Source organism: Candoia aspera, chromosome 2 (genome assembly GCF_035149785.1).
Source record: "Candoia aspera isolate rCanAsp1 chromosome 2, rCanAsp1.hap2, whole genome shotgun sequence".
Classification (NCBI taxonomy): domain Eukaryota; kingdom Metazoa; phylum Chordata; class Lepidosauria; order Squamata; family Boidae; genus Candoia; species Candoia aspera.
The window spans coordinates 110,643,951-110,762,701 of NC_086154.1; the positions used below are offsets into that span (position 1 = coordinate 110,643,951).

General features: G+C 41.1%; 1 protein-coding gene across 1 annotated transcript; it reads left to right on the forward strand.

Annotated features, from left to right (window-relative positions):
- Positions 1 to 40,485: 40,485 nt before the first annotated feature.
- GRIN2C (glutamate ionotropic receptor NMDA type subunit 2C) lies at positions 40,486 to 105,484 on the forward strand. Its single transcript, XM_063292926.1, has 13 exons — positions 40,486 to 40,544; positions 50,228 to 50,651; positions 58,945 to 59,540; positions 61,467 to 61,581; positions 66,141 to 66,352; positions 71,279 to 71,447; positions 73,199 to 73,352; positions 87,935 to 88,060; positions 92,156 to 92,385; positions 93,755 to 93,915; positions 96,356 to 96,543; positions 99,357 to 99,589; positions 103,240 to 105,484. Exons 1-13 carry the CDS (start codon positions 40,486 to 40,488, stop codon positions 104,788 to 104,790), a joined length of 4,218 nt encoding a protein of 1,405 aa, XP_063148996.1. The 3' UTR covers positions 104,791 to 105,484.
- The last annotated feature ends 13,267 nt before the right edge of the window (positions 105,485 to 118,751 follow it).

Sequence of the window (118,751 nt, forward strand, 5' to 3'; positions counted from 1 at the left end):
CAACATCCTTCCGTGGTCCTTAGCCAGCCATTTTCTTTATAGGGGCATCAGCTAAGCTGAAGAACCTGTATTTTGGGTGGAGAAAGCTTTCAGGGTCTATCTTTGTTATCACCAGTTAGAAGAAGAGAAAAGAGAGATGATAAAGACCCCAAAGGGCATTTGACATTCTGGTTCAACAATATTTGGTCTAGCTAGCCCAGGAGTCAAATATAATACATGCTAAAGTCAGTTAATAACACCCAGTTAACTGAAATTGATTAAACAACAACTATATAGTAGCCATTTCTTGTAGTACACTATACAGCTTAAAAATGGAAGGGAGAGAATAAAACTACACTAGATCCTGCAGCATCCTTGAAGCTGACAGTGCCCAAAGTGGCCCGTTCTCCAAAGCAGATCCCCATTTTATTAGCTGATGACACAGTCTGCCATTTTCTTCCCACTGTGTTTGAAAACATGTTGCTTTGTGTGGGAGCCGCAAATGGTTGCTGCTCCCTGCCCGCTTAACTCCTAACCTCTTTGCTGCCTGCATTCTTCATCAGCACATGCCTGGTGCTACCCCAGGAGTCAGGCTGCCTGGTTTCTTGGCTATTTAATGCTCATGAGGGATGGAGGAGAGGAGGAGGATTTTGGACCAGGTTGTGCATCAGGGTTATTTAGTTGTAAGTGGAAAGGGGGAGCAGCAAACCCTTGTTTCAAAAGTGATCTGTTTAATTAAATCATAGAAACGAGTTTCCTAAATTACCCCCATCTGCTGGGGTGACATCCCACTTTCAAAAGTTCCCTGACATTAACTTCCATGAATCATCAAGCCAGCAGCCGGTTGGTGCATGGCTTCATGGTCCTTTGTTTAATGGCCCTTCATCCGACGAACAGATGGCACTGAAGGCTGCTGGCTCCAGAGGCTCCATTCCATTGCCAAGTTGGCCTGTGTGCAAGACCTGCTGAGGCTCTTGGAAAAGTAAGTAGGGTTGGGAAAAAAAAGCATTGTTTAGACCTTGTTTCTGCTACTTAACAACTAAATGAATGCATGGGTTGGTTCATATTTGAGACTAAGCCTAAATGTGGTTTGTTTGGTTTGGGTTTAGCAGATTGTGGCAGCATAGCTATTTGGTTTGTCAGATTTATGGCCTGACATATTGCCTAACCAACCAACTGTAGCTTCATCAATAATCCATGGGAAAACTAACAATAGTTTAAAGTGAAGTGTGGAACTCTGCAGAGAGAAAAACTGAAGACACACACATTATTTGAATCTATTGCATCCTGGAGAGATCTAGGTAATTAATAAGTTGCAAAATATGGTATCTCTTCTTGGTATTAAAAATTCATTTCTTTATCTTGGCAGAAATATCCAAAACAGAGCAACAAGTTTCTAGTCCTGGTATCACTTTTAAAGTGCCAGAGAGCAGCAAAATGAGCTTCCATTAATAAGTAGGACAATGGATCTCAACAAGTGGTCCATGTATCAGAGGTGGTACTCAATGGTTTGGATGAGAGGTTGGGTAATCATTGAAGCCTCAAGTCTTTAGAACTTATCATAGATATAATAACAAAATGACTGAAAACCTGTAAATGCTCTTTTTTAAAAAGTAGACTTTTTTGTTTGTATCATGATGGAACCCAGATTCTTTGACAGAGTGATGATGGGGCTTAAGATACAAAAGGTAGCTGCATGGCCCCTTGAACTTTCTTCCAACCCCAATTCATTCTTATATGCAACACAAATACAGGTTGATCTCTCAATCTGTCACCCACGACAAACAGCATGGTAGTTGATGAGATCGTTTTGGAGCATCACCATTTGCAACCACTGATGATAGCAGGTACTGTATCTGTACATGAAATACTTTTATCTCTCTCTTTGCTGTTAATTGCTGCTATCTTTTTCTGGTCCATGGATTTAAGCAAATAGCACTAAGCCCATCCCTGTTGATCCCTGTGTGTCATCCTTTCGTCTCTCTTTCTCCCTCTCTTTTATGTTTTCTGGGACCAGAATCCACCTACCACTTGTGGCATGCTGTAGTCATACCCTTTAGACTTTAAGATGTTCTTCTCCTTCAGGATTGTTTGCTGCAACAATCTTTTTTCTCTTCTGTTTTCTGTTTGCCTGTTTCTTATCTTACCCACATTCTCTGAATTCAAATTGTGTGTGTAGAATGGGGATCTTTCCCTCTCTTTGAGTGTACATTGCTTTGGCATGGCACTACCAGAGCGTATCAACAGGTTCTTAAGATGCTAGAAAGGGACTAGAACAACCAGAACTGCACATCTGCAACAGCTGTTTGGTAAATTTGTTGGAAAATCTGTGTGGAACTCAGTTCACATGAGGCTGCTTATTTTTCATAATTAAGCAGCCTCTCTCTCAATTATGGGTTATTTCCCATTCTAATAACAGGATTTGAGCTTCATAAGATATACCTTGGGAGAGTACTTCTCAGTCTGAAAGTGTGCCCATTCAAAAGCTTGTCAAAACTCATGCCTGCAGTTGGTGTCTAAAGCAATCTGCTCAGAGACCGGCTGAGCAGCAGATGGGCTCGGTTCTGAAAATGATTTTACAATGGCTTCAGACTGTTTCAAGACACATTCCCCGGCATGCCCTGCTTTCTTAGATCATCCTGTGATCCTATGAGCTGTTCATGTCATTACTAGCCCTATTATGGCCAGTTTAGGATTCAGACAGTAACACAGGAGTCTATATATGTGAGAAAGATTGAGTGGAAGACCTCAAAGTCTCTTCAATTTTGGTGTGGTTTTATGGTTGTGAGGTCTCAGTAATGGAAGTATTGCTTTAATTAATAAAAGGAAACTTTGTGTCCTCTAGGTGTTTTGGACTTTAATTCCCATCAGCTCCCATCAAGCATTACTAATGGCAAGAGACTGTGAGGTCTGTAGTCCAAAACATTTACAGGGCACCATGTTGCCTGTTCCTGACATAAGAGGTCAAATCTGCCAAAGGGACTTTGCTTCCCCAAGTAAAATAGTGGTCAAATATTCTTTTGTTCATAAGATGCTCTAGATAGCTGGAAGGACCTTACTGGAAGAAGAGATGGAGTTTAATTTCCCTCTTTCCTGTGAGAGATATTTTTGCAGAAGCTGGAAGATTTAAGACCAGGCTAGAGATGAGAGAACTAGGTGCAACTCCTGAAGATCCTCCAAGCTGCAATGCATCAGCAGTGGAGTATTAATATGATGCTCAACCTGCATGTGTACCTGTATAAATAAACATTGTATTACAAGCATGCCCTCCACTGTCTCTCATTCTGAGAAAACCAGCACCTGAAAAAGCGTTTGCACCCTTTTTACCACTTCAGGAACGGTGTTGTCAACCTGACCACCTCCTCCTCGTCACACTCGGGTTGCTACCTTTATTGGTGCTTTTGCTCCTGCGCTTTTAACAACAGCCTGATCCACAAACCTCATGGTGGTGGAACTGAATGTATCCTTCGATCTCTCCAGAAGGGCAGTAAGGCGTGTTTGACTTCACAGTCAGGGTGGCCAAGTTAAGGTGGAGAAGGATGGTGTACAAAATATTTGTTTAAAATAATGAGAAAATGTATTCTACGTCTGGTTTTATTCCATTCACCTTTTTAACAAAACTGAACGAAGGGTTTCCTATTCTATAATACGAATTATGTTCTGTGTGCATGTTTTCTTCTCCATTTCATTCCTTTTAAATAGCTGCTAAAGTATAACATTGAAACAGCTTCCCACTGTGTTTCTAATAGCTTTCTAATTAGGAAGTATTTCTTTTTTCCTTATTTGAACATATCAATACTTTGGGCTATCCCAAAACTATGAAAGATCAATTCCTCATTTTTTTTTCAAAAAGTGCTTTGTCTTCAAAATAGATATAAATATTGGAAAGATAATGTATGTGTATGAGCAGTCAAATAACAAGCAAAGAGGCCAACATTCTGGCAGTAATAACACCAAAATAGCACCACCACCTGAAATTCACCAAAACCAAAGAAGTGTTTCTTATGGTCCCTTAACCTGCTACAAGAACCAACCTTCCTTCCCTCCTTCCCTCCTTCCTGATGGCTACCCAAAATAGTGTTTTCAGTTTCTGATTTGCTTGTTCTCAAGATTGTCTGAGCAATGACTGAAAACCTTGTTTAGGAAACTGATATGGCTTTTAGGATAATCAGATACAAGACAGTACAATCCCAAATATGTTTACCATGAATTAATCACCACTGAGTTCAATAGAATTATTCCTGATGGATATGTTTAGGAGTGTAGTCTGAGACACAGTGGTTAACCCTTGGGGGCAAGTACTTTTACTTTATACAGAATTCAGCAGCAACTCCTCTAAACTTTAGAAACTGGGCATTTCTGCTTTCTAAACAGCAAGGTGGATTACAAATTGAGTAAATTAAAAATAATATAAATAACAACTACAGGCTTTTGTGATATGACTGCTCTACTGCTTTCGGCGATAATTTAACAGCACTTCCTCTCTGGAAAGTGACTTTAGAGGTCAATTATACCCATTATCATTTGTTATTTCATTGTAAATGGTATGAAATATGCTAAAAAATTGGTCTTTTAGTCTGTGACAGTATGATCTGTCTTATGTCTCAGACAAACAACTGGAGGTCATCTCTGCTAAGCACATTCATTTAATTTGTTCCCTCCTCCTAGATAGATAGATAAATGATAAATAGATAGTCTTTCAGTTCTGCTTATAATGAAGCAAGAAAAGAATTATTTTTGTGCAAGCTTCAGTTCTCCTTGGCTGTTTTCAGCTTTGCTTAAATCTCCATCTGCAACATAGAGATAATTGCACAGTGAGAGCCCTTCCTCTCAGAAGTGTTTCGATGGTACACAGGATGGTGAGATGCAATTTTTTAATGAAAGTCAATCAGATAATAAACATCTCTGACAGGGACTTTTATAGTGAGCCACTCTTGCCCTGAATCTCTGCTGAATTTTCTTGCATGCAATGAGACACTGCGAATGCTTTCATTCCTTTACATGGATCCTTCTCTCTGGGATGACACTTGTGCTGATTGTTGGACGGTAAATTTTGTGGGGCTGAATTTTATAATCTGAATGTTATTACCTTACACTTTCTTTTCATTTCTTTTCTTTTCATTGCCATTTGTCTGGCTTTTTTTTTTCTTTTATGAAATTATGTAAAAAAAAAAGAGTAGGAAAAGTGACATCAGCAGCACAGTATGAAAACAGAAAAAAATCACAAGGATTGCAAACAAGGATGCTAGATGGGTTATGTTCTTGGTTGAAGGGATACTATCTTCACGTTGGTCCCCCACATCAGTGAGATTAGTCCCCACTGCATATAGTACCTGCTGCTGAAAATCCCAGACCTTTTAATTACCCATAATCCCGTAGTATAGCCTTGTGCCAGGCATCGAGGGAAATTAAAACAATTATCTGGAGCAAAGCCCAGGCACCATTGGAGGAGCATCATGGCTACCGTAGTGCCAGTGTCCTGGTGCCTTAGCAGAACTTCAAGAATGTTTGTTGCCAGCACTGTACTAAAACCAGGTTTGGGGTTGGTTGCTTCCTGGATGGGAAACCCCCAGGGTATAATAAGACTGTTGCCTGGACAGGGATGTTTAAAAAAACCCCAACACCTTCATGGAAGAAAGCAAGGGGTATCTACATCCATCCTGCTGCCAAAAAAGCTACCTAAACATATCCATGAACTCCTGAGGAATTGAGCTGACTTGGAGAAGACTTTAGGTAGCTTGTCAGAAACGGCCAATTCCAGTGCCATCAGCTTCTAATGGTCACTGTGTTTTATTTATACCTGTTAAATTCAGATAAGCATTTTTGCCCCATTGTTTATTCAGTCATTTCCAGTGACATCTATAGGTGATTTGCACCCCCCACCCCCGATGCCACTGGCCATCTGCAGTTGTTCACCTACAGTACATGAATTAAGAGGAGCAGCTATTTTATTTTTGTAGGACACATCATCCCTGCCCACCAAATTGTTCCCTTTAAGGTGCAGAACAGAGGAGGGGGTCACTTGGTGTCCTACTTTCCATCTCTATTCTGCTGCTGCTAGGTGCACAAAAAGATTAAAGCTGGAATAGCCAAGGGCCCCTCCCTTTGGGACCATCTATACTAATTAACCTCCGCATTGTTTCCAGTGGCTCTGGAAAATTCTGTGGCTTTTGATAAATATAGATAATGTTGTTTGTTGTTATTAAGCTTTCTGCCCTTTTATCTGTTGCTTGTTCATGTCTCTTTCCCTCTCCCTGCTTTTGCCTGCGTTTTGTCCCATTTTTGCCAGTTAATGTTTTGATGTTTTGCTGATGTTTAATAAACCTAGTTTTTTTTTTTCTGGCTAACTGAACTGAGTGGTGTGTGTGCATACTCTGATCTGGATACAGTGATTGACTGGGGGTGTGCTGGATGCAAACTAAACTATACATTTCCCAGCCACCCTACGATTGTCATAGCTACAAGCCAAAAGGAAAGTCTGCATAAGAAGAATGACGGGAGGGGCTGCTGCCTTTCCCATTTCAAGGTCCCCTGTCTCAGATTGTTTTGAGAGAAGGTAGCATAAGCTCACGCAAAAGCCCCTTTCAGCTCCTTTGTGCAGTTATGTCTTGCATGCCAGCCTTACTCGTTATTTTTATCGGTAGCAGTGTGCCTGGCACTTTATGAGCTCTCATGAAACCTGCTCCCTCCTAAAAGTTTACAAGGCCATTCTAGACTAAAATAAAATGACTGCTGCTGAGAGAAAAAAAGGAAGCAGATCAGCAGCAACTGCAAACTTGATTTGCATTGCAATTTTGAGCAGGAAGAACAAGGGCAGATCAATGTGGAAGCGTCAGAAAAAGGCTGCTTGTACATCCAAGTGGAGTGCAGTGACTGGACTTTCCTTAGAAGCCCTTTGGGCTGCAAAGAGGGCAGCTGGGCAGCTTCAAGATGGGCTGCTCCTGCGTCACAGCAATTGTCCTCCTGCATATAGAAGCTGGCATGTTTGGAAATGGAAAACACCTAGTGCTTTTATAGTTCTGGTCTCAGGTTCAGTCTGACTTTCCTTTTATCTTTGTGTTGTGATGGTAAAAGGTAACATACACACACCTCCCACCGTACATGTCAGCTGCATTCACTACCAAACCTCTGAGATGCCCCCCATATGTCTGAACTGCTGAAAGTGCTCCTGTAAGAAAACTTTCACAGCTAGCTGCTCTGACCCTGAGTGGTGACAGGGAGAAGACTCCGTCAAGAACTGGTGGCCCACTAAACCAGATTGTTTGTATACCCTCACCATATCATAGTTTTTTGTTTTTTTGACTCTTTGTAACTTCATGGATCAGCCCACACCAGAGCTTCCTGTTGGTCATCACCACCCCCAGCTACCCCAAGGAGGAGTCCGTAACCTCTAGAATATCATCTATCCATCTAAAAATACAACCCCAGACCAGATTAGGCTTTAGTGGGATTATAGCCAATATGACAGATTTGTAGGTTTAGGGCAGTGTTCCTGAACCTCGGCAACTTTAAGGTGTGTGGACTTCAACTCCCAGAATTCCCAAGCCAGCCATGTTGCCAAGGTTGAGAAACACTGGTCTGGGGTGTGAAGGCTTGGGAAGTGTCTACTCTCTTGGGAATGTGATTCGGGAGACCTGCCACTTCCTCAAATCTAGAACCAAAATGATTTCCATGCCTGCCTGCTGCTAAAGAATTCAGCCATACCGTCCATTGGAAGCAATGAGACAAGTCATTGTAAAGCAAAGTCCATCTGAAAGAAAATGAAAAAGAATACTCCTAAAACTTATAGTTAAAAAGAGAACTTACATTAGGAGTATCTGTATTTTATAAGCAATAGGGAAATATAACAAGCAATTCACAGAAGTGGAAGAAGACAATAGAATAGGAAGGACAAGAGACTTCTTCCAGAAAATTAGAAACATCGGAGGTAAATTCCAGGCAAAAATGGGTATGATCAAAAACAAAGATGGCAAGGACCTAACAGAAGAAGAAGATATCAAGAAAAGGTGGCAAGAATATACAGAAGACCTGTACAGGAAGGATAACAATATCGGGGATAGCTTTGACGGTGTGGTCAGTGAGCTAGAGCCAGACATCCTGAAGAGTGAGGTTGAATGGGCCTTAAGAAGCATTGTTAATAACAAGGCAGCAGGAGACGACGGCATCCCAGCTGAACTGTTCAAAATCTTGCAAGATGATGCTCTCAAGGTAATACATGCTATATGCCAGCAAATTTGGAAAACACAAGAATGGCCATCAGATTGGAAAAAATCAACTTATATCCCCATACCAAAAAACACTAAAGAATGTTCAAACTATTGAACAGTGGCACTCATTTCACATGCCAGTAAGGTAATGCTCAAGATCCCGCAAGGTAGACTCCAACAATTCATGGAGCGAGAATTGCCAGATGTACAAGCTGGGTTTAGAAAAGGCAGAGGAACTAGGGACCAAATTGCCAATATCTGCTGGAAAATGGGAAAAGCCAGGGAGTTTCAGAAAAACATCTATTTCTGTTTTCTTGACTATTCTAAAGCCTTTGACTGTGTGGACTATAACAAATTGTGGCAAGTTCTTAGTGGTATGGGGATACCAAGTCATCTTGTCTGCCTCCTGAAGAATCTGTATAACGACCAAGTAGCAACAGTAAGAACAGACCACGGAACAATGGACTGGTTTAAGATTGGGAAAGGAGTACGGCAGGGCTGTATACTCTCACCTTACCTATTCAACTTGTATGCAGAACACATCATGCGACATGCTGGGCTTGAGGAATCCAAGGCTGGAGTTAAAATTGCTGGAAGAAACATTAACAATCTCAGATATGCAGATGATACCACTTTGATGGCTGAAAGCGAAGAGGAACTGAGGAGCCTTATGATGAAGGTGAAAGAAGAAAGTGCAAAAGCTGGCTTGCAGCTAAACCTCAAAAAAACCAAGATTATGGCAACCAGCTTGATTGATAACTGGCAAATAGAGGGAGAAAATGTAGAAGCAGTGAAAGACTTTGTATTTCTAGGTGTGAAGATTACTGCAGATGCTGACTGCAGTCAGGAAATCAGAAGATGCTTAATCCTTGGGAGAAGAGCAATGACAAATCTCGATAAAATAGTTAAGAGCAGAGACATCACACTGACAACAAAGGTCCGCATAGTTAAAGCAATGGTGTTCCCCGTAGTAACATATGGCTGCGAGAGCTGGACCATAAGGAAGGCTGAGAGAAGGAAGATCGATGCTTTGGAACTGTGGTGTTGGAGGAAAATTCTGAGAGTGCCTTGGACTGCAAGAAGATCAAACCAGTCCATCCTCCAGGAAATCAAGCCAGACTGCTCACTTGAGGGAAAGATATTAAAGGCAAAACTGAAATATTTTGGTCACATAATGAGAAGACAGGACACCCTGGAGAAGATGCTGATGCTAGGGAGAGTGGAGGGCAAAAGGAAGAGGGGCCGACCAAGGGCAAGATGGATGGATGATATTCTAGAGGTGACGGACCCGTCCCTGGGGGAGCTGGGGGTGTTGACGACCGACAGGAAGCTCTGGCGTGGGCTGGTCCATGAAGTCACGGAGAGTCGGAAGTGACTAAACGAATAAACAACAACAGGGAAATATAAGCTCAAAGAATTAAAGCAGGATGATTCACATTAAAAAAGAGGTTGTGTTTAAAGTTACATAAATTGAGGGGTAACATCTTGTTATAAGGAGTCAAAAATGGAAGCAGTTACAGTCTCTCTTTCTTTCTTTTTTTTTAAACAAGAGAAAATAATACCATACTGGCATTTGCCTTGGAAATCCTGGGAATAAAATGGAGAGGATATTAAGCAGTTTGGATATTTCTTCTGGATGTACCCTATCAATAATGTCTGTATTGCCTGTAGATACATTATTTCTCTATGCATTAGCTATAAAACATTGCCAGAATGAAGGCTTATGTGGCAAAACTCAACAGTTAGTTGATTTAATGGAGAACACGTAAAGAACAGTTTTGCAAAATGAAGGAGAGAGCATGCAGTGGTCAGAGAATAAGGCTGGGGGGGTGTGTTTTAGTTCATTGCAAAAAATAGAGATACAATTCTTCTCTATGTTGGTGGCAGTCGTGGGAAAAGCAACAGTCCATGAGAGACACCACTCCTTTCTTTTCAATCTATATGTTGCGTTTTTGGCATATCTGTGCCAGGAGGCAAATAGGGTGAATTGTGATGGATTGCACAAAGCTGAATCTGTGGTAATTTCCCCAGTTTTAGAGTCTTCCACTCATTGTTGTGCCAAAATATTTGTAATGAAGACCGGCTTCAAAGGATGGCATGACATCATAAAGATTCTGCAAGTCTAATAGCCCGTGTGCTTGAGCTAGTATCTTTGCTTTGGCTGACCTCTTCCTGCCAAGAGCTACCAGAGGCAAGTAACTCTGGGAACTGGCTTTTAAATGAATCCCTATTCTAGTCTTCCTCAACAAGATGGCCTCCTGATACACTGGGCGTCAACTCCTTTGATCCCCATGAGCTATCAACATGCCAACTAGGAATTAGGAAAGTTGAAGTTTGTGGCCCTCTGCTATCATCCGTAGCTCCTTAGCATCTTGCCGGGTAGCTACCCAGAAAACCAAATGGACACTGTTCTGGTTAGCTGATAAGTAGACTAGGAGAGAGGAAGGTAGCTTAGCTTCCCGCTGGATGATTTTTCCCAGAGGTTAAGGGGGAGGCAGCTGCTAAGCTGGCAGAAGTAGAATCTTTAAAAAGGGAATTGTGGGAAGAAGAAGGAACTTTTGGAAAGAGAGAGGGAAATGGAAGGGTAGAAAACAGGGTGGATTCTAGACAGCTTTGGTGGTTGAAGCTTGTTGATGTTAAGGAAAAGTAAGGGTGGCTAGAGATCCAGGGGTAGATGCTTGTTGTTTGTGGGATGAGCTGAGCAAGACATCTGAAGTAGAGGAGGGTACAATCTACAGAAAAGCACTGAATCAAAGAAAAAGCTGCTGAGAGGGACAAAGCTGCCCAGCACAGGTGGTATCTGTGGGGGAGAATAAGAACTGAGACAGGAGAGACCAACATCTCCAAGTCAGAGACTCAGGCAATGCCAGCCAGCCAGAGAAAGAGAATGACAGCCAGTATAATTAGTCCCTTTCTTATCTTTAAGTCGAAAGTTGGAATAAAACATAGGAACAGACTATTTAGATTTAGCTGACATGCTAGGCTAAACACATAACAAGATAGACATGGCCTGAAGCAGGAAGCTTCACATATTTAGTAAAGAATGCTTTGATTTAGAATGCTTTACCTCAAGCCTCTGATTTATTATTATTACTTTTTCTCTCCTGCTTATCAATAATGCAGCTGAAGAGAGAAGAAAGAAGACTTTGGGCTTATCTAGTTATAAATAACTCTTGCAAAGAAACACTAGCTAAAAATGAAAGTGGAAACCTATTTTTGGTTTACATGGATTGCTGAGGTAATAAATAAGAAAAAAAAACCCCAAATGATGTCTGATCTGCTGTATCCCGTATCATATCCTGTGAACCTGCAAAGGCCTGTGACAAGTCTGAAGATCAACAGATTGAGACAGAAATTGATTCCCCATTTCTCCTTTTTATTGGCCCAGTAAACTTTCCCTCTATTACTCTTGGCTGCTGGGAATTCCTTTGCTAAATTGGTGGTTAGTGAAAATTAATTTCTTCTCAACAGCAGCCTGCTTCTGTAACCTGTGCAGCTGCAGACTGCTGATTTACACCACCAAAAGGTGGTCGTATGGATATGTAGCTCCATCAGTCTCTCTGGGAAAAGGGAGGAAATTACCCATCAAATTTAATAAAACCACGGTTCAAATGACAAAGTCAAAGTAATCTGTGTCTGAGTCTAGGGCTAGAAAGGTCCTGGAAGAAATGGATGCAGGCAGCCTCTGTCTCCTGAGAAAAGGACAGACATGGTTGGGGGCTGATGTTGAGGGATTTGTGGAAATCTCAGGGTCAAGGGACATCCTTGGCTTTGTTCTGTAATCTAGCACTAGCATGCATGTTGCCTCTTGCCTATTCCTTTTTGGTAAAACCAAGACCATCCGTTCTGTGTTGAGCTTTGAACTACTGCAGAGCAAATATAGGAAGCTGAGTAAAAGATACTGTATGATATCTCATAACACCAGCTGACTTATTCCCATCATAGTAGTCTTTGGAAAGAAAAATCTGGCTTGATCATATGTTTTGGCTGTAAAATCCTTGCTTTTAGGCATAAATATGCTTTTAGGCAAAAAATAAATATTGCCGATTAACAATTTTTAGTTTTCCCAGATATCGTTTTAGCTTAAAGATTTTAAATTTCATCATCTTTGGTTTCTGGTTTATTTATTTATTTATTAGGATAAAATGATTTTAAATTGTATGCTACTCTGCGAACTGGTTCCCTGAATAGGGCAAAGGGGGCATATACATATTTTAAAGAAATGGTGTAAAAATAAATTTGAAAGGCGAAAGAGTAAGGCCCTCTTAAGCATCCCTGATTCCAGCAGATGTTCCAAAACTGCATCACCCACCCAGCAACGTAATGGATCTTTGAAAGAAGGTAGTGGGGATATTATGATCAACATACAAGTTCCAGGTAGGATTGTTGCAACCTACAAAGGATTGTACATTTTATTTTGATCTATTTCCACTAACCTATGCCAACAAACCTGATGGTCCTTAAAGATGGCCTGAACTCTCTTCTACCCAGGCTCCTAAAAGAGTGTATCAGAATCTGCATTTTCAGCACATGAAAAAATGGGCATAAGCAACCGGACCTCAAGCTCTTTTTTTCTGCCTACCACAATAACTGCATAAGCTGCGGGAGCGCTTTTTCAGCATCGCATGTATCATCCTGGTCCTTCCTCCCTCTTCCCTCCCTCTAGTCTTTCCTATCATCCCTCTAAATTTGCACTGAAAGCTCCATTGGGCAGAATCTTGCCTTTTGTTTATTTCAATGTGTATATTTCTGTATGCACTGCTGGTCATCAGCACCGACACCACCATTAACAAGCTGGACTCCTCTTGACTGTATCTACGCAGTTTTCTCAGGAATATTATTCTCCATTGCTTTCCTATAATGTGTTTTTCAATGTCCCACTCTGTTACACTCTAAACTTACACAAAGCTAATGCCTGAATTACATTTCCCCAAATATCAAAATAACCATTAGAATGATTGACTTTCCTCAGAACACAGGATGCATTGTCAAAATATGCTCACAAGGTAAAGTGGCTGTGCTACCCATAGATCTCTACCTATCACATTTCTCATGGGTTTTCTTGAAGTTTACTCAGCTGTGCAAGCAACCCTATCCACATGACATGCCATTATTTACCATGTCAATTGAATTTGTTTCTAGAACATATTTCTATGAAACAAGTCCTAATGTTTTTACCAGCTTTCATGATAACATGCCTGTGAAATAAATTAGATATGGAAAGGGTAGTCTAAAGACCTCTCCCTGGTCCATTGTATGGTTAAAAAAAAAAACCACAGTTGACACATTAGTTAGAACACTGGAATGGGATTAGGCAAGGGGCTGAAGGAATAGGCATGCAGCAGATTTAGCCAGGAGTTTCTCTCTGGAATCTTCTACAGCTTTCAGGGATTCATTCTTTAACTCAGTGGACTTGCTTCTAGGCTGACCTGTAGTAGTCAATATACAGCAACTTGCCCTCTCTCCTGAAATCCATCAGACTGTCTCTGACCATCTGAAGCTGAAGTCATCAGCAGAACAACTGATGGGAATGTCCAGCGGTTGACTGTTCATCACTACTTGTGTTGTGTGGCTGGCAGTGGCAGCTAGAAGAGCCAGTTGTGGATCATGCATCTTTTGTGGGTGTGTATATGTGAGTGCCTTTATGTGAGTGCCCTTGAGTAAGTGTTGACTCCTGGTAACCACATGGACAAGTCCCTGCAGTTCTCTTGGCAACATTTTCAGAATTGGTTTGCCCTTGCCCCCTTCCTAGGGCTGAGAGAAAATGACTGGCCCAAGGTCACCCAGCTGGCTTCATACCTAAGTCACAACTAGAACTTGTAGTCTCCCAGTTTCTAGCCCAGTGCCTTTAACTACTACATCAATCTGGTCTCAGATCAGGAATTACCCAATCTGAATTTACCCTCTACCATGAACTAATCTAATGGATTCAAAAAACCCAACCTTTTGCAGCCTCAGGTTTCTCCTACCGCTACCTGGAATATGGGGACAGTTACGTTGATTCTGTCTTTCTATCATGGACAGCTTGCTGAATTAGTCTAAAAGCTGGAGGACAAATGCCACAAATCAACACTTCCAATATAATTGGCCTCATCTGCAAAAACTAAATAAGTGATAAAGTCAGAGTCCTTGTCTTATATTTACAAAACAGAAACATTTGATTAGCAGCTTTATCTAACAATTGGTTGTAAATGCTAGATAAAAAAATCAGGGGTAGACAACATGAATATAAATGATAGGACTGTGTAGCACTGTCTGCAGTTCCTTAATGCAGCCCTGCTTTTCCTGGGATTGTGCAGCTGTCCTTTGCAGCTGCCCCGTGATCCAGGAAAAAATACATTGGATTTAAGAAATCGCAGACAGGGGCTATATTCATGCCCTACGTGTTCCAGAGGATCTTTTTTTGCATTTGAATCCAAAGTACTGCACAGTCCTAATAAGTAACTGACCTATCTTTTCATATTCTGCATGATTTTATGGGGGGAGAAAGTTGAGTAAAAGGTAGAAGATTTTTCCAGAGAAAAATAAACCAGCCTCCTCCAATCTAGTGCTCTATAGATGGGTTGAGACTATAACAGAATTCTCAGCCTGAATTCCCATTTCCCATGCTGGAAATCCTGGATGCTACAGCATTAGTGCATAGGAAGGTCTGCAGGTTGCGGGAGGCAGATGTCCATACTCACATGCTAGGTAGCATAAAGACTTCAGGAATAATAATGAGAGATGGGATGAGGTTCATAAGACTTGCCTAGTATGATAAGTTTGGCTTAAAGTGCTTCAGAAGTATTAGGAATCATGATCCCAGAGCACTAGATATGGATTGCTGTGGAGGGCGGCAGCAAATTTTAATAGATTCATAGAGCTAAAAAAGCTTCTTAGGTCCAAGTCCTTAATTTGTGCAGGCATTCAAAATAAAGTATCTAGGAAGGATGACCATCCAAACACTCCTTGAATGCTTCAATGAAAGGGAGCTTACCACTTCAGAAATTAATTCCACTTTTAAAGTGTGGTTTATAATTAGGACATTCTTTCTGATGGAATCTGCCTTTCTGTAACCTCAGTCCATTATTCCATGTTTCACACTCTTGGGCAATAAAGAAGAGGTTCTGGCTTTCTTCTGTGTGCAACCTCAAGTACTTGAAGATGCTCCCATATATCTCAATTGTCTTTTCTCCTTGCTAAATTTACCAGACTTCCTCAGTAGCTTCTATTAGAATAGAAATGTTTCCCAGGCATTGCCTTTGTCTGCCAATGGAGAAAGCTTTCCACTGGCCAATTTAACGAACACAAAATCAAAAGGAGCTACTTCTGCAGCCCATAAAGGAGTCTGTTTTCCATGGAAACAAGAGAGCTGCAATAAATTTTGATTCCCTCCCTGCCCCTTAGAATTTTCCAGCATCTGATATTTGTGTATGCACTTTTACACCAGATCTTCTTCTACTCCTCCCTATTGCACTTCTGAAAACAAATTTGTTATCTTGCTAGTACTCTATGGTCTCAGACACTTGAAAGGACTTTTGAATGCACGTTTACTGTTATATCACTGTGGATCTGCTTTAATTTACTTTTACTGGATCTGCTTTAATTTACTTTATTTTACTTTTTATTACATTATAATTTTATTCTTTTTATATTATAAAAAACATACAATTGCTCTTCCCTTGTCTGAAAAAACTGAAAGAATTTGGAGGTATTTCAAGCTTGTAATGATTTGGAAAGGGGTTGGTAATTGGCAACACTTCAGAGTTTTTAATCCCTAATCATACATGTTGCCCCTCTCTGAATTCATCCTGTTTGAATATTTCTTAAAGTGTGATGCCCTGAGCAGAACATAGAGCTGAAGGTGGACTCTGACCAATAGAATTGAGTGGAACTTTCCTTTCTTGTGATTTGGCAATTAGATTTCTACGCTGCAGTCTACAATTATGCTTAGCTTTTGTGCAGTCATGTCACGCTGCTGACTCATAGTCAGCTTGTAATCAGCTGTACTTCCAAAGTCCTTTTCATAACTACAATTACCAGGCCTGATATATCCCATTCTATGCTCATGAATTTGCTTTCTTTTTTTCAAAGTGAAAATCTTTTCATTGAACTCTGTTAAACTTCTGTTCTGTTATTTGCAATCAATTTCTTGAACCCAACCAGGTAGATTTAAATGTTACTCCTGTTAAGGTATTAACTTATTTATCCTGTTTTGTGTTGCCTATAAATCAGATAAACATTCCCTCCATCCTTGAATTTAAAATTTGAAACTCAGGACTGAATCTTGCAGTGCCACATTCAGTATCTCCTGTAGCTTGATGAGAAGCACTTCATGAGCACTCTTTAAGTATGATTTTCCACCTAATTGTCATAGCACCCATTCCATATTTATCTAGCTTGCTAATCAGGATGTCAGATGCTTTGCTGAAATCAAAATATACTACATCGCCAGCCTTCAACAATCTAAGGCCACACTGACATCTTCTGGGATTTAATGGGATTTGTAGTTCCACAAGTCTGAAGAAAATGATGGGAGGTGTAGTCTAATATTTGTGGAAGAAACCAGTTGGGGAACACTGGCCTAAATCTACTTCACAAGAGTATACTGGAAAGATTTTAAGGAAATACTATGGACTGAAGTCTTGGACTCTAAAGAAGCCCCCAGATGCCAAAGTTTGCTGGACAACAAAAGTTGGCACTTGGGCAATAGTATATTGGGTGAAAAACTAGGCAGTATAACTCAGTTATATCATGACGACTGGGGAAGGCAATGGCAAACTACCCCGCTCTATATTCTGCCAAGAAAACGTTGCAAAAGCGGCGTCCCCCCAAAGGGTCAGACATGTCTTGGTACTTGCACAGGGGGCCTTTCACCTTTCACCATTACTCAGGCACAGTTCCCAGTAGGTGACTACTAGGTTTGCAACATGGCATTTCAATTTCAGTATGACTGTTTTAGCAGGAAATGTTGGTGAACAAGCAGCAACTTTGTCTGCCACATGATAATAAAAACTGGTCATAACTCGATTACTTCCTTGGCATTTCTCTACTGCAGGAATACCACATGGGAGAGAAGTCAGTGCTCCTGTTTACTTTGTTATAGACTGGTTTTGTTGCAAGCATTTCATATGCACAGTTCCTGCTAAGATTTCTATTTCTTGTATACTCACCGGCCCATCTTTTTTTCTTACTGAAATAAAATCCATTATGGAGGAAATGATGAAATAAGTTTCAGAATTGTCTTTTAATTAGCAGCACTGGCACTGGTCTGTTTGGAAGTACCTTTGTTATTATTTACCTTCTTGTCCTGGATTATGGGTTTTTTTTTCCATGCTCAGAAGTTTAACTGGGGAACTTTCAAATCTGGTGAAGCTGGTTCAGCAGCAATTTTCTCCAAGTGGATTTTCTGTAATAATTTGGAGCCAATTGTTTGGATCAGAAAAAGTTTGGCAGAGTCAGAACTATTACATAAATGACTAATTTTCCAGTGCTTTGAAATGTAACACTAGCTATCATTATTAGGATCTGATGATCTCCTTTTTTGGAAGTTACTAGAAAAAAATACAGTTCCAGTTTGGTATGAGATAAAGACCTTTGCAATCAAATGATATTATGATCAGGAGCCTGCAGTTTAACTAAAATCTAAATGTGTTCCCATTGTTTCTGTGGATATGAAACTTCCATTTCAGAGCCCTTCAGAAGGCTAGCCTCTCTGTCTCTCAATCCTTTTGAATCGACTTTAAATTCACTAGGACTGAACCAGATTATTTCCCAGTCTTTGTGAGTACCAAGTCACAATGAGAATGTGTGTATTTATATATTTGCAAATATTCAGACATGCCAATCCATCACTGTTTGCTCTTTCTAAGAATATAGAGCAGCTATCAGTGAGTACTCAGCAGCTGGCCAGGAACTAATTGCCAGGCTCATACCTAACATACATTTTCCTTTTTCCTAAAGAAGGGGAAAAGAGGGGGCAGGGGATTTCTATGCTGGCATGATGGCAAACCATGTTCCCTTCAAAATGTTAGCAAGCAAAAATCCCTACATCTAGGCCCCTTTTTAGATCAAGACAGCTCTGGCTGGACAATAGGTGGGAGGCAGTGGATGGCTATAGAGACTGGCTCTTGAAAGCAATGCAGCTCCACCTTCCCTGTTTAGGAGTAGCAATCAGAAGGGAGACAGAAAACTGGGTCGTATGGAAGTTCCCTCTGTGAGTCTTCTCGATATCTCATCTCAGTTTTAGCCAGAGCAGAAATTTCTATTCTCAAGTGTATGTGATTGTGAGTGATAACATTTTGGGATCTGATGAAGCGTGAGAGACAATGTTACTTGGTATTTCTAACCCTGTTCCCATTGCCCATTTAAACTGCATTTCTGTCTGTCTACATTCATTACTGTTCAAGATGTATGTAGATTAGAACTATGGAGATTCCAGAGCTCAGGAATGTTAGTCAATGAGGTAGATGGCTGATCTTGGAAAAGATGTGAAATGGTAAACTGATCTTAACCAGACATCTTGGGAGGGGGCCTTGATACCAACTCTCACACCCAAAAAGTCTGGACCTTTGAGAGTCTGGGCCTTTTAGACTGGTCAGTCTTTCTCCTCTGTCCTGCCCAGAGTCATTTGAGTGCTGGCTACAAGGAACAACAAACACGTGTAACTGCTTACCTGCTCTGCAATAGGAAAGCAGGATGGGTGTTGCCTCCCCATCAATGTTAGGGCTATGTATCTGGGCTGCAAACTCCAGAAAACCACTATATGGCAGCAACAAGATACAGAAAACTCTATTTGCTACCATCTAGTGGTCATCTAGAGCCTCGTGTGGCACAGAGTGGTAGGTGGCAGTATTGCAACTGAAACTCTCCCCACAACCCGAATTCATTCCCAGTGGAAGCAACCGTGATAGGAGGAAATATGCCCAATTAAATGCAAAATTCCAGAGGTTAGCCAGCAGAGATGAGGAATTATTTTTAAACAAGCAATGCACGGAAGTGGAAGAAGACAATAGAATAGGAAGGACAAGAGACCCAGAAAATTAGAAACATCGGAGGTAAATTCTGGGCAAAAATGGGTATAACCAAAAACAAAGATGGCAAGGACCTAACAGAAGAAAAAGAGATCAAGAAAAGGTGGCAAGAATATACAGAAGACCTGTATAGGAAGGATAACAATATCAGGGATAGCTTTGACGGTGTGGTCAGTGAGCTAGAGCCAGACATCCTGAAGAGTGAGGTTGAATGGGCCTTAAGAAGCATTGCTAATAACAAGGCAGCAGGAGACGACGGCATCCCAGCTGAACTGTTCAAAATCTTGCAAGATGATGCTGTCAAGGTAATGCATGCTATATGCCAGCAAATTTGGAAAACACAAGAATGGCCATCAGACTGGAAAAAATCAACTTATATCCCCATACCAAAAAACACTAAAGAATGCTCAAACTATTGAACAGTGGCACTTAATTCACATGCCAGTAAGGTAATGCTCAAGATCTTGCAAGGTAGACTTCAGTAATTCATGGAGCGAGAATTGCCAGAAGTACAAGCTGGGTTTAGAAAAGGCAGAGAAACTAGGGACCAAACTGCCAATATCCGCTGGATAATGGAAAAAGCCAGGGAGTTTCAGAAAAACATCTATTTGTTTTATTGACTATTCTAAAACCTTTGACTGTGTGGACCATAACAAATTGTGGCAAGTTCTTAGCAGTATGGGGATACCAAGTCATCTTGTCTGCCTCCTGAAGAATCTGTATAACGACCAAGTAGCAACAGTGAGAACAGACCACGGAACAACGGACTGGTTTAAGATTGGGAAAGGAGTATGGCAGGGCTGTATACTCTCACCCTACCTATTCAACTTGTACGCAGAACACATCATGTGACATGCTGGGCTTGAGGAATCCAAGGCTGGGGTTAAGATCACTGGAAGAAACATTAACAATCTCAGATATGCAGATGACACCACTTTGATGGCTGAAAGCAAGGAGGAACTGAGGAGCCTCATGATGAAGGTGAAAGAAGAAAGTGCAAAAGCTGGCTTGCAGCTAAACCTCAAAAAAAAACCCCACCAAGATTATGGCAACCAGCTTGATTGATAACTGGCAAATAGAGGGAGAAAATGTAGAGGCAGTGAAAGACTTTGTATTTCTAGGTGCAAAGATTACTGCAGATTCTGACTGCAGTCAGGAAATCAGAAGACGCTTAATCCTTGGGAGAAGAGCAATGACAAATCTTGCTAAAACAGTTAAGAGCAGAGACATCACACTGACAACAAAGGTCCACATAGTTAAAGCAATAGTGTTCCCCATAGTAACATATGGCTGTGAGAGCTGGACCATAAGGAAGGATGTGCGAAGGAAGATCGATGCTTTGGAACTGTGGTGTTGGAGGAAAATTCTGAGAGTGCCTTGGACTGCAAGAAGATCAAACCAGTCCATAATCCAGGAAATAAAGCCAGACTGCTCACTTGAGGGAATGATATTAAAGGCAAAACTAAAATACTCTGGCCACATAATGAGAAGACAGGACACCCTGGAGAAGATGCTGATGCTAGGGAGAGTGGAGGGCAAAAGGAAGAGGGGCTGACCAAGGACAAGATGGATGCATGATATTCTAGAGGTGACAGACTCGTCCCTGGGGGAGCTGGGGGTGGTGACAACCGACAGGAAGCTCTGGTGTGGGCTGGTCCATGAAGTCACAAAAAGTCGGAAGTGACTGAACAAATAAACAACGTGGTCATCTAGAGTTTGCAGTCCATATAGAGTAGCCCTTAATATTTAACCAAGTGACCTTCAACATCTGGAACCAGTTCTGATGTAAGCATATGTAAGGGGTTGTACTTTGCATTGTACATAGAACCTTTCCCAACCTGGCACACGCCAGATGTTTTGGCATCATAATTCATTGGCTTATTTAGAGTGTGACTTTCTGGCACTGTGTAGATGGATCAAGTATCAGCCATTATGATTCATTTTCTATTTTGGAATTATTTTTTTCTTAAGAGAGATGTGGAGGTGGCTCCCCCTGGCACAGTTCTCTTGATTTAATCTCAGTGTCATCAAGTTTATAGTTAGGTAACTGAGTATTGCATAAAAGATGTTTATATTTTATAATAAAGAAACTGAACAACTACAAACTGAAATGTCAGCTTCTGCATTTCAAAAGAGAATATCCAGGTAGAAGAGGTTTGGTTGCAGAACTTGCCTGAGGATTTTCTTATTATCTACCAAAATGTTTATCCCTAACAAATTCTTCTCTTATCTAGGAAGCATAAAATGGTACCTCTTTGTTCCTAAGAAACCTAATCTTGAAATTTCCTGGCTCCAAGAGAATTCAGTGAATCTAGATTCAGAGTTCCTGGAGCTAGGTCTTGGGCATTCCCCTGAAGTCTGAACACTAAAAAAATCCCTATACTGTGATCTGCTATTGCTTTGCTGCCGACCCAGACTAGTGCTCACCAATCCTATTTTTGTTGATGCATATCACCATTGCCAGAGTTCGAAGCTGTGCTAGACGTCCTTACCAGTTTGAGTTATACTACTGTAACGAACTCTCCTTGGGGTTGCCCTTAAAAATTACTTGGAAACTACAATTGGTTCCAAATTCTGTAGCCTGCATACATTCTGGCTCCCTTTATTGAGAGCATATTATACCAGTTTTGTGGACCTTACATTGGTTGCCAACTGTTTTCCAGGTACAATTTAAGGTGCTGGTTTTAAGCTATAAAGCCTGAATGGCTTGGCATCCAGATATCTGCAGGACTGTACCGTGATGTGATCCCACATTTTGAGGAAGTTCAGGGACTTAAAGCAAGAAGGTGTTGCTTTTTGTGGTGCCACCGATGCTGCAGAACAGCCTCCCGACAGAGAACAGGCAAGTCCCTTCTTTTTGGATGTTCCAGAAGTTATTAAAAATAGAGTGGTTTCCAAGGGCCTTCCTCTGATTTTATCATGCCACTTTTAACTACTTTTGTAATTGTATTCTTCTCTTTGGTTGGTGCTGTTTTTATTATTTTTATGGAAGTCTGTACTACGGGTATTTTAATTGGTTTTTATATTCTGTGTAAATTATCAAGGGTCTTTCAACTGCAGTCAGATAGAAATGTGAAAAATACATTAATAAAGCAAGCAAGCAAGCAAGCAAGCTGGTTACTTATGCTAAAATACCATTTTAGTTTAAGCTCAGAGGGCAAATCATGATAACCATTCCTTCCTACTCTAACTTACTGGATCTCCCTATCCCACACATATACACAGGTCTTCTCTTTAATGTCAGAAATCATACAGGGACTGTACACTACCTTAGAAATTGAAATTTGCTAGGAGGTTCATGCCCTGGGTGCCCACATTAGCTACAGGGATTGTATTTGTCCTGGCATAAACCCAGGCCTATATTTATAATGATCATGTGCCGACGTGCAGCGGGACAACTTGCAGCCAGCAATACAACTCCCAGTTATACAGAGTGACGCTACCAGTGGAATACCCGGCCTGTCACGTCTATGACTAGATAGTATTCTTGATGAGAAATGTACAGATTGTATCTTCAGCAATCTTCTCATTCCAGCTGCAGCAAGTGCAGTCTTAATCAAGACAGGTTAGCCTTAGGGCTTGGGTGGGCAATCTGTAGTTCTCAAGCCTGTCTTTTTTTTTTGTTTTCTTGCTTTTACAGTCCTTGGAGCCCCTTCTAGCCAAAATGGCTGAAACCTAACCTGTGCCCTTCATTCTAAGCTGAGGAACAAACTAAGTTGTTCCAATAGAAAAGAATATATGTAGCTCGGGGTTGAACTGTGGAGTCCTTGGTGCTCTCTGAGCTTGGTGCACTGATGATGTTACCTAGTCTGGTAATGAAACATCTACAAGCAAATAACCAAGCTCAGAGAGCACCAAGGCCTCCATAAACCCCCCTTGCCAGCTCCATCACCCAGGCAGATCTCAGTCAGCAGATGTTATGCTGGCAAACCTTTCTGCCAACTCAAGGATTGGAGGAAAGGGCTTGAATGTGACCGTCTCATTGTACCCAACAGTTAAAAGAACAAAGACCTCACAAACTCCCCCACCCACACTTGCTCTTGTGTTGGATATTTATCAATCTACTGATATTCTGCCCAATCAAACTGATTTAAGACAATTTATAAAAACATAATTATCTTAAAAACTCATCATCTGAAATGCCCAAACCACTACGATTCAGATATAAAATGTAATCCCCACATAAAGCAGTAACAATTGTAGAGTTATCTTTAAAGAGTAAAGCAAGTGGCTCTTAATTTCCATTGGGTTGTAAAGCATCTGGTATGAGTTAATGTAGTGTTTTAGTTTCTAGTCACTCCAAGAACATTTCAGAATTGTGACATTTATTGGCACTTGCAAGTGATCAGTTCACAGAATTGTAGAGTTGGAAGGGGCCTAACAGGTCATCAAGTCCAACTCCCTGCGTACTGTAGAATTCATTACACCATCCCCAAAAGATGGCTTTTCTGTCTGAAAACCTTCAGTGAGGAGGAAGAAGCCACTCCTTGCAGTTGCTTCCATCCTTCACCCATTCATCATCATCTTTGATCTGAAAGAACATTTACTGTGCTTTTTAAAAAGCTGCATAAGAAAAGCACCTGGTGTTAGAACTTTACCTTGTTATCACACCAACCTCTTCTTTAGCTTTGAACTCTGATCTGTGGCATTCGCAATGAGCTTCATGTGTGATTCACGGTACTTTTAAAATGTGTGTCCTTATTAAGCATCTTTTGTAAGTAAAGTAATGGATAGATTTCATACTATCAATGTAATGGGGAAGTTCACTTGGTTGCTTAACATTTAAGTCTGGGAGAAATGGGAAGCCTGAGAGTTTTTTGTTTTTTTAATAAGCCACTGATTCTACCAGTATTTCTGAAGCCGTGGCTAAAAATAACATTTCTGGTGGCCAAAACAGTTAATTGGGTTTTACTGAAGAATCTGTGATGGCCTCTTTGATGAAGATCCTGAGGATTTTCATTCTCAGCTGTACCAGTGCTAGATAAAATGTCCAGTTTATGAGCTTCTGGGATCAAATTTTCCCCTGCAAAGCTAAAAGTCAATACTTGTAGAGCCTATCTTCTGCCTTTGTTACGAAGCAAAAGAACTCTGGATTCTTTTTATGTATAATGAGTCACATATGTAAAGGACTTAGGCATAGCATTGGGAAAGAGCACCATAAGTACAAAAATATGGGGGGGTTGTTGGAATATGAAAATCAAGAGAAACTTTTGCACTTGCTCATCAGCTTTAGACATTTAAACGACTGCCCTGGAGAATCTTCACATTAAGACCATCTCCTGTGGTCTCTCAACACATTGAATTAAACAGCACAGGAACAATTTAACCCTTTCAATCAATATCTCACAATATTTCTTTTCTGAAAATCCTTAAGGTCTAGGAACACATTTAATCCCTAAAACATTCATTCGTGTGCGTTTCTGTGTTGAAAGAGGTGAGGACATTACATTTTAACAGACGTTCTTGCTGAATCCATCCTTATGGGAATTTTTTCTTTGCCAGAGTAAAGGTAAAGACTCCAAGTCTGGCTCAGTGCCTCGTGATTTGAAAGACACATCCATGGTTTTCTTGGCATCAATATGGAAATGTTTCTGGGATTTATCTATTTATTTAAACTTCCCAATCTACCCTACATCCCTGGTATTACCTAGAGGTCTTCCATCCAAATATTAACTGGTGCCAGCCCTGCTTAGCTTGGATCCAGAAGCTGCATCAAAATTCAGGGATGAGCAAGAAAGCAGAAGAAGTCAGGGATGCAAGAGGATGGGCAGGTTGTTTAATAGCAATTTGCTAAATAGAGTTGTGGCATCAGCTAAGTTTCCCTAATCAGACCCTAATTTTCTGTCCTTAAATTTAGGAAGGGTGATGATAAAACCAAGGAGCACTTGGTTTCTGAGTATTCATTTTTAAAGTTCCTTGTAAAAACCCAGGCACTAGTTCTGAGCACCTGGATTCTGAAAAGAAGGTTTTAGTTGGGAAAGGATAAAATATTCTTACTTTCCTCTTGTCTCTAAGACTTCCTAATCTTCTCCATCATCAAAGATACACTTCACTGTAAATTCTTCCAGGAACATTCGTTTCACTTCTTCCTCCCTGTCGTCCCCCAAACCACCCCGCAAAATCCTCCTCCTCCTCTGCAAATTGAAGGCCTCATTAGTTCCCGGGTCCCGCTGACTGCTGGAGGATTTGGAATCCGCGGGTTTTGCCTCTCTCTGCTCCTCTCTTCCCTCTCCTTCCTCCTGCGTAGCAGGGGAGGGGGCAATCCCTTCTCCTCAAACCCCTCCCACACCTTACTTCTTAAGGACCAGGGTCCGAGTGGTCGGTCTTAAAGCGGCAGGCTGCGGAGTAGGAACACACTGGGACGCCAAGCCCTTGATGTGGACAGAGGCGCAGGGGGCGCAGGATGGCCGCGGGAAGAAGGATGGGAAACGGGCAGCCCAAGGGCACATTAGTGCTCCTGAAGACTAGAGCTAGAGAAAAGAGATACAGGCGGCTGAGTGGCTGGATCCCAGCCCAGGGCGCCTGCAGATCTCCGGTGGGATACCAAAGCCATTCCGCTGACTAGCAATTCTTACTGAGAGATCCGTCCCCGTTCCAGGTAAGGGATACTCGTAGCCTTTGGAGTAGCCGGGGCCGACGACCGCAGCTCCGGCGTAATTTCAGGGTGCGTATCCGGACAGCTCGGCCTTTTCTGACATGGGATATTCTGCCGGTCCTTCCCGGCCCATGTGATTCTGGAGAAGGGGGAGCGCGGAAAGATCCGCGGCGGACAGAGAATTCTCCCGCCGACAATTGGCAGTAAACGCCACCAGGCGCTCCTTCCACCCCTCTCCTCCTCCAAACTGGGAGTGTTGCCCGGGCAGAAATGGCAAGGTGGCTTTAATCGGAGCCACCTGTCCCTCCCGGGGACTGGCCGAGAGCCTAGGCGCCAAGTTGCTGAAGGGTTCAGGCAGGGTCAGAAGGAAGGGGGGACATCTGCCTGCTCGTTCTGCCAGCCTCCCGAGCAGCTTTACTGCCGAAGTTTACTGTTATTTTCTCTTCCTGCTGTCCCGCCTGCCTCCTCCACCTCGGCCGCCGAGATGGATGGCTGGGAGGGCAATGAAGGGTGAGGGAAGGGGACACTTGCTGGAATCCAGAGCACGCCGCCCGCTGGCTGCCTCCCGGGGCTACCCTCGAGCGTGCCTCTCTCCCCTTCCTCTTCCCCACCCGCCTCAGGAGGTTGCCCAGGTTGGCTCGCCTTCCCTCCTCTCCCCTCCGGTAATTGGGAGCCGTCCGCTAAGACACCCCCCTCGCCCCAGGATGCGCCGCTGACAACAGCCAAGCAGCCGCGACGAGCCCTGAGCGCCGCTCGTCCGCCTCCGTGGTGTCAGGGGAAGGAAGAGGACGAGTTGAAGGAGTTTGGGGTCGCGCCAGCCCGGGAAGGTGCTGCAAAACGTGCAAGGCCGGGGTGCCCACCCCCCGCCCTCCGGATCACCTTCCCTCGGAACTCCGGAGAAGCCGAGCCCTGCCTTGGAGCGCAGGGGATGCAGCCCGCCGCGCCAGTTACCCTCTAGTAAGTAGCCCCGCTTTGTTTACTTCTTCCGCCGCCGCGGGCTCGCCGCTGTCTCTGCCTGGAACCCGAAAGGAGCGAATTCGACCACCTCGCCAATGTCACGGCTTGGCGCTCTCGGTCGCCCTCGAGGCGCCGGGGCTGTGGCGCTTAGCGCTTCCCTAAGTCCTGCCCCCCGAAGGAAGAACTTTTGCTTTTATTTTTCCTCAAAACGTCCCACTGCCGAGGCTTCGTTTTTTCACAGTATCCTTCCACCCTCTCCTCTCCCTCGTGCCAGCTCCTGGGGATTCACCCCTTGGATCGCTCTGAGGACACTGCGCTGAAACCCGGCCTTGGAGAAGGGACCGGGGCCTTAAATAAAATAAAACAGAACCAAAAACGAAAAAACCCTTCCGCGCCCGGTTTTCTTCCCCGTCTAATCGCTGATTGTTTGTATTTACAATCCCATCTCTCACCTTTAGTAACATCGCAGGAGGCACAAGGCTTCCCAATTTGCCTTTATTTTTGGTTAATCCCATCGCGACCATTTTAAGCTTCTCTTTTTTCCTTCTCCTTTTTGCGAGCCTGACTTTGTACTCCAAAGGGGGGGAAGCCGCGTCCCGGAGACCACTGTTTCTCCTTCCCTCTATCCCTTCCTTCCTTTCCCACTTCCAGTTACTTCTCGGCTGCCGGCCGCGGTCTCCAAACGCTTAAGTATCGAGTGATTGGGATCGGTGTCACCCCCTCCCTTTCACACATCCCGACCTCAACAGTTGCTGCGGGAAGAAGGGAAAGTTGTAAAATAATAACACCATGACTAATACTACCATAACTAGTGATGCGGAGGTACATTGTAGTATCAGTGCTGAAAAGAAAACGCGGAGGGCGGGAAAGGAGTTTCGGAAGCTGGAGTCCACCAGACGGGCGGAGAGAGAGCTGGACAAAACCCAGAAGACAAGGAGCGGTAGGGCAAACGGGATGGGGGCGTGAAAAAGAGGCGGGGAGGGAGATGAAAAGCGGGGTTCCTTCCTCCAGGTGTGCGCGGGCATGGAAATTGTACCGGCACCCTAACTTTGGCTCTAGTGGGGCCAAAGTCTGTGTGGGGGTTCACGTGAAGGTGTGCACTGCAAGATTCCTTCCTTCACTCTTAAATATCAAAGGTTGAAGAAGTGTGGACACCTCGTTCTCTGACGGTGCACTGGGGAAGGAGAGGGTGAAGGAAGCAAGGAAGGAGAGGCGGACACGTCCCTAAGTTGCCAAGGGCTGAAGTGAGAACAGAGAGAGCCCGAGCTCAACATAACTGGATCTAGGGATTGGTTAAATAAATGACAGATAAACATCAGAAAGGATGCTCTAAAACACGGGCAGTACCCTGAAGCGACAATGTTCTCCTGCACTGTTCATTGAGACAAACGTTGAACCTGGGTTTATGCCTGAGAGCTCCCTGAAGGATTAGCCCCAAGAGTCTTGATTCTCCCCCCACAACTTTACTTCACCCTTCTTGGGGTTCTCCCCTTCACATCCATCTTTTCCCATGCATTCCCTGACAAGAACAATTTGTATTGCCTGATTTGATTTATATGATGGCAAAGGTGGGTTTACAGCAGCAACAAAACAATTAAGGGGGCTGGCTAATGGAGTACTCTTTTTGTCACAGCTGCAAAAATTATCTTCTCCAAAGCAAACAAACAAACAACCTTTGCATGTGTGAAACACTGAGATTGTGACACGGTAGATGTTGTGACACTTCCAATGCAGAAAATAACTACTCCACAAAATATAATGGGATGAATTCTGAAGACGTCAGAACTCTATTTTGACACTGTGAAAGGAGCCAGATTCTGGGACTGCTTCTCTTCATCTCTCTCTCTTCACACCCTCTTCTGAAGGACCTCATAGCCAATTTCTCTTTAGTGCTTTGCCTTTCTTTGAGGGGGTGACAGATTTATGTTTGCTCTACAAAAGTCCCTGGAATTTCTTCCTGCATCCCCAATTTTTGCTTTGTATAAGACAAATTGAAGTACTTCAGACTGACTACTTTTAGCACAGTAGCAGGGACTGTTCCATCCCCCAAACCTCTCTTTTAAACATTTTTCCACCAAAGTGATGTGATGCTTTAGGAACTATGGATTAAAGAGGCTGTATTTCTTCCCTATTGTTCATAGAGTTTTAAAAAGTACCCTCAGAAAAATAGATGTGCAGCCCAAACCTATTAGTCAGAGAAACAAAAGCAACCCTTTCCTTCCCTCCCAAATCTTACTCTGTATTTCCAGGAAAAAAGAAGACCTGGCAGAAGTAATGAAGTGCTGTCTAGCTGCCTGCCACAGCTTGAAATGGATGGATGGATAGCAAAATACATACATACATACATACATACATACATACAATTGAAGGGTCCTAATGAATTAAGGTTATGATTCTGCCATGCATCTGCCTATACCTCTCTATATTTCTAGATCTGTCTCATTCCCTTTGATTTTAAGAAGGCTTTTATCACATGGTTTATCACTGATACATATGATGTTTGAAATACAAATATAGATGATTTACATTTGGAGCCATTTGTCACTCTCCAATGATCTGGTGTGTCATCACATCCAGTCCCATCTATTTGGAAGCTAAGAGAACTGGCATGTTTGAGGTTAAGCTTAGCCTTAACCTCCTGTTGGCCCTAGATAATTGACTGAAGCTATATCTTTTGACATTCTTCTTCTGGTTTTGCCTACTGAGGGGAATCAAATCCTTCCTCATCACCTTGTTCAGTGAGTTAAGATGAAACAGTTCTATTTACACTCACTGAATATTGTATTTCTAGTTATGAAAGACCTTTAGCCCCAGGCAATAGTAACTTCTTTACTCTTTTACTGCTTCTTGACTGCTTCTTGACTAATGTCTTTGCAAAGGGACCTTAATCCCCTGGGCTGAGTGCTTAAGAACAGCCCTTGCTCATCTTGGAGCTCCTCTTCCGAAGGACCTGTGCCACACATGCAGCTTGTGTTGGAGGATGGATGACAGATATACCTGCCTCCAGACAAGTGGATGGAAGGTAGCAGGCTGGGGAAGTTAGACTCTGAAAGGCAAACTAGTGGAATCCGAAATAGATCAGGGCATGTAGAACTTTGAAAGGGTGCATTGATTACAACAAAAGGACTCCATCAAGGCAGGTTTGTAAATTGAAGAAGAGATCTTCTGTGATGCCATAACCTGCAAAAACAGCTCAACTCTGCAAAGCATTCTGAAGACCAAACGGCTTTATGTGCTGCTTCTGGAGTTCTTGCAAACCATATGCAAACATTTACTGCTTTTAAGAATAAGGAGATGGTGGGGCAGTGAATGCCATTTTCCTTGTGGCTTATCTCTCTCTGTGGTGTAGGTATTGTATGCTTTTACTGCTTTTGCTACGTAATGTAGAATACTGCCCACACACTGCAACCTGGACAGAACTGAGTCCTGCCTCCGTAAGGTTGTCCATATGGTGTTAGAAAGATCAATGTGGTTTGAAGATGTGAATCCACTTTTGAATTATATACCAACATTCTGGAATGCCTCATTCTATCAAGAATGATGGGTATGCAGGGCACGAGGGACATCAAGAAAGATCTTGAAAAGACAGTGCAACCCAAGGGGTGTAATCTTGGATCGATGATATGAATTCACGCTCCATCTTTGAACTGATCTCTATCGATGTAGTGGAAAGACTGATCAATATTATTTGTACGGCCAAGCTTTAACTGCCTGTTTAAAAATTGGGCTGAATTATTTTTTCCTGTGTAATTTAATCTGATTTTGTGATTTCCTTTCTCTCTCTCCCCCTGCATCCTTTTTGCATTTTTACTATTGTGGCTAGTCTTTTGTTCTTTCACTCAACATTAAAGCATAAAACACCAACAACAGTCCTGCCGGGGAGAAGTCAAGCTTTGCCAGTGTGCCCAAAGCAGAGGTAGTGCTCCACCAAAGCTGCTGCTGAGTTCTTTCCAGAAGGGGCCAAGCTTATCATACCTTCTGGCACCCAACAAAATCTAGTGCTCAGCAGCAGCACAGCCCGTGGGCATTCTTCCAGGACATGCCCAGCCTGGCATCCGAGAAAAGCAAGTGGAAAAGTAAGGCCTTGATTTTTAAACAGTTTTTCAAGTTTTCATTTCTAAGTGGAAACAGAATACTTTCTGCAGCAGTTTAGCCCAGTTTAGCAGTTTGTCTATAGGCTCTTTGCAGGATAAACTGCTGTGCTGTCCTTTTCACATACCTACCACCTTTGTTTTAAGAGATGTGCAGAGTGAATATTAAAAAAAAAATACATTGCAGCCGTGAAACCCTTGAAGGTATATCCATCTAATCATGGCAGACCGAATGTCCTCTAAAGAGGCTACAATTCTTGTGATTTCATTTTATTCTCTCAAAAAAGAAGCAGCTGCAAGTGTTTCAGTGCTTCCCCAACATTGCCCATGGAGGATTTTTTTAAATTGAGTCTTGAAATTTGCCTTTGCCTCTTGAATCACAAACTTGGATTCAGTCACACCCCCTTCAATCCCCCAGGCAAATAATCTCAGTGCTGATTTGCACAGCTCTAGAACGAACATCATCATCCACTGCCTTGAGGTGGTTGTCTTGCTCCTTTCTCTTTCCTGTTTGAATGTAGCCCAATTCATATGTGCCAGTTCAGAACAGACTGGTGTCTGGGTAGACCTTTGTATGTCTGTGAGCTGGGAAGTACCTTCATTGTCTCTGGCATTCAGGCGATTAGTTTTGACATTTCTTATGGCTGCTGCATTCAGAGTGTATAACAACAGCTTATCCATTGTAACCCCCCAAATATACAGTACATTGACAAAGATAGATTTTTCTTTCTACATGCATTTGTTTAAAGATGTAATTTGGAGTGGTGACTGCTCTGTTTCCCTCTTGCAGCCCCCAGTGGGATATTTTCAGCTAGAAGCCTTGGTTAGTAGTATCAGGCCAGAATTCTGCATATTAACACTGCAAAGATCTCAGAAGAAGTTGTTGTTCAGTCGTTAAGTTGTGTCTGACTCTTCGTGACCCATGAACCATAGCACTCCAGGCCTTCCTGTCCTCCACTGTCTGCCGGAGTTTACTCAAATTCATGTTCATTGCATCGGTGATGCTATCTAGCCATCTCATCCTCTGCCGTCCCCTTCTCCTTTTGCCTTCAGTCTTTCCCAGTATCAGGGTCTTTTCCAGTGCGTCCTCTCTTCGCATTAGGTGGCTGAAGAAGTGCTTTGCTTCAAAGGTTTGGCCGTACACCTCTTCAAAGCTGCTTCATGAAGCAACATGATCCCTTCATTTCTAAGGGGGAAGCAAAATGACCATGTTGCTTCATTCTGCTCTGCTTTGCAATCTCCTCAATCTTCTTTTGCAGAACTTGGAGAACTGTCTGAGAGGAGCCTGGCCTGGGTTCCCACGCTAGGCAACGTTGGCGATGCTGCAGGAGAAAGGAACAGTCATTAGGCTAGAGTATATTTCTTTTCTTTCTTTGTTATTTATGTAGTTTACTTTCAGCTTTTTAAAAAAAAAATCACAAATGCAAGCTGAGATGCATTTGTCAATTTTATCACTTGCTTACATTATTCACACAGACTGGTCTTGTCCTCACCATAGCCTTATCTGCCTGCTTAGTATTTCTTCTGTCTATTTTCAAAGAAAGGAGGAAATCAGATTGATTGATGATCTGAATGGATTCACTGGGAGACAGATCCTGGTTATGCTAAATAGGATGAATGCCCCCTGAAGCTGGGTATCGGTATATAGTTTGGCTCTGATCTATGAACACTATACTGTCAATGGCTGCTTCTCTGTGTGAAGAGCATCAATTAGCTTCCATTTGTGCTTCACAGAAACTAATCTCCATATTGTTCAAGAATCTGTTTCTGAAATTTGCATGGAGGTTCCAGTCCCAGATGACCTGCCTGCAATTTCCATTGCCCTCACCTGGAGGACTTCAGCTGCAGCAGCCTGTATTAAGGGGTGAGGAGGTCTGGGGCAAGTCCATCCCTGAGAACATCACACCCTTATTTTACTTTAGTTTGGTGTGGTGATACCTTGGTGCTCTGCATGGGTAGTGACATGCCCTGTCAGAAGGCAGAACTCTTTAGAAAGTGGAAAGAGGAAATCAGTTCAGCAGTGGGTACTGCAGTGAAAGTATGGCTTGGTTCTACTTTGTCCAAAGGACTGCAAAATGAGATTTCCTTGTTTTTTTCTGCTATAAGGACTGATCTGGTCTTAAAGCTCAGAAGTTTAAATTTTAAAAATGGTTTTCTGCCCAGAGACTGGAAATTGCATTGTTCCTCAATTACAGCCAGTGCAAAAGGGGCAACCTTCAGCAGGCTTGAAGGATTTTCTCAAAGCAAAGCCATTGAATAAATATGCACCACATCCTGCTGGGTCTAGTGCATTAAATCAACCAATTATTTTTTACATTTTAGTTTGGTACTTCTTCTGACTGACCAAAAAACAAATGCCAACAGCTACTTAATAATAATAATAATAATAATAATAATAATAATAATAATAATAATACAGCAGAATAGAAGGGAAAGAACTGGAGAAAATCACAAAATACAAAGACCTGCAAATAGAAGTAGGATGACTGTGGCAAAAGAGAACAAAGGTAGTACCCATAGTAATAGGCACCTTGGGTGCAATTCCAAACATCTGGAGCACAACTTGAATGCCATCGGCATTGACAAAATCATCAGTCAATTGCAAAAGGCAGCTTTACTTGGAACAGCTTACACTCTGCAATGATACCTTTAATATTATTAAACAACAACATCTGCCTATCCCAGGTCCTTGGGAAGGACCCGATAGGTGGACAAAAATGCCAAATCCAGTCTAAACATCTGGCTGACTGTGCGACCAACCATAATATATCATCCAGTTGATGTCAATTATTAGCAACCACTTAGACAGATATTCTCTAAAATGATCTGTCCCCAACCCCAGTCCTTCAGGACTTCCAATGGTGCACCCATTGCAGCCCTCCAAGGTGCTATATTTTTACTGTTACTACTACTACTACTAATGATAACATAGCAGTTTGGAGGGCTGCAGGGGTATGGAAGTGGTGCAGGATTTGGCTTTTCCTTTTTTGTTATTTGTTTTAAATAACAGTTGGTAATGAATTTAGACTCTACCCTGTGGTTCTTGCCTTCAGCCTCAAAGGTTAGGATAGAGATGTACAGTATTTTCCTATTTTGAGTATTCCTGATCAACCTAGCAACTCTTGAATTCTGCCATCTCATGGCCTTTTTGGTTAGCTTAGTACCTGGCTCTGTGCCAAGCAGAGGGAAAAAAAACTCCTGGATCCTTTGGATTCCAAGCAAAACAGGGCATTGAAAAGAAAACAAGGGAGACTGGTGCCTTCTTTAGGTACGTGCTTTGGAATCCCCCTGCCCCCACCAACATTTTCATGAAACTATAGTTAATTCCCCAGAACTATTGAACTGGCAAGGCTTGTTGCACCCAGGGACTGGGGGGGGAGGGGGAATGGGTCACTGTAGACCAGACTGCCATAAATGGCTCCTTCCATATAGCAGAGCTAACCTGGCGTTGAGCTAGTTGTGGTGCCACACTGTGGCTGAAGCATGAGGCAGGAATTCTAGTATCAACTCTGATGCATGAGAAAAGTAGTAGCAGTTGGGACAAATGCAGCCTTCAATATAGTTAAATGCCCTTGAGGAGAAATTAAAACAGGGAAATCATAGATGTAAGACTCTCTTGTCTTCTTTCTCTCCAGTTCTTGGGTAGTTGATGCCATATTCTTCATGAAATATTGATTGCAGAACTAAAAATACTTGAAATTTACTGCAAATGTGTAAGAGATTCTTTCTCCTATCAGGTTGGCTAGATGGAGACTGTGGTGTGTGTGTGTGTGTGTATTTGTAGTTTCTAGAACCATGAACTCCATCTCTGGTCGAACACCATGTCTTATTTTTATTTCTATTGGGATTAGGGAAATCTGGAAGGGGCTAGGACCTGATAGCCATCTCTAGTTCAAGAGCATTTGAGAGTGACACAAAGCAGCTGCAAGTAGTTCATACCTTTTCTTCCCTCCTCATTTTTGCAATCTAATACATTGGCCTAATCCCAACGTGATGATGAATTGAACCAATTTCTCATTGTCTCCGGTCATAACAGGGATGAATTGCTGTGGTCCAATAACCATACATGCAGATACACGCACAGAGCAACTGGTGGGAGAAATCTGTAAATCGGGAATAGGCAATTGGCCCCATTCCCTCCCTTGTTATGCAGACTAAATAGATAGATGGAAATATTCTAAGTGAAAATTGCTGAGATCCAACTGTTCTGAACAATGGAGAAATCCATTTCCAGAAAGCACTGGATTTAGAATTCAACACTTTTCTAACTTTTCAGTTAGAAATTATGTATGAGTGCATGAGCATAAGTATGAAGACATAGCGATCTCTCCTCCAATTTTTCATCTTGGTAATGACCCTGTGAGATAGATTACAGTCTAGCTCAAAACTATCCAGTGAGCTTCCAGAATGGTTGGTAGACTAGAATTTGAGACTCTCTAATCCTAATCCAATACTTTCACCAGTATACTACACTGGGTCTCAGTATAAAGGTTATATGTGCAGGCTGTAGCCATAATCAAGATCCTTGATTCTGCAGACAGATAGCCTCCTATATATGTGAGCTAAGGATGGGGGAATCATTGGACTGCAGGTTTAATCCAAATCAATGAGCATCTAAATGTCATGACAGTTGAGGGGGAAAAGGCGTAAAAGACACAGCATATGTAACTATGGTTCCCTGTTTCATATCTACTATCTATTTTTTTCAAAACACATGAAAGGACTTTCTCTGTAGTCAATATGTGCAGGGTTTAAACCATAGATTTGGATGAAATGCCATCTTCAAATCTTAGCTGAGATAAACATTTGAGTGATCAAGATCTTTCAGAGAAAGATAAAGCCTTTCATACAGGGAGAAATGCCATATGAACAGGCAGTTTTCAAATCAGATAGCTAACATAAATGGAGAAAACCTGATAATTCTGAGGAATCTTTACAATAAAGAAGATATTAATGTAAGAACTTGAATTTGGAGAAACCAATTCAGAATAGGGAAGGGAGTGAGACAAAGGTACATATTTTCCCTATGGCTATTTAATACAGTGAATATATTATAAAATTGGCAGGACTGAAAGATATGTGATAGCTGGAATCAATATTGGAAGCTGAAACACTGATAGTTTGAGATACACAGGTGACACTATTTTCTAAGCTGAAAGTAAGGAACGTATAAAATGGAAAGTGAATAACCCTTTGGGGGGAGATGGGCGGTGGCAAAATTTGATAAATAAATACATAAATAATCTGGGTTAATATCAGTTATTAGGCAAAAATAACAATAACCATCATGCTTCATGAACTTACATCAGACAGTGAAGATGTGATGGTGGTAGATAGTTTTGGTTTCTTGGGTTCAAAACTAAAGATGGACAATGTGAAGGATTAAACCTAGGGAGGAAAGCAATGACCAACTTATGGTAGGCAAGGTCACAAAGGAAAAGAATATTTCTGTGACAACAAAGATCAGAATAATTACTGCAATGATCTTTCCAATGGTAATGTATAGCTGTGAAAGCTGAAAAGAAACGGGAGGGAGGGAGGGAGGAAGGAAGGAGAAAGAAATATGCATTTGAATTATTGATTAGGAAATAGTTAATAAGAATTCCATTAACTCCAAGAAAAAACAGTTGGTTAGTCCTGAACCAAATAAAAGCAAACTGCTCCCTTGAAGTGATTATTAGCAAGTAGAAACTCATATACTTTGAGCATGTGATGTTAACAGATAACAGAACTAGAAAAAAATGAGAAACCTTGGCAAGATTCAAGAAATTAGGAGGGAGGACGAGCCTTAGGTTGGATAGATGGGATCAAAGAAGTCATAGGACTGTCCTTGGAGGAGCTACAGGATATCACTGGAGCCAGACTGGCGGCAGGTATTTGTCCATGCAGTTACCAGGAGTCAAACTTGACTCAATGGCAACTAATTAACTGTTTTATCTCAGGGCTTATTTCTGCCATCCTTTCCCTGATATATCAGAATGCTTTCTATGGGGGAAAAAAATAAAACAAATGATCAAATCCCCAATGAACTTCAGAGAGTCTTTACTGTCCTTCTCCACGGGGCCTGATCTATTGCATTAATTTTTCACCCTTCCGTGGTTCAGTTCTCATTAAGCATCTCTTGTTGACTGTGCACATGGCTACTACCTTCCTTCAAAGGTAGCTCTGCTCCTATTGCAACGAAGTACAGTGTTTTCTGGGTTTTCTGCACTGAGATGCACTGTTGCCTTTCCATGGGGACAGGCAACAAGTGACAGTGGTTGACTCCTGCTCTCTGAGCTGGATGCAAAAAACTATAATAACATCAGGTAAATCGACACTCATTATCCAAAGATGGCTAAGGTGATGAGAGCTGGGTGCCTTGCTTGAGCAGTCAAGGTGGCAAAGAGGAAGGCAAGTAGATCTGATCCACTCACCTGAAGATTCTCTTGTGCCTTTTTAAAGGTCTTTCTATTCAGCTATGTTGAATTGGGTTGAATTGGGCCATGTGCTCATTAGGTGCGTCACCAAGGATTTGATAATTCATCCTTTTAACTCATAACTCACAACAGAAGCTCACTATAAAATTCATAATGAAAGTGAACAACGTATGGGAGAGAAAGGAGGTTTAGACTGTGTCCACTGTGGACATATACACTTCCCCTGTGCCTACACCTGTTTCTGAGCATTGCCACCTCTTTCAGGTTAGAGACAGCTCCGGGCAAAGAATTCTGACCACTTACCCATTTCTTCTTCCTTAACATCGCCATAGCATGGATGGTTTTATGAGGGATAGGGCAAAAATTTGGAGGATATGGCTATTAATTGTGATGATACGGCCTAATAGAACCTCTAGTGTGGGAGGATGTTCATGTGTGTGCTCATGCTGATGCGATGTCTGTGACAGAAATGCACAAGCTGGGAAATGACTGTTATATAAATGCTGAACTAGATAATCCTCTGAGCTAAGCTCTTAATAGAGTTTAAATGATCTGAAGCATTGAAGAGGGTAGAGATAGTCTGACGGTCCTCTTTCATGGAGTGGGCATAGAAGAGGTAAAGGATATTTCGGGGTGGGGGAACCTGATCATTCCCTTCCTTCTGTGTTTGACTTCTAAAAAAAGAAACAACTGTTTATGTTATAAGCTCTCCCATCCTAAATATTTTTCTTATGAGCCCAATTGATTTTGATGGAGTGAACAATGCCATTGACACTGAATTAAATGTTCAGTTTATTAATTCAATTATAATTTAGGGTACATTGTAGGGATGATTGAGAATTCGTTTCTTTTCTTTTTAAAATATACAGAACCTATCAAAAGTGTAAATTTCTTTATGAATGGAACAGAAAAATCTTATGTTTTTAAAAGTGCAAATTTGGAAGAAAGGAAATAGAAGCATTGAAGCTGAGAACTTTGAGAGCTCTTAAGTGGCCTCTGGCCTATGCTCATGCTGCTTGACTCTCAGCTGGTTTAAGAAAATTCTGTCTGGACCGAGACGCCACGTCCTTGTTAATATGTTTTCTACTACAGATTAAGGTTACTATGGTAACTAATCATTTTGGCCGGGTGAAGAGGTTGAATTTAATTGTCCTCTTTTCGGATGTTAATTTTTGCACCTGGGGAGAAGAACTTGCCTGGACTTGTTTTAGTTTCAGTTTCCCTTCTGTGTAGGCATGTAGAGAGTTAAGCAGCTCTCATGGAGAGCCTGTAAATATGTTTGCTTTCTGTAAATAAAATTATTTTTATAGAAATGCCTGGTGTGTGACTTTTCTGATCTCTCCTGGGCCAAAGGCTTTCCTAGCAATCTGCCAACAGTTCTCCCACAGGACAACTGTCCTGCTACTATGTTCTCCCACCTTTGTGTTCCAAGAAAGCAATTGCCAATAGCTTTCCTTTCTATGGGCAGGTTTTACTGGACATGCACAATTGTATATATGTATGTATATGTGTGTGCATGTGCATAGATAGATAGATACATATATATGCACAAAATATATATATTCAAATTAAATTGAATTTATGCTACATTAAAACATCAACATGCACATACAACAACTAGCTTAACATAAAAAAAGTCCTTTCTTACTGCCTTGTTAGTCTCTAATCTAGATCTACCCTTATCAGTTAAATTATAATAATGCAGTGGTTATAACACTTGCCTTGCAAAGAGAAAGTTGCTGGTTTGAATCCTAACATAATATTTATTACTATTTTGTTTGATTGTAAGTGAACCATTTCATACTTTCTTCAGTCACTTGAGGTGAAAACCAAGAGGGGATGGAACTCTTTTACCTCAAGTGACTGGTGAAATGGTAAAATGATGCACAAGTGGTCTTAATAAAAGAAAAGCCCAGGGGAAAGTGAGCAAAAAAGATACTACTTTTAAAATATCTGCCAGGTTTCCAACCAGCAACCTTCTACTTACAAAGCAATTCTTACAAGCATTGTGCTATTATAGCATTACTGATAAAGATAACGTTAGTGCCTCTGAGCAGTTCTAAAAGATATTAGAGAACATGGAAACTATTGATTTAGCTGATGGGGCATTCCTGCCTCTGTTAAGTAGCCAATAAACTGCAGGGCTAGACTGCAATGAAGTAAAGCACACAAGAGCCAAAACAGACAGGAGTATTCAAGGTAACATAAGAGAGAAAAGAGTACTTTAATGCCACTACAGGAAAACACACCTGGGAGACACATCTGCAATTGGAGGAATTAAGTATAGAGCAATGTCATCTGTTCAGGCCCTTCAAAACTGTTTCTGGCCCATTCTGGTGAAGGAGCAACCAGGACTGTGGATAAGCCATTAGAGAAGAATCTGTTTGGGTTGCCACTCATTTGTCTTTTTCAGCGGCTGTTTATATTTTGAAGTTTCATTAATAAAAAGACAATTTTGTTATAAAGAGAGTTTGTCCATATATTTAATTGGCATAAGCCATTTCTCATAAGATGTACAATCAAATGGAAAATAATAAATTTAACATGAGTAATGGGATATGTCACCACTTGGTGATAGAGGACATGCTTTGCATGCAGAATGTTCCAAATTCCATTTCTGGCCTCTCTAACTAACTACATGGATCATAGCTAATAAGCCACCATGCCTCAGACCTTGAAGAACTGCTGCAAGTCTGAGTGGACAATATTGGTTGGTTTGATTCATAGGAGGAATTGTAAGTTATATGTTCTAAATTAATCAGTGAGAGGGTTCACTCATTATGCTAAGCCATAGTTTGTTTTAGTCATGGGTTTAGTGAATGAATCACAGTTGTCATCACAAATCCTAAACAATGGTGTATAGACCACAGCTAATCAAAAGCCAAGCAAACTGCATTATGTTCTAACACAATATGTGAACTATAGTTAATTTGATATGACATTTAATAAGTTTACAATTCTGTTCTTAAACCAGGGATAGAGAACCTGTGACCTCCAGATACTTCTGAGCTACAGAGGTTGTCATTCTTCATTTTTAGTCATGCTGGTTGGACTTGATGGGACTTGTGGTGTTGTAGCATCTGCAGGGTCACAGATTCTCATACTTGGCATAAATAATAAAATAATTAAAACTGCATGACCCTGTACTTACCAGTTATAGTAGGTAATCGTCCTATCCCTAACCACCTATGGCTGCAGATTCCCAGCAGTAATCAGGAGTGGGGTATGGCCTGGGCATACATAGTTAAGTATGTAGCTGAATGCTACAAATCTGTGCCCTACAGGTGAGTTGGACTGCAACTCTAATAATCCATGATATTGGGGCTGATGGGATGATGTCTGATTAATTGTGGGAACACCAGATTAGGATACATTGGAATAGCATGGAACACAATGTTCTAACGTCTTTGGCTTGCCAGTGGTTGAACAGTTAATATTAATATAGCAGAACCACCATTTAAAAATAAATGGGCAGATTAGAAAAATACTGAGTCTAAAGCAGGAGGCAATGGGCACTCAAGAAATGAGTAGGGGAAGAAGTGCCCAGCAAAAAAATGGTTGTAGCTAAAAAGTAGCAGCATGTCTGGAAACCCAGTTTTTAATTACAGCTGGTGTTTTTAAGAGTCCTGCAGACAGCAGATGTCTTGGGGTAAAGAAAAAGCAAAAAAGGAAGCCAATGTTTGTGAAAACAATACAGGTAGTCTGCGACTTATGACAATTTGTTTAACAGCCATTAGAAGTTATGACAGCCCTGAAGAAAGCAACTTACGACTGGTCCTCGCACTTATGACCGTTGCAATGTCCCCATGGTCACGTGATCAGAATTCGGGGGCTTGGCAACTGGCATGTATTTATGATGGTTGCAGCATCCTGGTGTCACATGATTGCCATTTACAACTTTCCCAGCGGGCTTCCAACAAGCAAAGTCAATGGGGGACGCTGGATTTGCTTAATGACCACATGATTTGCTTAACGACCGCAGCAAAAAAGGTTGTAAAATTGTATGGTATGGTAGAGACTGAAGGGAGGGACAGAAGGTGCTTGGAAGACCAGGATGGGCAGGCCAGTGGAATGTGCCATGCTGGGAGCTGTGGAAGGAAGCCTTGTCCTAAAGCCCTATGTGAATTTTATGCGGTGGTTTCATACGAACCCTGGAACCACCATAGAATTTCAAGCTGTAGTTCTGATACAGAGACGTTCCTGGAATGCTATGGTTTTGTTATGGGCTTGAAACAAAATATTTTCTCCATTTCATTCACACCTCTACTTAAAAGTCTTTGGTGAGGGACTTTATCAAACTTTTAGCATGGAGATAGGTCACGTGTATGTGTTACTTGGAAGCAGGTTTGATTCAAACCTTCTCAAGACATTTCAAAATAAAAAGTAAATTACACATTGGACTGGTCATCTATTGTTGGAATTCAGGTTTGGAGGCACCAGCTATTTCTACCTATAAAACTATTGATCACTAGGAGCAATAAATGTAGAGATAATTACTAGAGGGACTCCACACATTTATCACTTTTTGTTGTCTAAAAGACTTGCTTTGGATGTCACTGTGAAATGTGCCTCCTATTGGTTTGACTGATATCCTTAGGGCTGCCTTCACTTCCTTCTTCTCTTAGTTCAATTCCCATTTCTGTTCTGTCTCTGACTTGTGCAATTTAAAGACTGACTGGGTCTTTTTCTCCATAAGCACACTATAGACTCTTAGTGGTAGACAGCCTTAAATAATTTAGGCTTTCCTATCACCATGTTATTTCCTAAATACAACTTAGTCTTCATTTCTCTTTCACTCAAGCAGCTGTCTCAAGAATAATACACTCCTAACTTTGGTACTTCTCTGCCTGCATTCTTTCACCTGCTCAATTAGCTATCCGCTAGAGCAGTTAGAAGGCTACGTGACCCCAGGCATTGATTTCGTATTGTGTGTGAATCAGGCCAGCCACTGTAATTCAGTAAACCTACATTCATCAACCTTTGAAGATCCAAATAGCTCCTCTTAATTTTCTAGCATGCGTTTTTATGAAGTTAGTGCTGCTGCTATAACCTTAGATTAAGCTGCAATCCAAAATTTTTAGTCAAGCCCATCGTTTGATGAAAGAAGGCTTTTCAGCTGCTGGTTGACAGAGAACGTGTACCCTTGTGGCTTAACAGGTGGAGCCTGAAAGGACTAGTTACCTAAGGTGGAAAGGCCTCTGCTCCACACTATACCACTGCCAGCTTCTACCATCTTGACCTGAGTGAGGTCAACACAGCAAGTAAGGCACTTGTGGGTGATACAATCAGGAAGGCTGCCTGAGCCACAGCAGCACAGGCAATGTCTATGGCCATCTTGCCTGCAATGCATCACACTGAGGACCCACTGAAAGTGAGCCATGTGGGTGCAGCCTGCCTCCAACAAATCCATCACTTGAGGTAAAGGATTCCCTTTGCTTTATCAGTGGGCCAGCTCTTAGGAGACTATTCAGTGCAGATTTAGGACAGACCTATATATTATGATTCTTACAGGAAACACTGACCTTAATGCTGTTATTTTCTGCAGCAAGTATGTAATGCAAAGGTACAAAAAAGCAGGTTGATGTCCAGGACCATCTCAGAATTCTACGGCTGTTAGTTAGATTGGAAAGTCAAAAAACATCCTGGATAAAAGCGAAATGAAATCACTTCTCTATTGTTGCCAGTAAAATTGCATGGATGCATTTTCAGAGGTCAAATGGACTTAAGGATGTCTTCTTACATGTACATGCCTGTAAGATTCCCAGATTCAGGTACATGTATGTGCGTATATATCTATATACTACTAAAACTCTTGTGTCTGTTTGATATTTTGTAACCTTTAACTGGGCAAAACAGTGTGTCATAGGCCAAAATTTTTTGAACCAAGTTACCTCAAATCGGCTAACTTAGAGAACGCATCCAAAATCCTGGACCTGTGATTCCTGTGGAATAGAATAGAAATTTGGCAAAATTTATAAAACATTTTATGACATAAAAAATTATCATTAAACATTTTATGACATAATACACAATGTCATAAAACATTTCCTGTGCTCAACGCCTGATGTTTGACTGTGCTATACAGTTCAACACTGGCTACTTTCAAGACAGATACATCTCTGAACGTCTCCCTGAATTTTTAAGAACTTTTCAAGGACATTAGAAGCTCTGCCATTGTTGAAGGCATTGAGGAATCTGGTAAGGAAGTATCTCTGAAACGATGACCCAACTGGTCATGAGTTGTCTTGTATATACACACACACACAAGCATGTTTATGCATTTGATGTAGGAAACACTACTGTAAGATTGCTGCTTCCCCACAACAATCACAACTCTCAGTTGCAGTACCTCCATGTGAATTGCTTAGGATCAGGGCCCTGGACTAGCTGAAGAATCTCTTCGCAAACTTGTTTATATTTTGTGCATCCATGATTGGCAGCTTTAAGTGCTGCATTCTCCGAAGTCATTAAACCTAATTTCTTTCCCTTAAAGTGCCTTAATTTTTTTTTATTATTATTGCTGCTGCTTAATCTTTCAGTTGATGGAGTTGAAGGTGTCTATCAGGCTGTGAAATACATATACCCAGGCATACAAAACTGAAAGGAAGACAGGCTGTGCTGTGTCAGCCAACACCCTGGGAAACATGGGAGGAAGGGAAGGGGAAGAGGAGAGATTATAGTCCTCCATAGCCTCACTTCGAAGGATGTAAAATTGCACAAGGGCATGGAGACACTGAACTCCTTGGAAGCAAAGGGCAGGTGTGGAAAGGAGGAGGAGATATAAGAGGGAAATATAAATGCATGCAAGGAAGGAAGGAAGGAAGGAAGGAAGGAAGGAAGGAAGGGTAAATCTATTATTTGAAACTGAATACTTCAATTACAGCGACAAGCAAAATATGTTCATATGTCACACTGTTAAGATACAGCCACCTTTATTTGTCTGTGTTTGTTGGGATGAAAGGATGCCTGGATCCTATCAGTAAAACATGGAGCAACTTAACTTCCTTTATAATAAAAACTCAGGGTCCCTAGTCCTTGCAGAGGAAAGTTTTGAGATATACGGTACATATTCTTTCTGTTGTTTCAAATGATGGCTTTAGAGAAGACACTGACCTCACACTGTTTTTTTCCCAGACTAAAATCAATTTGCTCAATTTTTACCAGATTTGATGGTGGATATATAGTAGTTGTTTGTGTTAGTGGGATTTGAGTTGTCCATATACAGAATTCAGAAGTGTTTATCTTTTGTCTTTCTTTGAACTTCAGCAAGATATGCTTTTCCATTGACTTTTCCCCTCTGATTACACTATTCTTTCCTGTCACTTTTGAGTTCTACTATCAGCCTAGATTTCTTCATGCTTTCCAGATAGGTGCCAGCTGAAAGAAACAATTGTCTAATTTCTCAACTTTCTTCCTAGTCCTTCTTGATTACCCCCAACATCCATTTAGCACTTTTCATTTCAGCAATTGCCCTGCATTTTCTCATTTTTTCTGTAGCAGGTACTACTGCGTTTCATACAGTTTCACCAGATTATACTTTTCTAAGTTCAGAAGAGGTGAAAACAGTTTCTTAGGCTGAGAAATAGGAAGAGTGGGAGAATTTTCAATTCTTCCTTGGGGTTAAGGACTAGAAAGATAGGGTGGAAGGAAACATGAAGGCTAGCTTGTTGCTCTGAGATAACTGTAGCAGCCTGGGGCAGAGGGTCAGCATGTTGAAATGGCACGATGACCACACCATGGACCAGACTCTGGAAAGAGACAGACTCAAATCTCAATTGGCCAGGAAGCTAATCACTCTCATTAGCCTAACCGGAGTCACAGAACTGTTGTGAGGATAAAATCTATTTGTGTCTCTAGGAAGAAGAAAACTGTGCAAACCGTCTTGGGAGAGAGGATATAAAAATTGATGCATTGACATCTTATCTAACACTGTTCAGATTAATCAAGTTATTAAGGGACCCAGCTAGTAACCAAGAACAGAAAAGAAAAACCGTGCTAGAGAGACCTTTGGTGGATCCTTTGAAACAAGTCAAAGCAGCGTGTTTACCACCTACAACATGTATACTAGTTAGATTTTGCTGCTTACTTTGTGGAAGACATTTTAATTTCCCAACAGGAGTATCTTATTTCTTCCACTCAAGCCATAAAGCATTTGTGACTAGCGTCAAGTGAAGATTTTAATACTGTACATGCCCCAGAAGTTTAATAACTTTTACTATAATTCCATCATGTTTCATGGGTACCAGAATTTACTGATATAATGGACAGACGACCATTTTATGGTACCCACCTCTGTTAAAGCACTTGCAAGCTATTTAGTCTTACACTTCATTATTTTCCTTAGTAGGTATTTGCCTTAGAAAGGAGGAATCATATGTAGATGCTACTGTGGTTTAGAACATTTAAATTCAGCAATACAGTCATTTAATTTCTATTTTCAGAAAACACATAACTGTAATATAAAATTGATCTTGCCAGCAAATATGGTTCCCTTGCAAAATTCTGACTGTATTTGCTCTATATATTTGTATTAAGGGCTGCTGAAATGTTTCTTGGTAACCTAATGTGGATGGCAGATGGAAATAACCGGAGGACCAAATCCAACCAGAACTGACATCTATGTCCAATGAAATGGGAATAAGGTACATTGAAAACAAGTTCAGCCTCTCACTTTCTTCACCCATTCCAGGCCTCTCCCTACCTGATAGACACTAAGAGTAATCAGGTTATTCAACCATAAATCATGCAGATGTTTGATCCAATCCAGCATCTTTTCCCAGGTTTTCTTCTGATCGAAAGGACTACAAACATGTAGAGTTTTAAAAAATGATATCTGGGATAATCCAGAAGCCAGCAGCGCTGATGGATTTAATGGAGGGCCAGCCTTACCATGAAGCAAAGTGAGGCAGTTATATGGGTGACAGGTATGTATGTTTGTGGTCAGCTGGTTTAATATTATATCTTTGGTTTCAAAGTTCGTGATATTAGTTGCCTTGGGCATCTAGGAAACATGCTAAAAAAAGAGAATGTAATATAGTGCTCTGTATTTCCAGCAAAATTTTAAAAAAACAAGAATATATGCTGCAAGATGGCAATATAGTAAAGATTACTATGATTTATTACTGTAAGTTATAATCTTCTCTCTCTGAAATAGCAGGTCACTTTACCTAATTCCAGCCCAATGGAATATAGGAAGGAAATAACAACAACAACAACAACAAAAAGAGTACTGATTTGAACAGTAGGAATGTAAATAATTTTCAGGAGAGAAAAATAATAAGGGATGCAATAAAAGAAGGGCACAGAGGGGCATGTTGTTTGAAAATTAAAACAAAGAATTATAAACTCTTTAAGTATTTCAGAAGCAAGAAATAGTTGGACAATGGGATAACAAGGGAACACATGGATTATAAATGAAAATGACATAGAATTGGCCCAAACTTATCTTTCCCTTCCTCTCAGCACACACAATGTCTGCATGGTTTTTCCCACCACCGTCACACTCCCTGCACTGTGCCTGCCTAGGGCCCCGGCAAGTTGCCCACAAATCTTCTTAGCCCATGACCAACAACGCCTGCCTATGTGTGCTCCTATTTTGCTCTCCTTGCCCCCCAGAACAACCTAGTTATCTTCCTGGGCTCCCTGCACGGCCCACCTGCTTCAGCCCCCTAATATTTTCCTTCTTCCAATTTTGTTTAATTAAATACTGTTTATTTTCACTGTACACCACCAAGAGTCACATTGTTTCAGCTGGGGGCCATATCAACACTTGAAAAAGGAAATAAATACAGATAAATAAATTACTAAGATATACATTCATTTAAAACCGTTACTGATGATTACTGAATTCATCAGATAATAATGTAAAACTGCTACTGTGTTGAGGGAAGTATGCAAATTGTCTCAATGTAACAGAGGTGTCCTTGTGGTCAAGAAATGTGGGAACCAGTAATCCAGATACAGGACCCTGGTATCTCTCTGAGTGTGGCACACCCGTTGGAGATGACTGTTCCTTTATCTGCTTCGTGTAGGAGAAGTTTAGTTATCGACCATCAGAACATAATCCTGGTTCCTAGACCATTGTTCTCTTGTTGTTGGGCTCTTACATTCTTATCTCTACTAAGGGAGAAATATAATTCAGCAAAAGGGGCTGCATTTGATCTGAACATTCCCACTGTTGGGAACTCAAATGCCCTGCTCTTCCACCTACACAGAAAAAGAGGGGGACATGCCAGTGTACTGTGTATTTACCTGGTGACAATATTTCCTTTCAGAGGTGCTGTCACTGAGACAAATAAAGAATTACTGTCTTTTACCTTAAATATGTACCCTTTGTTCAGTGTACAGAGAATCAGGCAATTTCTCCTCAAGTTCTTTGCATTGGGTGTGGTGAGGGAGAGAGGAAAGGCTTCACTACCGTACTAGAAGTATCATAGAATGTACATATAAATTACTAAAAAGTAATTCCTTCTTGTACTGTTCTAATTGTTTAACTATTTTTATGATTGTTAGCTGCCCAGACTCATTGGTCTGAGATGGGCGGCTATATAAATAAATAAATAAAATAAAATAAAATAAAATAAAAGCCAGGATAAGAACAGCGAATGAAAATGAACCGCTTGGTAGTTGTCAGACAGAATACAAAGAAATAATGCATGAGCTGAAGCTGACTGCAAGTGTTCAACAAGGAAGAGAGATGGGTTTGTGAATATGTAGGAAAATGGTACAACAAGGAAGCACCGAGACTGGCTGCTGAGTGGCAATAGAGGGAACTACTCTGTTGAGAGAAGTGAAAGGTTTCAAAGTTAGGAAAAGAGGGGCTAAGCTTTTTTGTGTTCAGCGGCATTGGCTTTTGTGAAAGAAATTGAATAAAACATTAGGAAAATACATGCAGATGTTCACTGTTGCAGCAGGTTTTGAATTCTTTCCTTTATGTCATAGCTGTTCCCAGAGTTCTGTGACTTCCCCATCGTTGAGTGCTGCAGTGCTGTTCCTGTTTGTGTGTGTGTGTGTGTGTCTGAGAGAGAGAGAGAGAGAGAGAATAGGGTAGCAGCCTAAATGGAGGAAAGGGAGCAGATTAGTCAGCCTGATTTCTGCTCTTTTTAATGGGGGGGATAATGAAGTGGGTAAAACTTTATTGTGAGAGAAGCCTTTTATGTGCAACCATTATAAGCCATTCTCTATTTAACTATATAAACAGGCACAGCTTAGTTTCTGAAAAACAAACCTGTTCACGTGTTGCTCATTGGGAATCCTTTCACAGGTCATCTGAATAACAATGTGAGACTTTCTCCAGAAGGAAACTACAGCTAGCTCTATTCAACCATTTAGGAAAAAAAGACTAAAAGTTCTTGTTGTATAGATGGACCTCAGACAATACAGAAACAGAACCAGCCCCACTTGATCAATTAAAAAAAAAAAAGCTCCCCCAATTTTATCAGCTTACAAAAATGTTATCAGGTCTAACCTAGCCAGACAAAAATAAGGCAGACAGACAGAAAGAAATACAAAAGAGATGGGGAGGGATAGAGAGATACAACTGCTTTACCCACTAGACTCCAGCCTCACCTACTGACTCTCCAAAGAAAATTTCTGGTCAGTAAAAGATGAATGTTGTGCCAAACATTTATTCTGCATTTTCCCCCTTTCTCATTAGATGTGATGGATTATTTTTCCCCAAAGAAAAGAACTTTATGAAATAGAAGAATAGAATTTTATGAAATTGTTTTAGGAGGAAGTGGGATTGTGGCAATTATATTAGTTATGTGGTGGCCACATAATGCATTAAAGTGTTTAATGATACTGATTCTGTATCTGTTGGACTGTAGTTTGGCATCCTGCACTTCACCACAACAGATCTCCTCTCATGGGCCTTCTCTGGATTACAAAGTGTGGGCAGCTGTAAGGCTGTTCAAGAGAAGCATAACAGAAAATACCAGGAACAAGAATTATACCCTTTGACACCTTTCAACAATAAAAGAAGCTCAAAAGTATCACAAACTGGAACTACATCTGAAGTTCAAAGCACAGTGAGAAAGTGATAGCCTCTTCAACAGGCAAAGACAATTTCAGGAAACAAATTTGGTACAATCTTAGCCAAAATATGAGAAGGGAGAGGGAATTGAGGGGGCATTAGGAGCAGTAATGGTATGTTGTATAAAAGGTGGATGTAGAATAGGATGGTGGAGTACAGAATGGCAAGAGGTCCTCCACATTCATAGAACAAAAGCTAAGCCTTAGTAAGGATGAATGATGGACAATAAGGAAGAGTAGAAATGGGGGAGGGGTCCCCGATGATCAGGTGACATGTTTAACTATAGAGCAGGAATGGATGAGGCAAGTGGTCTTGGAGTGGAGAGAATGAGAGTCAGTAGGGTTGAAATACTAGATAGGTTAAATGTTGGACTAGGAGTGGGAATACCAAGGTTCACCTCATCCATGAAAGCTCTCTGGGTAACTCTGGACCAGACACTCTCTCTCGCTCCAACTGACCTCACAGAATTGGTGTTGTAAGGATAAAATGAGGGGACATCCTCATGGAAGACCTCAAGAATGGAGAAAAAGTGGAGTATCAGTCTCAGAAGCAAACAAAAGAAAAAAAATGATACCACTATTGCTCAGTAGCATTTGGTAGAATCTGTTTTTCTATAACTCAGGGCTACTTCACACATTATATATTCTTACATGCCTACTTAAGATTCCACCTCCTAAGTCTAAAGACAAAACTCTAAGTGTCAGAGAAGAAACAGTGTTCAATGTTGAAAAGTCATATATCACAGGGATATGCTTATCAGAGAGCTGTGGTTGGCCCTCTGGGCCCAGTATGCTAAGAGGCACACTCAGGTTTCTTGAAGTACAGCGTGTGAAATCGTTCTCCAAAATCCAACTAGTAAAACACATCTTTTGTGCTTTCCTCCCATTCCTCCATTGGATGCTTTCCATAATTTATCTTTGTTCTGACTTGCAGGGGCTTCTTGGTGGCCATGGACAGAACACTGGCAAACACCCTAGTGCTGTCTGTGATGCTGGGCTGTTCAGCTGCCCTAATGGATACTTTGGTGCCAAACTCCAGGGAACCTGTGGTAAACGTGGCTGTGGTTTTCAGCAGCTCTTCATACTCTCTCCATATCCGGAGCCGACTGACATACCAGAGCTTCCTGGACATGCCTTTAGAGATCCATCCAGTCACCGTGGTGGTCAATGACACTAACCCCAGCACACTCTTGACTCAAATCTGTGACATGCTCTCCAGCACAAAAATCCATGGAATTGTCTTTGAGGACAATATTGGTACAGAAGCTGTGGCACAGATTCTTGATTTCATCTCATCCCAGACCTATGTACCTATCATTAGTATCAGTGGAGGATCTGCCGTAGTCCTTACACCTAAGGTGAAATTTCTCTGTTATTCTGGGAAATTGGGCTGGAATGGGTCTGTACATTATTCTCAAATACCTCATATGTATTCATTTATTTACCTCCTGTCACAATTTTGTACAAGACCATTCAGGATATAAGTTCTCTTAACTTAAACAGTGGTATAATTCTGTTGCAGTAAACAACCAACAGCAATGGTTGTCCACAAAGAGTCTGGCCTTTTAAAACAATACTGAATTTGGTTTCATCTAGACCTGGGTCATCCAAGACAATTAAAACCTGCAGATGCAAGTGCAAACTTGAACTAGACTCACTAGTTAGTCAACTGTGCTGCAAGACAAAGCTTGGCAAGGGAAGCTGACTACAAAAGATTAAGCAAAGACCAGGGAAGACAGCCAACCAGGGTTGATGCAAGCTCCAGACATGTATTATGCAAGAGGTTAAGTACATTTGGCTAGGGAACCAGCTCTGAAGGCCATGCTAGGAGTTTCAGAGCAAGGATTTAGTGAGTCCAAAAGGGATGTTGTTTTGGGAATGCTCTCTTGAATGCTGGCTGCCTTGATGGTGCTGCATATACTATACTGCTACTCATTGATGAAAAATCCATGATCATGTTGTTATGCTTAGTGCTCAATTATTTAGAACTATTTCTACTTAGAGTCACACCTTGCAGTTACAGCAGTTCCTCTTCTCATTCAAGGGGCTTCTTTTAAGGATGCCAACATTTTTAATGAACCAGCTCTTGTGCCTATAACCACAGTTAAATGAATAGGAATTTAGAATGGAAAGGAATTGGGAAAACTCTCCCATCCTCTCTACCAGTAAGAAAGGAGCAAGAGCAAGACCTTGGGATTTTACTTGGAAGGCAAGTTTGGTTGGGTTCTAATGTGTTCCCAAATCAGAGCAAAGATCAGTGAGGAGAAATTTGGAGATTCTGATATGAATTAAGATTTGGAGGTATATTTCTGAGTGGTTGAACAACAGTCTCTTCACCTTGCTGGCCATGAGCTACTGTCCAACAGGTGTCCTGGTGAACACCAGGTTTACCAAAAGGCTGAGATGGGAAGTCATCACTGCAAAGGACTTATGCTTCCCCATTCAGAATTTTTAAGAGCAGGCATGGGAACTTCTTGGCCTCTGGTTCTGGTATGTCCATAAGAAGGAGAATATTTCTTTTCTTCTTTTCTAAAGATGTCTAGAAGTGCTGGTAATAATATTAATGGCAATCTCTATAGTTAAAAAAAATTAGAAAAATAAGGATCTTGAAGAAAAATGTATGGAAAATAAAAAAGCAATTAAACAGCATTAAGATAAAAATCCTTCAACCATTAAGTTGATCAATGAATCATTAAGCACAAGTAAACTAGTCCTTGGATGAGCAACCCAGGGAGAACATTTCATTTGAATTGCAGTTGGGATTGCAACTAAAAAAAATTCCTTTTTATCTACCAGTTGAGGAGGGATACCTAGAAAGAATAATTTAGCAGTCAGGTTTGTATGGGAGCAGGCAGTCCCTTCGGACCTCAGGGACCCATGTTCAGAAGCTCTGGCTTCTTATCAGACAGGATTGCTACAGTCCAAGTTGCCTGCTTGGGATCTACTAGGTATCTACAGCAAAGTTAATTCAGCAAGTAGCTTTGCTAAATGATTCCTGACCTGCAAACACCTCTGGTTCAATGACCCCCCCACCCCGCCCTTTGCTCCTGCTCCCCAGATGCCACATCCTGGAACCTATCTAAATAAGTTGTTTGGATTCCTTTTTGGGAGTTGCAGTTGTGGTGGTGAACGTGGACTTATTATTAATATATATGTACATCTCTTTGTAGGTGTAGGTGATTTGGGAATCCTAAACATAACCTGTATTGTGAACAGTTTACATAAGCTATTTAAAATGTAGCTCTTGATTCTCAGAATGTGGTGAAATCTATCCTTTAAACACTGCTGCACTCCATGTAAGCTAAGCCAAGCCATAGCCTTTATGTCTGACTTCCTTCCTTCCTTCCTTCCTTCCTTCCTTCCTTCCTTCCTTCCTTCCTTCCTTCCTTCCTTCCTTCCTTCCTTCCCCAGTATCTTGATCATCAGTTCACCAGATCATTCAGAATTCTTACAATATATACATAGAAACCTAATGTTTTTGACTAGCAGTCAACCAGTGTTCAGCATTCCTTGAAAGCTGCTAAAACTACCATAGCAAGAAAATGGAAATTAATAAATCTTACACAATTATGGCATGCCGTGTGATAACCTTTTATGTTGCTGAAACAGGCATAAAACTAGACTATGTTAATTTACAGGAATGGAGGAAAGTACAGCCAAAGACTTGTCAATAGGTAACATCTGTTTATTGATTTGTGGATCAAATCTTCTAAATAAGGACCAGCAAGCGATTCAGTCTTTTTGTTGAGTTTCAACTGTAAGAAAAGCCTAGTAGGAAAACAGGCAAAATAGATTCCTTCTGTACTGTTGGGATGCAGCTCAAGTTGGCAAGTGCAAAATCCTGTCCCATGTTTCATCCTGGACAAGCAGTACTTGTGTCTTAAATCACTAGCTCAGGGCACATGCAACTACATTGCAGAGACTGCTGTATGGCACTCTGGATTTTTACAGATGGGCGATGCACTTGGGTAATTATTTTTAGCTTGCTCACCTGTCACAAGTGTCAGTGGTGGTTACTGTCATCTCCTCACAGGAAAATAGGTAAAGTTTTTCTGTGCCTTGTTAGTAACCAGCACAATGTGGTTTTATTTGTCTAAGAATTACCTGGATTATTTTGTGTGATACTTATCTAAAGGCAGAAGAGCCCATTCAGACATGATTAGAAATAATGAGGATATTCTTGAACCTGTTTCTCTGGCTAGGCCATGTCCCTGTTAATAATCATTCCCATATCAGCAAGTGGCTCATAAAATAATATATGGGGTTGTGCAGAGGTGACTAATAATAAGTTCTTGCTCTCCAGTCAAAAAAAGCTTTAGGCTATTGAAAGGAAATTTCTACCTGGAAGCAATTCATCCATAGCAGCCCAACTTGGATGGAGGTGATGTGTTTGTGGCAGTAAGGGGTAGGAATATTTGCTATACTCTCCATTACTCTAAAGGAACAAGCTTGCTGCGTGGAAGCAGAGAATGCACCAGCCTTATTCAATTTGTTATCTTCCACGTTAGGCTTCAGTTTAGATATGTTAGATTTCAATTCCCATAAGTAACCAGCCAGCATCGGTAACAGGCTGAAGTAATCTACACCACAGAAAGTCACCAGTTTCTTAGCAGCTGGTCATGTTCATTAACTCAGTGGATCTTTGTTTTGGAGATAGTTACACAGTTCCTTCTTGGGGGTCTTCCTTCTCATGTCCCACTTTACAAAAACGTTTGGTAGAAACATGCCACATGTTGTTGATGGATTCTGAATGGAGTATGCTGTATTATGTAGTCATGAATATGTTTCTGTGGCTAGTCATTTTGGAAAAGAAACGGGAAGTCAGCACAAAGATTACCAATTTGGGAAATGCCCCAACGTTATACTCCATAAGCATATGATATAAGCTGAACCAGAATCATCAATATCTCCTTTACTTTATTTAATAACATAAAAGTGGGAATGCTAAAGAGTTTTGCATTAAGAAAAGATTACATGGGCGTCTGAATGTTTTATGACTCTTATACATTACTTTGCACCTATTCATTGCTCAGTCCTCATTTCTCTGTTCTTTGTTTTGGTACCAGAGATGGGTAAGGAACGGAGAATATTGGCTAAGCCATAGGAGGGAGAAGAACTTAGTATTCCTTTCCATCATGATTCTGTTATTCTTAAGCATCCTCAAAATTGTCTCTCTCTCTGTGTGTATAATGGGGCAGGTATATGATAAAAATGTAACAGCCACAATCTATGGTAACCTATTGTGGCTTAGGGATAAGTACTATCTCACTGAAGCATTAGCCATAGTGCTTTCCATGGTACTGATTGCTGATCCTCTTGACTTCCTCAAGGTATTTTTGTTGACATGTCCATATCCATGAGGAAGACTTTTGGTATGCTATGAGAACAAGGGTTTTATAAAGCTTGGGGATTGCTGTAGTACTGATGACTCTGCTACTAATCCCTGTAAAGACTTGTGAATATTTGGGTTGGTTGGGGGATTTTGGCGGGCAATATGGCTGTATTGATGGTATGTAGAGGATCGGAGTCAGGGAGACTTTTGTTCTGCATAGTCTTGGAGAGAAATGATCCATTTCTTCTCTTCTAAGCAGACTGTATTGCAGCTTATCATACTTTTCTCTAGGCATGCTAGCAAGTTATTTATTTATTTATTTATTTATCTAATTTGTCCCTGCCCATCTCCTCCCATCGGGGGACTCTGGGCGGTTTACAACAATCAATTAAAAACAACAACCATAAAATACACAGTATAAAAATACAATAATAAATAATATAAATAAAGGTAAAAATAAAGAATCCAAGTGGCGAAAGAATCTAAAACAGCCCAAGTGTGGGAGGAGTGGTCTATAGCAACCATTCCCATGTAGATCTATTCCCCTCTCCACCCCAAGCGAGGCGGCAGAACCAGGTCTTCAGACTCTTCCAAAAGGCCAGGAGCGATGGGGCCAGTCTCACCTCCGGGGGCAGCATGTTCCACATATATAATCCAAGTGATGCCTTTTACTAGAGATGGGCAGAATTCAGGCTTACAGGATTTACTCTGAGATATTTGCTGGTTCATTGACAGACAGCAAGTGTTTGCATAATAGCTTGCTGAGGCATGTTAAGGAATGAAATGTTTGATTTAAGTCTTGCAGAGACTTAGGCACTTGAAATTAAGAAAGGCTAAATAGGACTCTGAGCGTATATTCAATCCTGGAATGTGTTTTCATGGCCAGAGCTGAGCTCTTTGTCTTTTCAGTTGAAAATCCACTCCTGTTTTGCTACAACTTCCCTTTGCTTCATCATTCAGAGAGAGTGAAACATATTTATGATTAAGCTTTTTAAAAAATGCTTTGCTTCCAAAGATCACATGGAGCATGGCTATTGATATTAGGATGTCAATGGGGGGAGGGGGAACCTCTTCACCCTTTGGGGTGGGTGAATCTTTTAAGTGCTTGAAAGGGACGAAATGGTGCCTTAAGCCATCTCTTTGGTCCTGTAAACCAACTGCCAAGTGGGAAAAATTGGATCATGTTTTGTTGCTTATCTGGGGTTTAAAGGAGATGAAATAAGTGCCTCTAGTCTCCCTTAAAATCCTCAGATAGCCACCAAAAAGTAGGCTTACCTACTCTGAGAATATTCTCAGGGCCATCAAAGTGGTGTTGAGGAACTGCATGTGGCCAATGCTTTAAGCAGCTATGCACTAGATCCTGAGGGGCCTTCTACCTATCCCACAGTTTACATGGATCTACTGTCCATGCTTATAAGGGAAAGATTAATAGGTTTATGAGCAAAAGGAAAAGACAGTATCAGATACAAGTTAGACTTTTAAATATTTGCATCTATTCCATATTAGGAAAGAGAGAAAAAAAAAAAGAACCCAGGCTTAGTTTGATACCACCACCTCCACTACCCCAGCTAAACTGGGATGTAGAGTCTTCTCTTGTCACCAAAAGTAATTCTTAGAGTTTCTTAGGAAAGCTATGATATAATACCATTCAAAATGTATATAAAATTAGCTGATTTTGTGTGTATGTGTGTGTTTGTGAGAGAGAGAGACTAGGCTTTGCCAGTCTATGGGAGATGCAATTTCAGACTCTGTTTTTCATGATCATTTCACTCAAGTATTGTGATAATAATTATGTCACTTATTTAAACATCATCAATGTTGTGATGAATTGGTTGTGTTCACAAAACAGGCTTAACTAGGCCAGTTGCAAAGCAAGTGGCTACATTTGCTTAACATGACAAGCTTTGCTAGTTTTAGCCATTCTGTGTGCTTATCTCTGTGTGTGAATGGTTAATGGGGGTAAACCCAAGTCATTTGGTCAATTTATGGTTCAATGTATTATGGAAAACCAGAAAATGGGATTATTCAGTAACCAGGTTAAGTGGATTGTGTTTAAGTGTCTGTGCTTAGATTCCACTCGAATCTGTATTTGCCCATAGTTAGGAAGGTAAAATGTTCTCTAGGCCATAAAATGGCCCTCATATACTCACGAACTGAATTAGAACTTTCATTGCTATCTGGATTTTATTTTATATTTTTTATCTTGTATTTATATTTATATTTAATGCATTATTTATGGTTTTATTGTATTTTAAATCTTTTACCTTTATTGTAAACCTCCTCTGGGGGAGGTGGGCAGTGGCAAAATTTGATGAATAAATAAATAAATTTAGGTAGATGCATCAGTAGATCCCATTAAGGTACTACTGCTATCTACTACTATCTACCTATGCATGGAATCTGCACTATACTGAGAGCTGAAGATTATATAGACATGCTTTATCTCAAGTCTGATTATGAGTCCAGGTAGCTCAAGATTATCTACACTGCTTGATAGCAGACCAGTGGGATTTTTTATGAGCTCATCTATGTAGAGCTGCCAAGGAGTGAATCTTGGTGTTTTTGTCATGCAAGATGTATACAATACTGCTGACCTATGTATATACCTTCCTTAAGGAAGATGGCTGCTATTCCAAACCAGTAATTTAATTTTATTGGAGCGCTTATTTTTAAAGGAATAATCTTCAGGGTCTTAGGTGGCCTGCATTTGATTACAGCAATATGTTTTGTTCATATTCATCACCTTCATTGCTAAATTAATTCTGATATTATAGAACAATGGCACTTTCCTCTTCTGAAGAAATGTCCTGTTTTTTTCTGCAAGAACAATTTATTTCTTCTACTGTCTCAGGTTCCAGGGCAGGTTATCTCTACCTTCACTGCCAATTTATTTCACACCAAATCTTCGTTTTCTAATGATTCATCTTGCTGGGATTGTTTTAGAACTTTTTAAAAGTATATTTGGAGATTACAGCAAATTGCTCTGAAAAGTTGTTGGAACTTCCTTTTGAGTTTCTGAAAATTTATTTTATTTATTTATTTTATTTATTTTATTTGTCCCCGCCCATCTCCTCCCATTGGGGGACTCTGGGCAGTTTACAACAATCAATTAAAACAACAATCATAAAATCTACAGTATAAAATTACAATAATAAATAATATAAATAAGAGTAAAAATAACAAAAGCATATCCTCCCCCTCCCCCCCATATTCTAAATGATTAAAAGATCAATGTGTTACTATTAAGAAAAGGCTAGATTAGTTTCAACAGGGTAATTTAGTAAAAAAAGATGGATTCTAGGAAGGGACCACAGTGGATACTTTTGTGTGTGTGTGTTTTAAGATTGTAGAATTTAATATATGGAACAATACATCAAGGATAAGGATTAATACACTATCTTGGCTGATTGGTTAAGAAAACTATTAAAATATGATAAATGTTCTCTGTTCAGAATGTTACACTGAACATTCTTAAGTTTGTGAAGAAAGAATGAAGGTTCATGTTTTGTTTAAAGACTGTGGTATATTTCATTGCTTTGCAAAATGAAATATTTCAAACATGATGTGGTGGCTTATTCAGTAGCGCAAAGTTCAGGAAAAATATTGTTTTCTCTACATGGGTCTCTGTATATGTGCAACATGCATACATCTGTAGTGAGGGGGAAATAGTGTGAAATGTAAGCAAAGGTAAGGGATGGGAAATAGGAACTAGAAAAGGCACAATGAATTAGAATACCTGATGCAGGGTAGCCGAAGCAGACCTAGTAAGGGACAGAAATGATTGAATTATTTTCAGTCTTCATATGCCACATCGCCATATTTGACTAATTTAAGTTCACAATAGATTTAGAGACTGTAGTGGTGATAAAGCTTTCTGTTTTACTTGGAGATGAATCTATAATGCGGAAGTAGTTACCCTGATATGTCCCATTTTATGCAGCAAATAGGTGGCAAGGCTGAAAACCAGAATGAACTTTCTGGCTTCACAACTATAACATGCTAAACCATTAGATACAATCTAATTGTCTCTAATATTATTCAGTTAGAAAATGTCAGTAATAGGAACAAAAATCGTCATCAAGGCCACCATTCTGAGAAAATAGCTAGGATAGCTTTTCCCAATTTTCCAGGTAGGTTGCATCCACCTGCACAAAGGCCATGCTGATTGAAAAATTATGGGAACTGAAGTACAACACATCTGGAGGGCACCCAGTTGGGGGAAGACTGAGTTAAGAAAGCAAGAAGTATACCTTGTCTGCTGTATAAAGAAACATCAGATCACGCATATTTTCTTCATTCATTCTCCACGTCTTTCCTAGGAGCCTGGCTCTGCCTTTCTGCAGCTGGGCGTCTCAATTGAGCAGCAGATACAAGCAATCTTCAAAGTCTTGGAGGAATATGACTGGAGCTCCTTTGCTGTTATCACCAGTCTCTATCCAGGATATAGCATCTTCCTGGATGTAATTCGGTCCTTCACAGACGCCAGCTATTTTGGCTGGGAGATCCAAGCTGTCTTGACCTTTGAGATGACACAGGAGATGAGCGACTCCAAACTGCAGAAGTTGCTGCGTCAGATGGATGCTCAAGTAATGGTCGTATATTGTTCACGAGAGGAGGCAGAGTTCCTTTTCCAGGTGGCAGAGCAGGCTGGTTTGATTGGCCCTGGCTACATCTGGATTGTGCCTAGTCCAACAGTGGGGGACATGAATGTGCCACCTACCTCTTTCCCCATTGGCCTCATCAGCGTGGCCACTGAAAGCTGGAAAAGGAGCCTGAGACAAAAGGTCCGGGATGGAGTGGCAATCATTGCTGTAGGAGCTGAGAGCTATTTCAAGACTCATGGCTATCTCCCCATGGTGGGCAAAGACTGCAGTAGCAAAACCCCTTCCAGCATACCAACAAACACTTTCTATAGGTCAGTATGGGTAACATTAATTAACATGGTTTAAACCCACAGATGTGGGTATGTGTTGGAAATTAGAATTTGATTGGAAATGTTTCATCATGAAATATGGATATTTTCAGTTATGTGAGAGGAGGTCTAGCAGTAATCATAGTAAGGATTCTTAGATTTCTATAATTTAATAATTATAGCTTTAGAATTATTACATTTCTCTCATCAGAATTTTTCAAATCTGGATATTTGCATATTTTGTAATAAGAATTGTTCAGACTCAATATTTATTTATTTATTTATTTATTTTCTATCCCATCTTTATTATTTTTATAAATAACTCAAGGCATGAACATACCTAATACTCCTTCCTCTTCCTATTTTCCCCACAACAGCAACCCTGTGAGGTGAGCTGGGCTGAGAAGGAGTGACTGGCCCAAGGTCACCCAGCCGGCTTTCAGGCCTGAGGCAGGACTAGAACTCACGGTCTCCTGGTTTCTAGCCCAGCGCCTTAACTACTAGACCAAACTGGTTCTATATATAATATATTTATAGTGAGAATTTCTGAAATAGCAAGAAGGCATGTTTATTAAATGGAAGAGTGGAGACAGCGGAGAAGAGCATAGCCGTAGCAGGAGAAGTTTAATTGTTATATGAACAAATCAGAAAAGTTGTGTGCATTATGCACGTTTATCTTGATCCTCAGGAGCTTAAGAACAAGTTCTTGTTTCTGAATTCTGATTTAAAATAGACTCTGAATGGGTTCAAACTTTATAACTGTTAATTTAAAAAGGTTAATTAAAAATAACTGTTAATTAATTTTTTTTTTCAAGAATGCTTCAAATTCTATCATTTCTTGAGTATGGATAGAGACTTCGGGAAGGAACGGCATTCCTAGGACACATTTGACATTAGACCACTAAGCCACAGGAGGATCCTGGCTCCTCTCTTCCCTTTCAAATAAGAGAAATTACAATTACTACCAAGGGAGCAAAGGAAGATAGGAATACTAGGATGAAGCATGTGGGGAGGTCAAACCAAACTGTAGCCACTGCCTTCCCATCCAACACTCTTCTCTGTTTCAGATCAGTCACTCCAGGGAACTTCACCCCCAAGAAGAGGTGACAGTAAGAGAGCAGCCCACCAAGCTGCTGGAGCAAAGCAGCTTTCCATTTTCTGCTATGCTACACTGATGCTCCTCTGTTAAAAAGTGATTTCAGAACATAATCACAGCACTTTGAGTCTTTTTTGCTTTAATTTTATCTTAGTTTTTTAATCTGTTCATCATCTCAGAACTAAGAGCTGCATTGAATACATAAGAAAACAGGCCTTTCCTAAAATATAGACCACAGAAAGACAATGTCATTTGCAGCAATTACAAAGTTTGGGAGATGTCTACTGAATAAGCAGATCAATATTTGCTGCTGTTACTGGCAGTGCCACCAATCACAGTCCACATAGAGATTGTGGCCCTCTTTACATGGGGCAACAAGGAAAGAGATGGCAGTGCCACTGAGAGCTAGTGCAAGGCAGTGGATGCTGCTGGGCTGAAATTCTCACTTGCTTGTGGTCATCGCTGAGTGGCTTTTCCAGCCCAATCCACTTTGAAGGCCTGTGAGGTTAAAGTGGAGAAGCTCCCTTCCTGTATGGTGCCCTGGAAATGAAAAGATCAGCATACAGCTGTAACTAATAAATACCTTCCCCATAGCCAGGCTTGCAAAATATTACATTAAAATACTTTCTCCCATTTTGTGTTTGGCATTGGAGAAATCAGAGATCTTAGCTGGCAGCAGCAACAGACCTTAGTATAAAATACCCATTTGCCATCTTATAGATAAAGGCTGGATGCAAGGCCAACCTGGGGAGCATTTGCTTTCAGAAAATGAAATGAATGTGCTATACCAAGGGAATAGAAAACAAGATTGATGGCTTTCTTATTCTCCATAGGCATTTGCTCAATGTGACATGGGAAAACAGGGATTTCTCCTTCAACAAAGGTGGTTACTTGGTGAGGCCCACCATGGTGGTGATTTCACTGAACCGGCATCGACTTTGGGAGATGGTAAGGTCATCCCTCCCTCCCTCTCCCCGCAACATCTTGTCTTCAGTGCACAGCCTCTCCAGTCTATACTGTAGCTTCCTTGTTTTACAAATGGATCTGTCTACAGTTCAGCCCCCAGCTTTAAGGTTGCATTGCAACATACACTAATACCTATTAGGGCTGTGCAGGCTTTGACAATGATCGAAAGAACTGCTTTGGATCTAACGCAGACCTAATTGTGATACATAAGCAGTTGAAGCCAATTTGGCTTCATATCATTTGTCCACTTTTATTTTCCAATTCAATTTACTTGTGACTGGAAACAGTGGAGATCTACTATATCTGGGAGGTCTTTAGATGAAGAAACCACCACCCCTCCATCAAATATAATGAGAATGAAGCTCTCTGAATTCCCAGCCAGCATGGCCACAAAGCCAACAGATATAGAAAATGCCAAATGGGGAAGACTGAATCAAACTAAAAACTTGTAGATCTTTAAAATTCTCTCTCTATTATGAATATTAGGACTATGCACATTTCAGATATGACTTGGAAAAACTGCTTTACCCTTAAGTCAAGCGTAGGCACCTCTTTGGAATTCATTATGGCAGACCAATTTCTTTCAGGCTTTTGCAAATGAAGAATTCCGGGAAAGAATTGGCAATTGGCTGTCCCCAGATGTCACCACCTATTGTCCTTCTTGCTTGCACAGTGCAGTCTTTCTTACCCTGCAGTTAAAACAAATAATTTCATAAATAAATAAATTGAAGCACCATGAAATGAAGTTTTGGATTCATTTATTTTGTGTGTTCACAACTAATTTATTTAATTTGCAATGGAGGGTTGATGCATCACATGCTACAAGGCACATAACTCAGTTGGATGAATGCTCATTGTGCAAGATGACTTTATTGTTTCTTTCCAGTCATGAAAAATTGAATTAAAAATTAAAACCGGACAAATGATGTGAAAGCAGATTGGCTTAAACTGTTTATGTATCAGAGATTAGGTTCTGAAGAACATGTAGACATATTAGGAAGCTTGCCAATAAATTACAGTCTTCCAAAAAAATCTGGGATAAGCTTTCATTAAGAGTCAACCACGACATCATTAATATCCAGTGTCAATCCAAAAAACACAGGACCAATGCTTTCCAAACTGTCCTGTTTCAGGGGAGCATGATTAGTACTTTTCAGAGGAGAAAGAGTTCAGTGAGAGAAAGTTGTTTAGATATTTTGCTTTGAAGCACTGCATGTTAATTTACATTGTTACATCGCATATCATGTCCATGTCTGATGTAGCCTATGCTTCACAGGGCAGGCCATACCATTAAGCCATGTGAGGAAGCCACCACTGGTCATTTATCCCGAAGGGAGAACAGTCGTTGAATTAAGTTCTATCTCAGGTGGCAAAGAATCTTTACTATGTCTACTTTACAGATAACCTTTCCTATGAGAAAGGCTGCATGCTATGTTATGGGAGTAGCATGCAACTGCCATTTACTTTCTCCTTCACAAATCAGCCCAAATGACCACATTTAAAAACAAGTCCACCTTATACAGATAAAACCTCAGACGCCAATCAGAGGCGGGCAGATATTAGAACAGTGAGGGTGAAAAGTTTGAAATTTGCCACACTACATGCATGGTTATTTTTGATTTGGGACCCTGTATGCTCTAGATTTAAATAATAATAAATATATTTATTATTAATTAAATAATGTGATGCTTTGCTTGCTGTTCCATCTCAAATAATAAAATGTCCTGAGCCAGCATTCAATACTTCCAATACAATATTTTCTGCCATTCCAAGTTCACTTCATTTTTTCTGACTAGGCTTTAATTCTGAGGAATGTTCCCATATCTGTAAGCTCTGGAGCTCTCATCCCATTTACCCAGAATGTTCCAGAAAACTGGAGGAACATTAGAATGATTCTAGCTAGCTGGGCATATAGACTGCACCATCAACTTTGCTAGAATCCATTCATATAATTAAGTGCTTCTCTTAATGAGAGAATATTGCTGAGGTTATTCCTCTGCCCCTGCTCCCCACATGCACAAATGGACATCAAAGCATTTGCAGTGTAATTTTCTATATTGCAACTGGTAAAAGTCATGAAGGAAAACAAGTTGCTTGTGATACCTAAATATTTCTCCATTTCTCCCTCATTGCATATTATCTAAATATATCTGAATGGGTTTTATATTATCTTTGGATAATTACAGAAATAATCTGGAAGAGATAAACACTATTAGTAGAAAGATAATGGTGTTAATTAAATAAGCTATTTGTATAATTGCTTTCCATTATCACTTTTCCTTTATGATATGACTTTCTCTGTTCAAGTGTTTTCCATATATCATAGCAATTTACTACTGAGTTGTCAGTACTTCTGTTAGGAATAAAGAATACAATTCTACTCAAACATTTAAAATTTGCCTGCATCTGCAACTTTAGGTTAAGCCATTCTTTAACTGCTTCCAATATCCCATGAATGAAGGGCTTAGGAGACACGCCAAATCATAAGCAAAAAATAAAAAATAAAAATCTATTTCTCTGTTTTATTCTTCTTTTTTTACTCTTCTTCCTTTAACATAATATTTTGTCTGAGTTCCACTGAGAATAAGAGTAAAATCAACTTTGAAAGGAATTGTTTATATGTCTCAAAACTGAAATTTGTAGATTTTAGAACCATTATAAATAAATAGAATTTGGTTTGAAACATATATGCAAAATTGTAAGGCTTAATTTAAACTTTTTTTAAAAATAGAAGAAATATTTAATGAATTTCAAGCTTTCGGGAGGTACAGCTGAAAGACCTCCATATGATCTACCCATACAGTGTTTTGACGGTTGTTCTTGAAAGGCCCTTGCTGTCATATGCAAAATGTGTATTGACTAAGGAAAAGGCCACATTTCCATCATGCTGCTTTCTTCAAGAGTAGAACCACCTAATACCGACTTTGATGTTGTTTAGCCACCAAATGAAGGCCTTTTGATTTTAGCAGTGTGTTTTTATCACCAGTGTCCAGTTTTCTTTTTTTCTCAGTAGCTTTAAAAACCAAGCTAAAGAACATGGGTGGGTGGGTGGGCATAATACTTGTCTTATATTTAAGCTAAGAATGGTGAGCCTCTGGGAATCACAAACAAATCTTAGAAATGTTCCTAAGTGCTTCTTGTTTTCATGGGCCACAATAATGCAACCAGTTTTTTTTTTAAGAATTATATCATTTTTCTTGCATGCACATGTGTGTATGCATAAGATGCACACACTCAGCTATAACATATTACACACACACACACACACACACTTAAATAAAATCTAATAAAGCATGTAATTTGTAAAATAAGAATTGTAACAGATTTTTTAAAAAGCTTGAAAACATCCTAGCTTCATTTTTGGTATTTCACAAAATCCAACAAGGCCATACTACAGTGTCCCTTATGTTTTTACAATTTTGATCTCGCTGCACAAAAGCCTCTCCCTTCCTCCCTTTTTCTTTCTGCACATTTGAAACAGTATTGATTTCAAATAGGATTCATGATGGGGTTGGTTATCCTATCATACTGATAAATGAATAGATTTTTCCTTGCTTTCCATGCATAAGTGGAGTGCTTATTTAATCCAGGCTTGATAATACCCTCAGGTTTTCTGGGGTGGAGTATTACTCAGTGGTTGGCTGTAGTGTCTATCAGTCTTAGATTCTGCATTATGTGTCTTAATTATATCTTGAAAAAATTAATAAATTTAAAAAATGGAAAAAAAGTAACAGGAATACAAGTGACAGAGCATATGGAGAGCAGCAGGCTTGAGCTTAATGGCAGAGTTGTCCATTTTCTAAGTTGTTGGAGTTCAAATGTTCCCAGAACCAAAGAAAATCTCTGCACTCATTACTCCATTTTAAATCCAAAATATTTCTGCTAGGAGTAACATCACATTTATTTGCAAATCTTTGTAAATACATATCATTATCTAAACTATTTCTGCTGGGTCATTTAAAAATCTAATATAAATTAAAAAGCTAAAATAATAATCTAAAAAGCTAATTTAAAGCTAATATAATAATATCTATTTGTGAAGTAAGTGCTATAGCTTTATTCCATTTGCAGCATGAGTGCAAAAATGATCGCCGTCAATGAGGATAACAGAAATAAAATGTCTAACTGCTGTATCCAGATAGAACAGATGGAACCTTAGCAGTCCCAGATCACTCATTAGTCAGTCATTACTGTCAAACTGTTTGGCAAATTGTTCTAGATTATGACTGTCCAAAGGCTATAGATATTTTTCTGGGTAGAGCAAAGGCTGTCAACAGTATCCAGTCCCTGAGCTCTAGAATCTGTTCTGATATATATTCTAACTCATAGACCTCAAGCACCACTTCATGCTGCTGGTTTTTTTAAGCTGTAAAGTAAGGAAGAGATTCTTCCATATGGTCTCCTGTGATGATGGTGATGATGATGATGATGATTCTCAAGGAGCCCTGTTTACATGTCCTATTGACAATGGTATATAAAAATCCAAGACCGCTCTATTTACATGGTTCAAACAGCATCCCTCACTCTTTGCTACTGCACAGGTGGGGAAATGGGAAAAGGGAATTATTCGCATGGAATACCCAGTGTGGCCACGCTATGGATCCTTCCTGCAGCCCATGTCAGATAATCGCCACCTCACAGTGGCTACCCTTGAAGAAAGACCATTTGTGATTGTGGAGAACACAGACCCTTCCACTGGAGTATGTGTCCGCAATACAGTCCCTTGCCGGAAACAGACCAACTCCTCTGAAAGGTAATTGAGATGGAAGAATTTAAAGGATGGAATAGTAGAAGGCAGTCCTGGAGCCAACAGAGGGTTGGCTTGCTAAAGGGAGGGGGCTGGTTTCCAATGTTTCGGTATATCTTTTCCCAGCACCCCCAACATGTTTTCTCATGTAAATTAGTTACATTAATTTTGTTCCTAAACTAATTGCATACTTCATTGTCCACTATCATTCACTAGCTATTTCTCCTTGCCTTCTGTTTCATCATAAAGCCTTTTCCAACCTGGTGCCCTTCAGATAGGTTTGACAACTTCTCCAGAATTCCAACGCAGGATATCCATGAGCCATTGATTGTGTTGTCTGGGAATTATGGGAGATTTAACCCTACTTTTCCATCATAGAGAGGCAGGCACAATCTATTAACTTTATGGTTATGATAGTGAAATTTGGAGCCCTGACATCCACTTTCCATGATTCACCAAGGGAATCAGGTAAATATTGAAGCAGGTTTAACCCTTTAGGTTAATGGAAACAAGAGGTGACTCCAAATCATCCGCCAAGTGTCTCCCTCAGTGGCAGAACCTGTGTGTCCCTGATACATCTGCCTGTCCAGTGTTGCTGCTACTTTAACCTTCTTCTTACTGGTGTACTGATAAGATGGAAATATTTATCTAACTTGGTGTGAACATCCAAGAGAGGGTGTCCTTTCTTTTTAAGCTGTGCCTGGAACATGTCATTCACCCAGTCTGCTGGATTTTCCATGAAGGAAGGAATGGGGAGGAGGCCTGAATAGTAGCTGTTGGAGGGTTTGAAAACTTTCCAAACTGAAGGTTGAGTTCAGGACAGGCAACCCATCTAAAGCATGCTGTGAGAGGACCGAGGCTAGCATTCAAGTTACGAGTATTGGGGTGGCTTTCAATTCAGCCACAAAGCCAAGAAGAAGCTGTTGTGCAGCCTTTCCCAGTGTGCTGCCACCAGATGTGTTGGATTATAGCTTTCATCCCTTCCAGCCAGCAGGGCCTAAGACTGGGAATGACTGGCACTGGTAACGTGACAAGATATACTTCCTTGTGCCTATTCTGCACCTCCTAATGGAAGTGTATAAAGAGCAGGATACATGAATTGAATTGCTGTGTTTTAATTGATCTCATGCTGTTAACTGAATTTGCATAAAATAAACACAAACATGATGGATATTAGGTCATGGATGGAGGAATAGTTGCCATTTGTTTGAAATGCCATTTGTGCACTTCCTAAGGTGATACTAGAAGTGAAAGTTGTTTTGATTGATGAAAATGATTATCAGTCAATGGAGATCTCACTTTTGAAACATTTAGCAGGGAAAATGACTCATGTGTGCCACAGCCAAGATGGCAGTTAGCTGCAAACTGCTCCTACCCTTGCCAGCTTTTTCCCCCCTTCTGGCATGATCTAGGGCCTTTAACAGTTGCAAGGCAGGAGGAAGCATGAATTGAACAAAGTTTTTCTATTGCTACATCTACTTGTTAGGAAGATTTTCCTTTACTGGTTTCATGCTCAACATACTTTGCACCAGGGACTCTTAACCTTTTAACCTACCATGGACTCCTCTGAGAATACTTCACACAACCACACATATTGTTTCTGCTTTTTTAGGGCCTATTGATTTTAGATAATGAGTTTTATTGAAGTTAACAGTTTTGGAGTCTAGAGGCCATATATTATTTTGTTGCCTATATTCATTGTTGAATGAAAAGCTATTTATTTATTTATTTATTTATTTATTTATTTATTTATTTTCTATCCTGTCTTTATTATTTTTTATAAATAACTCAAGGCAGTGTTTAAATTTCAAGTACAGGTTATGAAAATGCAGTTATAATTTTTTTCCCATTCCAGTTCATGGACCCTCTGAAATCTATTCATGGATCCCCAAGGGTCTGTGGATCCCAGATTAAGAATCCCTGCTTTATATTAATTAAAGTAGCTGTAATTTAATAGTTTGAAAATAAAATATTGGTAGCCCTAGATGAGCAGAAAATGCTATTTCCTCTGAAACATGAGCAATCTTCATGATCAAAGTCAAGGGAGGGTGGAGTGGGGATGCAAAACAGGTATGGCTATCTCATGCATGTGGGGGAAAGGCAGATGGTTCTGACTTTTTCTCCCAAAGTTTTAGGGGAAAGGATTGGGAGTAACAGTTTGCATTTTAAAGTGTATTAGTCCTATTCTGAAGATCATTAAACCATGCTTACCAGTGTTTTGTAGCTGTGCCATCAGAATTCTGCAGTGAAATTCAGAAGGGATTCTGAGGGTCGCAAAACTGAGATTATCTAGCTGTGATTTAAAATATCAAAGAGTTTGAAGGTGGATTTCCTTGGTCAGGGTTGAACTCAAAACTCTGGACTGAATAAGAAGCCCCTGGAAGAGGTTCATACGTGTACTGTTTCTGCTTCAGGCTGAGTTGTGAATAATCAATCACGATTCTTGGAAGCATATGGAGGGTAACCTGGTCTGCAGATTCTAGGCTGTGGCTGGTCCATGGAGGTAACTTGTTGGCCATAGCAATCAATCTGCTTTCATACCAGCTGGGACCCGAGACTGGGCTTTTTAATCATTTGCCTGTTGCTGACCTCAGCAGTTCTCTAACCAAGTTTGTGTCATCAATGCTCCTGCACAGTGGAGAACACTACTTTCTCCCCCTAATAAATTTAAATTGAAGACTAACAGAAGTTTCTGACTCCATTCTTCAAAGATCCCCTTTAATGTTTCCAATGTTATTTTGTGTCATTTTGTAAGTCCAAGAATTAACTGACATCAAGAACAGGCTTGTATATTTTTCCCTTCTGCTTAGAATCTTTAGTTCCCTCTAGTGTCCAGTTTCTAAAATCATAAACTTATCTTTGTTATGGCTTACAATAGCCAGGATAGCCAAAATAAGTCTGTTTCCCACGAGAAGCTATTTGTTTTATATAGTTAATTCCAAAATCTTATAGTAAAAGTCAATATTCCAAATTTGTCTGGACCCTTAATCCATTTATAACTGGCTAATCTTGTCGTCTCCTGGTGCTCAAATCATGGAAAACTGCTGTCTTTTAGTCTCCTCATGAGGAGCAGCCATCCAGAGCACATGTGGGTAATCTCCCGTCCTTTCCTTATCAGGAGACGTTCCAAGGAACCAGTCTACTCACCAGTTCCTTGGTCTTTGCCGCAGTTGTCAGCTCCGCAAATTCAGTTCGCCATACTTCCCCTAGAATTCTGCAAAATGGCCCATTTTCAATAGCTAAAGTAAAGATGGTAATAGGAAGGGGAGGCCTCCTTCTCCCATTCAAGAAGCAAACATGAAGCCAATCCATGCAATTAAAAGTATGAAAACAAACACTATTCAGCAGTATTAAGAGCCTCCTTGTAAGGAGGAAGTTGCACTTCCTATTTAAGCAGATTTGCCTGGTAAGTTTTCCTTTAACTGCAGGAGCTCCAACCTGTGCCTCTTCTCCTGTTGCTGGATATTGTGCTAAATATCATATGATTTCCCTCAATCCTACTGATAAACTTCTTGGATACCTCTGGTGTGTGCCCACTGGGTGACCTAGGATGCTGGATTCAGTGGTCTGATCCATCAAGGCCCTTCTTATGTTCTTTCCTCCCCTCTTGGGTACATAAGCTGTCACAGATGTTATTAGCAACTGTCTTGATGATAAAGATAGTATGTCATCTCCTTAAGAGTTTATTGCAACGTACCTTGCAAAATTAGCATCTTTTCCCACCCTAAATTGGATTGCTGAAAAAGTTATACTTAGGGAAAACCAAAAGTGGATGATTGTGCAAAAGGGCTTGTGAGCTTGATTCTGGTACCAGCCCAAAATTCCCAGAAGCATCCTGATTCTGAATTTGTAGTAAGTCCTTGCCCTTATAAGCCATTATTTGCCACTTGGCTCCAGTTGGTGAATCTTAGGATTTTTTTTTTAATGTTAAGTGAGTTTCTATGGAGGAACACTGAAATTCCCACAATGGAGGAATGGATTGTAAAGATGTCAGAATTGGCAGAAACGGCAGAAACAACAAGTACTTTTATAAAAGACTGGAAACATTTTATGGACTTTTTGCTGAAAATGGAAAAAAAGTTAAGTGATGCTTTATGGTTTTGATGATTGAGAAAGGACTAAATAAGGAGCTGAAGAGATTTTTGTAATACCAGGAGGGAGGAGGGATAATGAGTTTGTTTATAACTGTTGAAAAGAAGGTCAGAAGTCACATATTTTTTCTTGTTTCTTTAACTATTTTTCTTTCTTTCTTACTCTGCTTTGCTTTTTGCACTTTCTTTTTCTTCTTTTTCTTTATTTCTTTCTCTTTTTTCTTCATATTTTTTCTTTACAGTTGCTTTTTACTTATATAAAAATTAGGAAAGGAAAGGAAAGGAAAGGAGCTTCTGCAAACCTAAGACTACCCATCCCTGGCTTAAAGAGCAGTAATAGAAAAAGTACATGTTGACAGCTGGAGCGTGTGTGAGCATTTGTGTGTAGGCATCACTGCCTTCTGTAATGGCCATCACACTGAAGAGATGCTCCAAAAAATAACAAATGTGGAACATTAGCCATTCTAGCCACTGATGAAGTTACACAGCTCATTTACAACGTGTCATATCCTGTCATGGCATGCCCCATTATTCAGCGCCATGCTAAGCTGGCAAGCTGATTCTTTATGTCTGTGTTTTTCTAAAGACAACGGGACTGTAGATAGCAGTAAGGATACAAGACTGCCACACCCAAATAATGTTTTAGTCATATTTACTTTGGAGTAGAGGAACTGGGCTATTGACTATAGCGTGGCTCTGAGGAAACATGCAAGGGCCCAGTGATTTAGGTTTAGGACGTCTCAGGGCTTTGTCTTAAGCAATTGTGCATAGCCCTGGCGTGACTTGCTCAGAGGACACAGAGGATCAGCTTGATTGTTGAGTATCTTCTCATCTTTTTCAGTGGGAATGAACCTATGGACCCCTATACCAAACTCTGCTGCAAAGGTTTTTGCATTGACATCCTAAAGAAACTAGCCAAGACTGTGAAGTTCTCCTATGATCTCTACCTCGTGACAAATGGGAAACATGGTAAAATAGTGGATGGTTTCTGGAATGGCATGATTGGTGAGGTAAGGATATCCTAAAAGTCACATTGTTTGGATTTTAACCACCTACACCTGCAAGTTTAGTACTTCTGTATTTGCCAGAAGTTCTCCATGTGAAAAATAATTCAGACATGAAACTTTGGTTCTTTTCTAAAGTTATGCAATTGTTCTGAGCTGTAACACATGCCTTTTGCCCCTGAAGACTGACTTAGCTTAGACCAAAGGCAATGAAAACTAGTCTATGACTAATCTGCGTGACTCTTCCCCATGCACATACATCCTTCTTGCATCTCTCAACTAGAAAAAAGATCCAGCCACTCAGAGGTCATCAGCATGGTTCATGGGCTTCAGCCTTGAGAAGATGGCTTTACAAAGAGGGAGCCACTCTCTTTCTTGGCCAATTTGTGGAATGAGAAGTGGGTCTAGAACCCTATACTCAGGTTGAGATATACTATAGTATATACTATATTACATACTATACCCTATACATTGAGATATACTAACCTGGGAGTGAAGTCTCTTGATCTTCTGGACGAGCATGTGTAAAATGCATACCTTCCATTACATGGAACTAACAGTATGCCTTCAGCCCTGCTGCTCTGCAACTGTGCCATCCTTTGAATAGGATAACAGACAGGTTGCTTGTCAAGAGCCATACCTCTTGGTGCTGATTGGGATATTTAGACTGTTTTCTAATCTGGCAGCATTGTTTTAGGATTTCTCACCTAGGTGAGTGGCAGGGGACACTCTGCCTTTCTCTGTGCTGCCTGAAAAGGAATAGAAAAATTGAGACATTATACCAGACATTGCACTTTGGTCTTCTCCTCCTGTTTTATGTTAGCCCAGGAAGAAACTCTAAATTCATCTATACTAGATGTCTATTCAGAAGCATTTCAAGACCTTGGAAGTGAACAGAGCAGCACTAAGTAGCTCAGCTGTGTGCTGATTAATAAGACTGAACTGTCTATATGAGAAAAAGGCAGAGTTGTGAAAAAATCAAGCATAACATTGTTTCTGGTCAAATCTATTCCTTGCCCTGTGTCTGTACTGAGAGGACATCGATGGCTGCCCTGATATGCAGAGTGGAAAATGGGGTTGGGAGAACCATATATGGTGGGAAGCTGTTTTTTAATGCTTCATGAACACATTTTCAAGGGCTGGCCCCATCCAGGTATGGAAATTTTCAATCAGCAAAACTCTCTTCTTAAGTACATGCACACTTGATCTGAAGTAAGGGTGATATCATACTATCTGTAGTGTTGCCATGCAAAGAGATCCCTTCTGTGTGCATAGACCCAAAGGCTTGTCCTCAGCAGGGGGCAGCACCTGGCCAACTTTTTCTGTGCTTGCAAGCTAAGCAGGGTTGGGCCTAGTTAGTGCTTGAATGGGAGACCTCCAGGGAATAACAGGGCTGTAGGCTACATTGGGAAGTTTTAAAAAAGAAGTTATGGAAGAAGACAACAGCAAACCATTTATTTATTTAACAGATTCGTATGGCTGCCCATCTTGAAGCACAACTCTGAATGGCTCACAACAACAATCAAACTACAATCAAACCATGTCCATACTGTTTCCAAGAAACCATATGGATGCATTCATGAAGTCACCAGGAGTCAAAATTGACTTCAGATCATATTTATCCTTCACATTTTAATTTTCTAAGAGATGCAAAATAAAAGCAGGCAGAAATTTGTCAGTGTAAGATCCATTTGGAGCTGGTTCTGTTGGATGACATTATTATTCATGTTCTCTCTTTCTGTTCCTCAACTCTCTAGGTATATTACAAGCGAGCAGATATGGCCATTGGTTCCCTCACCATCAATGAGGAACGCTCACAAATTATAGATTTCTCTGTACCTTTTGTGGAGACAGGTATTAGTGTCATGGTAGCCAGAAGCAATGGGACTGTCTCACCCTCTGCTTTTCTAGGTGAGAGCTAAAAAAAGTGAGATTTGTAACAAAATATGGCCATATGGAATGCTTCTGTGTATTATGCTGGTTAGTTATTGATGGTCCTTTTCACCTTACATCTTTACTACTGTAATTAATAATATATGGGCTGCACTTGAAGACCATTTGGAATCTCCTGCTGGTTCAAAATATGGCAGCTCATGTGGTGATGGGTTCTCTCCATGTTACCCATGTGTCTCCTCTGTGGCAGGAGTTTCGTTGGTTACCAGTTGACTTCTGGGTGCAATTCAAGGTGCTAATTATTACTTTTAAACAATTGAATTCTGCCCATCCAGTGAGAACTAATAGAGCATGTTATGGGTGCCTCCTCTGAGAATGTTAATGATAGGTTGGTGGCTCCCTTCCTCTGGAACAGCTTACACTGGATATAACAATGGTCCCATCCCTGTCAGTATTTCAGAGACCTGGCTCTTCTGTAAAGCATTTGAGGATGTAGTAGATGTTTGAGTTGTTCCTAAGGGCAAATGAGGGTGCCAGTTCTTGGTTTTATTTGACTGTTGTTTCATGTTAGTTTTTAACCTTACGTTTGTAATTTAATCTTATTATTTTATTGGGGAACTCTTAATCACTCAAAGTCTCAGGATAGGAGCTGCCTATAATCTCAAGCAAGTAAGCAAGAAAGTAAATAATTCATGCCCTATACCTTGATACTCTGCTCTGGTTTCTGTCCCCCTTCCTATATTGAACATGCTCAGTCCCACTGAACTCTTCTAAGATTTTTAAAGATCACTTTTACACACACATCCCATAAATATGTTTGGGACCTGATAACTTGTACTGTGATTGCATAAGGAACACCACTCACACCTGGCAATACAAAAGGGAGGAAATGATTTCCTGATGTAAATTTGGATCAGGTGAAGAGTTTTGACTTGCTGTATTAACATACAGTAAGATATTTAATATTCTCTAGTTTAAATTTTCAGTGTAAAAATAGTGATTTGGGGAAACAGAAATATTCTCCAAAACATGTCTGAATATGTCGCACCTTGGGCATTAATATTTAAATAGCACAACAGGATATTCATTTTTTGCCGCCATGTTTGCTGTTACTGCTTCTAAGTCACTCTTCCTTACTTGCTTCCTAAAGTATTAATATGGAGGAATCCCAACAAACTGGGGATTCGCATAATGAATGTGTTACCAAATGTTGCATATCTAATGAGATTTGGCTACTTTAATTATGGTCATTGGAAGAAAACACAGGTAACTGAATATAGACTCTTTTTCTTGCCTGTAATCAGGTATCAAACAGTAAAGAGAATGACAGGCAATGCAGCATTGCCAAACAGATCTGATTGTGTGAAGAGTCAGTAAGTGACTTTAACTGAGAATGAGGAGAACAGTGTCAATTTTTAAAAAAATGTTTTGTAACATTGTTAATAATAATCACACCCCAAAATATAGTCTGTCTAAACCCAGCCATACAGAAGATGTTCTGAACATTCTTGAATGCATGGGGTCCAATCCTTTACATTAGAAAATTGTGCAAGAGGTACAGATTAACATTTTGGGCTGATGATTACAAATATGGAAAAATTAGCTAATAGGGCAGAGCATGCAAATGAATTGGGAGGACTTTATCATGAAGTAAGACTGCTTACATAACATAAAAGTATGTATTGCAATTGGCTTTGGGAATTGACAAGAAAAGTCATATGAATGGAAATAATATAAAAGAAAAGGGTATAAAGAAAGGCAAATTGAAAAATTGATATAATCAGTGATAAGTTGTAAACTGAATTCCCCTTCCAACACTAAGATAGCGGGACTTGAAAATTTGAACTGTCAAGATATATTATATTCATTATGTTCTCCTTATCTGCTACACAAGTTTATTCCATCAGAAAAGGAAACCACCTTAGATGAGTTCAATTTGTTCTTCATAAATTCATTCCAGGAGTAGTAATCATTGTTTTTCATTCTAGCTACATAGAAATATATTGTCTTATTATCTGTTTTAATACATTTTCTCCAAACATATATTAAGTTAAAGAGCATAAGAGCCTCCATCAGCATTTAAAGTTATCCATAGAAATGTTATCCAAGGGATTATCTTTCTTGGAGGTTTTGGAGACAAGATCAAATGGCACTTGGATTTACTGGGAGGTTAACCTTCTGGGCACCAAAGCTAAATCCCAAATGAGTGGGTTAACCCCACCTTTTCTAGCTAGGAGGTGGGGCTTAAACTTTTTTTGCCATCCATCCTCCTCAATCACATGGAGTGACTTCAGCTGAAAAGTAGCCTAAGCAAAGTTTTATTATTCAAATCCAACTGTGCACAAAGCAAGTGGCATTAACTAACAGTAAACAACTAGGTGGCTCCATATTCATTGTGGAACATAAGCATTTCTTGCCGATGCCTGCAATGACCCTTAAGAAGTCCTTGCCTGGGTGGGACCATCAGGTCCAACTTGGTGGGAAAAGCATCATTTTGATCACTCGAACATGGAACTGGCAATAAAAATGATCAACTATAGCAGTAGCCAGAGGTAAGATTAGAAAAAATGTAGGCACCTTTTGCAGAATGCTGCCCTGAAAGGCTGCCCCTGCCATTGTGAACTTGCCTATCACACAACATTTTATAGGTCACCACTTTACAAATGTTTATCAGGGCTGTTCAGCTGACAGGACTATTGAAGTGGCCATTCTTATGGCCTAGTGAGCAGCAGTGCTCTCATGCTGGCTGGGAAATTGTGGGAGTTGGAGTCTATACCTGTTAAAGTTGCTGAGGTTGAAGAACACTGCTCCAGATCACCTGCCTTATAGGAAAGAAACATCTTCCTGTCCCCTTGGCTTGACTTGATGTAGCTTAATGCCTTGTGCACATCTATTTTAAGCCAGTTATGCTCCCTTACATGGGAAGGATTTGGGCAGAAATTTGGAAGCACAATCTCTGTGCCCTGATTAAGACTTAACATACCTTATCCTGGTTAAAAAAAGAGATCTTTCTCATCAATAGGGTCCCTAACTTGCAATACCCCTTGGCTGAGGCCAGAACCACTAAGAAAGCTGTTTTCAAAGAAATAATGGGATTGGAATCTGCTTAATGGGTTGAAAGGGGGCTGTGGTCAGGGAAATGGCCAGGGAAATGGTGAATGACTGAAGGGGTGGAGATGAATTATTCTTCTAATTAAGGTGCACAAAAAGTTGCCCCAAATGGGAGTCTCCCTGTTTGTATAGAAAAACAGAGCCAAAGTGATGCTCTACCTCAGCAAGGTATTTGCTGCCACTCTCTTGTTCAGTTTGTCTAATAAGAACCCTATAAGGTCCATACTTCTGCTACCATTGCCACCAGGTTCCTCCTTGTAGGCCATAGTTTGAATGCTTACCAACTCATCTGATAGGTCTTCCTTGGGACTGAATGTTTGGAAGCAAGATGGTCTCTACTGCTTACTTTAGTAGACTGGTATTCAACAAATGCCTCTGTTCAATCTCCAGGCACAGAGCCATAACCACTCTGGATCTGGATGAGGAATGGGTTACTGGCTCAGCAAATTTGTTTGCACTGGCAGATGCCATAAAGTTTTTTTTTTCCTCATCTTCATTACTGCTGAAAACAACAGCCTCCTGGGCCAGAATGGGATAAACAAGTTTACTGGCATCCTGAGAAACTTTATCTTTTGTGGTATACTGGGCAGGGTTAGTGTTTGGAAGAAAAAGTATAGAGAAGACCCCCTAGCAATGGTGTATCAATTCCCTATTGTTCTGGAAACAGGAGAATATACAATTAAGCTGCCTGTTGTCCATTGTTACCACTGTTGCAAATAGGTTAACTAAGGAGACTTTCCATCTTTCAATATCTTCTGGAAGATCTCTGGGGGTAGTGTCCTTTCTCCCTGAAAAACACCCTGTTGTATTTTGCCAACATGGAGGTTAAATGCCTATCTGCATTTGTCCACCACTTTCTGAAGGCCCTTCCACCTGATACGATGTAGGCCTTTGTTGTGATTCTCTTCTTACCTGATATCTCTTCCCCTCATCAGAGACTCCAGGTCCATCAGTGCCAAACAAAATGCCCTCAGTTCCAGGCAATTAATTGGCAGTTACAACTGGGACTATTGGCCTTGGGCAGAGCAGGACTGAAGAGGGCTTCCCCAGCTTGTGGTTAGCTGGTCTCTATTCAGCTGTCTAAACGGCATCTCTCTTGTCAGACTGTCTGGCTCCAGCCACCAGAACAAGGAATTGGCCTCTGTCTGTGGGACTGTCAGGCATAGCTGGGATTGGCAGGTTTTTGTTCTTGGAACAGGAATCAGTGAGGTGGTCTGGATTGAAACATCCAGACCACCAAACATCCAGACAACATCCATGGCTGCTGTTGTCGTCCTCTGCAGTCTTGCCAATACCACAAGGAAAAGGCTCAGGAAAAAGGCAGGAAATGGAAAGGACAAGATGTAGACCTTTCTCTGCCAGTGTGCATTTGGCTCCTCCTTTCTTTGTTTCTAAAATTATCTCTCCATTTTTTCTTCATTTTTTGGTTATCGTCCTTGCTCTTTCTCTTTCTCTCCCTCTCATTTTTTGATCCCTCAGCCTAAAATGGAGCCACAAGTAAGCCATTCTTCTGTTTCTTCAGAATGCAAGCTAAGACTGAGGAGTAGGGGTTAGCTTGTATTGGATGGCAAAATAAAATAAAAAATAAAAGTTAAGCCTTGCCTTCCAGCCAGAAGAGGTGAAGTTAACAGGGCCGCAACTAGGGGGGTGGCAACCGGGGCATGTGCCCCGGGTGCCGCACTGGTGGGGCGCCAAAATTAGTGCTGGGGGGCACCAAAATGGGTGCGGAATCCATGTTTGCCCCAGGTGACACAGACCCTAGTTGTGGCCCTGGAAGTTAATATTATCCTGTTGGCTCTATCTTCAGGTGCTTGAGAATGAGCATATTTTCTAGAAGATTTGTGTTAAGTACTAAGAATTCTTGAATTCCTGAGAGGTGAACCAGAGCCACCTTCAAAGTCTTTGGCCAGATTTCTATAGATGAGGATTTAGGCTAGCCTGCATTTTAGCTAAGAATGTCTACAGCTAAGCGGTTAATGAGTTTCTTAAAAATTAGGCAGAAGTGGAAGAAAGGGTTGCACTTTGGGCATGGAAGGCTGTTTTCATGACCATTGAAGTATTCATGAAACTGAACCAGGTTAGGTACCCTAAGCCAATTTATTTTGTACATCTGGCTTCACAGGCCTAGTCTCTCTCATCGTCTGTTATTTTTCTGGTGTGTTGGTAGTGTAAATTTAAGGAAGGCACATATTTAACATTTCTTGCCTTCATCCTAATTTGCAGAAGGATTTTACAAAGCTAAGATTCAGTCATTTTCATCACTGACTTTATGAATTATTTCATGCTTCTTGGAGAAAGGTAAAGGTAAAGGTTTCCCTTGACGTAAAGTCCAGTCGAATCCGACTCTAGGGGGCGGTGCTCATCTCCGTTTCTAAGCCTTGGAGCCGGCGTTGTCATAGACACTTCCGGGTCATGTGGCCAGCATGACGACTCGGAACGCCGTTACCTTCCCGCCGAAGCGGTACCTATTGATCTACTCACATTTGCATGTTTTCGAACTGCTAGGTGAGCAGGAGCTGGGATTAACAACGGGAGCTCACCCCGCCGCGCGGTTTCGAACCGCCGACCTTCCGATCGACAGCTCAGCGGTTTAACCCGCAGCGCCACCGCGTCCCCTTCTTGGAGAAAAGATAACAATTTATTGCTCTGATTATTCATTCTGACCGATCATTGTTTTGCTGTATTTGTGTGGCTGAGCTCATGTCAGCTCTCGAATATATCAGTTGCTTTCTGGTATCTTAAAGGTAGTTTGGAAAAGGCATGAAGTGAAAACTAGGGCAAGTTTTAAACTAGGATGTCATATCGTCTAGATCGGAGAAAGTTCATTTGACAGAAAAAATGAAAGCAAGTTTTGTTTTTCTCATGCTTGTTAGCGCTCCCTCTGGCAAAATCTTGTTTCGTGTTGATCATCCAATACTACTTAATAGTCTCAGTTTACAGTATATCAGTGCTTTTCTATTTCAGTGTCCTTTGTTTCTTTTAGTCTGGGGTTCATTCCTTGGATATCCTGTTACATACACACACACACACGCACACAGGGAGAGTTTGTGTTAAAAGCCTAAAATAATGTACTTGTTGTATATTAACTAGAACATATGGTAGTGTCAGTGACCAAAGAGAAGGAATCCTTTTCTCTCTCAAAGAGACTGCTGATTAATAGCCCAGAATGGCTCAATTTATGGGAGCTAATTTTTTGACCATTTCCTGATACAGACATCTCATTGGAAAGTTGTGAATAGGGGAGTTCTTAGGGATGGAAAGGGACCCATCACTTTCCCTATAGCAGGGGTGGGAAGTAGATGGAGGTAGTTGTGTTATGCAGCACATCATTGTGAACATTAACAAACACAGTTAATGTTCACCATGGTTTAGCAACACAATGAATGAAATGTGGGGATATATTTACCTCGAGGCCCTCTTCTGAGCTTATCCTCAGGGCTTATGACCCTGGCCTCCTCCTCACTTACTAGCCCTTCCTGACCTAGCTATCATCCAGGATGATTGACATTCTGGCTTCTGAACTGAACAGGCTCTCTCGTTTTTTGGATATTGCAAAAAGAAGTCTTCCTGAGTGTCAAAAGTAGCTGCAACGTTGACAAAGAAGGGTCAGGCAGATGGTCAGAGAGAATTTAATCTTCAGCAGAGACTGAGTAGTAAGAGAGGCAAGCTGTGAATCACCAAGATCTTAGAGTCTGTGTAAGGGCACCTGTGTGCATATAAATAAGTGACGGAAAGTGCCATTTCAGTTATGTCAGTAACTTCAGAAATGTGTAGACCTATTTTAGGATAAGCTGGAGGGTGGAAGAAGGAAATGGTAATACTATTCTACTGAATCTATAATACTGGTAAAATGGTGATACTGATTCTACTGAATGAAAAGCCACAAAAAGCAACTTTCTTGCCTTCTAGAACTGCTAAATAAGTAATAAAAACAAATCTCCTTCAAGTCAAGTTTGGCTCCATTCATGTAGTTGGTTCCCCATTGCTGCCTTCTGGATGTCTTTTCAACTTTCCAGTCCAGTTTACAGCCCTGGGATTTTCTGGAAATCTTCCATCCAGATCTGACCCTGCTTAGTTTCTCAAGGTCAGCTTGGCTGCATTGGACAGAGACTTCCTTTAAGAAATAACAGCATTCTCACTCAAAGTGAAAGCTCAGTTATATCAGACACACTGATAAGTTACAGACTGCTACAGACATTGCTATATGGCTTTAAGGTAAAGGTAAAGGTTTCCCTTGATGTAAAGTCCAGTCGTGTCCGACTCTAGGGGGCGGTGCTCATCTCCGTTTCAAAGCCTTGGAGCCGGCGTTGTCCATAGGACACTTCCGGGTCATGTGGCCAGCATGACTCACGGAACGCCGTTACCTTCCCGCCGAAGCGGTACCAATTAATCTACTCACATTTGCATGTTTTCGAACTGCTTGGTGTGCAGGAGCTGGGACGAGCAACGGGAGCTCACCCCGCCGCGCGGTTTCGAACCGCCGACCTTCCGATCGACAGCTCAGCGGTTTAACCCGCAGCGCCACCGCGTCGCTCATATGGCTTTACCCTCTTTGAAATTTGGAGGATTTATGTTTTTGTGTGTGTGTGAGGCAAAGGACAAAAGAGTTTCAAGAAAAAATCAAGAGAACAACGTTGGGTTGTGACATGCTACAAAAAATGATAAGTTATGTCTGTCCCAAAGGGAAACACTAAGTATAGAAATATGCAGAAGAAAAGAAATGGGTAGCATCATGGGATGTCTTTCTCTCAAGATTCACTCCAAGATGCGGATTTGCTGCTTGGTAGGAGTGCAGCTTGCCTCCGCTGTCGTATTTTTTAAAATCTAGCAAATAATACAGAAAAATAAACTGTAAGCTTCTAATGAGCTTTCCTACAGAGGAAGGAAAAACCAACCAGCCCTTCTCCTAGAACTTCTGATGCTTTGAGGAAGTGGAAAATACGAAACTGTACTCAAAACAGAGTTTGACTTCTCTGGCATGGCTATCTAATCATTTTTAGAGAATCATCCAGTGAGCTTGCAATCAGACTCAAAGTAATGGTGATGATTTCCTGTCTCACCTTTTCCCACTGGCTCTCTCCACTAGCTTTTATGTCAAGATTTCTTATTGAGCCTCTTACTCTGGAGGAGAACACATTCATTCATTCATTCATTCATTCATTCATTCATTCATTCATTCATTCATTGCCTTTCTTTACAGAATTGAAGGCTTGCAATACTCACTCCTCCTGTTCCTCATCCCTGGAACAGCAACCCTTTGAGGTAGACTGGGCTGAGAAAGAATAACTAGCAGATGACCAAAAGACCATGGGAATTTATGCAACAAATGTGCAACTCCTCTCATGATTGTATCTTGCCTTTCATCGGCTGTAGCTTAAAATCTGCAACACGCAAGTGCAAGTTAGCATCTCATTGTGTGTTACTGAGCAAGTGAACTTCATCTCACAATGCTGTCATTTTCCTAAAAGAATTGAAACACTACCCTTAAAACATACAGCTGTGTTTGCCTTTTGAGCTGACAAGTAATTGATTAGCCAAGAATGTCAAAAGAAGGTTGCTTAACAATTGAGTGGACTCTATTATTCTCCACAATGAATCTTTTCACATACTGTACAGACAGTATTTCCTTAGAACCTGTTATGGGCTAATTCCTGGATGAGTGGAGATTTCATCAAACCAATTCAGAATCAAATACAAGTTCACTGAACATGAGCAACTGGTATTTCTAGGAAGAAAATCAGTAGGCTCCCTCAGGAATATTTTGTTTAGAAAGTCATATATAACTTCAATGGGGTTAATAGGTGGCACGTCACCTACTGAATGAATAGTTAGGGATGCTTGAGGCATTTGCTCTTTGTAACAATGAAGTGTTTACAAACTGACTTGATCTGCATGTTCCAGATTAATATATGCCTTTTGATTTTTTTTATAATTCCAAATTTTGTGATGCCATATTTTGTGCAAAAGATATGCAATGTGTTTACAAAAATACAGAAGCATTCAAAATAGTCCTGACATACAACATTTCCCAGGGAAGTCTTTTTAGGTAGAGGAAGAGCAGGGCCCCTCTTGGGTGAGCACGGGCTACATAGGGAAGATCACTGGGCCATATCTGGCCCAGGTGCAGAAGATTCTCTCTCCCCAGTATAAAAATCCCTGGTCCATCTCAAGCAGGATTAATATTACAATCCGCTGCCTGTTACCAAGGGTGCTGCTGCCATTCAAGGTGCCCTCTTGCAGAATTCCATTAGTGCCCCCAGCAATGTTTTAAATATGCCAGCTGCGTGAATGTGCACTTGCTTGCTGTTAAAAATATTTTTTTAACATTCCAGCTACAATACGCCCACTTGCCCACTGTTAAACCTTTTTCTTACCTTGCAACTGGTGCCCCTCCCCTTGTGTGGCCCCCTTGTGCAGCACACAATTTGCACCCTAGTTGTGGTGGCCCTTGGGATTGTGTCTTTCTGTGTTCAACAGACCATATCCCCAGTTAAGTTGAATAGGACTCCAGCCTAAGAGTACTTAAATGGATGAAATTGAATAGACAGCAATCTGTATCCCTTTAATTTTTTTCCTTGGGTGCTTCCCGAGGGACAGACCTAAGCTCAATAGAAATTTAGGACTCTTCTTACTATTAAGAAACTGCCTTCTCTTTCCCTTTCCTTTCATCTGCCTCTCGGTATGCTAATGAAATGCATCTGATGCCATCAGATAAAGTTTATGTCCTTTCTGACAGGAAAGGACAAGCTGACAAATGGGCCTCAGTGGCTGTATTTTGGGGGACTGAATTAATCCCATTATTCAGTCTGCCTTTAATGCTGGAGCTCTCAGTGTCTCTCTGTGGCTGCCAACATCTGAAAATGGCCTGCACACGGGCTCTCTCTCTCTCTCTCTCTCTCTTTCTTCATTCCTTGAGTGTACGTTTTTGTGATTCTGTGACTCTTTCCCTATATTGATTGTGTCCATGTGAGTCTTCTGCCACCAATGATGTAGTCCCTCACAACTGTCTACTCAACAGTGTGAACACAGGTAGGGAATCCCAGCCTGAGCTGGCAGCATTCTCTTGCCAGGCATGCAGAGCTGGCTTCCTTTCTCTCTGCCCCTTGGAAACCACAGGGGTAGTGTCCTAACAACCAGGAAACACACTGAGACAAGGAACTGGTCTCTAATATTTATTGCTAGTACTTAACAGGAATCCTAGCAAACTGAAGAAGCGTGGGAAAAACCCAGACATATAACCCCCAAGGGTTAAGGCGGTCCCGATCTGTGTCTCTTTGAATGGCTGAACAATTCATCAGTGCTACGCATGCGCTTGACAGTCTGGATGGGAGCCCCCTGCTCGCCATCCTTACTCATGACAGGTAGTAATTCCCTGTTTACCTCTGGCTCATCCATCTCCTCTGGCTCCTCCTTAGTCCCTGTCTGCTGTGTAGCACATCTGGAACCTTGGACATTGCCAGAGGAGTGGGAAGAATCTGAGCAAATCCGTGGGTTGCACTTGGCAACCTCTTCCTTGTAATTGTATATTTATGTATTTTAACACTTGAAGTGGGGCCACTGGCAGAAACAATCCTCTATTAAGGGACAATAAGAATAAAATATACCAAATTACTTTAAAGGCTCTTGCATAATTAGTAATTATGATGATAAATATATCTGCTTAGGAAATGCTACCTCTAAGCCAGGTAAATAGTTCACCTGCTGAAGTAGCTCTCCCAGCTTGATAACCCTCAGAGGTGTTGGGCTGGAAGTGCCATAAGATAAAGTGCCAAAGCACCAGACAGGAAGGATGTAAACCAAGCAGTCTTTATTCGGAAGCATTTTTTAAAGTCTGCTCAATCATGTCTGATTCTCGGAGACTGCCTGGACAAGCCCCTGCAGTTTTCTTAGCAAGGCTTTTCGGAAGAGATCTGCCATGGCTTCCTTCCTAGGGCTGAGAGAGAGTGACTAACCTAAGGTCACCCAGATGGCTTTGTGCCTAAGGCGGGATTAGAACTCACTGCCTTCCAGTTTCTAGCTCGTTGCCTTAACCACTAGATCAAATTGGCTCTCAGTTCAGAAGCATAATCGATAAAACAAATATCATTAAAACTCATGATTTGTGTAATTTTCTCATCAACCCCCCCACCTCAAATATACCCCTTTGCATGCAATCCTACTATCTAGTTCTTTGAATTTCTCCCCTCTTGATTACATTTTACAAAGGTTGTTATATTTGCATATACTTTCTGATAAAATAATTTGGCAAAGGAAAATTTCACCGAGGTAATTTGTAAATATAGTAGAGGTAGAGGTAGAATACAATTTTGTATTCAGTATTTAGGATACATACTATTATGTACAAAATTTGCTATCTTATGGATAATCTTTAACCATATTTTTTATAAATGTTGAATTATACGATGTATGTTATTGTGTGACTATTGCCATTATATGCTTTGATATATTCACATATTTTGCATAATTCTAAAGTTTAATAGACAGTGAGCTTTTCCTCATGCCCATATGAATACCCTTTTCTTCCTATCCTTGGGTCGTGTGAAAAATACTTTGGTATAGATTCCTCCGCCCCAACAGCCTGAACGTTACTCTGCCGCAGCAACGATCAGGCAATATTGCCATGTCGACACAATTTAAGGCTAGTTTCATGGCAGTGATTGCTGCATCCCCTCCTCTCCCACCCAGCACCACCTATCATCAGGAAAACCCATCATCACGCAGTGTGGTGATGCAGGTTTTGAGGCTCAAAGCTTGACTTGTATTATCTCTTTAGCCTTAACTTTTATTATTTCCCATATGCTTTTTGTGACAGGATGGTTACTGATCTCCTAGGAAAGATCTAGAAGTTGTCTGGATCACTGCATGTTGGAACCAGAAATCAGCACCCAACCTGCAGTAACCCACTAGACAACCTCTAGGTGGCAGCATTTGAGAAATCATTTCATAGAATTATTGATCTGCTAGGATATTGATAATCCCATCAAAGAAATATAGGTTCAATATATATCAAACAAACTCTCCCACCAGAAAAAACAAGTCTATCTGAGTGACTGGAGGAGCTGATTTGAAATACTTTTTAGGGTTTTTTGTGGTTACCAATGGGAATATTGATCTCGTGGAAGATCCTACTTTCATGACATCAATATTCCCATGTCCAACCTCTCACCCCCCCACAAAAGAAAAAATAGGCTGCATAACTGAGGGGTCTGGACTCTCACAGCCACAATCCAATGGCCATGAAGACCCAGGGCCCATTGATTGGACAGGAGTGGGCATCTTATAACAACTAGAGCTGATTGGATTTCTGACCCTGTGTCATCCCAAGTCTCCTTGGGATGTGAGTTTTGTGTTGGGATAAGAGGCAAAAATCCACTTTCATAATGGAACATCTTAAACCAATTTCAGACCCCCACAGCAGCGGCTAGCAATGAAACAGATATATTCTCTAAGAATGGTTAGTAAGGTGTCTTCTTGCCACAACAAACCGGATAAGTGGGAGAACCCACACTGTTACTTTAACAGTACTAACTTGTGCTACATGTTTTTTCCTACGTGATTTCTCTATCACTTGGCGATTCTAATTAAGGAGGATTTGATTTATCTTCCACTGTGTTGGTACTTTAGCTTGTGGTTGTTTGAGGAGAGTATTCTGGTCTGTTGATTGCACTCCCATTATCCCCAAACAGTAGGGCCACGGTCTACATTCTATTCTGTATCCTTTTTGACACATCACTAAAGCAATATTTCTCTTCCCCTTAAATCCAGCTTTGGGGTATCTTTGCAGAAAAATACCAAAATGACTTAGGAGCTTTCTTCACTTCCTTCCTTTTTCAACATGACTTTGATTTCCTAAATGCTTCTGAAAATGTTTCACCCTTAGTTCCTCGACTGCTAAATGTTAGTGACAATCTTGTGCCATGGGCCTATCTTCCCTCACCCCTTGCATACACTTTCTGTGTTTATCTGCAAAGTAACCTTTTAGTGAGTGAATGTTTCTCCTTTTGGATAAATCTCTTGTTCTCTCTCTCTTGTTCTCCTATCAGTTTAGGTTTTATTTTTATTTTTTTAAATTCTATATATAGCAGGAGTGTAGCAAAGGTCTCTCCTCAGCGGGTGCATAAAATCATTCCAGATACAGGTTTGATATATGTGTGATTTGTTCTGATTGGAGCTAATGTAAGTACTCCCTGTGCCACTTTCCTTTAGCTGAATCTCTTGTAATCCAGATCCCCTGCCTTGAGTTTCAACAGAGAAAGGGTCAAGTTATATTCAGGTTTAGCTTCACCTGGGATTTAACTTCCATTTGAATCTTTGGGGGCATGCCTCCTCTGTCTTAGAGGATGAGGAATGTATCTAGACCGCCACATCCCACAATGAATCAATGTGGAACATATGACTGCAGCAAAAAGGCATGCAGCTATGACGTAAATGCTTGCTTTTGAAATGGGAGCCTTCTGTGAAATCAGGACATGCGTATCAAGCATCATACTGTCATTCCTTGTGATCGCCAGTGAGAGCCCCCCAACAGCACAGGGAGAAGAGAAAAGAAAGGTTGGGGGAACAAGAGAAGCTGGGAATTCTTCAGACATTTTCTTGGCTCTCTTGGGTCAAGCCTGTTACAGCAAACCATGGCAGCTGTACCTGAGCAATGGAGTGCCAGAAAAGCAACATATAAGTGAATGAATTTACATCCACCTGAGTCTTCTTAGAGTCTTCTAGTTCAGTCTTTCCCAAAATTATATCCTGCAGATGCATCGGACTCCACATATGCCTAGCTGGATGGGGAGTGTTTGGAACTGACCCCCAACCCATTGGGAAGACAGCAGAGTAAAGAACTCTCCCTCTCCATAGGTGCCTCCCTGCTCCATGGGTGTGCAAGGGTCACTTGGGAATTTAGGAGTAAATCTGGTCCCTCCTGTTTACACAAGTCCATTCTGGTCTTCAGTGTATAGTCTGGGCTTGAATTTTGCCTCTGCCAACACACATACTTTGACTTTGCTCCTGGAGAAGCAGCAACCCATGAATTAAAAGTCACGTCTCTGTTATAAATATATGCAAGTCCTCCTTGCTGTTTGACTGTCAAATTCCAAAATCCCAAATGAGAATTTAGTGTGCTAGTCCTTCAACACGGATGACCACAAGGGGTTATGTGGGAGGATGAAAAAGAGGGGGAGAGGCAATAGACTAGAGTATTGTGGAGAGGGCATGTCAAGCTGCTTGGAACAATGAATTGCAACATTTTGTATCCCTTCCCTGTTACAGATCTTCTTGTTATCCATGATGATGTAAAAGGTATAAAAGATGTGAAGATTGTGATGGCAAATGTTTTTGATTTCAGTAGATTTTGCCTGTAAGTCTCTAGATCACTGTTCATTGGGTCATCCTTCCAATGGAAAAAATTTATAGCTTGCTATAAGAGTGTATAAAAAAATGATTACTTCTAATCAATCCTGTTGTCCTGCGTTGACTGGCTTCCTCTCATCTTCTAGAGCCTTACAGCCCAGCTGTGTGGGTGATGATGTTTGTGATGTGTCTCACTGTCGTTGCTATCACAGTCTTCATGTTTGAATATTTCAGTCCTGTTGGCTACAACCAGAATTTAACCAGTGGCAAAAGTAAGTAAGTTTCCAAATGGCCCAGTGAGTGAGTTGCCTTACTTAGGTAGTGGGGGAGGAAAGGACAAAAAGCTGGATTACTCTTTTATTAAGCATTTTCCTGCCAGTTATTGCAATAAAATAGACAGATGAAGTCCAAAAGTTCTTGCCTACTGGCCTTTTCCTACCACCCCAAGAAGAATGGTGGTCCAGAGTAAACATAAAGGTCTAAAGTAAGCAAGGTGTGGAAAGAATATAGAGCATGCCATCTTACTGCAATATATTAAACCACATGTATGAGAGAAGACCTCTGCCACTGCTAAAGATCATGTCTCCAATTAGCTTATAAATACTTCTGCATTTTGTACAGACCCCATAGCAGTCCCTGCCAATGAAGAGTCATACATATCTGTTCCTCCCAGGGTCTCCTATGGTCTAATTCCCAGGGTAAGAACCCTTCTACTGCTCAGTTACAGGGATGTGCAGTTCTTCAGAGCAAGTGGGGATATGCTGTTGGCTCCTCTGTACCTCAGACGTCTATTTCTCTGAGGCTGTGCAACTGCCACGTAAGCCCAGGAAAAGGCACAACTTTTGAAGGAGGCACCAGCAGATATAGCATGTCTGCCAATACTTATTCTGAAGTGCCGTCTCAACTTTGGATCTAAAGTGCTGCACATCCCCGGTTAGTTAATAGGATATTTTTTCATCCACTGGTAAAGCAGCAATGAAGCAGTGTATGGTGATCTAATGACATTGATTTATTTATAATTGTTCCCAGTTTTGTACAGTCAAAAGTGCAACCTGGTGATTCTGTGCCATTGATCTATGCCTCAAACACAAATGGATAACAGATAAGGAAAGGGAAACAGGAACTTACATACTAGTTTGGAAGTCTAGTAAATCTTGGGTGAGAAGTCTAAAGGTTGTTTAAACGCTTAAGGATATCTTTTGCACTTCATGATAACACTGAACATATCATTAGATTTCAAGAGACCAAATCTTTTACTACTGAGTGGATTTTTTTCTAATGAAAAGAACCATCCAAGAGTCTTTTGAGCAAGCTGTACAGACCGATCAGATGCAAAGAAGAACAAAGTTCAAACGGATGTATAGAATGGGAATTGTCAGAGAATGGCTTTTCTCACACCTGTGTGATTAGTTGCACCATCTCCTAATACTCTGATCTCTGTACAATAAGTAAAAGATCCCCCTTTGAATCCTGTAGGTAGTCCTATAAACATCATAACCTTGAGACTGTTTTGATTTAATCCACAGTGAAAAACATTCCAGATCACATGGTGGCTTGTCCTCAAGTTTTTTGTCTAAGGAAACTGTGACCTAGATCATTTTGACCCAGGTTGCTGCTAAGCACTGTGTGAAAAACATCTCCATTTTAGGCCAGGCCAGTTCTTCGACAACATCTTTGCCCCTGAACATATTAGCCTGAACTGCGAAGGTGCCTGTAAGCAGCTTCTCCAAGTAATGGTCCCACTTCTTAGAGCAGTGTTTCTCAACCTTGGCCACAGTCCTGCTGACTGTCCACTGCCACCTTTGTTCAGTCATCTCACTTTCCAGAGAGTTCTCTGAATTTCCCACCTTGGAAAATTTGCTGTTGTTCAGAGATCACAGACAGTTAAGGATGCTAGAATGAGATGGCAAACTAATTACAAACAGAGAAGAGCCCAGAGTAAAAATAAGCAATCCTTTTTTAGCTTCTATCATGTCCTTTGGCAGGGTGCAAGACACCTGGATGCTCCTGATTGCTTTATTGGAATTACACACACACACACACACACACACACACACTCTTTCACATTTTCAGATTGTTGTTTAGTTTGTTTCATTCTTAATTTAGAACCAAAAAATACTGTCGTAATATAAGAAAAAATGAAATATTCAGAACTTCAGAATGGCCTACGTGTGCCTACCTCTCTGCTTTCTTCCTGCTTAGAAGTTGAAGGAAACTCCATATCAAAAAATCCCATAGGGACTTTCTGAGATTTTTGGGAAATGCTAGAGATCAAGAATATCAAACAGTGAAGACTCTCAGAATTCTGAATTGGTTAACTCCTCCAAAGCAAATACTATTAATGTGATCAAGATTAAAGCCTGCAGCTAGACCACCAGTTGTGTATGGCTTCCAAGTCATTTTCTGCAGCCTGAAATAATATTTAGAGGGAAACGTAAGCCCTACAGGGCACACGTCTCTTCGCTTGGGTGGCCGGCCACAAAAGAAGGCTGCATTGCTCCCTGCCCATTTCAGTGGGTTACTGCTCCAGCCCCAGGGAAAATCTGCAGTGCTTGGCCAAGTTCAGCAAGCTGCTGCCCTCCTTCCTGCTGTTGCTCTTCAGCTGTGTGTGCGGAGAGGGAGATACTTTCTCTTGCTTTGGGTTGCAGGTAAGCCAGCACCATCCTTCTTCCTCCCTCCCCAGTTCACCTTTGCTATCAGTTCTGCCTGTCCGGAGTCTACTCCAGGCAGCTGATCATGCTGGCTTTGCTCCCTCATCCTCTCAGGGGGATACTGACGGAGGGAAAACCCTGGGTAGGGGGGGTGGGAGGGTCTGGAACACCAGTGTAGGGGGATGGCCCAACCTAGCTGGCCAAAGTGAAATGGCAAAAAAGTAGCCATTAATTTTTAAAAATTTAATACATGTATGTTTAATGGCATACCACAATACCATTAAGGCTAGAATTAGAGGACTTCCAATGCTCATACACTCAAACACTCAGTGCCTGATCTCCTGGAATACTTAATGAACCCTTAGGCTTAGTTATTCCTGGGTGTTTTGCAAAAATGTTCCACTATTCTGGTTTGACTAGAGCCACAAGCATTCTCACAGTTGCAAACAAAGTTACCTACACTTAAATACATTGGCAAGTCTCCCAACCACAGCTTTCCCTTTTTTATGGCAGAATGGCAAACAAAGATACAAAAGCAAAATCAATCGAATCTGTTTTTACTAGGCAGCAAGCAAGCAAGTTACACTGATATAATAAACTAAGTCTACTGTCAAAGAACACACGGAGATCCTATGGAGAGGATTTCATCTCTCAAGAGCTCACGCAGATTACCAAGTTGCAGGTTCCAGTCAGGGGGCCAATCCCAACTGGAGTTCTGATGAGATGGGTGGTAGAGCTAGAGAGGCTGGGGAGGAACGAGAGAGAGGGTGGGCACATGCATCTGGAACGCAGCCATGATCGTATACCCTCTCTGCATCCCTGCCCAGAAAGCTGTTCTTTTTATCCTCTTGTGTCCAGGCAGCAGGCCTCACCTTTTCTGGATTAGGCTTTTCTGATTGGCTCCTTGCTTTGCCTGCTTTTTCCCTTCTTTTCTCCCAGAATGGTCATCTTGCAAGCCCTCAAGATCAGTTAGCTTATGTATCCATCCCAAGCAGCTAGGAATTCTTTTTTCCATATCACAGCTAAATTCTTCCTCCTGAGCAGTGATGTTCAGTGCCTGTTCCTTAGTTTGTTTTTCTTTTGCAGTCTCTGTAGGTTTCATCAGCTAGCAAAGATCAACCACAACCTTTAGCTTTAGTTCTAAACAGGCATGGTTTTATTTCTAAAAATGTCCTTTTAAGTGTTAGCATTTGATTAAAACAGTACAGCAAAGGAATGCAAATTCCGAAGTACACAGTTTTTGTATCAATAAATGCATGTGGGTTAAACCGCTGAGCTGTCGATCGGAAGGTCGGCGGTTCGAAACCACGCGGCGGGGTGAGCTCCCGTTGCTAGTCCCAGCTCCTGCTCACCTAGCAGTTCGAAAACATGCAAATGTGAGTAGATCAATAGGTACCGCTTCGGCGGGAAGGTAACGGCGTTCCGAGTCGTCATGCTGGCCACATGACCCGGAAGTGTCTATGACAACGCCGGCTCCAAGGCTTAGAAACGGAGATGAGCACCGCCCCCTAGAGTCGGATTCGACTGGACTTTACGTCAAGGGAAACCTTTACCTTTACCTTCAGTGTTGCAGCCCTCAGGCTAATGAACTAGTCCTCATGTGGCACTCGTAACACTGAGTATAAGAACCATGCTTTACAAGTTTACTGCTAACAGGCCTGTTTCTTATTTCAAGAAAGCCTGTAACTCATACATTATTTATGTTCCTCTTTCTAGAGTCTGGTGGGCCATCCTTCACTATCGGCAAGTCGATCTGGCTACTGTGGGCTCTGGTTTTCAACAATTCTGTTCCCATTGAAAATCCCAAAGGCACTACCAGTAAAATTATGGTCCTCATCTGGGCCTTTTTTGCTGTCATCTTCTTAGCCAGCTATACTGCTAATTTGGCAGCATTCATGATCCAGGAACAATATATTGATACTGTCTCTGGGCTGAGTGATAAGAAGGTGAGCAATAGTGATGATTTATTAATAATATGAAGGTGAGAATAAGGTAACCAACATTAATGAGCTCGGAGTAGGTCACCAGAAAGGTCAGTGGTAGCAACTTGATGTCCCAGAATCCCTTTCTATTGGACATGCTGCTTGGGGCTGATGAGTTCAAAGTATGGTGTTGAGGTTTGCTCTTTAGGACATGGTTTAGGATGTTGATGATGGCCAGTGAAGGTTTTGTGAAATTGGATTTGGTTTGTCTCCAGAGTCATTTTGAATCAGAGTCTAGAGCAATGTGAGGAACTGCAGTGATATTACGAGGAGCACCACTGGTTTCCAGTAGACTTCCAGATGCAGTTCAAGGTGTTGGTTATCACCTTTAAAGCCCTGCATGGCACAGAGCCAGGTTACTTTCAGAACCGCCTGTCTCCAATGGTTTCAATGAGATCCAGCAGGGTGGGCTGCTCTGGGTACCCTCTGTGGAACAACCTCATCTTGTGGGACCCAGGAGACATGCCTTTTCTACTTCAGGGCCTGCCCTCTGGAACAGCCTTACTCCTGAACTACGGATGGCCTGACCTTATTCTGGAAGGGTGGGATAATCTGGCTTTTTCCTCAGGTATTATGGCTGACAATGTCCCTCTTTTGAGGGAGATGGGCGGTGATGAAATTTGAAATATAAACAAACAAACAAACAAAATGTGTGAATTGTTTTGAGGTACCTTGGTTATAGTATTATGATTACTCATAATTGCATTCTGTGTTGTTTTATATCATTCTTTATTAATACAGTTTTAATGCATTGTTTGTTAGCCACCCAGAGTTACTTCTTTAAGATGAGTGGCCATATAAATTTTCCAAATAACATTACATAAATAAAATGAAATAAAATAAAAGTGCAAGACACATGGAGACCACCCAGTTGTTTTTCATGGGCACAATAACTGGAAGAACCTGAATTTACATAAATATTTAATAGCTTTTTTTATCACAGGAAACTAAGCTTTGGAAAACAGTTATCTGAAAACTCATCTTTGGTTAACAGCAAAAGTTAGTAAAAATAATGGTCCCTGTATCTACATTCCTATAAGCAATTTCCTGGGAAACCATTTATGCTGCTATATTTGACTTTATGTGACTGAAGATAACAGTTTTGCTTTCTTTACTTCCATGAGTGTATCATGACTCTCAAGACACTGTAAAATGTAAACTGAGGATTGTGGCAATCTAAATTATCAGCTAAAATAAGTAAATGTGGATAAAGTCTCACCTTTCAAGCTGAGCTTATGTTAAATGGAAGGTACAGAAGTATGCACACAGCCTCTTCTGGGCTAGACTCAATGCTGAATAAAATACACTATTTTCTTTTGGTCTTCCTTTCCAGTTCCAGAAACCTCAAGAGCAGTATCCTCCATTCCGGTTTGGAACAGTTCCCAATGGGAGTACAGAGAGAAATATACGGAGCAATTACCACGACATGCATTCCCACATGGTGAAATACAACCAGCGCTCGGTGGAAGATGCACTTGTCAGCCTCAAAATGGGGTAGCTTTCTGTTTCCCTATGAAATTGTTATTCTCACAATTTCTGTGTCCAATGGCATTCCTAACCAGCTCTGATTAGTACAAGATTGCTAGTACAGTACTTTTTGAAGTAGCACCCAACATTGATCTCTTGGACCTTAGTCCTGTTGAATTCTAGTAATTACCTTCTGTTTCAGTGAGGAAAAATTCACACAGGCATTCCAGTCTGAACAGGCTATATCTATGACTACTTTCAAATAGTAGGCACATTTATTGAGTACAACACCATGTTGGATGGAGCAGCCTATGGTAGCCTCCTCATGTGCCAAGAGAGTCCTTGAAGGCCAAACTTTCTATATACAGTATAGCTGGTGTTTGTGGCATTAACTGTAACAGAACGTCTGCCAGTCTTCAGCCTACAGTTGATGGCATTTCTGAATGCTGTCACATGACAGCCTTATTTGCTCCCTTCCCCCATCTGAGAATGTGAACTTGTGAAGAGGAAATTTGGTATCTTCATTACCTTCACCTTTGATGTGCTCTGAAATACTGGCTACCTTTGAGACTCCCAACTCTTAGCCAAATGATACCAAAATACCTCATATTCAGATGCTTTTGATAATCTAAAATATACTAAAGGTTGATTGAGGTTGGTAGCTCTAGGAGTATATCAGTGAGTCAGCAATGATGCTCAGCTCAACCATCTTTGTGTGACTCCTTTCAATGCCTGAAAGATACATAAAACTGTGATTGGTGTCTTCCTTTCTAAAGATAGAGTTGACATATTTCTGAATCTTCAGTCAATCTTTTTTGTAGCAAAAAGGTTTCCTTTGAATTTTTTTGGAAAATTAGATTCTGTAACTTGTCTGAGAGGAATCTCTAACACTGAGTTCTTTGATAAAATAGCCACTGCTTCTGTCTGCTCTCTTCTTTGCTGCCTTGCTCTTTTTCTTGTCCTTGTTTTTAAGAGGGTACCTATACAACAGTTTTCTCTAGCTCAGCACCTGTCCAAAGTACTGGCCAGTGTCTTTTGCCACTTGAGCTACAATATGAACAAGGGCTGATGGGATTCACAGTTGGAGGCATTGGGAGAGCATTAGGTTAGGAATAGATGTTATATGGCAAGATCATAACTTAACAAAGCTGGTGAGATAGGAACCAGTGGTTCCCAGGCTAAAGAGAACCATTATGTCAATACAAATCAGATGTGTTTTAAGCAGCAGCAACTGCAGCAAAACTTGATACCAGAATGACATAAGACAGTGATGTCATCACACAAATGCTTCAAATATATATTTGCACCTCAGTGCCTATCACAAGTAGTTAATTTATAGCACTTGTGTAATGAAGTTCTTATGGACATATTTGTCCTCCTGTGTTATACCCATGCTTCCAAGACACTGGAAAGAATACATAAGCATCAATTAATTCAGAAAGGCAGGAGGAAAAAGTCTAGAATTTAAATCCTGGAGTATGGACCTATGTATAGGCATTCCTCTCTTCGTAGCAAGCAAATCCTGTGTGTGTACAGGCAGTCCTCAGGTTATATAAGCCATGATGTACATATCTCTGATATTACAGAAAGGGGTACAAGAATAGCAGCTGCTGTGTTGGTGCATGCAAAAACAAAGGCTACTGTGTTTGCACACATGCAAAATTGCTGCACTCATGTTTGTGCATGCGTGGAGCATGTTGTCTGATGTGTGCAAAAATCAGCTAAGTTTCCTGAAACAAAACCCTTGCATAACCTGCAGACTACCTCTTTATGGCTTCATTCTTGTCTGCAGTAGAGAAACTAATCTCGTCAGATTGTGTCTGACAGCCTTCTGCTGAGTAAGCCAATTCCAGAAAAAAGGGTTAAGTGTCTGGAGAGCTGAGATTTACAATCAAGTCTGGTGGGAAGCCTGACAGATAGCATATTTGATCAAAACGCTAATGGAATGAAAGATGTCTTGATCAGGTTCATGTACTCACCTGGCCTAAGTGCCACTCTTTGCATGTGAAGAATGGCAGCTGCAGCAGATATTCCAGCTGAAGCTGCAGAAACTGCACCCTAGATACAAGCATTCACTGATGAGTTCAAACCAAGCAATACTGTATCTACAGCAGGAAGGTGCATGCTTTGAAAATGACCTGGAACAAGGTTTCAGACCTCACATGATGACAGCGATTCATTAGAGCACCCTGACTTTTTCCTAGCTTTCAAGTGAGCCTGAAAAAATGTGGCTGCCTTGAGACGTTGACTTGACTGAGAACCTAAAAACAGATTGAGCTCACTTAACAAATAGGAGAGACATACTATGCTGGTGCAAAGTTCCAAGCGCTTCTTCAGAGTCATTTTCAAAACGGGGACATTCCTAATGCCCAATACAGCTTTCCCCAGCTTGGATGGAGTCCCCATTTCCTACTGTGTTTTATAGCAATTGTTCCCTAATCTGCTTTCTCTGTGTGCTTGATTCCAGAAAGCTGGATGCTTTCATCTATGATGCTGCAGTGCTCAATTACATGGCTGGCAAGGATGAGGGTTGCAAGCTGGTAACCATTGGCAGTGGGAAAGTCTTTGCCACCACTGGCTATGGCATTGCCCTCCAGAAGGATTCCAAGTGGAAGAGAACAATTGATTTAGCTCTTCTGCAATTCCTGGGAGATGGTGGGTAGTTCTCTCTATTAGTCACACTTTGCTAGCTAATATTTAGGAGAAGTTACTGCGGCATCCTACTTGTTTTCTTCCAGGGTCACAATGATTTGCCAAGTTCAGAGTAGAGCTTTTTCTTTATACTATAATATTCAGGGGTAAAATAAAAACGAAACAAAAGACCAAACATACGAACCAAAGGAAGAAGAAAACAACAACAGAAACATATTATATTATGTACAGGGAAGATCACTCAGTCCATTTTTGAAACAGTCATTAAACCTTGATCACATGGAATAATACTGATGAATTTTTCCATTACACTAGCTAGGTGAAAAGTGAACGCATATCACAGATCCAAGATTGTAACCTTGAGGGTGCACTTTCCAACATCTAAGAATAAGCCTTTTTGTTGCACCCCAGCTTGGTACGTCCATAGTTCTTCATAGAATGATAAATTCCGATTTTTTGGTCTGTAATTCAAAAGTACCTCCAGAACTTTAATACTGATCTTCGTGGCACTATTTCACCAAATGTATGGATATTAAATAAAAATGGGGAGATAGTGAGGCATGCCCATAGCACATGAGTAAGTGCCCCTCAGTGCTTCCAGCACAATGATGTTTCATCTTTACACCTACATTTCCCATTTCCTTTGACAAAACCAAAGCAGCGTGACTCTACAGGATAGGAAGAGGGCAAATATTTTCCCCAGAAGACAAGTAGCTACTCCCACTCTCTCAGTGGTCTTTTGCAAATGCACTGTTCATGTATAAATTAAAATCAAATTATAAGACAGAAATAAAAATAGCTCCAAAACTCAGAGCATGCTTTTAAAAAAGTGAACTTCATTAAAATTAAGAGGATTTATTTCAGCTATTTTTTTCTATTATAGTAAGACAATGGTTATGAAAGGCATCATTAGTTCTTATTTGGAAATCTAATATATGGGCTAAATGTCCTATTCACCAATGTGCATTTTGTCCATTCTGTGTTTTCCTCAATTATTTTCTTCTGATGATGAATGTTGGTGATGAACTCCTTAGTCATTAGAGAAAATGTTGAAAAGTTTTGGGAAAGCTGTTCTTCTCTGCTCTAAGTTTCATATTAAATCAAGCCAAACTCCTGGCAGTTCCCTGAAAAGGTGTCTCTCTCTTCACTTCAGAAGGAATAAAATTTTACACTATTTCAGCATCTTTAGTAAGTGACTGATGTACTATTTTTATTTATTCATTTATTTTATATTTCAAATTTAGTCGCCACCCATCTCATTCAAGGAGAGTGTAAGATATGTAAGCATGCAAGCATGTGCTTATATATAAGAACTGGGGAAGTTTAGGAGAAGCCTTTTATTAACCAGACGTAGAAGGGAGCTAAGAGAAGAAAGAGGGAAGCAAAGGAAATATTCATGCCACTTACAGGAACTGTAATAGGTTAAAAAACAGACTTGCGATCCCTGTGATATGTCCTGACATATGCTGCATAGAATGTGTCATTCTCCAAAGCACTATTATTTAGCTCCTATTTACTGTCTACATAGTAGAGCAGTGTTTCTCAACCTTGGCAAGTTTAAGATGGGTGGGCTTCAATCCCAGAATTCCCCAGCGAGCATGAAGTCCACCCATCTTAAACTTGCCAAGGTTGAGAAACACTGTAGTAAAGTATTCATATACACAAATGGAGACAGAAGGCATCTTGATCATAGTTCCTTGGAATCCAAATAGAAGTCCTACTGCAATTCCTGCTTGTGGAATTCCCACTTGCCCACTGTGCCAACACAATGCTCAACCAGGTGTGCCTAGATCTGACCCCCCAGGGCTCTCTGACCTCTTGCAGAGATGGCAAGCGAGGAGCACTAGGTATATCCTAGTTATCAGCAGTGGCTAACTCCAAAGATCACTGACTCATGTTTGCCTGGATGTCATTCACATGAAAGAGACACCAAACTAACATAAAGATAAAGACAGACTTAACAAATGCACAGTGCGTGTCCACAGATGAGCTTTATATATTTAGTTCTGTGCTTTAGCGTGCAGGTTTTAGAGACATGCTCTGGTTTTGTTACTTGTTAGCAGATTGAAGGTTTCAATACGGCACTGAGCTCCAGAAAAAGTTTGCTTTGGAAGCTTATAGAGATCCCCCTAGGCTCTATTCAAATTGTCGATCATTTTAATGGAGGGTACCACTACATTTGATATGTTCTCAATATCTGGTTCAAATAGCTGTGATGCAGAATCCCATGTGTTTTGCTTTTAATCTTCTGATTTGAATGAGCAACTTACAGTAAGGATAGCGAGCAGGTCACTACCCACTCTTGCTGCTCCCCTGATCTAGAAGGCGGCCCCTGCCAGCTGCCGGTTGTAATGAGCTCCAAGGGAGTGAGGAAAGATGATAGATACACCTGTGTTCCCTTGAGCAGATTAGCAATTCCAGCACTGCTTGGAAGTTAAAACATGAACATGGGAAATCATAATTGTGTTTTGCCTATATCACTTGTTCAGCCACATAAATGCAGAAATAGCAAAACCAAAAAAAGGCAAACATGATGCATAGTAGGAGAAGCAGCTACTACCAGTTTTTTTCACTTCAGATCTGGCCATGTTAAAATGGTTGCTTTGGGCAGACATTATGAAAATTTTACAGCAGAAAACTTTTTCAAAACAAGACATTTTTTTCTCTTTCCTATGAAATTCATGCATCCCAATAAACAATTTTTTCAGGACCATTAAGAGTTGGTCCATGAAGGGGATGACGTTTAATGTCAGAGTGATTCTTTAACTAGAGGTATACCCTCTTCTACCCTTTGTGTATTGTGTCGTGTTTTGCAGGTGAAACCCAAAAACTGGAGACTGTGTGGTTATCTGGCATCTGCCAAAACGAAAAGAATGAAGTAATGAGCAGTAAGCTAGACATTGATAACATGGCAGGTGTCTTTTACATGCTGCTGGTGGCAATGGGGCTGAGCCTGCTAGTCTTTGCTTGGGAACACCTGGTGTTCTGGAAGTTGCGGCATTCTGTCCCGAAGTCCTACAAACTTGATTTCCTTCTGGCTATAAGCAGGGTGAGTACTGTTCCTGCACAGGCAGTTTATTTATTTATTACTTATTTATTTGTATGCTGCCTGACTCCCAACACCTCTGGGTGGCTCACAAGTAAAATCATCTTCATCATCAATAATGATGATGATGTTGATAACAATAGAAAAAATATAATTTAAAGACAGCAAAGATAACAAGAACTGGACAGGAATGAAAAAAAGGAACAAACCCACACTATTCAAGGAGACTTCATTCAACCTCACCAAAGGCCTGGGAGAAGCACCAGGTCTTCAAGCGCCTTCGAAACACCAGTAGAGTGGGGGCCATCCAGGTCTTGGTGTGGTGGTGAATGTGTTGGCCTAGAAACCAGAAGACTGTGAGTTGTAGGCCCCATTAGGCATGAAAGCCGGCTGGGTGACCTTGGGCCAGTCTCTCCCTCTCAGCCCAACTCACCTCACAGGGTTGTTGTTGTAGGGAAAATAGGAAGCAGGAACATTATGCAAGCTGCCTTGAGTTGCACAAATAAAAGTGGGATATAAATCTGATGATCATACTAATCATAATCAAAATTCCTTTTCCATTCCCCAGGAAATGTTCTGCATCTTTTAGGGCTATTTTTTTCTTATAAATGTTGATTAAAAATGAACCATTTAAATTATTCGTTCATTCATTAGATTTATATTCCACCTACTGTTCAGTGTGCTCCTTTCTCCAATTTTATCCCCACAGCAACCATTCTGAGGCTGAGTTCCACATACTGCACTAAGGAGTAATGTGTGGACACAGCCATGGTGGTTTATGAAACATGGCTTATGGTTCAGCCCTTTTGGTGAACCCAGCCAATTGTGGTTCATCCAGCAAACCATGACTAAAACATGGGTTAGCATGAAGTATAAACCCACTCGGTGAGTTAGATTAAGCTGGAAGAGAACAATTCCCCCAGGACACCTGTTCCCAGTTCAACAGCCTCATCAATTTACTACATGTTATTTTCTTGATTTTGGAGGTGACATCACCTTACGGAGGGTAAAGTTCTATGCCAAAATTGACGCTACTTGTTAAATATTTATTTATATTATTTTTAGGCGTGCTTTTCTTTTTCTTCTCTTTCAACATTTATAAATAATAATATAGTTGCAATTTTGGCATTAAACCCCAGAATTTATACTTCTTTTTATATCATGAAAACAATTCAATGTATTCTGCTTGGTATCTTTTACTAATGTTATACTGAGCATCAATGTATAACTTCAGTAATTACCTGCCCATTTATAGATACTGATCTTTGTTCTAAATAAAAATAAAAAGAAGTATGTAGATTAAAAGAAGAAACAAACAGAATTTAAAAACTGGCTCTGCATAACAGGGCAGCTAGCAAAAAAATAGTATGCATGTCCACAAACAATATGGCATTGTCAGTGTGCTCAGATGCTCTAGGGTGTGAGTTGCCGAGACATTCCCTCAAAAAGCAGTCTTGCTTTTCAGAATATTCATGAGTCAGAATTACAGCCTGCCGATGGGAGAACGCATGAATACGTGATACCCTGTTACTCCCTTTAAAGAGAAATTAATTTTCACTTCCCATATTTTCGTTAAAAATGTATAAATTTGGTAATTTGGTAATTTTAGGTGTTGAGGTTTTAAAGGAGAATCTTACTGTAAACCGCCCAGAGTCCCCCTCTTGGGGGGAGATGGGCAGTGACAGAAATGCCAATAATAAATAAATAAATGAAATAAAACCATTGTGTATACAAGAGAGAGGAGATTTGTTTCTTTCTAGATGCAGAATTCCCCCTGTTCTTCTGATCTTTGGGTCTCCAGAGATATCCACAACAAAGGAGGTTATACTTGAATGTCAGCTTACGGACTTAGGGTACAATTGATGGGGTACAATTTCAATAACCAGTCTGGCTTGGAAGTTGTGACGGAGCAGAACTGCTGGGAATTCCAGGACAAATTTGTTTCCCCTTGGTTCACTTGTCAGGTTTGCAGCTTTAGGTCTGTCTAGTCAAAATGCTGCCTGGCTCATAAATCAATTAAACCCAGCTCCAGCTAACTGATGTGTAAGGGGCAAGTTTGTTTGTTGCTCAATCATTTGTTCCCCCACATATGCCCTCCTGCTCCCTGTCGGTGGTTTAAATCTTATTAAATTAATGACAGCTTAAATGCTTAGTAAGAGTCCTCATGCAACTATAGTAGTAGTCTGATTCCAAACAACCCAGTAATTCTGGTAGGAAGGAAGATATTTTGGCTGTCTTCACTCACAATAAACATGTGTGGTGAGGTGGAGCTGCAAGTTACCTGCCTGCGAGTGTTTTTAGGCAATATAGTGCCTATACAAACTAAAGTGATTGCCAGTTCAGATGATGCAATAAAATCTGGAAATTGATTGTGGGAATTAGCCCCTTGCGTATAAGGTTCGAGGATTTTCACTATTTATAATTGTCACATTTTTAAGCATAAGGTTTTCCATCCAATAACTCAACTCATTAAGGAAGCTGCACTAGTTTTCAGACTTGCACAAAACAGACCAGCAGAGGGTTCTTATGTCTGGGCAGGTCCCAAAGAACTGCAGCCTTGCCAATAACCCCATCCTAACAAACTTCCCTAGCACAGATGCATGGAGCAGGACCTGCCGCCGCAATTTCTAAAGGCAAGTTCAGGAAGGCGCCACTAATGTTAATCTGTGTGAAATGCATTTGAAAATAAAACAGTCAGAAAATAGTTTCTACAATTACTAAGAATGAAGACAACCATGCTTTTTGAACAGGAATTTATTTGCCTGTCTAACTCTATTACATTTATATTGCATGCGTGTTTTCAAGTCCTTTTGTCTTTCCCATTATAAACACCTTAGCCAAGCAATGAAAATGCAATAAAAATACTTAGGTTTCAACTCATATGTGAATAGAAGCCAGAGAGAAAATAAGCCTCTATACAATTCGGACAAGTTTTTTCATATTAAAATATACATTTCCAGTTGTTGTTCTTGTGTGTAAAATGCTTAAACGCATGCATTTCAGAAGCACTTTCAGAATTCTAGTTATCTGAAATTTCTTAACCAACCACTAGAGCTGTTGCATCTCATAATGATCATTATAGGGTCCTCAAGGAATGTCATTTCACAGAATTTAATTAAGCAGGTACTTTAAAGCAAACACTTTAAAGGACAGAATGAAGACGGTTAAAAAGCTAACAACTAGAACATAGGATTCCGTACTGAGAAAGGAAGAGAAGGTGGCTTTATTATGCTGCAACGTGGGCCTGAATAAGCAACCCGCTGCAGGAGAGGGAACAGTTCTTTTCAATCACTATTTAGTGAGCTGTTGGATCTTCATTGTGGAATCAAGATCTTCCACATAAGACCAATGCTTGAAAAGAACTGAAAAAGTTCTGTTCACATCTCCCCTAACCAATTTTAGTAGAAAATGCTTTCTCTGTGTCTTCACTTTTCAAGGATGAAGAATCTGATACATAGGATGGCTGATATTAAGTCAATGGTTTTAGCATTTAGCTTTCTTATTTTTGCTCAGATAAAGGAGTTTATTCAATATTTATGAGGCCTGTCCTGGAAAAAAAACCTTAGAAGTTTAGCTTAATATCGACATCATCATGGTTCATTCCTTCCCAAGACATTTTGTCATTCTTTTTCTATTTCCTCTTGTATTCCCAGGGCATTTACAGCTGTTTTAATGGAGTCCAGAATCTGGAGAGTCCGGTTCATGTTTACAAGCCAGATGTCACTGCTAACTCAGCTCAAGCCAATGTGCTTAAGATGCTGCAGGCAGCCAAGAACATGGTATCAACAGCCAGTGTTGGGAACTCGCTGGAAAATGCTACACGCACTATACAGAACTGGTCTAATAGGAGTGAAAACTTCCAAACAACTTTCTCCTTAAGGACTCCTCAACTTGTTGTTCAGAACACTAGTAGGCCAAACAGACCAACTCATTCCTCCAACACTACAACAGCTGAGAAGCTTGGGAGACCTGTTCCACCCTTGCTTCTGGCACCTCAGCAAACTGTGGGACCAGCCAGTGAAAGCTGCCAAGAGACAATTGAGCACCCACAGATTCTTCATCCACTGAAATTACAAGGCAACTACTCTGAAGAGAAGGTTCTTCCAGGTTTCACCATGTACCACCCTCCACAGTACTTGGTAACCACATCTCAGGCTAATCTCAGAAATCACATTCCACTTGGACATTCCCTCAGTGATGCCGCTCATTCCCCAGTAAGGACTCTTCAGGAACCTTCTCCACATAATCATAAGTATAAGCTCCCCATGCCCAGAGGCCATGGGAAACAAAAATGGAAAGATCACCTGTATAATGAAGGTGAGCACAGCCATTCAATCCAGGGGTCAAGGCTAGCTTTCTCTTCCGAGAAGAAAAAGAATTTGGAAAGTCACTACTTGCCTCATCCCGGTATATATAATTCCTTCCCAAAGGACAACAGAACTTGCAGACCCTTTGCACATAAAGAATATGACTCACTACAGCTGGGGAGAGAAAAGGAGACCTATACGGCTAGCCTCTCAAGATCAACCTTGGAACAGCATGAACAATTCCATTCTCTAGGCATCTGGAAGCATCCTCGAAAGTGTTCCAATTCCAGGGAGATCCTGGACTTCTTCCCTAAAGCTAGCCTGATCCCAAAACCAACACCACTGCCTGGAATCCATCATGGAATCCATCACTATTCTCCTGATGCCCTTAGGCCAAGCAATGCATGTAATAGGAAATGTATGCAGGCCAATGGTTTAAGCTGGAAGGACAAACAGCTGCTACCTTCGCAATCTATGAGGCTCCCATCATACCGGGAGGCCTGTCTACAGAACATCTCAGGCATACACAGGGCTTCTTCAGCTGCAGTGCAGAAGCAATATGCTTATGTGAACTCCTACCCAAATCTACCTATCTACTGGGGAAGCTTTCATCCAGGCTCTTCTCACCTATGTAAACAATCCAGTGCCACCCAGCATTGTTTCAGTCAGGCTTCCTGGCCCCCTTGCAGCAGGGATTTCTTAGTCCATGAGGATGGTCAGAGGGCCATGTACTTTGATAGCACACAAAGAGACTGCAGAAATCAGAGCAGGGTTTATCCAACATTTATTCAGATGGCCAACATTGAGAGAAGGAATTTGTTGGCAACCCCAAGGATGCACAGCCCTTATGCAACAAGATCTTGGAGGCGCATATCTAGCCTAGAATCTGAAGTCTGATAATGGAAAGGGGGTGGGGGGGGGGAGAGAGGATGATGCTAAGAGTGCCTGTACCTGATACATAACTATCATTCCCATCACAGGGAACCAGTTGTGTGGGACAACTCTAGAAGCAGACTTGTACGGACAACTGACAAACCATCTAAACTGTTGATCTTCTTCTCCCTATTATACTGGTATCAAGAAAAAGGCATGGTCTCTTCTATACACAAGAGCAAGTGACCTTTCTCTTTTATCTCCTGATGGATTAAGAACAAAGCAACCGTAAGCCCAGCTGAAGGCACTTTAATGACTGCATTCCAAAGTCTTCCACTGCTGAGCACTGGAACTCTCATTTCAAGCAAAAGACTCAGGGTGGGGATTCACAGCATGCTGCCTCCATGGATCGCTTAAGATGCATCGGTTCCAGTGTCAAACATCTGCATTGCAGTGCCAGCTATTTTTTAGAGCATGCTGTCCATGACACAGCTGGAAATGGCCAACAGCTTCCTAATAAAAATTAGGACTATCTTGTTTTCCCATATGTACTGGTATAAATGGAACTATATACATTATTAACAGGCACATACTATATTTTTAGTGTTTTACATTACCTTCTGATTCTTCATAAAGAGTCCCAAATGCCATGTCTTAAAATGTATTAACTTCCCCTTTCTTTTTTCCATGTTGCTTTTGGCTGCATTAGCAAACGTTGTCTTCCACAGTGTCCCTAAAACCGTAGAAAAGGCTGTCTTGCCATTTTTTTAAAAGTATCACATAAAAGACATATTTAAAACAATAGCTGCTATTGTGACATCAAACTTGAACTGCTGCGCAGATACAGATGTCGAGAAAGTATCTGTGAGAATATTATTGTTTCATTATGTAGACTAACATTCTGTATTCATCCATGCTTCTTTCTTACTCCCTGAGCATGACTAAAGAGTCCAATTCAGGCAGAAATATTCTGACATATAAAGAAAGGCATTAGAAGCAGCAGCCACGGAACTTCCCAGCTTTTGGTGAGGCATTTGTAGCAGCCTAGGGAAAGCTCCCTCCTGTGTTAAGCCACTGGGATCACCAGAGAGGCACTCAAGGGCCCTGTTGGCCATTAAAAAAACCTATTTATGTTAACAGGAGATGCAGACTGGCTTATTGGTTTGCAAGTAAAATGAGATCACCAACTTACAAGTTTTTAATGTATTTGGGGAATTCCAGAAGCATGCTGAAGCTTATAGTGTAAATTAAAAGACAATGTTTGGGATTTTTTTAAAAAACAAGGGAGCCAGTAAGAACTTCCAGAACTACTGGGATGCTGATGACAGACAGTTGAGCCTAGGGAAAAACAAACAAACAAAGAAAGCTATCTCACACTGCCTGCAGACAGAGTTGCCAGATGTATATGAAATGCAAAAAGGAATGCTCTTTTTTGCTACTATTTTTTGTTTGGGGGTGGAAAGGCCTTGCATCCTTGCCATCCTTGTCCCTGTAGGTAAGCTGTTCCAGAAGAGGGGGGCCATAAGGCTTGTCCCCAGGCACCCTCTTGCTGAAACTACCAAGGAGGAGGCACCCATTGCATGCCCTCTCTGCTGGCTCTTACCAGATGGCATATGCCACTCAGAGCAGACAATCCTCAGATAGTCAGGTCTGAAGCCATATAGAGCTCCATAGAAGATAATCAGCAGCTTGCATTGTGTTCAGAAGCTGACTGGATATCAATGGCGCTTCTGCAATAATGGCATTACATGGCTAAAGCAGGCTTCACCTGTTACCCTGTGCGGCTGGATTTCAAACCAGCTGTAGCTTCCAAATGGCCCTCAAGGGCAGCCCCTTATAGAGCAAATTACATTAGTCTTGTCGTGAAGTGACAAGGGCGTGAATGACCTTTGGGAAATCCTCTTATTCCATGAAAGGCCACAGCTAGTACACCAGCTGAAGCTGGAAAAGGACTGTTCTGGCCACAGCTTCCACTGTTATTGCAGCAGGAGTCTTGAGTACAGGAGAAGCTCCAGATTGCAAGCCTGCTCTCAACAGGGGAGCACAGTTCTGTCTAGAGTCAATCTGGAGTTCCTCTAGAATCAGAAGACTTTAATTCAACAGCCATTCCATCTTGCTGGGATTAAGGCTAAGCTTGTTTCTTCCCTCCCAGGTCTTGACAGTCTACAGGCACCAGATCAGGACTTTTATAACATCTCCTGTTTGGTCCAAGGTGTATATATACAACTGGATTATAATCAACATACTAATGATACCTCACCCATGCCTGTGGAGGACCTCCCCTAGGACCTTTGGTTAGACATTAAATAATAAGAGGGAAAGGGCTGAACCCTGGGGTGCCCCACCTGCTCTGCAAGGAGGAGAACCACTGCATCTCAGTGCTGCCCACTCCTAACCTTGCAGGTGGTCTAGAAGACTATCACGATTAATGGCAGTGAAGGCTGCCAAGAGGTCTAGCAGGACCAGAAGCTTCACCCTCCTCTCATCCAAGTCTTGCCACAGGTCATCTACAAGAATGACCAATGCAGTTCAATCCTACCGCCAGGTGTGAATCCAGACTGAAAAGGGTTCAGATTGGATATGCTTAATAAGGAATGAAAAATAGTTAAGACACAGAACTTTAGGATGAAAAGCAAATGCAATGGAAGGCTAAGTGAAAGTGAATTGATTTAGCTGCTCCATTACAAATAAATAAGTATCCTGGGAAGTGTGCTATGGGATTTAAAGAAGCCATTTCCCTGTACTATACAAGACTACTTCCAGAAAAAAAAAGGGGGGAGGTCTTCCTTTTCCCACCACCATAAGGTAATAACATGCTCAGAGCTGGAACCTGGAGTCAGCCCCAAGACTGAATCCTTTAGCAATATATATGTATAAGGAGCAGGAAAAGAAAAGATAATAAGCTCTTTTTCCCTTGTCACTATCCTGAAAACACCCTCCTCCAGCAAATTCTTGATGGAAAATTAGGAAAGGGATAGTATCTATCTCAACACTCATGTTCTAGTTTGGCTTCTCTTATACAAGCATTTCCGACCATGAAGCCACTAAAGCATTTTGTTAAAAGAGTATTTGTTCTATTCTGAGCAATACAACAACAACAACAACAGAGCTGTGTTGCATCTTCAAATCTTCAAAATTTATTGTCATTGAAGTTGCCAGAATTTTTTTCTCAGTTGCAAATATTTTGCTTGCAAACCCCTGGGAGTCTATGGCCATGGCTAGAGCACAGGATTTGTTGTGTATGTTTGTGGATAGAAGGAAGTACAATTCTATGTCCTTCATGGACAATCAGGCTTCAGCCCTCTCTACCAATATTCCAGGAAATATTTCCAACAAATGAAGAAAAAACTGTTTACCCTTCATAGTTCATAAACTGTGTAAATTACACTGATACGTGCAATGTTGAGGGGTTTTTTTCCTCAAGGCACTTAAAAAGCAATACCAGCTGTACTGACATTCCCTCCCTCCACAAATCCTCATGAAGGGTAATACTTTTATCAGGATCAATTAAAATATAAAAGAATATGCAAGAGGGGTGGAGTTTTACAAAACATGGGATATGCAGCTGAGTACTGCACATCTTCTTTGCTGCTTCAGAAAAGAGAAATCACATTTTAAAAAATTGTTGAATTGGACTACTTGCCCTGTGTGTGTGCCTTTGAGTTAGTTTTTGACTCCTGGCAACTGCCTGGACTAATCCCTGCAGTTTTCTTGGCAAGGTTTTTCAAAAGTGGTTTGCCCTTGCCTGCTTCCTAGGGCTGAGAGGGAGTGACTGGTCCAACTGGCTTCGTGCCTAAGGCAGAACTAGAACTCGCAGTCTCACGGTTTCCAGCCTGGTGCCTTAGCCACGACACCAAACTGGCTCTTACTTGCCCTGTACATGAATATATTTTATCTCAGCTTTCCCCTGCCTGGCTGAACATATTCAGAGCAAGCCTGCAGCATGAACATTCAGCCTTTCAACAGAAATCAGAAAGAAATTTATTTAATTTAGCTTCAGTATGTTTTCTGGAGGTAGGGGAGTGAGGAAGGACCTTTGACATTTTTGTCTCTTCATTTCCACAAAGCTTGTTTTTAGGTTTCGCTCACTTTGTCTCATTAGAATCCCAGCAGGATCAAAGAGGTCTCAAGGAAAGATCACCTCCTTGCTAATTTTTCACTAATGTCACTTGCTAGGCAGGGGTTCATTTGACTTCAGTGATGGAATCAGATGGAAGGGGGGCGGGCTGGTTGTTCCCAAGCAGCCTGCGAAATACCTGAGATGAAGCAACTTGGCACCACAACTGGGCTGAAAACAGGTCTGGGAGTTCCTGCATTCTGCTTTCACTGCCGGTGGGTGGGTGTCATTTCTCTCATGCCAAATTTCCTTTTTATACTGGGTTTGGCAAGACATTGGTAGCTCTCCAGATGTTGTTGGACCTCTGACACTTGTCCACCTGTGCAGAGGTGCAGTGCACAGCCCATCTTGAAGTTCTTAGAGCACCTCCCTATTGTCCCAGTGAAATCTGTCAGCAAAAGAGGCTGTTTTTATTTAACAAAAAGGAGAACAGAAATGGATGTGGTAAGGGGAATGCATACGTTTCCATCCATTACTCTCACTCACACCCACACACATGCACACAGGGGCCAAAAATATTCAGTCTTGACAATCCAACAGCATCTCTGTGTCACTGGACATCCCCCCCCACCTTCCCTCAGGTGGTCTTTGGAGGCCTTTACAAATCAGAAAGGTGTCGTTTCCAAACTAAACAAGGTTGCCTGGCTCTGCTTTAGCCTAACATTTGCGAATGAGCCATCCAGTTGACTTAAAAACAAAACCAACAAAGACAAGTATCATACTCTTTCACATCAGTAGAAATATAGCAGCTGTCAACTGAGTCAGTTCATACGTAGAAGTGAGAGTTGGTTTATGACAATAAAGGATGGAAAACAAAGTGATGCACAAACCAAAGCTATGAAAGCAAGACCATGGAGGCAGTTGATCTGGGAGAGTGGAATCTCTAGATAGAGCAACCCAGCTCCAAGCAATCATTCAAAGCACATCCTGTAATATAAAATACAGCAGTGCATGCCACTTGGTTCCACTGCCCTTTCAGAGAAACTTTTGAAAGCAAATCCACATTAAAGTTCAGCATTAGATGTTTTGCATGCTGGGATGGCTTCAGGATAACTTTTTCACATTCAGAGGAAGGATGGCTTCTGAGGACTTCTGGGGAAGAAATGGTGACCTGAGAGCCAACAACTGCGATGGAATGAAGAGCCAACGGGTAGACCGGCTCTTTGGAATTCCTCTCTGGACAAGGAAAGGACCTGAAATTGCCCACAACTGCTCCAGACAGTTGCTCCTCACAAGGAGACTGCAAGACGGTGGTCTCTGGTGGTCTCTGGGAGATGAGGGAATAGCCATCTTGCTCCTGTTGGAAGTGTTAGCAAATCAGCATGCCTCAATTAGCATGTAAATTGAGTTTGTTCCCAGGATGCAACTCTCCATGCTTGTTAGAGGAAGCTGTTTGTTGCCACTCCCACTTCCTCTCTCTCTCTCAATTCCTCTTTCCACCAGGAGCAAAGCACACAGTTGTGTGCTGCTCCATCTCTGGGCACCATGTGGTGGGCCTGGAATTCCCATTTTCTTCCACGCAGCTCTTGGCAGCTATAGGGCTGAGAGTTCAGGGTGAATTAAGTTTAGAAAGAACAGATGATACAAGGAACATCATTTTTCCACCAAAGATGGATGTAACTGGACCAAACAATAAAAGTCAGTAAGAATCCTTTTACTTATCTTAAACCTACTATGTCTAAGCATGTGATTCTTTATGCTTGGGAAGGCTAAGCATTTAAGATCAAAACCTGTGTTTCTCTGACATGCTCATTGAAGCTATCTAAGATAATATTCTTTTTCTGTGTGCAGCTTCTCAGCTGTGTTAAGCTCTGCTCCATTAGGTGGTTCTAGCAGGCCACTAAATTGGCTTCAGCTCCAACCGCAGTCGGTGCCTTTGAAAGGACACTGAGTTCGCACTCTTCCTTTCTAATGACTTTTGGAAATTGCTTGTTAACTGCTTTTCAGCTATTAGGAACCTTTGGATCAACACATTTTATAGCACTGGATGAGTTTTCTTCAATCCTTAGAGAAGGCAAGTTTTAACTACAAGTTGAAGGACTTGATTTTTTTTTCTGGAATAAACAGCAAAAGGGTGATTAGAACTTTGATTTTAGAAAGTTGGTCTTAATGGACTTTTGCTGACATCAGGATTTTTGCTGACATCAGGGCTGAACCAATGAGGTTTTTGAGGATTTGTTTATAGATAGGAAATGGCATATGGGAAGAAGAGATCATCTGTTGTATTTTAAGAGAAGATGATAAGGTAAAGGTAAAGGTTTCCCTTGACGTAAAGTCCAGTCGAGTCCGACTCTAGGGGGCGGTGCTCATCTCCATTTCTAAGCCTTGGAGCCGGCGTTGTCATAGACACTTCCGGGTCATGTGGCCAGCATGACGACTCGGAACGCCGTTACCTTCCCGCCGAAGCGGTACCTATTGATCTACTCACATTTGCATGTTTTCGAACTGCTAGGTGGGCAGGAGCTGGGATTAACAACGGGAGCTCACCCCGCTGCGCGGTTTCGAACCGCCGACCTTCCGATCAACAGCTCAGCGGTTTAACCCGCAGCGCCACCGCGTCCCATCTAAGAGAAGATGATAAGTTACTAAAATTGTTTATACTTGTTGTAATGAAGGGGAAGTCATTTATTTTTTTTTATTTTTTTATTTTTCTTTACTATATTCTTATTTTTTCTTTCTTTTCTATTTTTTCTATTTTCTTTTTCTTTTCTACACCTTCTGTTTTTAATTTTTTTAGCTTGTATTAGTTTTTTATCACTGTAGTTGTAATTTTTAATAGAATTGCTATTAAAAAAAAAGAAGGATGGCTTCCTAGACAGTGAGCAACATGTTCACAATTGCTGTTTCTGTCCCATCTGGTGACTCAGTGGCATCATCTGAAGGAGCAGCACCAATTTTTCCAACCTTTTTAAAAAGCGCTTTTAAGAATGGGAGCGGATTGGAAGCAGGAAACCTCTGGCAGGCCAACTGCCCCTTTTCACCCTCCTCCTAAACCAGGGCTGCCAAAATCTGGTATCCAACTGATCACATTTCACCACAAGGCTTTGGAGCCAGTCTGGGGAAGTTTGAAGGATGGACAGGGAACAGCTGGCCACCCAGGGGCCTATGCTCCTGTTCTGACCCTTTTCTTTGGAAGAAAAAAGTCCGGTGCAATGGTTCTGCCCCCCAGTTAATCATTTTGACACCCAATCTCAGCAGTGCGACCTTGGGGGCCGGTGTTCACCCCTGTAAGAGGAGATGCTGTGATCATGTCTTAGAGTGTCCCATTAATTGCAAACATGGGCGCTTATTCTACACACAAAACGCTTGATGGTGGGAGCGGTACTATTATCAACCTAAGTGGAGCAAGAAAGGGGGAAAACCTATTCCTGCTCCAACACACCTTCCTCCTCCAAAAATGCGCTTATCCCTATACAAGGCAGCAATTCTTACTGAAGCCTGATTTATTCCTTAATTTTGAAATGTATAAGCAATTTGTGAAACCTCCTATTACAAAATATGCAGTGGCGGTATGTCCTTCACAAAAACTTACTGTAATTCTGTGTGTGCATGTGTGTATTTTGTCTGAAATCATAGAATTGGAAGGGATCTCCGTGGTTATCTAGTCCAGTGACCTGCTCGGTGCAAGATCTGCGAAAGCATTTTGAATGAAAGGTTATCCAGCCTCTGTGGGAAGACCTCTGGTGAAGAGGAATAGAGCACTTCACGAGACAGCTAATTCCATTGGTTCACAGCTCTTATGATGAAAAAAATATTCCTAATATCTAATCTAAATCTACTTCCCTTAGTTCAACCCAGCACTTCTGGTACTGACCTCTGGCATGACAAAGAACAAGTCCTCTTCTTCCTCAATATGGCATTTCTTCAGATATCTGAAGACTTCAGTACTGTTATATCACCCCTCAGTCTTCTTTTCTGCAGCTAAACATACCCAGTTCCTTTAAAAATTCCTCATAGGAGTTAGTTCCTTCCTTTGAACTCTGCCCAATTTGTCCATGTCCTTTTTAGACTGCCATGCCCAGAACTGGACACAGTACAGTATTCCAGATAGGTTTTGACCAAGGCAGAGGGGGGGTGGGTTACTTACTTCCTGTGATCTGGACTGTATGCTTCTATTAATACATTCTTATATAGCACTTGCCTCTTTAGCCCCTGCTTTGCTCTGCTGGTGTTATGTTTAATTCATGATATGTTAGAACCACTTAGTTCCTTTTCAGATATACTACTGCCAAACAAGGTCTTCCCAATTCGATAATTTTTTCTTTCTTTCCCAGATGATATACGTATTTCATCCTTTCTGTTTCAGGACACTGTTCAAGCCTGTCTAGATCTTTCTGAGTCTTCTCTTTTATCTTTCAAAGTATTATCTGCCTTCTGCAACTTCAATAATCTGACTGCTTAGTTCCATTCTGTAGAACAAGTCAAGGTTTAATAAAAGGCAACCTTTAGCTCTAATTAAAATGCAAATGCTCCAGCAAAGAATTGGTTCTTCTCAAAGGAGGAATGAGCGAACTGTACGCTTCCAGATATTCAGTTCAACTCTCACTAGGTCCAGCAAAACTGGATGTTGTCGTTTAAGAGTGTTTGGAGATTATTTGCTCACTCTTGATGGAAAACATTAGCACTGGTGTCCAGAGAAAAGCAACCTAGAGTCCTCTTAACTATTTCCATCCTTTCCACTATAGCAACTTGTCACAACCCTTAGAACCATCTCACTCACTGACCAGACCAAGGAGGGTTCATCAGTCAATTATCTTGGCATTCTGGCAGATGATATTCATTAAGCAATAAAAAGAAAATCAAATAAATAACATTCAGCATAAAACAAAATGTCACTATTGTAATAAAAATCTTTAGCAGTTCTAGATAAAAATGGCAGAGATCTGAACAGCATGTTCATTGAACTAATTTTTTTCACTGTGTTGCTGAAGACCATGGTGTATACTATACTCAATATAGAATAAATGTTAGCAATTTTTTTAAAAAACAGCTAATTCCTAACCATCTAAATGCACAAAGGTATTGGTAAGGCAAAAGGCATTCTCCCTGATACACCTTTTGAAAACAGATCACCTGGGGTTTCAGCTGAAAGAAACAGCACTTTAAATGATATTCAAACACTCAGTGAGAGTTGTGATTTTTTTTTTGAGACAAGAGGGATATCACGTTCTGAGCCATTTGTATTTCTTTCAAAAGTAGCTCCATGGATGGAATTTTTATAGCCCACCCAGAAGCTGTCCAAGACTGTAGACACTGGACAGATCAACCTTCACTAGGAATAGTTATGCATCAACTTGGTCCTGGCCGCTGGCAGCCACACTTGGAATCCAGGAGCAAGTCATCATCATAAGATGAGTTCCCCTCACTTAGGATGTCCTCCCTTCGGTCTCCCAAGACCTGATCATGACACTTTGCTGCTCCAGGTGAATGAAAAAACATTCCTGCCCCCACACTCCACTTACGGAGAACTGAAGCTTACTTCAGAAGTGGAATATGTCTTACCAAAGTCCTAATCTAAAAGATGGCAGACTCAGCAACGTCGTCTTCCAACCCTTGGCCTACTGTTCTGTTCTGTACCTCTTTGCTGCCTGTTCAGTACAATGTGACCCCACCTTACAATAAGGAGTGTCTTTCTGTCTACTCTGTCTGGGGCCTTTTCTAACAGCACAAGGAAGAGCTCCCATTGCCAAGGTGCCAGCGCTTGAGGGAGACATGACTTGAAAAGTTACGCGTCAAAGCCGGATTCAGGATTAATTAATTTCCGTCTTGGGATCAACAACGTGAATGAAGTTGCAATCTGTATTTTCAGTGGTTCTGAATGCAGCAGACCTGGGTCCTTCTACCTTTAGCTGATACTTTAAAAGAGATCCCGTGGCTTACTATCCTCTAGATGCAGAAGGGTAATAAGCTCCTGTAGAGGAGATGCACAGCCCATGGAATGAAAGACTTCCTCTCTCAGAATTTCTCTAGGTCTCCATACTACCTCCTACCATGGGATCAGTCACAGACCTTCAAAGACTTCTTTAAAAAAGCCATGCTTTACAACCCAGGATACTGCAATAGTTTCCCATAAGCATGTGTTTCACTACAGTAACACAGTGGAAAACTGAAAATAAAATCTAATCTGCTGGAGAAAGCACTTCTAAATGTCTACTATATTTTTTGGTTTATGCTCTAATCCATCATCCTGTCAGAGAAAGAGAAAATCATTATCCAAAAAAGGGGAGGGGAATTACCCCCTTCACCCCCATGGACTCCACCAAATTAAAACACACACGCAAAAAGTGTCCAGTCCACTGATATCCATACAGCAAACAAATAACGACCTCAATCCTGCCTTAAAGCTTGTGTGAACCTTCAGAACGTTTACAAAAACAGGAATGCAAAAATGCAGTTTGTTGCAAGAGATGGTCCAGGTTGGTAACTACCACTGTTTGCCTAGATGTTTGCTGAGAAGCCATTCTATTATTCAGGCAGAGAGTAAACCATGAAACAGGGAGGTGCAACCTCAGACAAAGTTCAGTTTGGGGTGATTTAATAGATAACTGCATGTTGGAGCATCACCAAAATAGAGAAGAAAAGAGATGGGTTTCATATGATAAGTATTGCAAATGTTAATCTCCAGTGGTTTGGTTTTATTTGTGATGAAGCTGGAATTTCAGCAAAGTGCAGCTCCAATCCTTCCCATACAATCTAGTGCAATGTTTCTCAACCTTGGCAACTTTAAGATGTGTGGACTTCAGCTCCCAGAATTCCTCAGCCAGCATGATCTAGTGTATTTGCCTAAGTTTTTTCTATGGGGCATTATTCATGATACAAAAGCCATGAGTAGGCTGACCATACGTCCCGTTTTGAACAGAACAGTCCTGTTTTTTTAACATTTCCAGACCGTCCCATCGTTTTAATATAAATGTCCATTTTGTCCCATTTTCTTAAAAACCTTACTTAAAAAATTGAAAGTTCCCGTGAACCTGTCAGAAAGCAGTCTCACTTTGAGTGGAAGGAGGGGGAGCTCAGCAGAAACGGCAGGAAAAAAAGCCGCAGAGCTCAACCCGGCAGAAAACCTAAAAAGAAAAAAACAGGATCAGCTGATAGGCGGTGATCAAAGGATGAGCCGATTGGCTCCTGCCTTGAAACAGCGGGAAGAAAAGAACGTAAAAGCACAGCCAGAGGAGGAATGGCTTGTTGGGGACAACCGTTCACTAGGCTCTCCAGCACAGCCTTGCCTCTCGCAAACAAAGGAAACTGAAGATTCCCAGCCTGAGAAAACCAGAGAAGTTCCTGCCTGCTGATCCAGCCCATCGCCCAGCTCTGCCCCGTTTTGCCATCCCAATGTCCCGTTTTTAACCCCATCCCGTTTTGCCATCCCAATGTCCCATTTTTGTCTCAAGGAAATATGGTCAGCCTAGCCATGAGTGGCTTTTTGGATAGGGGGAAGAAAATAATATTTTGCTATCTTCACTGCATTACAAGTGGTGGAATGAAAACTTCCTGCCATTCAAATCTAAAAATTAAAACCATTATCAAAGAGACAAAGATTTTTAGTGTCCCCCCCCCCTCTGAAATTGCATGTTCCTCATTGCTTTGTTGCTAGACAAAGACCTCAAATATTCCAAGATTTTTGGAATAGCATCGGACATTTTGTCTGATGCAATTTTTTCTAATACCTGGTTAAAATGACCATGGACATTGCACCCAGCAGGATGTTCTCTATATAATGCTGAAACAAATTTATGGACCCTTCTCTGGGTCAAAGTTAAGTGAAAACAGAATGAACAGAGTACAGTCTCTACAAATACATTGCCCTCTCCTCCTCTATCCACTTCTCCTTTACCCTACCCAGCTGAAAGGGCACTTCTGCTATCAGGGTGATATTTTGCTTCATAGCCTGCCTGATGACTTAGCACTATCTATTTATCACCCCAATTTTGTTTTAATTGCTTGACCACTACCTTTCAGAACATCATGGTAAAGGTAGAGCAGATGTCATGAGCACTGATGGTGAGCAGGAGGGGGCCCCTATCCAGGGGGGAAAACACATGCGTAGTACTGAGGAGTTGAGCAGCCATTCAAAGAGACACAGATCAGACCCGCCTTGACTTTTGGGGTTTATCTGTCTGGGTTTTCTCACGCCTCTTCAGTTTGGTAGGATTTTCTGTCTAATGTAGCAGTGATAAAACACTGGAGACTTATTCCTCGTCTCAGCGTGGTTCCTGACTGTTAGGACAGCAGAAGAGATTTTGGTTAATGAAAGAGGTGGACAATAAATGATGCCCTCTTTCTGATTTTAAAAATCACAGGGTAGTTATTTGTTTCTAGACCGGTAAGATCAGGCCTCCACAAATGAAGAGGTAGCACTCTAGGCTTACAACTCAGACCAGCTTGTGGAAGTCTCTTGTATCTGAATTCTGGATGGGCAGACCACTCTTGTTTTTCTGTTTTTGGCTCCCCACTCCTAGCTCTACTTCTTACTGCTGACTCTGAACTGGATTCTCTGGATCTCTAATTCTGAATCCTGAAGTGTCAGCTTGGCTGTGCCCTGATTATCAGGCAAGATCTTACCTTCCCAGTATTCCTCCTGAACCTTGTGTGTGACTGCTCAGCCAAAGGTTCTACCTGCTTTCTTAGTTGTTTGAATTACAACCCCATCATTAAACCAGCTGCAACTTGCTACTACGTGGTTGCTCAGTTTAGAACAGGACAATTGTCATCCTCACCATCCTCCTCCTCATCTCTGTCCAAGTATACTTGACTTACAGCTACTGAATCAAAACCCACTCTTGCCTTTTATTTACACAATATATTCTGCTTTAGGGAGTTTAACCCTCCTTGTTGCAGTTGTCTGGTGCTTTGTAAAAAAGAATCCACTGAAGTTTGCTGATGTCCTTTTCAGTGCCAGCTGGAAACACCCAGAACATAGAGAAAGCCTCCTATATGTATCTTTGACAAGGCTTGTGCTGCCAAACCTGAAAATTTTTGTAAGTGCTCTTCCATACTACAGGAGGCTAAGGAGCCACTAGGCTGCTGCTTGGGCTTCATAGCCTGCTCAGTTTCCTTGGAGAATCCTCTAAAGACACGAGGACCCTTCTCATTAGAGTCCTAGGAGAGAAAGGATGAAGTCAATCTTCACTTTCTGTGTTTGGGTGAAGTGGAGGTGGGGTGGGGTGGGGGAGAGGGACTTTCTCAGCCCAGCCAACAGCATGCAAACTGTTCAGCGGCTGGGGAAGGTGGTGGGAGAATGTGCCATAGCTTCAATTATTATAAACTGCCCTGTCAGAAAAAAAATTGGGAGGTGGGGATGGAAGAAGAAGAAAGCAGTAGCTTAAAAATAAAATCAGGCCAGAGGCATTTATCACAATGAAATTAAAGAGATGTGATGCTGGAAGCAAACGGCTTGTCGAGGCAGCCTCCAATTTTGCTCACTTGAAAGAGCAAGCATCAAAATGCAAAGATGAGCTAATTGCAACTGTAAATTCCTTGATGAAAGCAGGCTCCTCTCCATGGGGGTCATTGCTCACTTTCCTGTGACCACCTCCCCGTCTCTAACCTTATTAGCATCTAGTTTTCAATAATGGGCTTCTTGCATGATAGCTATGCAACTACTTTGGTCTGTCCAGATGCTACCATGCATTAGCTAACAAGAGGCAAAAAATCTGCCAAGGGAATGTGACAGACTGAGATATACATGCACTGATTTTGCAAACCTCAAGTTTTGCCTCTGGAACATTCACAGGCCAGTTCATAAATGTATTTCAGTATTTCATCGAAGTATGAATCATAGCTAAGAAAGAATTTGGGCTCCTATCTGGGGAGCCAATTTCGAACAGGCTTTTTACTCATTACACTGGCCAACTCCATACACATTCAC

What these genes read in the sequence shown, in the direction of transcription:
- GRIN2C (XM_063292926.1), top strand. Translation starts at nt 40,486, where the DNA reads ATGGCCTGGGCATACATAGTTAAGTATGTAGCTGAATGCTACAAATCT. An exon ending in GGCATCGACTTTGGGAGATG is followed by an intron (nt 61,582 to 66,140) that starts GTAAGGTCATCC and finishes GCTACTGCACAG; the next exon opens with GTGGGGAAATGGGAAAAGGG. An exon ending in GAATTTAACCAGTGGCAAAA is followed by an intron (nt 88,061 to 92,155) that starts GTAAGTAAGTTT and finishes TCCTCTTTCTAG; the next exon opens with AGTCTGGTGGGCCATCCTTC.